The sequence below is a fragment of the Mesoplodon densirostris genome, chromosome 3 (assembly GCF_025265405.1).
Source record: "Mesoplodon densirostris isolate mMesDen1 chromosome 3, mMesDen1 primary haplotype, whole genome shotgun sequence".
Taxonomy (NCBI): domain Eukaryota; kingdom Metazoa; phylum Chordata; class Mammalia; order Artiodactyla; family Ziphiidae; genus Mesoplodon; species Mesoplodon densirostris.
Window position 1 is genome coordinate 170,532,258 of NC_082663.1, and position 144,179 is coordinate 170,676,436.

Below are 144,179 nucleotides of genomic sequence, written 5' to 3' on the forward strand. Positions count from 1 at the left end.
CCAGACCCAATGAATCAGAAACTCTGGCAGTGCACCCAGACATATGAGTTTTAACAAGTTCTCCAGGGATTGCTTCTGTCTTAGTCAGCTAAGGCTACTATAACAAAATACCACAGACTAGTGCAGGTGGGATGGGGGGAATTAAACAAGAAACATTTATCGCTCACAGTTCTGGGGGCTGGGAAGTCCAAGATCAAGGTGCCGGCAGATTCGGTCCTTGGTGAGGGCTTTCTTCCTGGTTTGTAAATGGCCGCCTTCTTGATGTATACTCACGTGGCCTTTCCTAGATGCTCTCTCTCTCTCCCTCTTATAGGGGCATTAAATCCCACTGTGGGACTTCCTTGGCGGTCCAGTGGTTAAGACTCAGTGCTTCCACTGCAGGGGGTATGGGTTCGATCCCTGGTCGGGGAAGTTCCGCATGCCGCGAGGTGCGGCAAAAAAAAAAAAATCCTGTTATGGAAGGCCCCACCCTCAAGGCATAGTTTAAATCTAATTACCTCCCAAAGGCCTTACCTCCAAACACCATCACACTGGAGGTCAAGGTTTCAACATGTGAATTTGAGGACACATTCCCTCTGTAACACGTTCAAATGCACACTTAAATCTAAGACTGGGGTTGGAAGGGATGGAGGAAATCTGTCTTATTATGCATATTAAAAACAAATAAACAAAAAACACGAAGGCAATAAAATAGTAAAGCTAGCATGTAATCAAAGTGTACAATCTGCTTGCTAGAAAACACTATTCATAAAATAAATGTGCACGAAAAGAGATCCCCCACATACATGTATACAATAAATGCACAGAAACAAATGAAAATATTTCTGTTGCATTTTACAAAGTGCCTTGTCTCACTTGATCTCAGTGGAGTCTCCTAACTTCCCTGAGTTGAAAATTAAGTCCTATTACTTTCCTGTTTTACAGGTAACAACACGAAGTTCAGAGATGACCTGGGGCAAGTCACATTGGTACCCAAGCTGCCTAAATTCTGTATTCACTTCCCTCCACCAAAAAGCATTTCCTTCTTTTATTATAACAAATGAATTCCCCTGTTCCTTCACCCTGTTTCACAAGGATTGGGGTAAATGTTATCTTCCACAGCTCCTAGGTAGTTTGTTTGTTGTCTGCAGACCTTTTCTTCATTCACAAATTAACAGCTTGTCCTCATATTAACCAGATGGATGGCTGCACCTGGTTAATTGGAGTTGTAAGATGGATAAGTGGATTAAAGAGCACAGCAGCTGGAATGCTCACTGCTGGCCGGACATAATTAAGAAAGGAGGAGTGAGCAAGTTCTACTGGGGCTTCAGTGAGGGAAAGGCTCAGTGGACTGATTTCCTGGAACTGCTTCAATTACTAAATTATGAGAAGCGCTTGCTGCCGCATCGGGAGAACGTTGCAATTCTGCTGCTGAGAGAGCACAAATTCTGCTCTCTCCCTAAGATGTTCAGCATTGAAATCAATGTTTCACAGAGTGCGTCTATTGACCACCTGTCTCAGAATCATCTGGATGTTTATTAAAAATGCAGATTTCTGGACCTCATCCAAGACCCACTAATTTAGGGGGTGGGGGTTGATGGTGAGGACCAGGAATCTGTATTGTTAATAATCTCCCTCTAAAATTGTGAACCACTGACTTATTGCTATCCTCAAATATGTAGAATTTCTAGAATCACCTAAAAAAGACTGCACAATCCACACTTTGGGAACAGTAACTCTGGTAGAGCCCTTAGCTACCAAAACCTCCAGCAACTGAATCTCCAAAAGCCCAAAAGTCCTTGAGAAAGCAAAGAATCTATTGCCAGAATCCAAGTAGGTTTTGTCTCAGAAGCCTCCTGAGACACTTGTTAGAAATCCTCCACCTCAGCCCAGAAGTGGTGAATCAGAAACTCTGGGGATGGGGTACCCTCAGGATGAGTCTGAGGCATGCTGAAATTTGAGGACCACTGCTCTAGACCTGTTTGCTCAACTCTCAGTGCACATATGAATTCCCTGGAGATCTTGTTAAAATGCAAATTGTTTCAGTAGGTATGGGAACTAAAAATCTCCCAAGGGACGTTGATGCTGCTGGTTCATAGACCACACTTTGAGGAACAAAACTTTAGGTTATTTTTTATCTAATGGTATGAGATAAAATTCATATGTTAAAAAAAAAAAGCAGGTTCCTAGGCCTAGGCTGAAATGGTTATGTAATCAGCACACTCCAAGCACAGAAAGTGAGGCTGCTAAAATACTATCAGTTGGATTTGAGCTCTGAATACGAAGGATGAATTTGTACTGACTGGCCCACAGGCCATCCTCCAAAACCGTGATAACTAAGATCACAATTTTTTTTTTTTTTTTTTTTTTTTTGGTATTTTGGCTATGCTGTGCAGCATGCAGGATGGTTCCCTGACCAGGGATCGAATGCAGGCCTCTGCAGTGAAAGCACCAAGTCCTAACCACTAGACCACCAAGGGAACTCCCCTAAGATCACAGATTTTTATGTGGCTAGAAAAGGAAGCCAAAACTGGCTTCGCAAGGATCAAACTCTGATGCAATTTACAAACACTGTCACCAGTCAGCTAATAGGCTCTGATAAATTATACTAACTCTCTCTAGAGCAGACTCTGCTGTATAGACAGCTCTGGTCAGAGACTTGGGGACTTCTAGTTCTGACTCATGTCCCTTCACTGGGCCTTGATTTCCTCACATATTGAGTGATAGGTTTAGGGCCTTTGCCTACCCTTAAAAGTCTGTAGTTCTTAGGGCTTCCCTGGTGGCGCAGTGGTTGAGAGTCCACCTGCCGATGCAGGGAACCACGGGTTCGTGCCCCGGTCCGGGAAGATCCCACATGCCGTGGAGTGGCTGGGCCCGTGAGCCATGGCCGCTGAGCCTGTGTGTCCGGAGCCTGTGCTCCGCAACGGGAGAGGCCACAACAGTGAGAGGCCCGCGTACCGCAAAAAAAAAAAAAAAAAAAAAGTCTGTAGTTCTATGACCCGTTCAGTCCAATTGTTATACTTGCTATATTGCCTCTGGAGCTGAAGATTGCCACTGCCTACCCTTTGCACTTGAGTTCAGCGAAAGCACAGTTTTGTTCCTCTGAGTCAGCCTCTATTGCTGGTCCAGGGATCACAAACTTCTGCAACATGCGTATGATTTCAGACCCTATGTGTTTCTTGCGCTTGTACTTTTCACCTTTACCTTAGTATGTTTTCAATTATTCAGCCTTGATGTTCCATCACACTAAAACTCCTATTGGAATATTGTCACATAGAAGACTAGTTTGCCTGGCTGTCAAGGCTTTACTAAGTAGCCCATGTCTGTTGAGATGAGGTACGTACAAATTAGAGCGTGAGGATTTGCTTCTAATAGGGACCTACCAGAATAATTTGTGCAATAAAGACTTTGAATAGCTAGTAGGTTTATAGAATTTCTCTAGTGTAATTAGAAGAGGCATTGTTGTGTAATGAAGAAAATTAATTAGAACTAAGTGTTTAGGGAATGTCTGGTTAGGTAACCAAAGGCATATTCGCAGCCTAATTGTTTTTTGGCAGCTGGAGGCATGTTATACCCTTTCAGAGTGTTTAGTTAATGGATATTTTAACATGCCCCACTGTTTGCTTTTCCTTACATTTAAACTACTTCCCCATTAAAAAAAAAAAAACAGTTCATCAAAGGTTTGAACCAAGTATCTATCCCATTGGAAAAATGCCTCAGTTATCTGATTTATTTGATCATACTGTCTGCCAAATGTTCATCGTTTTCAGAGGAAGTCCATACTGAGAATAATTTGCATGCCCTCCTGCACCAAGTGTAATTATAGAGTTCTACTGTATGCTTATAAAGCACAAACACCAAAACATTTTCTAATATTTTTCCAATATTTCTTCTAACCTGCACCCAAGTTGCAAGTATTCTGTTTCAAGTCTTCTCTGGAACAAGGTAGAGCTTTGAAAATACAGTATGTTTTAAAATAAGATGGGGGCTTCCCTGGTGGTGCAGTGGTTAAGAATCTGCCTGCCAATGCAGGGGACACGGGATCGAGCCCTGGCCCAGGAAGATCCCACATGCCATGAAGCAACTAAGCCTGTGAGCCACAACTACTGAGCCTGTGCTCTGGAGCCTGCGAGCCACAGCTACAGAGTCTGCATGCTGCTGCTACTGAAGCCTGCACACCTAGAGCCTGTGCTCCGCAACATGAGAAGCCACCGCAATGAGAAGCCCGAGCACCACAACAAAGAGTATCCCCTGCTCACTGCAACTAGAGAAGGCCCGTGCGCAGCAATGAAGACCCAACGCAGCCAAAAATTAAAAATTAAAAAAAAAAGTATCAGTTATCCAGTTGGTTGATTATTTTTCTAATATGCATAAAAATTTGAAGTCAAATAGACATAGGTTCAAATCCTGGCTCTGTCACTTGCTATGAGATCTTTAGAAAATTATTTAAACTACCTAAGGCTTAGTTTCATGATCTGTAAATGAAGATAATAACTCTGGCATTATAGGGTTGAAGTGAAAATTAGACAAAATAATATATTTTATTAAATTAGGACATTTTTGGTTTCAGATGAGAGAAACCTGACATAAAATAACTTAAAATAGTAAGAGGGAAATAACGTTTATTTAGAATAATTTTATATTTCCAAAAGAATTACAAAAATATTAGTTTCCCTTGAGCCAGCTTCCCCAAATATAAACAAGGTCACTGCCATAAAATTATTAAAACCAGAAAATTAACATCGACAAAAATACCTTAATCCACAAACCTGATTCAAATTTTGGCAACCATCTCTTTTCTGGTTCAGGATCCCACATTGTACTTAGGCTTCATATCTCGTTGGTCTCCACCGCCTAGGAAAATTCCTCAACTTTCTTTATTTTCTTGACCTTGACAAGTTTGAAGAATATTAGCCAGTTATTTTATAGAAGTCTCTCAATTTGAGTTTGTCTGATATTGTCTCATGATTTGGATTGAAGTTATTCATTTTCAGTAAGAATACCACAGAAGTGATGTTGTACTCTTCTCAGTGCTTCAAGAGTCAATATGTCCCATTGCTATGATGTTAACTTTGATCACCTGGTCCAGGTGGTGTCTGTAAGTTTTCTTCACTATAGGGTTACTAATTTTTCCTTTGTAAATAACTATTCTGTGAGGTGATACCTTGTGACTGTACAAATATGCTTTTTCTCATCATAGTTTTGTCCACCCATAGTATCCATCAACGATTATTGCCTGCAACAATGATTACCACGGTGTTTGGCAAATGGTTTCTATTTCCACCATGCATTCTGCATTTATTAATTGGAATTTTACTGTAAGGAAGAGTTGTCCCATTTCCCTGACTCATTTATTCAATTATTTATTTACTGATGTATGGACTCACAAATATTTTATTCTATAGGATATAATCCATTACTACCTTTATTTTATTTTTATTTTATTTTATTGCTAAAATTGCCTTAGATTTGGTCATTGGGCGATCCTTCAAGTTGGGTTCCTGTGTCTTTTTTTTTTTTTTTGCGGTACGCGGGCCTCTCACTGCTGTGGCCTCTCCCGTTGCGGAGCACAGGCTCCGGACGCGCAGGCTCAGCAGCCATGGCTCACGGGCCTAGCCACTTCGCGGCATGCGGGATCTTCCCAGACTGGGGCACGAACCCGTGTCCCCTGCATCGGCAGGCGGACTCTCAACCACTGCACCACCAGGGAAGCCCCCTGTGTCTTTTTAACTTGCCTCTGTTATTCTTTGGGCCCTTCCTCACTTTCTGGCACCTATGCACATCTCATAATTCCAGCCCTGGAATGAGCCATTTCTCCAAGAAAACTTACATCATTGGGAAGTTCAAGGCAATGAAGCTGGCTTTAAGCACAGCTGAATCAAAGGGTTCAACTGATGTCACTAGGAATTCAAAGCTTTCTCTCAAACTTTTGGTTCTGCTTTTCTCAGTTTCATTCTTAGGTAAATGCTTACACATGGTGGATAAGATAGCTGCTGACACTTACCCTCACAACTGTTCTTCCTAAGAAAAAAGAGAAAACTACTCACAGTCACAGCGAAAGTCCCATGGAGAGGTCATATTAGCACAACTTGGGTGATATGCCCATCTCGGATCCAATCTCTTTGGCCAGGGAAATGCGGTATTCTGCCCAGGTATGTATCATATGGACACAGGCAGGGAGGAGGGGAGTTCAGTCCCATGAGACCACATGGAACAGCTTTTCCTCAAGAAAAGGGGGCTTCAATAAGATGTGGATGGGCTCCCACCATGCACAACATCTACAAGGCTCTTTGCTTAGTGAAGCACATAGTGAATATTACACAGTGACTTTTCCATCAACTCACTCTTCTGCCTCACTTCATCACTTCCATCTGAAAGCAGGCACATCTGAGATGAGATAAAATTCACATGAATCAAGTTGGTTACTTGTTGGCACTGCTGGCCAAAGGTTTTTTTAAGTAAAAAGATGAGTATAATGTTACAATGTGGAGGTCTCAACCTCCTATCTACAACAAAAGGCTACCTGGAATGGCTGAGGACTACTATTCTGGTTAACATTGTGGATGGTGTGCACATATATGTTTGCACGTGTGTGTATAACATTCAGAGTCACAGTTTTCAAAGATTTAGAGGTAGTGTGGCAGAACAGAAATAATAGGGCTTTAGATAAAAGTAGATCTCAGTTCCAGTTCCGCCCCTTGCTGTGCCTTGGGTGAGTTACTTAGTCTCCCTGAGCTTGTTTCATCTGTAAAATAGAATAATGCGTACCTCACATGATGTGAGGAATCAATGACATAATGCACGTAGAGCACCTAGCACAAGAGTAAGTGCACGAGAAAACTTTCAAATAAAATACAGGTAAAAATAAAGGAGATATATAGAAAAAATAAACTAGAACGGATGTCATCTTCCTTCAACAATAATACAGGCACCTCAGCATGTCCAAAACATCATTATAAGCATCAGCTATTGTTGAATTAAAAATATGAATGTTACCAGTTAACAAAATCTGCAGTGTGTATTTCTCTTTTTATGTTGCCTGAAAACAAACAAGCAAACAATAACAGCAAAACCTAGAGTGTGGAAAAGTAAACAACAGAGCGAGAAGGCAACCTACCGAATGGTAGAAAATATTTGTAAACCACGTATCAGATAAGGAGTTAATTTCCAAAATATATAAGGAGCTCATAGAACTTATTATCAAAAGACTAATAACCCAACGTTAATATTGGCTAAAGACTTGAATAGACATTTCTCCAAAGAAGACATACAAATGGCTAACAGGTATATGAAAAGATGCTCAATGTCATTAATCATCAGGGAAATGTAAATCAAAACCACATGAGATCATCTCACACCTGTTAGGATGGTCATTATCAGAAAAACAAAAGATAAGTGTTGGCAAGGACGTGGAGAAATTAAAACACTGTTGGCGGGAATTTAGTAATGGTGCAGCCACTATGGAAAACTGTGTGGAGATTCCTCAATAAAACTATGTGCAATCCATCAATTCCACTTCCAAGTATTTATCCAAAATAACTGAAATGGGGATCTCAAAGAGATATCTGTACTCTCATGTTCACTGCAGCATTATTCACAACAGCCAAGATGTAGAAACAACCTAAATATTCATCAACAGATAATGGATAAAGAAAACGTGGTATATCATACAATGGAATATTATTTGGTCTTTAAAAAGAAGGAAATCTTGCAATGTGACATAGGAGAATCTAAAGGATATTATGCTAAATCAAATAAGCCAGTCGCAGAGGACAAATACTGCATAATTCCACTTAAATGAGGTACCTAAAATAGTCGAGCTCACAGAAGCAGAGAGTAGAATGGTGCTTGCCAGGGGCTAAGGGGAGGGGGAAATGGGGAATTGCTACTCAATGGGCATAAAGTCTCAGTTATGCAAAATAAGTTCTAGAGATCTGCTGTACAACATTGTCCCCATGATTAACAATATTCTTTGGAAAATTAAATATTTATTAAGAGGGTAAATCCCATGCTAAGTGTTCTTACCAAAAACAAAACAAACAAAACCTAAGAGTGAAGAAGCCAAAGCCACAGGTCTAAATGTAGGTAGAGGGACTTCCCTGGTGGTCCAGTGGCTAAGACTCCACACTCCCAATACAGGAGGCCCAGGTTTGATCCCTGGTCAGGAAACTAGATCCCACATGCGACGAAAACCCCACATGCCGCAACTAAGACCTGATGCAGCCAAATAAATAAATAAATAAATAAATAAATATATATATATATATATATATATATTTTTTTTTTTTTTTTTTTTTGCGGTACGCGGGCGTCTCACTGTTGTGGCCTCTCCCGTTGCGGAGCACAGGCTCCGGACGCGCAGGCTCAGCGGCCATGGCTCACGGGCCCAGCCGCTCCGCGGCATATGGGATCCTCCCAGACCGGGGCACGAACCCATATCCCCTGCATCGGCAGGCGGACTCTCAACCACTGCGCCACCAGGGAGGCCCAATAAATATATTTTTTTAAATGTGGGTAGAGCAATGGGGCAGGGTATACATCTGTGTTGAGGGCTATGACACATGAGGGTTCCACTTTGTTAAACGTGGCTCCAACAGTCTCTCCATACTCAAAACCCCTTTAATACTTTCCTGGCATTTGTTTGTTAATGTTGATATGACGGTGGTTTAACGAGGCGGCTCTTTTAACATACAAGACGGAATATAAATCCAAATAAACGTCATCCCCTTCAAAATAGCTTCAGAGAAAAGATATATACTTGTTTCAGTGATGTTCCAAACTTCTGTGCCTAAAATTTTTCCCAAGACAAGATACTCAAAAATCAATTAAAATTTATTTAAATCCGAGACTAAATAGAGTGATCAAGTTTAATGAATCTGTTTGGCATTAAAACACTAAGGTAGGGCTTCAGGGGAAGATGGCGGAAGAGTAAGACGCGTAGATCACCTTCCTCCCCACAGATACATCAGAAGTACATCAACACGTGGAACAACTCCTACAGAACGCCTACTGAACGCTGACAGAAGACCTCAGACCTCCCAAAAGGCAAGAAACTCCCCACATACCTGGGTAGGGCAAAAGAAACAAGAATAAACAGAGACAAAAGAATAGGGACGGGACCTGCACCCGTGGGAGGGAGCCGTGAAGAAGGAAAGGTTTCCACACACTAGGAAGCCCCTTCGCAGGCGGAGACTGTGGGTGGCGCAGGGGGGAAGCTTCGGAATAGCGGAGGAAAGCGAAGCCACAGGGGTGCGGAGGGCAAAGCGGAGAGATTTCCACACAGAGGATCGGTGCCGACCAGCAGTCACCGGCCTGAGAGGCTTGTCTGCTCACCCGCCGGGGCGGCCGGGGCAGGGAGCTGAGGCTCGGGCTTCGGTCGGAGCGCAGGGAGAGGACTGGCGGCGTGAACACAGCCTGAAGGGGTTAGTGCGCCACGGCTAGCCGGGAGGGAGTCCGGGAAAAAGTCTAGACCTGCCGAAGAGGCAAGAGACTTTTTCTTCCCTCTTTCTTTCCAGAGACGGGCGCGAGCTGCAGCTAACAGCTCGGACACCAGAGACGGTCATCAGACGCTAAGGCTGCTGCTGCCGCCACCAAGAAGCCTGTGTGCGAGCACAGGTCACTCTCCACACCTCCCTTCCGTGGAGCCTGTGCAGCCCGCCACTGCCGGGGTCCCGGGATCGAGGGACAACTTCCCCGGGAGAGCGCACGGCTTGCCTCGGGCTGGCGCTACGTCACGACGGCCTCTGCCGCCGCAGACTCGCCCCACACTCTGTGCCCCTCCCTCCCCACGGCCTGAGTGAGCCGGAGCCCCTGCATCAGCGGCTCCTTTAACCCTGTCCTGTCTGAGCGAAGAACAGACGCCCTCCGGCGACCTACACGCAGAGGCGGAGCCAAATTCAAAGCTGAACCCCAGGAGCTGTGTGAACAAAGAAGAGAAAGGGAAATCTCTCCCAGCAGCCTCAGGAGCAGCGGATTAAGTCTCCACAAACAACTTGATGTACCCTGCACCTGTGGAATACCTGAATAGACAATGAATCATCCCAAATTGAGGAGGTGGACTTTGAGAGCAAGATTTATTATTTTTTCCCCTTTTCCTCTTTTTGTGAGTGTGTATGTGTATACTTCTGTGTGAGATTTTGTCTGTATAGCTTTGCTTTCACCATTTGTCATAGGGTTCTATCCGTCCTTTTTTTTGGGGGGGTTTGTTTTTTACGTAAAATTTTTTTTCTTAATAATTATTTTTTTATTTTAATAACTTTATTTTATTTTACCTCACTTTATTTTATTTTATTTTATCCTCTTTCTTTCTTTCTTTCTTTCTAATTTTTCTCCCTTTTATTCTGAGCCATGTGGATGAAAGGCTCTTGGTGCTGCAGCCAGGAGTCAGGGCTGTGCCTCTGAGGTGGGAGAGCCAACTTCAGGACACTGGTCCACAAGAGACCTCCCAGCTCCATGTAATATCAAACAGCGAAAATCTCCCAGACATCTCCATCTCAACACCAACACCCAGCTTCACTCAACGACCAGCAAGCTACAGTGCTGGACACCCTATGCCAAACAACTACCAAGACAGGAACACAACCCGATCCATTAGCACAGAGGCTGCCTAAAATCATAATAAGGCCGCAGACACACCAAAACATACCACCAGACGTGGACCTGCCCACCAGAAAGACAAGATCCAGCCTCATCCACCAGAACACAGGCACTAGTCCCCTCCAACAGGAAGCCTACACAACCCACTGAACCAACTTTAGCCACTGGGGACAGACACCAAAAACATCAGGAACTACGAACCTGCAGCCTGCAAAAAGGAGACCCCAAACACAGTAAGATAAGCAAAATGAGAAGACAGAAAAACACACAGCAGGTGAAGGAACAAGATAAAAACCCACCAGACCTAACAAATGAAGAGGAAATAGGCAGTCTACCTGAAAAAGAATTCAGAATAATGATAGTAAAGATGATCCAAAATCTTGGAAATAGAATAGAGAAAATGCAAGAAACATTTAACAAGGACCCAGAAGAACTAAAGATGAAACAAGTAACAATGAACAATACAATAAATGAAATTAAAAATACTCTAGAAGGGATCAATAGCAGAATAACTGAGGCAGAGGAACAGATAAGTGACCTGGAAGATAAAATAGTGAAAATAACTACTGGAGAGCAGAATAAAGAAAAAAGAATGAAAAGAACTGAGGACAGTATCAGAGACCTCTGGGACAACATTAAACTCACCAACATTCGAATTATAGGGGTCCCAGAAGAAGAAGAGAAAAAGAAAGGGACTGAGAAAATATTTGAAGAGATTATAGTTGAAAACATCCCTAATATGGGAAAGGAAATAGTTAATCAAGTTCAGGAGGCACAGAGAGTCCCATTCAGGATAAACTGAAGGAGACACATGCCAAGACACATATTAATCAAACTGCCAAAAATTAAATACAAAGAAAACATATTAAAAGCAGCAAGGGAAAAACAACAAATAACATACAACGGAATCCCCATAAGGTTAACAGCTGATCTTTCAGCAGAAACTCTGCAAGCCAGAAGGGACTGGCAGGACACATTTAAAGGGATAAAGGAGAAAAACGTACAACCAAGATTACTCTACCCAGCAAGGATCTCATTCAGATTTCATGGAGAAATTAAAAACTTTATAGACAAGCAAAAGCTGAGAGAGTTCAGCACCACCAAACCAGCTTTACAACAAATGCTAAAGGATCTTCTCTAGGCAAGAAACACAAGAGAAGGAAAAGACCTACAATAATAAAACCAAAACAATTAAGAAAATGGGAATAGGAACATACATATCGATAATTACCTTAAATGTAAATGGATTAAATGCTCCCACCAAAAGACACAGACTGGCTGAATGAATATAAAAACAAGACCCATATATATGCTGTCTATAAGAGACCCACTTCAGATCTAGAGACACATACAGACTGAAAGTGAGGGTATGGAAAAAGATATTCCATGCAAATGGAAACCAAAAGAAAGCTGGAGTAGCAATTCTCATATCAGACAAAATAGACTTTAAAATAAAGACTATTAGAAGAGACAAAGAAGGACACTACATAATGATCAAGGGATCGATCCAAGAAGAATATATAACAATTGTAAATATTTATGCACCCAACATAGGAGCACCTCAATACATAAGGCAAATACTAACAGCCATAAAAGGGGAAATCGACAGTAACACATTCATAGTAGGGAACTTTAACACCCCACTTTCACCAATGGACAGATCATCCAAAATGAAAATAAACAAGGAAACACAAGCTTTAAATGATACATTAAACAAGATGGACTTAATTGATATTTATAGGACATTCCATCCAAAAACAACAAAATACACATTCTTCTCAAGTGCTCATGGAACATTCTCCAGGACAGATCATATCTTGGGTTACAAATCAAACCTTGGTAAATTTAAGAAAATTGAAATCATATCAAGTATCTTTTCTGACCACAAAGCTATGAGACTAGATATCAATTACAGGAAAAGATCTGTAAAAAATACAAACACATGGAGGCTAAACAATACACTACTTAATAATGAAGTGATCACTGCAGAAATCAAAGAGGAAATCAAAAAATACCTAGAAAAAAAAGAAAAAAAATAAATAAAAGAAGACAAAAAATACCTAGAAACAAATGACAATGGAGACACGACAACCCAAAATTTATGGGATGCAGCAAAAGCAGTTCTAAGAGGGAAGTTTATAGGAATACAATCCTACCTTAAGAAACAGGAAGCATCTCGAACAAACAACCTAAACTTGTACCTAAAGCAATTAGAGAAAGGACAAAAAAAAACCAAAGTTAGCAGAAGGGAAGAAATCATAAAGATCCGATCAGAAATAAATGAAAAAGAAATGAAGGAAACGATAGCAAAGATCAATAAAACTAAAAGCTGGTTCTTTGAGAAGATAAACAAAATTGACAAACCATTAGCCAGACTCATCAAGAGAAAAAGGAAGAAGACTGAAATCAATAGAATTAGAAATGAAAAAGGAGAAGTCACAACTGACACTGCAGAAATACAAAAGATCATGAGAGATTACTACAAGCAACTCTATGCCAATAAAATGGACAACCTGGAAGAAATGGACAAATTCTTAGAAATGCACAACCTGCCAAGACTGAATCAGGAAGAAATAGAAAATATGAACAGATCAATCACAAACACTGAAATTGAAACTGTGATTAAAAATCTTCCAACAAACAAAAGCCCAGGACCAGGTGGCTTCACAGGCGAATTATATCAAACATTTAGAGAAGAGCTAACACCTATCCTTCTCAAACTCTTCCAAAATATAGCAGAGGGAGGAACACTCCCAAACTCATTCTACGAGGCCAACATCACCCTGATACCAAAACCAGACAAGGATGTCACAAAGAAAGAAAACTACAGGCCAATATCACTGATGAACAGAGACGCAAAAATCCTCAACAAAATACTAGCAAACAGAAGCCAACAGCACATTAAAAGGATCATACACCATGATCAAGTGGGGTTTATTCCAGGAATGCAAGGATTCTTCAATGTATGCAAATCAATCAATGTGATACACCATGTTAACAAATTGAAGGAGAAAAACCATATGGTCATCTCAATAGATGCAGAGAAAGCTTTTGACAAAATTCAACACCCATTTATGATAAAAACCCTGCAGAAAGTAGGCATAGAGGGAACTTTCCTCAACATAATAAAGGCCATATCCGACAAACCCACAGCCAACATTGTCCTCAATGGTGAAAAACTGAAACCATTTCCACTAAGATCAGGAACAAGACAAGGCTGCCCACTCTCACCACCCTTATTCAACTTAGTTTTGGAAGTTTTAGCCACAGCAATCAGAGAAGAAAAGGAAATAAAAGGAATCCAAATCGGAAAAGAAGAAGTAAAGCTGTCACTCTTTGCAGATGACATGATACTATACATAGAGAATCCTAAAGATGCTACCAGAAAACTACTAGAGCTAATCAATGAATTTGGTAAAGTAGCAGGATACAAAATTAATGCACAGATATCTCTGGCATGCCTATACACTAATGATGAAAAATCTGAAAGTGAAATCAAGGAAACACTCCCATTTACCATTGCAACAAAAAGAATAAAATATGTAGGAATAAACCTACCTAAGGAGACAAAAGACCTGTATGCAGAAAATTATAAGACACTGATGAAAGAAATTAAAGATGATACAAATAGATGGAGAGATATACCATGCTCCTGGATTGGAAGAATCAATATTGTGAAAATGACTCTACTACCCAAAGCAATGTACAGATTCAATGCAATCCCTATCAAACTACCACTGGCAGTTTTCACAGAACTAGAACAAAAAATTTCAAAATTTGTTTGGAAAAACAAAAGACCCCGAATAGCCAAAGCAATCTTGAGAACGAAAAACAGAGCTGGAGGAATCAGGCTCCCTGACTGAGACTATACTACAAAGCTACAATAATCAAGACAGTATGGTACTGGCACAAAAACGGAAATATAGATCAAAGGAACAGGATAGATAGCCCACAGATAAACCAATGCACATATGGTCACCTTATCTTTGATAAAGGAGGCAGGAATGTACAGTGGAGAAAGGACAGCCTCTTCAATAAGTGGTGCTGGGAAAACTGGACAGGTACCTGTAAAAGTATGAGATAAGATAACTCCTTAACACCATACACAAAAATAAGCTCAAAATGGATTAAAGACCTAAATGTAAGGCCAGAAACTATCAAACCCTTAGAGGAAAACATAGGCAGAACACTCTATGACATAAATCACAGCAAGATCCTTTTTGATCCACCTCCTAGAGAAATGGAAATAAAAACAAAAATAAATAAATGGGACCTAATGAAACTTCAAAGCTTTTGCACAGCAAAGGAAACCATAAACTAGACCAAAAGACAACCCTCAGAATGGGAGAAAATATTTGCAAATGAAGCAACTAACAAAGGATTAATCTCCAAAATTTGCAAGCAGCTCTTGCAGTTCAATAACAAAAAAACAAACAACCCAATCCAAAAATGGGCAGAAGACCTAAATAGACATTTCTCCAAAGAAGATATACAGACTGCCAACAAACACATGAAAGAATGCTCAACATCATTAATCATTAGAGAAATGCAAATCAAAACTACAATGAGATATCATCTCACACCAGTCAGAATGGCCACCATCAAAAAATCTAGAAACAATAAATGCTGGAGAGGGTGTGGAGAAAAGGGAACCCTCTTGCACTGCTGGTGGGAATGTGAATTGGTACAGCCACTATGGAGAACAGTATGGAGGTTCCTTAAAAAACTACAAATAGAACTACCATATGACCCAGCAATCCCACTACTGGGCATATACCCTGAGAAAACCATAATTCAAAAAGAGACATGTACCAAAGTGTTCATTGCAGCTCTATTTACAATAGCCAGGAGATGGAAACAACCTAAGTGTCCATCATCAGATGAATGGATAAAGATGTGGCACATATATACAATGGAATATTACTCAGCCATAAAAAGAAATGAAATTGAGCTATTCGTAATGAGGTGGATGGACCTAGAGTCTGTCATACAGAGTTAAGTAAGTCAGAAAGAGAAAGACAAATACCGTATGCTAACACATATATATGGAATTAAAGAAAAAAAATGTCATGAAGAACCTAGGGGTAAGACAGGAATAAAGACACAGACCTACTAGAGAATGGACTTGAGGATATGGGGAGGGGGAAGGGTAAGCTGTGACAAAGTGAGAGAGTGGCATGGACATATATACACTACGAAACGTAAAATAGATAGCTAGTGGGAAGCAGCTGCATAGCACGGAGATGAGCTCGGTGCCTTGTGACCACCTATAGGGGTGTGATAGGGAGGGTGGGAGGGAGGGAGACACAAGAGGGAAGAGATATGGGAACATATGTATATGTATAACTGATTCACTTTGTTATAAAGCAGAAACTAACACACCATTGTAAAGCAATTATACTCCAATAAAGATGTAAAAAAAAAACCAATAAGGTAATAATAGAAAATAACTGGTTTCCATATAATGGGAGCCTATGAAGTTATTAAAAATAATGGAGCAGATATATATGCACAGCTATGAAATGACTTATAAGACATATTATCCAGTGGAAAAGAACAAGGACCATAACAGTACATATGGCATGCTTTTAACTGTTACTTTTTAAAAAGAGTATGTGTATATACATATGCTCAATCTATACACAGGCTATCTCTGAGAGGATATGTAAATAATTGGTAGTTTGCAAGTAGCTGTTGTTCCGAAAATATTAATATGTTTATGTAGCATTTTTACATGTTTGATTCTTAGCTCTTATTAGATTTCAAGATCCCTCAGGACAGGGATCATCCTCTGTTCCTCTTTATATTCCCATGTGTACAGGAAATTACACTTAGTAGATACTCAATAAAAGGCTGTGGATTAACATGCTCAGAGTTACATATGGTAAAGCTAAGTAAAGATGGGGCATAGAGACAAAGATTCATCAAAATGAAGATGAAAGTAATGTGAGGGCTTATTTGAGGAGATATTCAAATATAATACAATGAACTTTTCATATTCTTCTTATCTCATATAAATAAGTGTGACTAAAACTTGGCAAAGGCCTGTGCATTCTACTGGCTATTGTGATAAGTGTAACAAAAAAGATAACTTTCCATTTCATCCCCAGAAAGTGTATAATTCATCATGTTTATCCTGCAACCCAATCTTGCACACAGACACCTGCAGTTATATTTACTGTCATAAAATTAATAGCCCGTGTGGTTCCCAGAACTTGGAAAGGGAACTTCCCACCACGTAGTGTGTAGTGTAACTACATAGTGTGTAGTTAGAAACAGCTGGTCCCATGGCCAGGGAATATGCTGACTTCTGCCAAAGCATTTTCCATGGGTCATTGCCATTCTTGGAGGACAAGACCAGCCCACCAGCTCTTCATGATATGATACAAACCCACAAGCAGGTGGTTGCTGCTCTACTTCATTTCCTGCTTCAAAACATTCCCTGAAGGGCTTCCCTGGTGGCGCAGTGGTTGAGAGTCCGCCTGCCAATGCAGGGGACATAGATTCGTGCCCCGGTCTGGGAGGATCCCACATCCCACTGAGCCCGTGAGCCATGGCCACTGAGCCTGCACTCCGCAACGGGAGAGGCCACAACGGTGAGAGGCCCGCATATCACAGCAAAAAAAAAAAAAATTTCCCGAAGACATAGCAGTGAGCACGTGGTACGTGAAATATAAAATTTCCAGATCAAGAACAAGTACATCTAAGACTATGTGACTTGGTACAACTTCAGAGAAGATGTAGTCCTTGCCTAAATGAAGTGTTGAAAAGTCTGCCAATCTGAAAAGTCACAATGCTTGATGTTACCACAAGAGAGAGGCAACATGGTAAACCACTTTCCCCATCAACATCAGAAATCAGCTAATTTCATCTGCAAATTATATCATTAAGGAGAGAACGTTAAGGAAAGGAAAGGGTTAGCTAACACTAAATTTTCTCAAGGACCTACTATAGCCATGAATGTTTATGGGGGTTATCTCTGTTTTCTTCACACAAATATCCCTATTTTACTGCTGAGGAAACTAAAGCTCAGAGAAGTTAGTTAACTTGCCCTAGATCAAACAGCCATTGAAATGTCAGAATCTACATTTAGGATCTAACCTAAAGCAACAATTAGTTCTCCCAGTTCTGACAGCCAATGAAAAGCAGAGGTGAACAGCAGGGGCTCTGGGGCCAGATCACCTGGGCATGAATCCCGACTCCATCACTTGCCAGCTGTGAGACTTAAACAACATGCTTATCATTTTTCATCACTGTCTCCCTTACCTCCATTTGTAAAATGAGCACAAGAATAGTAACTACCCAAGAGGGTTATTTTGAGGATAATTACAAATAAAGCACTTAGAAATGTACTTAGTAAGCAATACTATTATTATGTTGGCTGCTGACTCTGGAGAGAATCAGGACAAACATACTTTGATGAGAAGTAGAAAGGAGTATGATAAAGCTGTAAATCAGAGGAAGGTAGATCAAGGCAAGAGAAATAATGCAGAGGTCTCAGTTTCGACCTGCGATGGTATTTGAGGATGGGAGCGGGAAACAGCTCACCAAGAGAGAACATGGACGAATGTCAATGGATAGAACATTAACGAAGATAAACTTAGAAATCAGAGTTGTTCTGTGGATAGGAATACCCTGCAGTTTGTTTTTCACTAGCTTTGCTGTTGTTATTGTTCCCTATTCTTTAAACAGAAAAGACATCACTTTGTTGAACCATCTTAAAAAGCAACTGTGTAAAAAGTAAAGTCTATACAATCTGAACTCCTATGAGAGGTTTAGTCTACTTTCCTCAGCTCAGACAAAGGCTTCTGGAAACAAAGCACCAACTTTGATTCCTAAATGAGCATCAGTCCCTGTGGTTCAGTTACTCAAAGCTTCCAGCAGCACAGAACCTAATAGTTCATGCTCCACAGCTGGGTTCTGAGCCTGGGGCTTCCAGTGACTTTTCAGAGAGCTTCATGATTGGTTTGCTTCCATGGGATTTGGATCAAGATGAAAAATGAGCCCAAGGTTATTTGGAAACAGTTCATATTTAAGAGACCTTCAAACACTTTCACAAATAAAAGCGGTCTATGAATATTGTATAATAACCCTCTAATAACTTCCCACTTGCTAATGTTTATCACGGGAGGAAAATTAGCAACGGGTACACCCATACTTCAAAAGTTAGGAAATGGGAGATAAAATCCAAGTAGTTTGGAAGAGTTGAAATCACTTTACTCAGAAGGGAATAGCAGTTCATAAGGGAAGGAAATTGCTTTGAATTTCCTAGCACTGTGATAATAAAAGTATTCTAACTAGATACCTATTTTTGACAGAGTATCCCCAGGCTCCAGCACCTAACCCACCAATCCCTGTCCCCACCAACTCATTATGGGCCATCCATGGAGCCTGTATTGTTCTGGAGTCACAGGGATGGGGTTATGCAGATTGAAGATCATCTGTCTGTCTATCTTTAATGCATAAAGTAGAAACCAAACGCAATAATCTCATGGACACTTAACAAATCAATGTCTTTCCAGTCACCATCCATCACCATCCTTTTGTGGCACTGGTGCTAACCCTCACCCTTCATTCTGGAGCGGAGCTGCCCTTTAGGACCTGTACCACATTAGTGAGTCAAATCGGCCATTTTTTCATTGCAGACCCCCTGGCTTAAAAATCAGCGTTTACAAAGAAGCCTGTGATGCCGTAAAGAGCCAGGACAGAAATGTAATAAACAATGTTTTGAATTACATTTTGGACATTTAAAAATGCTCTGGGCTCAATTTCATAAGGCATTTGCATTTGTAATGAGAAAAAAAAAAAAACCATCTCTGAGCGTCCAGTCTCAGGTTAACAGCCTCTTTTATGCTGTAAATTTTTTATAGGAGCAATTACAAATTGTACACAGATTCATTATTTCTCGAGTACTTTATCAGGACATTTCCCCATACATCTAATTTATCCTGTCTGAAATGTAACTTGACATAAGGGATTTTCTTAATTGCTTTTGAAGCCCTTCCAAGATAATCAACTGCTTTTGGGAGGATGATAAAAGACAGTAGACAATATTGCCAGTCTGTCTACAGATCACACGCTGAAGTTTATGGGTAAGAGACAGCAAAAAAAGGCAACATTTGCCTCTTAAACTATCTAGTATCTCTATTTTAATTTGGTTTCCATTTAAATGGCAGTGTCTTGCTATACGAATAGCAAGAAGAAAATCTCCCATTTTTATCTGCCCCATTGCAATGGCTGTCACTTTGTGCGGGGTGGGGAGGGGTAGATGCAGTCATTATTTACAAATGGACAAAAGTACAGTCTTTGTTATTCTGAAGAATCCTAAACAAAGATTAAATAAAGCTTAAAGAAAAAATAAAATAACCAAATTTGGGGAGGAGAAGAAATGCTGTCAAAAGCTGGTTGTGTTTCTCCAACCCACCATTTAACAATTTAAGCAAATGATGGAACACTTTTTTAGAACCTTTTTACCTTGAGTTTTCAAGCTGCCACTTCTAAATAATTCCATTTTTTAGTTACAGAACTGTTATCTAATGTACATGGTAGGCAGGATTATGGTTGCCCACAGATGTCCATACCTTGACACCCAGAACCTTACATGGCAAAATAGACTTTGTAGATATGATTAAGACTATTGAACTTAAGATGGGGAGATTATCCTGGATCATTGGGAGATACCCAATCTACTCAGGTGCGTCCTTAAAATTGGAGACCGTTTCCCGACTGTGGTCAGAGAGCGATGAGACGGAAGCATTGGAGAGATTCAACGTGAGGGCTCGACCCACTGCTGCTGGCTTTGAAAATGGAAGGAGGGGGCCATAAGCCAAGGAATGTGGTGGCCTCTAGAAGTTGGGAACAGCCTTCAGTTTATAACTAGCAACAAAATGGGGACTTCATTCCCTCAGATGCAAGAAACTGAATTGTATCAACAATCCTAATGAGCAGGAAATTATTCTTCTCTAAAGCAATACTATGCTCTGCAAAGGAATGTGGCCTGGAGACACTTTGATTTTAGCCCATTGAGGCCTGTGTCAAACTTCTGACCTACAGGACTGTGAGATAATACATTTGAGTTGTTTAAGCCACTATGGTGGTTATTTGTTAAAGGTGCCCAGAAACCCAATATGCTGTCTAAAGGATAATATCCTATTTTGGTACCCAGATAATCTTCCTAATGCCCAAATACAAGAGATTTAATATGACTTGTATTATCATTTAGCATTTAGTTAGTACCACCCTGTGCAATGGAAATTCAAATAGTGCTTGCTAAAATCAAATTAAATTATATCTCACAAATGGAAAATATAAAGACTCTAGTGTCCTTTTAGGAAGCTGACATTATTAACTTAAGAACACTGACTGGGACATTGGGTAAAGGAAGAAAATTATTAGTTTTGTTTTAGATCAACAATGTTAATATGCCATGCTGACCCTTAATCATCTCCTAAGAATGGCTCTTGGCAGGAATTGGAAAATTGATTGTTCTCAATTTTAAAGCTTAGCCTTGGCAGTCTGTAATAACAAGTCCACAGGAGTTCAAGGGATATATAGATCTTTTCAACTAAAAGATATTCCAAAATGATAGGAATCATAACTAATAACAGAATCACTTTTTCCAGGTAATGCAGGCACTATTAATAACCCAAAATAAAATGGTTAGTTTAGTGCTTCACTTGTATTAAACCATGGATGACCTTATCCTAGATATCATGTTCCAGTTGTAGTTAATTAACTTTCCCAAAGACACAATAGCAAAGAATATCAATTCAAGTGAGGCAGGAGATCACAAAAAACTGCTATGGAAGGCATCAAACTAGAGAAAACTGGGAGCATTCAGCTCATAAAGCAGGTCAGGAGGAGATCCGTGATCTAACTTTATAAATCAATAAAAGTATGGTGTCCCATTTTAAGATGGTGGATGGAATACATGCATCAAATTTTGTTTCCTCCCAAAACCCCAGTGAAAAATACTTTTTTTTAAAAAAAAAGACATAAAATAACAAGGACAGGAAGAACAGGAAAGGAGACAACAGTAACAAACTCTTGGAAGCTGGAAAGCAAAGGGAAATATGGTCAAGGATTTGACCAACCCCCAAAAGCTGAGTTGTAGCCAGTGGTTGTGAGAGCTGAGAACCAAAGTAGTTTACTCTGAAAATCCTTAAAAGACTCAGGACCAGATACCTCCAAATCTTGGGTGAAAGGGAAGGAAGAGCGTAAAGAGAAATGAGTGAAATTAGATTCCCAGATCCTCTCCCCAACACCTCCAGATTTCTGAACATCTATCCTCTGGATAATCTTTTAACACAGATGATTTCTGGAGTGGAGTACAGGAGGTGAGATGGGCAGGTTGAGGATGGAGGTGCTACACTGAAGACAGGAGGAATAAGTGAATGTATGAAAGCTGAATGCTAACTTCAGGACTTTGTGTGGGAGCACTAACATAATCTAGCGAGGAGTTCAGTATCTTGGGTCGAGGTCTCTACTGGATGAATTGCACACCTTAAGAAAGCCTATTATGTAGGCTGCCTGTGCGGGCCCTCGGGGGCTGTGCGAGCAGGTCTAGGACAGCCGAGCGGTGCGTCTCCGCCGCACCCAGGGGCTGTGATGCCTACATAGTAGAGTGACAGCAGCTGGGCTGAATGTTTCACCGCTGAACTGGTTCCTCAGGTATCTTGGCTCTGGCGGTTGCTATGGGAGATTGGATGACTGTTACAGATCGAGGCCTGTCTTCAGAAAGCAAAAATATCTCTCAATATGCCTCAGAAACAAAGATGTCTCCATCAAGTTTATACTCACAGCAAGTGCTATGTTCTTCAATACCTTTATCAAAAAATGTGCACGTTTTTTTTAGTGCCTTCTGCACAGAAGAGAATATTGAACAAAGTATTTCATGTCTTGATCAGGAATTGACTACTTTCGGTTTTCCTTCATTATATGAAGAATCCAAAGGTAAAGAGACAAAGAGAGAATTAAATATACTTGCTGTTTTAAATTGTATGAATGAGCTACTTGTACTCAGCGGAAGAAACTTCTAGCCCAGGAAAATGTGGAAACACAGAATCTCAAACGGGGAAGTGATATGGACCATCTGCAGAACTGCTATGCAAAACTTAAGGAACAACTGGAAACCTCCAGGACAGAAATGACTGATCTTCAGGAGAGAGACAGACAGTTACAATGCAAGAATAGGAATTTGCATCAGCTACTGAAAAATGAGAAAGATGAGGTGCAGAAATTACAAAATATCATTGTAAGTCAAGCTACTCAATATAATCATGATATGAAGAGAAAAGACTGTGAATATAATAAACTAAAGGAACGTCTACATCAACTTGTTATGAACAAGAAGGATAAAAAACTAGCTATGGAAGTTTTAAATTACGTGGGGAGAGCTAATGGAAAAAGAGACTCCTGGAGGACGGGTAAAACTGAAGCCAGGAATGAAAATGAAATGTAAAAAATTCTCTTGAATATTGTCAGAAACAAATCCTAATGGAAAATGCTGAACTTAAGAAGGTTTTTCAGCAAATGAAAAAGGAAATAATTTCTCTTCTTTCTCCCTAAAAGCAGAAACCTAGAGAAAGAGCAGATGATAGTACAGGAACTGTTATCCTTGATATTGAAGATGCTGGGAAACTGAAAAGAGAGAGTATGTTTCACCTTTCCTGTGAAACTGTGACAGAGCAGCTTACCAACAGCATCAGAAAACAGTGGAGAATTTTGAAAAGTCACGTAGAAAAACTTGATAACCAAGTTTCAAAGGTACACCTAGAAGGTTTTAATGATGAAGATGTAATCTCATGACAAGACCATGAACAAGAAACTGAAAAAAACTTGAGTTAGAAATTCAACAGTGTAAAGAAATGATTAAAACTCAGCAGCAACTTTTACAGCAGCAGCTCGCTACTGCATGTGATGATGACACCGCTTCACTGCTACAAGACTGTTACTTGTTGGAAGAAAAGGAACGCCTCAAAGAAGAATGGTCCCTATTTAAAGAGCAAAAGAAGAATTTCGAGAAAGAAAGACTAAGCTTTACAGAAGCAGCTATTCGCCTAGGATTGGAGAGAAAGGCATTTGAAGAAGAGCGAGCCAGTTGGTTAAACCAACAGTTTTTAAATATGACTACCTATGACCACCAGAACTCAGAAAATGTGAAACTTTTCAGTGCGTTCTCAGGAAGTTCTGATCGGGACAACCCTAGAGTACACTGGAGGCCACGGCAAAAGAAACCTCACGGTGTGCCTACTGGGTCTCCAGTTTGCAAGTCTAAACTTATTAAATCTCTTCCTGCTTCTGCTTCTACTTCCGACTTTTGCCAGACACGTTCCTGTGTATCTGAACACAGTTCAATCAATGTACTAAATATAAGCCCTGAAGAATCTAAGCCAAATCAGGTTGGAAGAGAACGTACAGATCAGAAGTGGAGCGTGGTATCAAGGTCTGGATCACAGGAAGGTTGCTATAGTGGATCCTCCTCGATCTACACAAATTCTCACGTAGAGAAGGATGACTTACCTTAGACACGTGAACTGGGATTTTTTTGTTTTTCATTAGCATGTTCATCAAATTTCACATCTGAGTTGAAACAGGGTGTGTTATAAAGTCAATCATCTCGGGCTTCCCTGGTGGCGCAGTGGTTGAGAGTCCGCCTGCCGATGCAGGGGACACGGGTTCGTGCCCCAGGTCTGGGAGGATCCCACATGCCGCGGAGCGGCTGGGCCCGTGAGCCATGGCCGCTGAGCCTGCGCGTCCGGAGCCTGTGCTCCGCAACGGGAGAGGCCACAACAGTGAGAGGCCTGCATACCGCAAAAACAAACAAACAAACAAACAAATAAATTCAATCATCTCTAATAATTTAAGATGGTCTGTGTTGTTTGGGCTTCCCTGTTCCTCCCCGCCAAGAGCTAAAATGTTAAATCTATTTAAAAGGGTATAAAAGCTTTGGATATGTATCTTTAGTAACAGAAGCACCTGGTTCTGTGAATAAAGGAATGTATAGACGTTTCGATGGAAACAAAGCACTAGAATGAGTTTCCTCTTATAGGTATTAAAAATAGTGCTTTTAGGAAACTGATTATTGTAAATATTTAATTTTGTCTCATATACAGTTGGCATTGGAAGTTTAGCCTTTTCTTGAAGGTATACTGCAGATTTTTAACAAAGCTAGTTATATATTTATTATGTTTAGTGTGATTTGAAATACGCTCGTTCATATGTTTTAAATAAAGTGAAATTTATGTAAAAAAAAAAAGCCTATTATGTAAAAGATAAACTTGGCTCTCTAACAGTGGCCCTCTACATTACTAATCATGGACTCTCTAAACGGTATTAATCTCAGTAGGAAAAGGATGGTATGAGAGAGTCCCTGGAGGCTATGAGTACCGCCTTCGGGTCACCCTTTTGGCCCTTCTATCTCCAGCATCTCAAGGGAGCTTAAAGGCAGTGATGTGCTGATGTACTTAGTGCTCTAATCCCTCTGGCAACACTTCTTTTGTGATAAAACTTTCTCTCTGATTCACTCTCCCTGAAACGGCTTAATAATATAGATCTCAGGCTTCTTCTCCAACCAGTCACCAGACCACTGGCAGTCAAACCTTTGCCCTCCAAGCAGGGGACTGGAAGACCCTTTTCTGAGGAATCTGACCTGCCCAGAAGGAAAAACCTGAAAATAATGACATTGGGAGCTCCCCCAGCTGCCGGGAAGCACTGACATTGTCCTAGACTAGTTGTTCTCCTTTGGGATGACTTTGCTCCCAGGGAATACCTGGCGATGTCTGGAAACATTTTTGATTGTCAAGACTGGAGGGGTGTGGCTGGTGTCTAGTAAGGAGAGGCCAAGGGTGCTGTTAATCATCCTACAATACACAGGACAATCTTCCTACACACAGATACTCAGCAGTTCCAATTAGCCTTTCAGTGTCTCGTTCTCAATCATGATCAGACAGCCAAGGATTACCAGACAGCTTAGCAAAGCCTCTAACAGAGAAGAAAACAGACTAAGCACAATCAGTCAAATAAAAGCAGTTTGGAGGAAACATACCTTGCAGCCCCAAAAAACTAAAACAAAACTATCATTAATAAAAAAGAGATAACACAGTCCATACATCCATGACACATAACAGTGATGCTTTTTTAAAAAGGAAACATTGAGAGAACACAGGTTCTTGGAAACTAAGATGATAACAAAAAGAATAATTTAGTAGAAGTGGGGAAAATTTTTTTTAAAGTTAACGTAACCTCCCAGAATGAGAATACTAAAAAGACAAAGAATTAAAAAATAGAGATGAAAATCAGAGGATCAGTTATTGGTTTCCTACTGCTGCTGTAGCGTATTACCACAAACTTGGTGGCTTAAACAACACTCATTTATTATCTTTCAGTTCTGGAGGTCAGTAGTCTGAAATGAGTTTCACTAGGCCGAAACCAAGGTGTTGGCAGGGTCATGCTTCTTCCTGAGGTGCTAGAGGCAAATCTGTTTCCATACTGCTTTTTCTGGCTTCTGGAGGCTGCCTACGTTCCTTGGCCTGTGACCTCTTCCTTGCATCACTCCCATCTCTTGCTTCCATTATCACATCTACTACTTAATTTCCTGCTTCCTTCTTAAAAGGACCCTGTGATTACACTGAACCCATCAGGATAATTCAGGATAATCTCCTCATCTCATTATTCTCAATCACATTTGCAAAGTTTCTTTTGCCACATAAAGTAACATTCACAGATTCTGGGGATTAGGACATGGGCAAGTTGGGCAGGGGGCATTTTTTGGCCTACCACAATCGGATTATGAGGCGTGATATCCATAAAGTACAATGAAAAAGAAGATGGAGAGGAGGAGATAGTAATGAAATATTGAAGGCTTTAAGTTTAAAGACTGAATGGGCTAAGGGCTAAGCAAAATGAATGAAAATAGACCTACAACAAGGGGCACCACTGTAAAATTTCAGAATAGCAAAGATAAAAAGAAGATTCAATAAGCTTCTAGCGAGGGGGAAAAGAAACATATGAAGGACAAAAAATCACTGGCTCTGGACTTTCCAATACCAACATTGGAAGCACAAACAATGGAACAATGTCTCCAACATTCTGGGGGGAAATGTTTCCCCTGTTAACATTTTATACCCAGGGGGTCAAGTTTCAACATTTTTATCCCTTATAGACCCTTTCTCAGGAAGCCACTGAAGGATGTGTGACCACAGCTAGAAAGCACAATAAAGTGACAGAAATGAAATGCAGGAAACAGGAGACTCAACACAGGAGAGACAAAGGAAATTCCAGGACAATAGAGAAGGGAGATCAGAAAACACAGGGCAGTAAGTCCAGACGGGAGCAAAGTGACTAAAGAGAGTAAGCTGAGAGCTATCTCCAAGATGGTGTTTGCAATCCTATCATCTTTGTTTTAAACCTGAGACTGTCAGATGAGTCTGTCCCAGTTTGTTCTGTTTCTGCTCTGCCCTTTATGCTGTGAAGCCTGGAATTGGTGGGTATCTTCATCTTAACCCCAAAGAATAAGAGCTACCTACCTCTGGCAGCTAGATAGTAGGCCACAGCAAGCTTAGAAGCAGAAAACACAGAGCAAGCCAGTCCCTGTTACCACATTCTTACTGGCCTTCCAGACCTACACAAGAGTCGTTGGTCCACTTTTCCCAAGACTCATTCGCGCCATTGCCCACTGTACACTTGCAGGAAAGCTGAAGCCAGAGACATTCAGTAAATCATCTCCTGGGAGCTGTCACTTTGCAGTAGCAATATTATCCTTTTCTTCCCTGGCTGTGTGCTTATTATCCGTTTTTCAGAACTAAATAATATACAGTTGGAGATGCATACATAAATTGTAAATAAAGACAATCAAGATAGTGACTAATTCAAGAGTCACGATACTACCTCACACCCATTAGGATCACTACTATCAGAAAAACAGAAAATATCAAGTGTTGGCAAGGCTGTGGAGAAACTGGAACCCTTGCCCTGTTGGTGGGAATGTAAAATGGTGCAGCCACTATGGAAAACAATACGGTGACTCCTCAAAAAATTGAAAAATTGAACTACTGTATGATTCAGCAATGCCACTTCTGAGGATGCACCTCAAAGAATTGAAAGCAGGGAGTTCAAGCGCTATTTGACACCCATAATCACTGCAGCATTACTCACAATAGCCAGGAAATGGAAGCAACCCAAGTATCCATGAATGGATGAACAGATAAACAAAATGTGTACATACAAACATGGAATATTATTCAGCCTTAAAAATGAAAGAAACTCTGACACATGTTTCAGCATGGATGAATCTTGAGAATATCACACTAAGTAAAATAAGCCAGTCACAAAAAGACAAATACTGTATGGTTACATTTATATTAGGTACCTAGAATAGTCCAATTCATAGAGAAAGTAGAATGGTGGCTGCCCAGGGCTGGAGGAGGAGGGGATGAGTTGTTGTTTAATGTGTATAGTTTGTTGTGCAAGATGAAAAGTTTCGGAAATTTCTTGATGAATGTACTTAATACTACTGAACTGTACACTTTAGAATGGTTAAGATGGTAACTTTTATGTGTATTTTATCACAATATAAAAAAATTTTTTTAAGTGAAGATAATGGTTACCTCTGGAGGGAGAACCGGCACTGTGTATAATTTTGTAATTTTGTGTGTCAATTTGGCTAGGCCACAGGGTACCCAGATATTTGGGCAAACATTATTCTAGGTATTTCTGTGAGGCCGTTTGGATGAGATTAACATTTAAATCAGTGGACACTGAGTAAAGCCCTCCATAATGTGGGTGGGCCTTATTTAACCAGTTGAAGGCCGGAATAGAACAAAAAGACCAGCCTCCCCTGAGCAAGAGAGGGACTGCCTTCACACTTCATGTGCAACATCAGCTCTTCCTCATTCTATCACAGACCTCCTACGGACTCAAACTGCAACACCGGTTCTCCTGAGTCTCCGACCTGCAGGCCTACCATGCAGATTTTGAATTTGCCAGCCTTCACCATCACATAAGCCAATTCCTTATAAAAATCTCTCTTTACATATATATACATCATATTGGTTCTGTGTCCCTGGAGAGCCCTAATTAATACAGGCACAATAGGAGAAAGACATACAGAGAGCTTTTAAGATAACTGCAGGGCTTCCCTGGTGGTGCAGTGGTTAAGAGTCCACCTGCCGATGCAGGGGTCACAGGTTCGTGCCCCCGTCTGGGAAGATCCCACATGCCGTGGGGCGGCTGGGCCCGTGAGTCATGGCCGCTGAGCCTGCGCGTCCAGAGCCTGTGCTCCGCAACGGGAGAGGCCGCAACAGTGAGAGGCCCGCGTACCGCAAAAAAAAAAAAAAAGATACCTGCAGTGTTCAATTTCTTAACCTGGGTGGTAGTACGTAAGTGTTTATCACTATTCTTTAAACTGTGCATACATTTTATGCACCCTCTGCATGTAAGATTTTTTTCACCATTAAAAATACTTTTTTTTTTTTTTTTGCAGTACATGGGCCTCTCACTGTTGTGGCCTCTTCCGTTGCGGAGCACAGGCTCTGGATGCGCAGGCTCAGCAGCCATGGCTCACGGGCCCAGCCGCTCCACGGCATATGGGATCCTCCCGGACCGGGGCACGAACCCGTATCCCCTGCATCGGCAGGCGGACTCTCAACCACTGCGCCACCAGGGAAGCCCTAAAAATACTTTTTTAAAAAAAATCTAAGATTGGGATAAAACCCAATCTATTCACCAAAGTTCACATCTAGATTTCTTAACCCTTCAAGATTTTAAATAAATAACCTGGGCCTGATAAACCTCTCTGTAGCTGAAAATGATTAAATTGGCTTGGCAGAGTTAAGTGGATCATGAATGATGGATCTGAAATTAGTCATTAAAAACTTAAGAATGTTTAGAGGTTGACATTATGAAAGATGACTATCCCTCAGGCTGCTGAGAGACATGTTATCAAACCAGAGAGAAACTGGTGCCATCTCATATGGTCTCAGCTCATATAGCACATATTTTTTTCCATCATCCATCCTCGTCCTTTAGTTTCAGTGTGAATTCTAACTACAGAAGAACATTGGTTCTGAATGCAAGAACCCTCATCCCTCTTTCAACTATCCAATGACTTATTATGTACCAAGCATATAAAGTCTGGCATGAGACAGTATAAGGAGAAAAAGAAACTATTCCCCACCCTTCAACATACCCAAGTGTTTGTCCTCTCCTGAATAAGTTTAGCATCTCATAATAAGATGTTTTGAAGCCTCTAAGTCAAGTTTACATTTTAAAGGTAACTTTTTTTTTTTAGGTAAGAAGTGGATTTATTTAGAGAGAAACACATTCCACAGACAGAGTGTAGGCCACCTCAGAAAGCAAGAACGGCCTCAAAGGTAATATTTTTTGAGTTCTATAACAAAGTACAGAAAAATTGGAATTGCCCGGTAACATGTACTATGTTTCTCAAAAATTAGATTGGAGATGGGGACCACAGAAAGCAAACAATCATGAGTGTGAGCTGAGCAATTTCACGGCCATCTTTTGATATAAATCATCTGCAAGTAAATATATGAATTTTAATTTATCCAATTTCCAGATATATAAGTACATGCATATAAATTCACGTATCGTGTCATCTGTGTGGCAAAATATAGAAATTTCAGAAGTTGTTAGGCTAAACAGGTTATAAAAATAATTTACATTATTTTCAATTTTTCAAAATTTTATTTCTAAATATAAAAGTATGTTCATTGTAGCAAAGTACTACTAATGATATGGTTTTCAAAGAGATAGGATTTAATTTAGACTTCAACAGTAATTTATTCCAAAGGTTTTGCAACATTGGCAAGTTGGATGTTTCCTTCCTTCCTTCTGAAAGTAGCTAAAATGATTATTTCGTGTTAAAACCCATGCAAAATAAGCAAGTACTTTGAGGTAGGACAGTGTTAGTTTAAGCATGTAACATAAAAACAGTCTGATTAGGATGCATTCTTTTCCTCACACATTCAGGTCCATATCTCAAGGAGTATTCCTATTTTGGTAATGAATTTTTTCTGAATTCATTCCTACTTCACAGACTGATACACATTCAGGACCTGTAGCATATACTTGTCAGCTTACAGGTATAATCTGTGGACATTCAATAGAATAAAAAGTCCCACAAACTTGAAAGTTTTAGACAATGAGCTCACGAAAAGCATGCTCTAAAGATTCCACACAAATAACTGAGTCACTTCACTGTATAGCAAAGACTGGCACAACACTGCAAATCAACTATACTTCAATTTAAAAAAAAAAGGCACAAGACTAAAGATTCCATACATTCAAAAGCACATCAGTAAGGGGGCTTCCTTGGTGGCACAGTGGTTAAGAATCTGCCTGCCAATGCAGGAGACAGAGGTTCGAGCCCTGCTCCAGGAAGATCCCACATGCCGCGGAACAACTAAGCCCATGAGCCACAACTACTGAAGCCCGCGTGCCTAGAGCCCGTGCTCCACAAGAGAAGCCACTGCAATGGGAAGCCCACACACCACAACGAAGAGTAGCCCCCACTCGCCGCAACTAGAGAAAGCCCACATGCAGCAACGAAGACCCTACGCAGCCAAAAATGAATAAATAAAATTTTTAAAAAAGCACATCAGTAAGAAACTGATTAAAGAAACTGTGATTCATTCACTTGATACAAGGGAATAAATGCAGCCATTAAAGAATACCTAGCTGCTTCTCTTTGGTGCTCTCCTGGTACATGGTGGACTGCAGGGCTGCTGATGCAGTGCCTTGTGGGCTGGGAGAAGGTCCTCGACCAGGTGCAGTGGCCCACATGGTCACTGGCATCAGGGCCATGGCCCAGGGGTCAGGAATGCTGAACTGGCTCACAGAAGCCTGTGGGGTAAGGGGGGGAGCAGGGGGGACTTGGTGTGATCGGAAGAATGGCTCTTATAGATGACTTGAATGTTGAAAATAATGGGAGCTAGGTTTCTCATTGTCAGAGAAAAGGAACTACAAATACAAGAAGAGGGAAGCTAAAATAAACCCTGTGGAGCAACACTAGAATTGGAGGCATTGATGTGAATCCATGATGTCAAAAATGTCAAGTTGTGAAAGAGAAAAAAAGACTAAGGAACTATTCTAGACTGAAGCCGAAGCAAGATGGTAACAAATGCCATGAGTAATCTTGGATTGGACAGACTTACAAAGGACATCACTAGGACAACTGATGAAATGTGAATAGGGTCTATGAATTAGAGGATAATATTGTATCAATGTTAACTTCTTGACTTTGATGGTTACATTATGGGATATGTGGACATGTATTCTTACTTTTAAAAAACATCCCTTAAGTTTATATACTAAGTAGGTGATTAGGCATCATGACTTACTCTTAAATGGTTCAGGGAGGAACTTCCCTGGTGGCACAGTGGATAAGACTCCGTGCTCCCGATGCAGGAGGCCTGGGCTTGATCCCTGGTCAGGGAACTAGATCCCACATGCACACCGCAACTAAGAGTTCACATGCCGCAACTAAGGAGCCAGCGAGCTGCAACTAAGGAGCCCACCTGCTGCAAATAAGACTCAGCACAACCGAATAAATAAATAAAATTTTTTAACATAAAATAAAATAAAATAAATGGTTCAGGGGAAAATACATGTATCCTGTGTATATATGTAAAAAAGAGAAAGAGAAAATGATAGGAAAAATACAGCTAAATGCTGACAATTGCGGAAACCGGAAAAAGGGATTACAGGCATTCTGTATGGTATTATGACAACTTTTCTGAATGACTGAAATTTCAAAATGAATAGGAAAAAAAAGACATGCTTTGTAACTATATAAATTCTAAGGCATAGTAAATGAAAAACAAAAAAAACCACTAAGTGCAGAAAAATGTATTATGTTACGCTATGTAAATAAAGAAAGTATGGTGAGAGTATGAACACGAATACGTATGTCAGGAGACTATATTCTGATATAGGTAGAATGCCTCCAAAAACATGCCAGAATCTTATCTACACTGGTTTCTTCCACAGATGAAAGATAAGTGGCTAGAGAAGGATGAGAAAGAAGTATTTTTACTCTGAAAATTTGAATTCTGTACTATGTGAAATGAAGTAACTTAAAAAGACAAGCCAGAATGCTTCAGTGGTTGCCAAATACAGGTGCCAGGCTGGCTACCTTAGAAGAACCTGGGGAACATTTAAAACTACATTAGCAGGCATCAATTCCAGAAATACTATTTCAGTGGGTCCAGGATAGGGCTCAGGTAGCGGTAAAACTTCCCTAGTTAATAATAAAACATAGCATGGTTTGGGAACTGCTGTTTTAATAAAATCACCCAGACTTGATGCTCTCTAAATCCCCAATTCTAAGTAAATTAGGAAATTAGAAACAAATACTTTTTGTCTAATGAGAAAATAAGATCATAATATCTAGGGAAAGAATACTCCACAAGTGAAATTGGAAAATCTGAAACCAGGATTTGCACTGAACTCCAAATAGAAGCCAAGTCTCACTAATTACTCTACCTTTCTGCTCCCTTATTAAGGACCAAAAATATTGTGGAGGCTAAGGTAACCTGAGTATCACTTGGTATAGAAAACACATTCAAATACTCTGCATGCTTCAAAAGGAACTTTCTATGTAAATCTATTACAAGAGTATATATTTACTTTCCATTTAAAAAAAGTCAGTGGGCACAACAAGTAAACACAATATCTATAACATTCTAGATCTCAAGTGGTATGTTCATCAGAGTTCATTTTATTATTGTGTTTTACATCTTAATGTATATTAACTATATTCTCTTGTATGCATCAGATGTTACATGGTAAGAAGGTAATTGTAAAAAATTAGAGCAACAAAACAACAGTTCAGATATCTGGTCCTTACATTTAAAAAAGAGAAGTAAATACAAGAAAACTAAGCATTACCATGCCAGCAGTACATATTTATATTATTCATGAATGGTCAAAAGACTTACAAGGCCCATTACTATTAGTATAACCACACATACGAAATATCACTTAGTGACATGGAGTGAAAAGGACAGTTTCATATATATTAAAAAAATACATACACATACACACGTTCTCTCTCTCAAAGGCTCACCATTCACTGCTACAAAAGCAGGAGGCATCAAGCTGCAGGAGTTCCAATATACATAACAAGTTGAAACATCTCAAGCATAAAAACTACACTTAAGTTGCAAAAATAAAGTTTCTTTCTTCAAACATTTTGATCTGAGCTCAAGCAAAGCAAATAATGAACACCAATGGTTTTTATACTATTTAACATACTTTAAAACATAAAAGGATCAACAGATGCAAAAGTCCTGAAAATGTAGAAGTTATTTATAGGAATGAACAATGCATTTCATCCAAAAAAAAGTCTACAGCAGATGTGTTTCATCCTGGCTCTCAAATACTTGAGAATCATAATTTACTATATTCAAACAGCAAGTTAAGCCAGAACAAAATGATAAACAGAAAACTCATTACTTCAAACAAGGGATTACTGCCCTTGGTTTCCTTAGACAGTTTCACTAGTGCAAGAGCATCGTTTACCTGAAAGGTCATGAGTCACAATTAAAGAGCACTCGTACAAAACTATTTCCTTTTTTCTTTAAAAAGTGCCACATACTTGACTTCTCCTTTAAAAAAAACAACAACAACACACATACACTAATGAAAGACCGTTTGTCTCCATCTCTTGTCAATGAGGAAAGGCCAGAGTGATTCTTTGATTCCAATTCGAAATGGTGTTCGCTGGCCAATGCCTAAGGTCTCCAATTTGGAGCAGTCAAGCTGAGCGTTTCTCGGACGTTGTGCTCCTAAGACAGGACTGTCAGTTATCTTTAAAACAAAAACAAATAATCAAAAATAAGAAGCCTCAGGCTGAAGTTTTATATTCTCTACTTCCCTCTGCCCTCTTGCCCTCAGTGCAAGAAATCAGATTTGATCCCTGGAAAAATAAATAAAATGTCTGCCACAATCAAGACAATACTTTTTCTATAAACTTCACCAATACTCATGGGCTTCTTTATACATGGTAATTTAGAGAAAATTAACAATAGAAACTGCCAAAATACAAGCAAAGTTCACTTTGATTAGTACCAGAAAATAAAGTTATCCAAAACTTCCAAACAACAAGAAAAATGTTATCCATAGTACACACTGTAGTGATAGACCTGGACTTCCAAACAGTAAGGTTAGCTTGGATTTTTTTTCTTGCCCACACCTCAAGGCTTGCAGGATCTTAGTTCCCCTACCAAGGATTGAACCTGTGCCCCCTGCAGTGGAAGCGCCAAGTCCTAACCACTGGACGGCCAGGGAATTCCCAGTAAGAAGGTTTTAAATGCCATGTACTTACCGGTCTTAAGTGGCTGCTGGGGAGGTTGAAGGTGTCTGCAATTGCACACGCCATTTCATACTTAGTCATCTGTTCATTGCCAGACCAGTGAAAGGTTCCCTTAATTGATGGATCCTGACAAGGACACAAAAAATTCAAAATGGTTTCAAACTTTTTGAGTTGAGTGGGATGGCAACTTTGACAAGAAGACTAACTTAAGCAGGTTCAGGAAATAAAATGCGTCGCTCCTTTCTGGAATGCTACACACAAGGTATCTAAAATCAAATTCCTATAAATATCCCCAGCTAAACCAGAAAAGCAATTTCTAGAATTCAGCCTTAAGAATTTTTTTAAATAAAAATGTAAGTAGCTCCCATTTTATTTAGTGGGAATCCTAAAATGATTACAGATTTTTATGAAACAGAGGCCAATTTAACAAGTATTTCCAACTACCCTAAGAAGCTAAAACCAAAACTTAACAGAACCATTTTTCAAGATGAGCTAATTGGTCATAACATCCTTAAAAATTGTCATGGTACATATTTTTTTAAATATATATATAAATTTTGATGTATTAAAAAAAGTCATGCTACTATTAATATTCTAAAATAAATCAGCCTCTAATCTTTCTTTCTGTGGATATTCTATTTTTTCAAATGCTTAAAATGAACTACTATTCAAATATCCAAAAACAATGACAAATTATTCTTACACTGGCTGAAATGATAAATCCCTATGTAGGTTCTTCTTTGCCACTACCTAAATCTTAAATAGACATTATTTAAGACGGTCTTCTTAAAAGACATTAGGAGATTATTTTGTTACTCGAAGAAAAATACCAGTTTTCAGTTATCTTGCAATAAGAGAATGACAGATGGGGTCTACGGTATTTGAGAAATAAAATCAAACGTAAGAGCAGAATACTTTTATTATTCATAAATACAGCCTACTATCTGAACTACTTTTGTTTGGTGTCCTTGTTAAGTTTTTAAAAAGCACTTAGAGGGCTTCCCTGGTGGCGCAGTGGTTAGGAATCCGCCTGCCAATGCAGGGGACACGGGTTCAAGCCCTGGTCCAGGAAGATCCCACATGCTGCAGAGCAACTAAGCCTGTGAGCCACAACTACTGGAGCCCATGCTCTACAACGAGAAGCCACTGCAATGAGAAGCCCGCGCACCGCGACAAAGAGTAGCCCCTGCTCACCACAACTAGAGAAAGCCCGCACGCAGCAACGAAGACAAAACATAGCCAAAAATAAAAATAAATTTATTAAAAAAAAAAGCACTTAGATTCTCACCAGCATCCTCTTCTCTGCTAACTGACGACACACAGTGGCCACATCTTTGACGTGTGTGGGGAACCGCTGTTGCCAGTGGTCCATGTTCGCAGACTTGTTGCTGAACTGCACTTTATCAAACATAACAGTCACGGCGCTTTCCTCAAGCTTTTCAACTTCTCCATACAGAACAGGAATTCTCAAAACAGCAGCTCCTAGAGAGTTATAAAAGCAGGTAATACTTCAAAGCTGACTGGTTCTTAAGTCTTGCTATAAGATCAAAGTGTGCAGATTTAAACAACATCATCGCAGAAAACTTGCAATATACCAAAATGACACAGCTCACCTATTTAACAAATGTGATCCTGAATATTTTAAGTGTCTCTGTCATGTGGGGTATTTTTTATAATTATATTAATTAAATAATTTCTTCAATATTGTGGCCATTAAAAATAAAACTGATCATGACAACTAAACGCAACAAGTGATCCTTGATTGTACCTAAAAAATAAATGCGATAAAGGACATTACTGGGACAAAATTCCTATACAGACTGTACTGTATTAATGTTAAATTTTCTAAGTGTGATAACTGCATTGTAATTATGTGAAGAACATCCTTGTTGAAGATACACAGTGAAGTATTTCAGGGTGAAATTCAACTAATTCTCTATGAGTTCAGGAAGAAAAGAGTGTACATATAAAACACGTGGCAAAACATTAATGAATCTATATAAAGGGTATATGAGTGTTCACCACATAGTCCTTGAAAACACTGACTAAGGAATTATGAAGTATTTCGATTTTATGTTGGTCAATACTGAGGGGTTACAACAGATTAAATAATTAATGCTTTAACTGAAATTTAAAAAAAAACTATTTAAAATTAAATTAACTTATTGCGCAGATGCAGACGACCTTTGAACAACACAGATTTGAACTGTGTGCATCCATTTATATGTGGATTTTTTTCATGTAGCACATCATGTACAAGACTTGAAGTGGACAGCCTATCCTTACATAGGCATAAGGTGAGTGACCTTTAATATAAAATTAATAACGTGTTAGTTTTCTTATTGTTTTATAACTTTGTTTTCAAAGAGTTACATTACCATACAACATGCCTCTCTTCTCTCTCATAATTGGAGAAACTCTGTATCAGTCTACCACACAGATAAGTGGTTTTAGAAAAAAATATACCAGCATTTCTAACACTGTATTATGAATATGACTGTAATACTGTATGCCATTTAAATTTTACAAAGATTCATTCATTAGTGTATAGGCTAGGCTACCATGAAACAATCATATCGATTATACTAGGCTACCATAAAGCAATCATATTACTGCTTCTTCCTTATCAACGCCTGAATCATACCTGTAAATAAATAAAAATTTCTTCTCACACTGTCTTTTCATTTTTGATGTGTAGTGTTAGTAATATGTGTAACATCTGTAGTGTTTTGTATCATATAAGACAACAATGGGAGTTCCCTGGCGGCGCAGTAGTTAAGAATCCGCCTGCCAGTGCAGGGGACACAGGTTGGATCCCTGGTCCAGGAAGATCCCACATGCCACGGAGCAACTAAACCCATGCACCACAACTACTGAGCCTGCACTCCAGAGCCCGCAAGCCACAACTACTGAGCCCACGTGCCACAACTACTGAAGCCCACACGCCTAGAGCCTGTGCTCCTCAACAAGAGAAGCCACCGCAATAAGCCTGCGCACCGCAAAGAGTAGTAGCCCCCGCTCACCGCAACTAGAGACAGCCCGCGTGCAGCAACGAAGACCCAACACAGCCAAGAAAGAGAGAGAGAGAGAGAGAGAGATAGAGAGAGAGAGAGAGAGAGAGAGAGAGAGAGAGAGAGAGAGAGAGAGAGAAGAAAGGAAAGGTTAAAGACGTGACTGTCCTGGGAATTATATTTTTAAAAAATACATATAACACACAAAATATGTGTAAATCGACTGTTTATGTTTTAGTAAGGCTTCAGTCAATAGTAGGCTGTGAGTAAGTCTTCGGGGAGTAAATGGATTTCCCACTATGCAGGGGTTGGCAACCCTAATCCCTGCACTGTCCAAGGGTCAGCTATATATTGATAATATATTCAAGGATGATTTCCAAAGGATAATTTATAATACCAAAAAAAAAAAAAAACCCCTAAATGTGTTAGTATGGTATATATATTAGGGGATGCTTCTCAGGGATGTAGTAAAGTCTGAGGCAGGAGTTTTAGTGCAGGGAATCATTAAGTCAAATATTATGCAGCTACTGATATGAAAAAGATATTCCAGAGATGGCTCCTTAAGAACTGAAATGCATGTATGTGGGGGGAGAAAAACCAGGTTACAAAACAACGTGCACACAGGTTTAAAAATTCAAAAAAATACTTCCATACATAAGCACAGTTGGTGCTTCTCTCTCTGAGCGAGTATTGAGAGAACTCTTTTTATAATCTTTTATAATCTTTATATAATCTTTATATACTTTTTATAATCAGCACATTTATGTGTGCGTATATATACACAAACACACACAGGAAAAAAGAAAAAACATACAAATAACAGAATACCGCAATCCAAGAAAAATGATATTGACCTGTTTTTTGAAAGATGACAAAAATTTGTACTGTATGATTTGTTTTCTTTAACAATATTCCTGTACCCACTGATACTGGAAAAAGTCTGGAAAGATTCATAAATTCTTCAGGATTTCAAAAATTCTTGTTTCTCTTTTTTATTAACTGCATTCTCTAGTTTTTCTCCAATGATTTATGTTCCTTGACTAATTTTTTTTTAATTAGAAACATATATATACATCATAAACAAAAAGGAATCCTCAAAAGCAGTCACGTACGGGGCTAAAGAGATGTGTCTTACCTAAATTGTTCTCCAGGACAGCCCTTTCTCCTTCTAATTTTGTTTTGCCATATAGATTTAGGGGACTTGGTATGTCTTCCTCTCTATAAGGTGGGTTTGTTCCATCAAAAACATAATCGGAGCTAATGTAGATTAGAAATGCTCCAACTGCAGCTACAAAAGAAAAAAGACAGAAAGAAAAGAATCTACTAAATTACTACATGACATTACTCTTTACTGGAATTTGTAACAACTTATTCATCATATATATAACAAATCTTTTATAAACCGTCTACAAAAGTTTAATCTTTACAAACTCAGTGATCACTCAATATCTTATGAAGACTTTATAAAGACATCATTACCTGCTTCCTTTGCTAAGTTCCCAGAAGCATCCACATTAAGTTGAGAAGCAGCATCCGGCTGATTTTCGACAACATCTGGCCTTCTCTCTGCTGCACAATGTACTATGACATGGGGCTGGGAGTTCAGCATTGATGTGTTTTTAACCCAAAAAAGGAATAAAACAGAAGAACTGTAGCCTTCCAACAGTAAATTAATTCATAGAAAATGTTTATTAAATCGACATTCCTTCAACTAAAGAATCATTGTAATTTTTAATGTAGTTTTGTCACACTTCCCTTTTTCAATGTTCAAACTTCCTGAAAGGGAAAGAGCAATTTAGCAATCCCGAGGCAAAATCAGACACAACTCTTGTTGACAACCATGCTTTTAAATCAAAAGAAGCTTCATCCCCCTAACCTGGGTAGGAGAAAAGAGCGATCATTTATGTAATTAACATGACCTAAATACTTAATAAGTCTATGGTAAAGGGAGAGGAATATCAATTGCAAATTAAATTCATAAATTCCAATCTCTTAAACCAGTCATTTAAAGAAGATTAACCATCCATAAAAATTGTATTCCCAGTTGAGCATTTAAGTATGCCACCTATACGCTAAGCACCGTGCGAGAAGCAAGGATTTCACAATCTAATGCAAAAGACAGATATGTAAAGTGACTGTTTCAATATCCGTATGACCTACATCAGGACAGAGGAATGCAGAGGGTCCTTTGTAGAGAAGGGGCACCTACTTCCCAGAGGAGTTGAGTAAGAGCTAAGATTTGGACATGCAGGGCTCGTGTACCCACTCACCCAACTTCCTCCTTCTCAGCAATTGCTTGAGGAAGCATGATCTGAGAGCTGTTTTCAAACTTAAATGTGCATAAGCTGGGATGGTTCTTAAAATGTAGAGTCCTAGGCCCCACCACACACTTATTGAATGAAAATCTCTGAGAGTGAAACCTAAGAACAAGTTTCCCAAGTGATTCTGATGCAGGTTTTCCTTCGATCATATTTTTAGAAAGAACCTGAACTTCTGATTTGATCAGAAGTGTAACAGAATCTAAATTTTTCTGTAAGTCTTCTGTGACCATCGCCAACAAATGGTTTAACCACTCTTGCCTTTGTGATCTCTAAAATGCAAATGAGGATATTTTGCAGTGTTGTAAGGTTTACAGATAATATTAAGAAAGGATTTGCGTAGAAAGTAGTACTTAGAAGAATACTTCACAAACAAGCATTTTACAAAATGCTTCATTTTCTGCCTTTTGTCAACCTATGTCTCAACCTAATCTTTTTAAGGATGACATATTCTTATCCATACCAAAAAAAAAAGTGCACTATATATTATTGTTGCTTAATATGTTAGAGCTTTAAGTACAGTAACTTCCTTGAGAACAAGAGCATTTTTCAAGTCATCCAGACAATTATTAATAGTTAACTTATGTGTTAAAATAAACCATACCTGAAAATCATAAATGATGTGATGAACTGCATTAGAATCCAAGAGATTAACCTGCTCAAATTTTGGTCTTGCTCTTCTAAAACCACAGCCAACGGCATGCCAATTATTCTGTTGAAATTCTTTGTAAACAGCTCTGCCAAGAAGCCCAGTGGCACCAGTAATCAGAACCCGCCTGTTGGGGATGTTAACTTCCTCCTAAACGTGAAGGGGGCAGAAAAGGATTGTTTAATTTGAAAATAGTCTCTCAACGAAATCAGCCACCATCTTCATTCACTAAATACTTCAAGTCTTAATTGTATGCTTCCTTTCCCATATCTATAAGCCAATTCTTAAGTTAGAACAAAGATTAACCAAATGCATGGGTAAGTGTGTCACTTAAGAAAAAGTTTTGCCAGGGAGTAACTAAGCTCGTGCGCCACAACTACTGAAGCCTGTGCACCTAGAGCCCGTGCTCGGCAACAAGAGAAGCCACTGCAATGAGAAGCCCGCGCACTGCAATGAAGAGCAGCCCCCGCTCACCACAGCTAGAGAAAGCCCACTCGCAGCAACGAAGACCCAATGCAGCCAAAAATAAAAAATAAAATAAATAAATTTATTTTTAAAAAGTTTTAATAATCTTACGCAAGAAAAAGAACCTAAGATGATACTGTAAGGAATCACCTAGTCAAATAGATTTAGATTTCCTGTGGTAATAATGGAAAAGCTTATTTTTACGATCAATGATGTCCAAATCAGTAAAAAACAGCAACTACGTTCTTACGTTTATAAAAATGCAGTTAGTTCTAAGCTTATTTACTTTATGGCCTGATTAAATACTGGGGCTATGTTCTGCTGATATGTTTCCAAATTGACATTTTTGGTCTTCAGTTTTTAATCTTAAGTTTTTTTTTCAAATCTCATTGACTTTATCATACTGTGATAGGTCCAAATTCGAGAATTCACATTTCACAGGAATTTATGTAGAAGAAAAATAAATTTGGTCCTTATAGCACTAACATTCTTTCTAAGTTTAACCAAACTGGTAAATATTCCTGCATTAACTCTTTTTTTTTTGTAAATACTTTCATTTGTATCATTTTTTTTAGATTCCACATCATATAACATTCTTTTTTAAAATTTTATTTATTTTTTATACAGCATGTTCTTATGAGTTACCTATTTTATACATGTTAGTGTATATATGTCAATCCCAATCTCCCAATTCATACCACCACCACCATCCATATTCCTGCATTAACTCTTAATTTACCTATTTAGACCAGTTAAAACAAATAAACAAAGATAGAGGATAAGAAAAAAATAAATATTTTAAACTGGTCTGTGCTGCTATTGTGAAAGGAAAAATTCCTCACACACTGAAATTAAAAAGGAACTACTATTTAAGAAACAATTTAAGTTCTATGTTTACAAAGAACTTTCTCTTCTTCCCAAGATAGGTAACACCGAATTTCCTCAGACTCTTGAATTAAGTCAACATTTACTATCAAAAAACAACAAAAAGTTTTATTAAATTTTATCAACTTGAGGCCTTTTAAATTTCAAATGTTGTTATAGTCACCTAATTCTGAGCTGTCAAAAATCTTAAATATGCACACAATAACCTTTTTTGTACACACAAAAAGACTTTTTTTCCTAGCCCTCAATTCAGCTAACTTAGAAGACTATACATTTTTTTTAAAAAGGCCACCCAAATCAAGTATTTCTATCATACGAAAAATCTGAAATGAAAGGGCTGACAGAGATAGTACAAAGGTAAGTTCTTAAAGATATTTTTTCCTTAGTTCAACCAATTTCAAGACATTTTAGAAGTTAGAGAAAAATTCATCTATGCTCTCTGTTGCAAAACTTGGCTCTAAGCCAAATGATCTATAAAGACAAGGATTTCAGCCAGCAAAATATTTTCTTTGAATTTCTGGCAAGAAAACAACTCTACAAAGATTCTAATTGTAAAGAGGTTAAAACATGCCAAGTCTAGTAGAGATACAATCAGAAAACAATTTACACAGGATAAATACCATAAAGATCCCTGGGAAAATACTATTAACAGAGCTATGATCTGGTTTCTTCTTGAGTTTCTCACTTCACTCTGAAGAAGGAAAGGAATAGACAAGAGTTCTTAGATCAGTGGTTCACAGGCTTTATTCGCTGAGGACAGGAATCGACTGGAAGGCTTTCAGATCAAGTAGATTTGGAATGAGGCCTGATAATTCGCCTTTGTAACAAGTTTCCAGGTGCTGATGCTGGTGATTTGGAAACTGAACTTTGAGAACTCCAGGAAAGTCCAAGACCTTCTTAAAGATAGCTCGTAATCAAAGAAGTCAAAAAACTGCCATCTACCTTTCCAGCAGCGACAACATCTTTCCCATTTTCCCCCTTAAAAAGGAAAACTAGAAGAAGTAGTTAAAGAACAAGCATCATGCTTGCAGTAACCACAAAATTCTTAAACAGTAAAATAAGATCTCTAGGTACTTCACTGATTCTGTGAAGCACATGTTTTCCTCATTTATCATCTCTGTTAAATGAATGAAATAAAGATGGTTTGGCAGTGTTTTTTGCTTTTTAGTGCATCTTAAAATAAGAGCCCAGATAATCTTATAATCGAGAGCCTCTTAGATTTGATGAAATACAGTATTAAGTTACAAGCACAGCAAGGCTCTTTAGGGAATATAATACCACTTAACTTTAGAAAAGGATGGGGGTTGCATGGAAAAAATACAACCTTACATCCTTATACCCTGGGATAATATGTAAGGTCCCTGGAAGAAAATATGAAACAGTCCGTGTTACCTAGTGGTCAGATGTCAACGCTCAAGAATTTTCCACATTAAAAGAGCAGGGATCTAAAGTACAAGCATTTTCTGAAACAAATGATTCTGCACAATCATATTTGAAAACCATCATGTGTTATATAAACCTACATCATACCTTTTGACCACAGGAGAAGTCCTATTAGACAGGCAGGGCAGATATCACTTCTGAAGTGAGGAACCTTGTCTACAGATGTTAAAGGTTTTGCCCACAGTAAAAGGGAAAAGGTTGGAAACAGATCTTGGGCCCTTTTGCTTCTATCATCCAGCCAAATACATACTGAGTTCTGTCTCAATCCTTTGAACTTATACTCGGTTTCATGATGATTAACCACACTCTGTAGCATTGAGAAGTGACTCCATCTCTATTGATCTAACTCCTCACTGGTGAAATGAGGCATTTGGACAAGATGCCTAAGGCTCTTCCAGCTTTACAGTCCTACAATTCCATATTATCCTTACCACAGAGGGATCTGAAGAGAGTGAAAGAACGTTCATTTACTTAAAGTAACTTATCCTCTTTTCATACAGTTCTCTCTAGAGACTCAATGAGCACCTTCTGTCACCAGTATACGAACCCAACAAGATGTTTTCATTTGGACTGCAAGTTTATTGGTGGTTAGCAAATAAAATATGCATCACTCTGAAATTAAAAGAGGCCAAACAAAACTATCTCTTCTATATTTGACTTTGTATAAACAAAACTCTACCTGAAGCTTCTTAAAGCACACTATTTTGATTTTTTTCTTTTTAAAAGAGGAGAAATAGCCCTCTAAAAATTATTTTGGACCATGACTCTGTAAATTACTTTAGTTCTGCAAAACACAGGAATGCCCAAACACTTCAAGGAACTCTGAATAGAGGAACAAAAAGCTGTCTAGTTAACCCAAAGAATAATTAAGAGTTGAAGATACTTTGTCTGCCTGAAAAGTCTATTTCGCAATTTTTATTCTTATGGGTCAGGAATATTAAACACCACTTTAAGTTGCCCTGAACATATGTGCCTCTTATCCTATAAACTCTTAGATGTACAGAATTCAGTAACTTCAGGTGACCAGATTTACAGACACCCCCCCCCAAAAAAAAACTTGAAAAAGTAAATGCATATAAATAAACGAAGAGCTATAGCTCTTATTATGCCATCAAATCAAATAATACCAAACTGTACAGGTAATGGAAGATAAATGGCTCTTTCAAAATGGTCTACACAGTACTCTGGAAAAGAGGTTTCTACTTTAGCACACTTGGATTAACTTCTACTAAAAAATGTCCTAGAAAAAGTCAAGAGTGAAACAAAACAAATATCTAAAGAGAGATCTTCTTAAATGTTAGTGGTAAATGTAATTATACTTTGCTATTTTTAGAACCTCTTCAATTTGGCAAAGCTTCACACTGATTTATATGATTCTTACAACATTCCCCTTGAGGCAGATCTTTGAGGAGATACTCCTGGACTTTAAAAAACTTTATAGATACCTAGGTGACACTTGTCTAACTCCCACTGGCACCCTATTGTACCCCAGTCAGTATTATTAACAGGAACCACTACAGTCTATTTCTCAGACATAAACTATAAGACACGAGCAAGTTTTAATTCCGGTTTTGAGAGCAGCAAACATGTGCCAAGCTTTTGGTTGTGCAATTTTACTGAAGGAAAATCCATTTTTATTAGTCTACTGAACTCCTACTGTGAAAACTGATTAAGCTGTATATACATACATGTGCGCATATACACTGACATAAACAATATGTAACATTACAGCACTCAGCATTGTTTGGGGTACACAGGAACAAAAGAGAGGTTTAAATTGCCCATTATTCTAAACTTACCCCCCAAATACCAAAACGATTTCAAAACACTAAATATGCTATATTTTGAAGGCGTAAAAATTCTGCATAATCAAAAATAGCCATCACCTATGTCCTCTCTTATATCCTTAAGATATGTTGGCCTGGACATTAAAATTCTTCTTATCCCCAGTGCTAGATATATTCTGTGGACTGATGAATGCTGGGGGGCCTGGAATGAAACAGGAGAGAACGGAGGCTCTCCAAACACAGTAGTAGCTTTCGTTTATGCAACCTCCGTAGTGGTTCAAATAGATCTGTATTTGAATCCCGCCTGTAACCTTACTGAATGAACTTGGGCCAAGGACTCGCCCTCTAAGCCTCAATTTTCTTATCTGTAAAATGGAACAAAACCAGTATCTTATAAATATGAGAACTAAAGTAAATAATTCATGTAAAGTGCATAACACAGTGACGAGTTCAGTAACTTTTCAACTCCAATCCTGTTATTATTTCTGAAAAGCCACCTGGCCCCTTCTTTCTTAGGGATACGAACTGTTAAGACCGAAGGATACGAACAAAGGATGAAAAAGAAATTTAGAAATAATCAAAACTGAAACAGCTCTGAAAACCCCTCTTCGTTCCCGGGAGGGGAGACAGGAGGCTCGAAACTGAAACCCAACCTACTCTTTTCCCGTCACAGCGGCTGAAAAAGAAAACACAGAAGGGTGTGCACCGAAGTAAACAAACTCGGCGGCGCCGCCCTCGCCGCCCGGGGCCTCCGACTCCGGCAGGAGGCGTCTGGAAAACCACTCGAGCGCCCACTGCAAGACTCGTCCCCCTCAGTACACTCAGTTCCTACGAGACGCACCTCCCCTCCCCGCCCCAAGACCGGGCCGACTCCCTCACCTCCACCAAACGGCAGTTCCCGGGAACAAAGTGGATAGAGAGCTCCTTCTCCCGCCCCACCATGCCCGCCGTCTTGGCGCCGCCGCCGCCGCAGCAGCAGCCGCCACTTTCCCCAGCCCAGGATCGCCGCGGTCCGCAGCTCTAACGCCCTCGGCCCGCCTCCCCTAGGTCCGGGCCAGCCCCCGCTCACCGCTTCCGGCTTCCGCCGCCAAGACCGCGCCCCTTGATTGGCCACGCTCCGCCGACGCCCCAGAAAGGGGACTGGCGCGCTCGGGACGCTCCCAGCCCACGCGCCAACTCTTAAAGGGAAACAAAGGCGCTGGTCTTAAGCAAGGAATGCGAGTTTTGTTTTGGGGCCGGGGGCGGGGGGGAAGGAGGAGTTGTTTATTTTGTGTTTTTCCTTCTCGACTAGGTAAGGATTGAATTGGATCGCCTAGACTTGCGCAGTGCATAAGAATCTACTGCATAAGAATCTACTGGGCACGTAATACATAAAGTGGGATAAAATAGTTTAAAGTCATGGTGGGAGGGGGAGGCGGGAGGGTGAGGGAGAAGGGAGGAAGCACAATGGACCTGTGTCTCTAGAGCATTAAGAGTGTTTTTTTGAGAGATTTAGAAAGACACTGGAATAAAAATAAAAGTGTTGGTATCTGAGTCATTAACACCTCAAGAACCCATTTGTCTTTCCGGGATGCTAAAAAGTAGTACGTGTGAAATTCCAAAGATGTCGAACTAATTTTGACTAGTTAAAAATAAAAAGATGTGGGAGGCTGGGGGATGAATTATTTGGGTGCCTCTTCAAAACGCAGATTCTCGGACTTTACCAGTAATTGCAGAATGAGCTGTGGTAGTAGAGCCTGGGACTTCTGGTGGATTTAACGGGAGTCCAGATCACTTGAGAAGCACCGCCTTCAGGCTGCAGCGTCGGGCTACACGAGCCGAAACTCCGCTACCAAGGAAAATTAAAGGAACCAGGGGAATATAGTAATACTGAACCTTCTACCACCTGGATCGCGCTTTTTTAAAGTGACAAAGACAGCTCTAAGCGTTGAGGCTGACCTAGCACTTAATTACAAATGATTTCTCTTCCAGTTCAAATCCGAAAAGCCCCCGGCCAGCCGAGATGCTTATGAAATTTACACGGGGTGGTGGGGGCGGGGACCAGAGCATGGACCGCATAGGTTTCGCCAACTTTCCACCTTACAGTCTTGAGTGTTCTTGTCCAGACATACAGGATACCAAGACCTTAAAAGTCGCCCGCAAACGTGATTACTGTTTGGGTCTTTCTAAAACATTATTTTCGTAAACCTTGTTTTGGTTTAATCTCAGAGCTCAACGCTAAGCAGCCTTTAAAATTTTTTTTCCACATCTGAGTCCCGTGACTTTCCTTCCTACCCAAACCCCAACAAGAACTCATTTCCTTATTTGCATAAGCATAAAGTTTCTTTGGAACAGTAACAGAAGACAGCCTGAGACCCCCCATGTTTTAATCCAGAATGTTAATCAATTTAGCATTATTTAGAGTCCTTGAGAAGAATGCCCCAAACACTAAACCATGCATAATCTGCAAACAACAAAGAAAATGTGTGGGTGGATTTTGGGAGAGCGGATTCAAGATCCTCTTGATCCTCCTCTCTTCAAGGAGCGGGAATTTTTGTGAAGTTTCTAGTTGCAACATGTGATGCAGTCTGATCTTTCCAGGAAAAAAAAAAAATGTGTTCAACGCGAAGACGGTTTAAGGTCATGCATATGCAATTAGCATTTTGAGTCTCAGAGCAGCCCTATCTAGAGTGAGGAACAAACAGAGTTTACTTGCCTGCGTTTGAGGATCTGGTTTCATGTTTGCCAGATAAAACGTGGGTATGGTTCCAGGGGCACATGTTCGTGTATGGGTTTTAATCATTCTTTTTAAAAATGAAAGTTTCTTTGTGAATAAAAACGCCACTGTTACACAGACAATATCCAAGTTCCTGTGGTGGCTAAGTCTATAAATTTAACGACAGCAATCTGGAGATAAAAGTTAGGTTAGCAGATTCATTTCATGCCAAGACAAAGAAAAGCTGGAGCACACAACTATAGATAAAAATCGTTATTTATATAGGACCTTCACCTACATCACTGCATTTAAACTGCTGTGCTGTTTTGGATTTTATTTTTGTCAATTGAGACTTAGCTGAGCTCTCCATACAGCGTCAATAATTAAAGTTGCTTTATTATTCTAAGTCCCAAAGTTACACGTTTTAAAGAAATGAATGACACTTATTTGTTTTTTTACACACCCTTTCGGCTTTTACCAGACCTTCATTGGGATTCTTTTAAAGAAACTCTTAACTCCAGAATGCTTATTTTCTTGAATAGCTAACTCTTACCTGTTCCATGTTCTCTGGCATTTCAGGCATGATTCCAAAATTATCTCAGGAAAAAGATTTAAGATGGGTCTCTGCCTCTGCCTCCTCGGGCTGGGTCTTTGTTCTGCCTGCAGAGAGCGCAGGCACGCGAAAACATGAGCCACAGCTTCACTCGACCTTTGAAATTAGCATTTTGAGTCCAATCCCAGAATCTCGTGCAGTTTTCCACATTGCAGTAAACTGGCAGCTGATTCCCCGTGGCAATCTTGAAAATACCCAATGAGAAGTTTCATGTTTTATTGCCAGCCAAATGAAGGTCCATTATCAAAACCATTAGGAAAACCAACTTTTTTTTAAAGAAATAAAGATGTAACAACAAAAACTTCCTGTGAAAACTTGTTGCAGTTTTCTCTTGCAAAAGAAAAGCAAGAGCCAGCAGTTGGAAAGCACACAGACTATGCAATTGATTTCTGTTCTGAAATATTTTATTGAGTTATGCCTTATTACAACAGAATCCGTTTGGTAAAGTTCGCCAGTGCTTTCCCAACCAGTGCTTTCTAATTAACTATTTCAAAGGATGGTAAAAGGCACTGGTGGTAACAATACGAGGAAATTAAAACGCAACAGGTTATTTCCATGAACAGTGTCCTGCCCTCTGTTTGAGGAAGTGGTAGGTGGAGTAGCCTTAAGTTTGGCCGAGCTTTAAGGACTACTAGATCAGTGATTCCCAGACCTGCCAACATCGGAGAACCCATGAAACACGATCAAGTGGAGCCCAGCAATCCTATTTTTAACAATTTCAAGGGTGATGAATATGCTCAGTTAAATTTTGAACCACTGTTCTGGATTAAGGCTCTGTAACAATTTAAGAACAACCAACAAAAAATTGCCATTCAGATAGAGCTTTAAAAAAAGTCACTTAACTCTTTATATTCTACTCAGAGTACACAGCATGTGGTAAACTGTATGAGGCATGTAGAGGGTCTGTAAGTGATGAAGAATATACAATTTTTTTAATTGATAAATTAAAATTCATCAAAATTTAAAACTTCTGTTCATCAAAAGACAATATTAAGAAAAATAAAACAGACTGGGAAAAATAATCTTGATACATATATCTGAAAAGGACATATTCAGAATACTTAAAAAACTCCTACAACTTAATAGTTTTCTAAAAATCATTTCTAAAATGGACATAAGTTTTGAACAGACACTTTACAAAGTAAAGACATCATGGCCAATAATCGCATAAAAAGATGCTCAAAATCAGAGAAATGAACATTAAAATCACACTGAGATACATACCTAACAGAATGGCTAAAATAAAGACTGATAACATTATATGCTAACAAGCATTTTAAGCAATTAGAATGCCATTCATTGTTAGTGGGATTCATTGTTAGTTTCACTTTAGAAAACTGTTTGGCAGTTTATTATAAAGTCAAATATACACCTACCCCATGACCCAAAATTCCACTTCTAGGTGCTTACCCAAGAGAAATGAAAGCATATATTCACAAAGTCTTGCACAAGAATATTCACAGCAGATTAATTCAAAATAACTTAGGGAATTCCCTGGCTGTCCTGTGGTTAGGACTACGCCCTTCCCCTGCAGGGGTCACAGGTTCAGTCCCTGGTTGGGGAACTAAGATACTGCATGTGGCCAAAATAAAACAAAACAAAAAACCCAAAATAACCTAAAACTGGAAACAACCCAAACATCCATCAATAGATGAATGGATAGATAAACTGTGGTAGAACCATACCTTGGAATATTACTCAACTATGCGAAGTAATGAACCATATGAATGTAATGAAATAAAATTTTATATTTTAAGGCAAGACAAGGAAAATTAAACATAAAATTCTCTCTGTGTGTCCACTTCGGCCTCCTCCCTCCCTCCCTAATATGCACTGTGCATCTGTATTACACATTAACCAGAGCGCATCAAAGATGGGAGTGCTTGCTCGACTGTAAAGATCAATACCTTTTTCCTTTCTTCTGATGCTAGCAATGTGACTTTTTAAAAGAATAAAGTTCCCTCCCAGCTCTGTAAGGGGTCTAGTGACCTACTGCTCGCTTTGTATGTGCTTACGTGGACTACGTACCTTTGGTGAACTTTATGTAAACATTAGTATGTCATTTGATGTATAAGCCTTTGTCTCAAAAATGTATATGACTGTGCTTTCAACTTCTAACTGGAGCAACAGTTCTCAGAGCTTTATGAGAATCTGTTTCCCAGGTTATAATCCTCAGTTTGGCTCAAATAAAGTTCCCTTTTATTGCTTAAGTTGACTGTTCAATGAATTTTTGTTGACAAAGGAATCTCAAAATCATTATACTATGTGGGAAACCAGACACAAAACAGTGTAATTTGATTTATGTGAAACTCTAAAACAGGTGAAACTAACCTATGGTCAAAGAAATTATCTTGCCTTAGGGAAAGGTAGGGATTGACTGTTGCAGCCATAAATGAACTTTCTGAGGTTATGGAGATGATTTATATCCTGATAGGGGTGTGGGTAACATGAGTATACATGTTTATCAGAACTCATCGAACTATATCAATTAAGATCTGTTTATCTCACTGTCTGTATTGCTGTTTGTAGTTTATACCTCAATTTAAAAACAATAATACAGTCATATTTTGGATCATTTGGGTCACAGCCTTAGACATAGGCAACAACTTCCAGGGTACTAGTTTGAGGTAGTGTTAACCATTGCATTGGTACCAAGTGATGAAATAAATGGACAGTTTTTAAATTTCTAAACTCATTAGGATTTTAAAAATAAAAAAAAATTTCCTTGACATGGTACGCATACATATTTCAAGTTTGAGAAATCCATCTCTAAGTTATCGTGATACCAAAGGACAAGAACAAAGAGTTCTGTTTCTTCCTTTTTACAGCCTCCTGTGTCCCTGTGTAAATTACCCTCTGCTTCCCCCATCCCAGCTGTTCCCATTTCTGTGACTCTGACGCCCACACAAATGGCTTTGACCAGTACTCTCTCCTAAACCATAGTTTCCACATTCTAGATGCCTAAAAGGCATTTATACCTGATATTCCACTGACATATCAAACTCACAGATACAAGAAACTGAAAGTAAATTTAATATTAATTCCTCATCTTGCCCCCCAACCTGCTCTTTCTCTTAACCTCCCAGGTTTATGTGAAAGATACTATTACACTAATTAATTCAGCTAGACTCAAATATGCATATGGGAATTTATTAGGGGATAAAGATAATGAATTAAAAATGAATCATTAAAAACAATAAGGCTGGGGGACTTCCCAGGTGGCGCAGTGGATAGGACTCTGAGCTCCCAATGCAGGGGGCCCAGGTTTGATCCCTGGTCCGGGAGCTAGATACTACATGCATGCCGCAACTAAGAGTTTGTATGGCGCAACTAAGACCCAACGCAACCAAATAAATAAATAAATAAATATTAATTAAAAAAAAATAAGGCTGGATTCCTACTTCACTTATACTAAAGTAAGTTCTTGACAGATTAAAAAAGTTTAACCAAAATATGGAACAAAAGTACTAGAGGAAAATGTGTAGAATAATCTTAGAGTGAGGAAGTCTTTTATAAGCATATCATGAAATTCAGAAACCAAAAGTGAAAATATCAAGAAAATAGACTACATAGATTTTTGTAAATATCTGCATAACAACAACAATAATGATAATTAACATAATCAGAAGAGAGACTGGGAGAAAATATACGTGATGCATGAGAGACAAAGAGCTAATTGCCATGCTACATAAGGAACTTTTGAAAATCAATAGGGAAAAAGCCAATAAACAGAAATTGAATATTGGACTTCCCTGGTGGCACAGTGGTTAAGAATCCGCCTGCCAATGCAGGGGACATGGGTTTGAGCCCTAGTCTGGGAAGATCCCACATGCTGCAAAACAGCTAAGCCCATGTGCCACAACTACTGAGCCTGAGTTCTAGAGCCCATGAGCCAGAACTACTTGAAGCCCGCGTGCCTAGAGCCCCTGCTCCGCAACAAGAGAAGCCACCGCAATGAGAAGCCCACACACCGCAACGAAGAGTAGCCCCCGCTCGCCACAACTAGAGAAAGCCCGCGTGCAGCAATGAAAACCCAATGCAGCCATAAATAAATAAATAAATAAGAAATTGAATATTGATATTAAAAAGCAATTCAGTTGGGAGTTTGGGGTTAGTAGATGCAAACTATTGTATATAGAATAGGGAAACAACAAGGTCCTGCTGTATAGGACAGGGAACTATATTCACTATCCTGTGATAAACCATAATGGAAAAGAATATGAGAAAGAATGTATATATGTTTAACTGAATCACTTTGCTGTAGAGCAGAAGTTAACAGAACATTGTAAATCAATTATACTTGAATATATGTTTTTAAAAAAAGCAATTCAAGATGACAAAATTTGAATGGCCAAAACACGTGACAAAATACTCACCCTCACCATTAGTCAACAAAATGAAATTGACACTATTTTAAGTTCTCTAACAGATTGAAAAATCTTTAAAGATTTTTTTAATTAATAATTTTTGTCTGTTATGTTAACTGTTGTATTTATTAGTCAAGATAGGCTAGTTTACACTAAGTTAACACATTAAATCCAAGATCTCAGTGGCTTCACTTTAAGAAGTTTTACTTCCCTCTCCTACAGGTCAACCAGCCAGGGCTCTGCTTTACAGTTACCCCAGAAAGCCAGGTAAAAGAGGTTCCTCCATTCTGTAACTCCAAGAATATCTAATAAAAGAACATTCCAGGCAGAAGAAACACCAAGTGCACAGAACACATGCCTAGGCAGCCTGATGGGCTCAAGCATCTGCAAGAAGTCTAGTGTGCCTGAAAAGAATAAAATAGGGAAGTGGGAGGTAGGAGGTGAAGCCAGAGAGGGGAGGGGTGGGCATGTGGGGATGGAGATCTGTTTGGGCCATTTAGGCCACTGTGATAACTTTGGTTTTTATTCTTGGCATCTCTGCACATTGCACTACACCACCACCCACTGAATAACCTTTTTAAGACATAGATCAGATTGTTTTCCTACTTTCTAACAACCTGTCAATAACTTCCGGTCTACATGACCATACATGATCTTTGTCCCACCTTTGACTCCACTCACATTGTCAGCCTCTCTCCTCAAATAGACATACAGACAGACACACGTAGACACACAGACACACACACACAATCTTAATTAGGCCTCCATGTTTTCCTTTCTCACAGCATTTTATACCTTTATTTTTTTAGCGTTTTTTATGTGTGATTACCGTCATTTACTTCAAGTCTGTCTCCTTCCACTCAACTATAAACTTAAGTTTTTCACCTCTTTGTATCAGCTCCAGACACAGCACCTGGCACAGAATGGATATTTTGTAAATATTTTTTGAATATTTGAATCAATGAGTAAATGAATGGATTAAAATCAATATCAAAAGCAGAATTTGGGCTTCCCTGGTGGCGCAGTGGTTGGGAGTCTGCCTGCCGATGCAGGGAACGCGGGTTCATGCCCTGGTCCAGGAAGATCCCACATGCTGTGTAGCAGCTGGGCCCGTGAGCCGTGGCCGCTGAGCCTGCGCGTCCGGAGCCTGTGCTCCACAACGGGAGAGGCCATAACAGTGAGAGGCCCGTGTACCGCAAAAAAAAAAAAAAAAAGCAGAATTTATTGGTGAACTTATTTCATTCTTACTAAATTCTCCGTTGTGTAAGTACACGAATATAATATTTTTTGATTGTTTTTTCCCCAAAATAGACTTTATTCTAAACAATCCAAATTAATAAGGTATGTGTTTGTCATTATTCTGTTGCTAAAGATAACTGGTTTGCTCTTCTAAGCACCAGTGATTGAAGAGACAGCACATCTTAACTGTGAAAAGAAATCACTATAGGAAAAGGCAGAATAGTAGAAAAAGTGTAGAGAGAGTCTGTTTCTGTTGATGATTGCTAATAGCGAAATTGAAGTATGTATATTTAAAGAGCAAATATTCAAAATATTTATTGTTGAAGATGAAAACACCGACCAAAACTAGCCTTTGTTTGTGTCAGACTATTTTTATGTTGTACAGGCAAGAAAATTTGCATTCTAGGAGGTGACATATTTCTAAGCAACTTAAGATGGCACTCTGCTTAAGGATTTTTTTAAAAATAGCTTTATTTATATATAATTCACATACCATAAAACTCAGCCTTCTAAATTGTACAATTTAATGGTTTTCAGTAGATTCACAGAGCTGTGCAGCCATCACCACCATTCAGTGACCATTGCCAAATTCTCTGAAGTGACCATTGGAATTGTCAGGTTGGTGGAGTGAAGGTACAGAAGTTCAACTGAAGGGTGAGGAGAGAGAATGGAAAATAAACACATGGATGCCAATACTGTAGAAAATTCTTCCAAGTACTTTTCCTGTGAAGGGGTTAAGTAAAGGCATGGAAGCTGGAGAGTGATAGAAGATCCCAGGAGAATTGTAAGTTTGGGTTTTAGGTTTTGTTTTGTTTTAGCAGGTCCAATATTAGATCATGTTTATATGATAGTGGGCATGATCCATTAACCAGTGGGAGGTATTATGGGTTGATATGTTGAAGTCCTAAGCCACAACACCTCAGGATGTGATCTTTTTTGGAAACAGGGCCATTGACCAACTCACATTTACTAGGGCAGGGATGTATAATTCTCCTAAAGGGAGGTACACTGCGAGTTTCATGGCCCAGCCTAACATCAATGGAGGTGAGAAGCATAATCCTCCCCTTGGAATTACTGTATTTGAAGAATAATACAAGGTGCTGCACCTTGTAAGGAGTAAAGGCAGGGGATATGAGTACATACGTATTTATGTTGGAAAATTTAATAGAGGAAGGATGAGGAAGTCCCTGTCTGACTGCTTCAATTTTCAGTGAAGTATGTGGTAATGCCATCAGCTGAGGGTGATAAGGAACGAGGGATACATGAGTCAGGACTTTGAGGAGAGGCCTGAGCTAAAATTATATGTTATCACTTCTTAGCTAATGTGGGGAAATTTTTTAAACTTTTTAAAAAATATATTTATTTATTTATTTTTGGCTGCATTGGGTCTTTGCTGTGGCACACAGGCTCTTCTCTAGTTGTGGCACGCAGGCCTCTCTCTAGTTATGGCACACAGGCTTAGTTGCCCTGTGGCATGTGGGATCTTAGTTCTCTGACCAAGGATCGAACCTGCGTCCCCTGCATTGGAAGGCGGATTCTTTACCACTGGACCATCAGGGAAGTCCCCTTTAAAACTTTTTATTATAAAAATTTTCAAACTTACAGAAAAGTTTAGAGAATAGCTTAATGGATACCATTATACTTTCTACCCAAATTTTGTTTGGTTATTATGTCTTATTAGTTTTATTTTCATCTAAATCAACACTTCTACTTTTTTAAAAGAATTAAACCTTTATTTTTTTTTAAGAGCAGTTTTAGGTTCATAGCAAAACTGAGGAGAAGTTACAGAGGTTTCCCAAATACTCACTGCCCTCACACATGCACAGCTTCCCCATTATCAACATCCCCCATCAGAGTGGTACATTTGTCACAACTGATGAATCTACGCTGACAAATCATAATCACCCAAATCCCATAGTTTACATTATGGATCACTTGTGCTGTCGTACAGTCTATGGGTTTAGACAAATGTATAATGACATGTATCTATCACTGTGGTATCATACAGAGTATTTTCACTGTCCTAAAAATCTTGGGCTTTGCCTATTTATTCCACCCCACCCTTCATCCCCTGGTAACCACTGATCGTTTTACTGCCTCCATAGTTTTGCCCTTTCCAGAATGTTATATATTTGGAATCATACAGTGCGTAGTCTTTGCAGATTGGCTTCTTTCACTTAGAAATATGCATCTAAGATTCCTCCTCTAGGACTTCTCCGGTGGCGCAGTGGTTAAGAATCTGCCTGCCAATGCAGGGGACATGGGTGTGAGCCCTGGTCCGGGAAGATCCCACATGCCGCGGAGCAACTAAGCCCATGCACCACAACTACTGAGCTCGCATGCCACAACTACTGAAGCCCGCGTGCCTAGAGCCCGTGCTCCGCAACAAAGAGAAGCCACTACAATGAGAAGCCCATGCACCGCAACCAAGAGTAGCCCCCGCTTGCCGCAACTCAAGAAAGCCTGTGTGTAGCAAGACCCAAGTCAGCCAAACATTAATTAATTAATTAATTAAAAATAAAAGATTCCTGCTTTATGTCTCCTCATGGTTTGACAGCTAGTAATTTTTTTTTTTTTTTTTTTTTTTTTGCGGTATGCGGGCCTCTCACTGTTGTGGCCTCCCCCGTTGCGGAGCACAGGCTCCGGACGTGCAGGCTCCGGACGCGCAGGCTCAGCGGCCATGGCTCACGGGCCCAGCCGCTCCGCGGCATATGGGATCCTCCCAGACCGGGGCACGAACCCGTATCCCCTGCATCGGCAGGCGGACTCCCAACCACTTGCGCCACCAGGGAGGCCCGACAGCTAGTAATTTTTAGTGCTGAATGAGTTTCCATTGTCTGGAGGTCTGGATGTACCACAGTTTATTTATCCATTCACCTACAGAAGGATATCTTGGTTGCTTCCATGTTTAGACAATTATGAATAAAGCTGCTATAAACATATGTGTGCAGGTTTTTGTGCAGACATTCCTACTTTTTTTTCCGTCGCTTTGGCTTTTTGAAGATACCAATGATGATACCAATTATCTGATTATTTTCTTCAGGGAGTCATTTAATATTCCACTAAGATTTGTGTTTTCTGTAAAGTGAATTTTTTTTGAGACTTCATTAGATTGACGATGCTGTGTATTCCATATTGTATCACATTAGATGACAAAAGGTCATCTCAATATTAGTGATTTTATGTTTTCCCATTTGTTAGAGTGGTACTTTTTTTTACCCTTTGCAATAGTAAGTAATCTTTGGGGTCCTACTTTGGAATCTGTAAATATCCTGAAACCTAACAACTTTTACCTAATTGCCTCCATTGATGTTCCTCATCTAAATCAATTATCACATCGGATGCGGCAAAGTGGTAAAGATGGTGTTTGAATTCATGAAATTCAGTGAGCTCATGTAGGAAGAGAGTGTGGATAAAGAAGAAACGGTTAATCCCTTACTCACTCCAACAGTTACAAGTCTAGTGCAGGATGGTCCAGCAAAGGAGTGAGGAAAGAAACAGGTGAAAGGATAACCAAGGAAATGGCCTCAGCGATCTAGAGATGAGAGCTTTCAAGAAAGAGGAAGTTGTGGATTAGAGTAAGGTGGAACTAGAGAAGTGTCCATTGGATTTGGCAAGATAGAATTCACTGGAGAAATTAGCAGGAGACTTCACAGAGGACTGGGGACAGAAACCAAACTACAGTGGGTTAGAGTAAATGAGAACTAACAAAGGAGAAAGAGCCATACTATGTACCTTTTTCAGAGGTGGCTTTAAGTACCTCTAGCTTAGGCATGTCAATAAACATTTATTGGCTTTCACAAATTTTACGTTTATTTCTCTTCCTTTGGTCATTTCTCTCAACGTGAGCTTTTTTTTTTTTTAAATGTCCTAATGTCAGTGGATTATTTTTTTTAATTTGTTTAATTAATTAATTTTATTATTTTTGGCTACGTTGGGTCCCCATTGCTGCACAAGGGCTTTCTCCAGTTGCCTCGAGCGGGGGGCTACTCTTCGTTGTGGTGTGTGGGCTTTTCACTGCAGTGGTCTCCCCTGTTTCAGAGCATGGCCTCCAGGCGCGCAGATCCCAGCAGTTGGGGCTCGTGGGGTCCAGAGCGCAGGCTCAGCAGCTGTGGCGCACAGGCCCAGTTGCTCCACAGCATGTGGGATCTTCCCAGACCAGGGCCTGAACCCATGTCCCCTGCATTGGCAGGCGGATTCTTAACAACTGCGCCACCAGGGAAGCCCCTCAACGTGAGCTTTGAAGTGTAGCATGGTGGGATAAGATCTTGAAATACTAACCTTCATGGTTTTTACATTTCTTAACTGTACTTCCTTAATTTTTCCTACCCAGATGGCAAGCATCTGTAGAGCCAGGAGGAGAATTAGGATGATTCAAGTGAAAGTACACAGAAACAGCAAATATTTTTTCGGCTGTTGTTATTCTCTTGAATCTAGAGCTAACAGGGATTGTGAAGTGAATGGGGGAGGGAGAGAATCAATCAATTCCGGCTCAGGGAAAATGGATAAACGTTACTGTGACTGAGCTGGAGATAGAAGGTATTGAAGCCACCCTCTCTGTTGGAACAGTCTCCAGAAAATCTTGTCGACAAAATTTGATTTGTGATTGAGGTTCAGATGACTTCTAAGTTCAAGGACTATTGAATGAGCTAGACTTGGAGTCCTAACTAAAACCTTTGTAATGAGAGTAGATGTCTCAATGTCTTTAGACTCTGGGGCCTTATCTTTTACACGGCCTCCACCCTCCTGGGCCCCACCTTGTATAATGTGGTGTTCATGTAGAAGTCATGAATAGCAGCAAGAAGAGAGGATGTGGTAGAAGGGTTCCAGGGATAGTGGGGAAGGTGGCAGGGCATCCCAAACTGCAGACAATCCCCTCTTGTCAGTAGTGTGGAGCATGGATGGGTATTCACGGTTAAGGGCTATTATGGAGAGATAGGGCCTGAGTGGAACTAGACATGGCCCAAGCTTCTCATCACTTGGATTTTTACCTGTCAGCCCAACACACACAGGCCAGGCCCTGCATGTTCCTTGGCAGGCAACATGGCAAAAACCTTAAGGCAAAAGTTTGGAGGCTTGGGCTTCCCTGGTGGCGCAGTGGTTGAGAGTCCACCTGCTGATGCAGGGGACACGGGTTCGTGCTCCGGTCCGGGAGGATCCCACATGCCGTGGAGCGGCTGTGCCCGTGAGCCATGGACGCTGGGCCTGCGCGTCCGGGGCCTGTGCTCCGCAACGGGAGAGGCCACAGCAGTGAGAGGCCCGCGTACCGCAAAAAAAAAAAAAAAAAAAAAAAGTTTGGAGGCTTAATAAACAGGCCGAGGTTTAGCTCATTCCTCCCAAAGAGACCTCATCCACACCTTCAATACACTCTAGACTGGCACTCCCTCAGGAGTGCAGTCCACTCATACCAGAGCTGAATTCTGAAAGATCTAAAATCTCCCCTTAGATATCATCTTCTTTTGCAGAAAGCCAGGACTATTACTACTACTACTGCTGCTGCTACTACTACTACTACTATTATTAGGAACTTTATGGAAAGCTAACCTCATTGGCCACTCACTCATGTAGTTGGTGTAAACCCTTGCTGGTCATTTATTAGCATCTGTACCTTTATCCCCATAACACTATTAAAGCTGCGCTCCTTTTTCTTCAGAGTAGTTAAATGAGTTTGTAATGTTACATTTATAAGGATGACTGATTGTCTTTCTCGCTATACTGTAAACTCTGAAGATAGGAATTGTCTTGGTTCTTTCTATAGCCGCTAGCACAGTGGTTATTTAAAAAATCTTGATAGTTGCTAAATGACTCTAACGTTCTGGCAGATCTCACTGATCCTAAAGATCAATTACCATCTGCACACTCATCATTTCCAGATGTGTGTCTCTAGCTCAGATCCTTTTCCTGAGGACGTATGTATGCAAGATTCTACCTGACATCTCCACTTCCTCAGATTCAGTGTGTATCACACCGAAAGTGTCAACTTGCCTCTGCAAATGTGCTTTTTTTTACCCAAGTTCTTTATCTCAAGGAATAGTATGGTCTTTCCTCCAACTGCCCAAGCCAGAAAGCCTTGAATTCTTCCTCAGGCCAGGGGCCATATTTTACCCTTACATGGAGTATTGTCTTTTTTTTTTTAAGCAACTAGACAGTGTCTAACTATATGCGAGGTATTCATAAATAGTATTGGATGAATAGTCTGACTTCAGGTTTATTCCCATTCAATGAATTTCCTACTCAGCAGTCAGAGTGATGTTCTGAAACACATACCTGTTGCTGCTCTAATACCCTTTAATGGCTCACCATTGTCCACAAGTTAAAGATCAAACTCTTATTGCATGTTTTGCTCTTTATGATTCACACAATCAGATCTACTTACCCTTGCAGTTTAACTCCTCACCACTTTTCTGCTGGTGATACTGAACGTTCAGTTTCTCGAATATGCCAAACTCTCCTACCTTCCCATGTCATGTAATTTACATTTGCACTGAATCCTCATATCCCCAGCCCCCTTCATCTGACTCACTCCTACTAATTCTTGAGGTTCTACCTTAGCACTCACCTCCTGACCTGACCTGGACGAGGTTAGAGACTCCTGGCTAGATCACTAACACTTAGCTAATCAAGCACGTACTTAATCAGGCACTTAGTTAATCAAGGACTACATTGTCTTTTGCTACCAAACAGTTTTGTAGAGAATATTCTTATACTGAATTCTATCCATATTTGTATGGATATCTGAAAGATTAAGTCCTAGAAGAGGAATTTTTGGATCAAAAAGCACATGATTTTTGACTTTAACAGATACTGTCAAGATGATTTTTATGGGGACTTCCTTGGTGGCACAGTGGTTAAGAATCCACCTGCCAATGCAGGGGTTATGGGTTCGAGCCCTGGTCCGGGAAGATCCCACATGCCATGAAGCAACTAAGCCTGTGCACCACAACTACTGAGCCTGCACTCTAGAGCCTGTGAGCCACAACTACTGAGCCCATGTGCCACAACTACGGAAGCCCTCGAGCCTAGAGCCCATGCTCCACAACAAGAGAAGACACTGCAATGAGAAGCCCGCGCACTGCAACGAAGAGTAGCCCCCACTCACCACAACTAGAGAAAGCCCACACGAAGTGACAAAGGTCCAACACAGCCAAAAATAAATGAATAAATTAGTTAATTTTAAAAAACGATGATTTTTATGATTAAGTTGTATGATATGCCATTTCCTCCTACCTTCACCTTAGTGTATCATCAAAGTTTTGATCATTGTTAATTTGATATGGAAAGATTAACATTTCATCTTACTTTGCATAACTTGGATGATGAGTAAGATTATCTTCTCAAAAATAAAGAACATTTGCATTTCTTTTTTTAGGTTATATCTGTATGGATCTGGTTTACTTATTGATTTAAAAAAGCCTCTAATCAGAGGAAATTTGCATTGCATGACTTTGTCATTTTATTATGGAATTTTTCTACATCCAGATTCTTTTACTTTTTAAGAAATCACAGCTATCTTTTCTGGCTTCATAATCTTCTTTAGAAAGCCTCTCCATTTTGAAATTATAAAGACATTCTCCCACATTATCTTGTAATTTTTTTTTTTTTTTTGCGGTACACGGGCCTCTCACTGTTGTGGCCTCTCCCGTTGTGGATCACAGGCTCCGAACGAGCAGGCTCAGCGGCCATGGCTCACGGGCCCAGCTGCTCCGCGGCATGTGGGATCTTCCTGGAGCGGGGCACGAACCCGTGTCCCCTGCATCGGCAGGAGGACTCTCAACCACTGCGCCACCAGGGAAGCCCCTATCTTGTAATATTTTTCTTTTTTAATTAAAAAATTTTTAATTATAGTTGACTTACAATGTTTTGTTAGTTTCTGCTGTACAACGAAACAGAAATAGAGTCACAGATGTAGAAAAACAGACTTATGGTTGCCGGGGGGTGGGGTGGGGGTGGGGGTGGGGAAGCACAGCATGGTGAGGAGGGATAAATTGGAAGACTGGGATTGACAAATACACACTACTATATATCAAACAGATAACTAACAAGGACCTACTGTATAGCACAGGGAACTCTTTTCAATACACTGTGATGACCTATATGGGAAAAGAATCTAAAAGAGAGGGGATATTTGTATATAGTTGTTTTTTTTTTAAATTTAAATCTGGAGTTTATTTTTGGTTCGAGAGTGAGGTAAAAGATGAAACTTCTTTCCAACATGCGGAAAGCCAGTTATCTCAAAATCATTTGTTGAATAACCTACATTTTTAGGAAATTCCACCATTGTTGTTTTAATTTTCTTTGTGAAGTAGAAGTTGCTATCATCAGCTGAGGGGAGGTGGTAAAGTCTGAGGTTTGAGAAAAATAAAAAATGGGAAAGAAAAAGAAACAATAATGTTAGATGACATTAAGAACCTAGTTAAGGTGGAAAGCAGGACCCTGCCATGGCCACCAACTCTGAAATTAGACGATTTTCTTTAGTAGTGCTTGACAGCCTGGGTACAAAAGTGTAAGATACAGACATTTGAATTTGTGAAGTGTTGAATTTAATAGGAAGGTGAGAGGAAAAAGAATGGAAAGATAGAGGGTAGAGTGATGGAACATTGGGTCTCAGATAAGTAGTAAAGGGAATTAAATAGAAGGTAGTCTGGTAACAACTCACTCTAAAACCTTGTGGCTTAAATGGCAACATCTATTTTGTCCACAAATCTGTAATTTGGGTAGGATTCAGCCCAGGCCATTCATTGCTGCTTCACACCTGGGGCAGCTAACTCCAAGGATGGGAATCAACTGAAGGTGAATGGCTTCCAAGAATGAGTATCCGAGAACACCAGGGAGACACTGTATCATCTTTGATGAATATGGTAGACAAGCTAATGACTCCACCACATATGTCCACATCCTAATCTCTGGAACCTGTTAATAGGTTACTTTACATGGCAAAAGGGACTTTGCAGATGTTACTAAATTAAAGACTTTGAGATTGGGGGATTATACTTGATTATCTATGTGGGTCCAGGGTAATCAAAAGAGTCCCTATAAGAAGGAAGCAGGAGGGTCAGAATCAGAAAAGATGTGACAGTGGAAGCAGAGATTTGAGTGATATGCTTTGAAGAGGGAGGAAGGGGCTATGGACCAAGGAATGCAGCTGACCACCAGAATCTGCGAAAGACAAGGAAACTGATTCGTCCCGGGAGCCTCCAGAAACAATGCAGCCCTGCCAACACCTTGATTTCAGCCCCATAAGATGCATTTTAGACTTCTCACCTCCAGAATTTTTAGATAATAAATTTGTGATGTTTTAAACCACTAATTTTGGGGTCAATTTGTTACAGCAGCAATATGAAACTAATATAGATGACTTAGCTACTGAAGTTACATAGTGCCACTTCCACTATAGTTAATGGGCCTTCCCAATTCATGGGGTGGGGAGGAAACAGACCACTGTCTCCCAGTGGAAGAGAATGTCACTTCAAAGAAGAGCATGTTGGTTAGGAGATATTATTGTGGCCATCTCCGGAAAATATTATCTGCAGTAGGAGGAAAATTGGGATCAACTTGATTAGTTAAGACCTATATGATCAGAAGCCCAGTCTTCAGGAGCTGAGTACTTGTAAATCTTTATTAGGGCTTAACCGTGAACACTTTCCAATATGTGGCTTTTCAAGATTGGGTGCTTCTCAGAAATTATAGGCACTCTGGAATGGTGTTAGCAAAAATATGGGAATATATTTTGAAGCTGTTCCAAATATCTATTAAAACTGCGAATAAATGGAATTTAGTAGTTCATATAATGAGATAAGGGGGTTGTTTATCATTTCATACACGAAGGATTATATAATGCTGGGGATGAGAGGGGTTAGGTGGGGACAAGAAAATAAGTTTTGGGACTTGACATTCTCAATCTGAAACCACCATACATGTGGTACCAAAGATTCCTCCTAACAACTGTCCCATTTTTCTCATAATCTCAAAAGGGAAGAAATCATTAGCATCTACAAAAAAGGGCATATTTTTTTCCCTTAAGGGATTTTCTTCTGTTAATAATTAAAAAACAAACACATTCTGAAACCCTCCCCCCAAAACAAAGCTCAAAATTTTCTAAGAATGAAAACTATTTCCTTTGAACAAATCTTAACTAAAAATAATGCATGTAAAAATGAACAGGTCTTACTAGTCTGTCATACAGAGTGAAGTAAGTCAGAAAGAGAAAAACAAATACCTTATGCTAACACATATATATGGAATCTAAAAAAAAAATGTTCTGATGAACCTAGGGGAGGACAGGAATAAAGATGCAGATGTAGAGAATGGACTTGAGGGCTGGGACAAAGAGAGTAGCACTGACATATATACACTACCAAATGTAAAATAGATAGCTAGTGGGAAGCAGCCGCATAGCAGAGGGAGATCAGCTCAGTGCTTTGTGACCACCTAGAGGGGTGGGATAGGAAGGGTGGGAGGGAGACGCAAGAGGAAGGGGATATGGGGATATATGTATACACTGTGCTGATTCACTTTGTAATTCAGCAGAAACTAACACAACATTGTAAAGCAATTATACTCTAATAAAGATGTTAAAAAAAAAAGAATTACACACACACACACACACACAAATGAACAGGTCTTAGGTCAATAAAAAATAAATCTAAAAAAAAAAATCCCCAAAGACCCCAAAAAGTTCTTCAGAAATAAAGCCATTTAAAACCAGTAGCCCAAGAGACAAGAATAATTGCAATATTAAAACTTTAGTTTCAGAATGAACTACTTTTTAAGAGCTTTACTGAAGTATAACTGACATAATAAACTGTATGAATTTAAAGTGTACAATTTGAACAATTTGGTATGTTTGATATACATACCCATAAAATTGTCACCATAATCAAGATAGTGAATATATCCATCACACACAAAAGTAATAATGTCACCTTTCTTATTCCTGATATTGCTAGTTTATGTATTTTTATATTCTCTATCAGTCTAGCTAGAGGTTTATCAATTTTATTGGCTTTTCTCAATGAATTATTTTCATTGATTTTTCTCTATTGTTTTTCCATTTTCTAGTTTACTGATTTCTGCTCTGACCTTTATTATTCCTTTTCCTCTACTTACTTTGGATTTAAATTGCTGTTTTCTTTCTTATGTCTAAGGTAAAAGCTGAGGTCATTGATTTGAAACCTTTCTTTTTTTTGAAATATAGGCCATCAGTGAAGTAATTTTGTGCTAAATCTGCTTTAGCAGCATTCCACGTGTTTTGATATGTTGTGTCTTCACTTTCATTCTGTTCAAAATAGTTTCTAATTTCTCTTTTGATTTATTCTTTGACCAGTGGCTCACTTAAAAGTGTGATAATTGACTTCCAACCATTTATGGGTTTTCCAGAGATTTTTGTTATTGATTTCTAATTCAATGCTATTGTGGACAGAGAACATACTTGGTTTGACTGGAACCCATTTAAATTTATTGAGACAGTTTTCATGGCCCAGTGTATAACCAATCTTGGTAAATTTTGTGTGCTCACTTAAAAAGTATTCTGCTGGTGTTAGGTGATGTCTATAAATGTCAATTTGATCAAGTTGGTTCAGAGTATTTTTTAAATCTTCTCTGTTCTTTCTCATTTTCTATTTATTTGTTCTATAATTTAATGAGGGAGGCTATTGATATCTCTGACTATAATTACAGATTTTTCTATTTCTCCTTGTAAATCTATCAATTAAAAATATTTATTTATTTTTGGCTGCGTTGGGTCTTTGTTGCTGCGTGAGGGCTTTCTCTAGTTGCGGCGAGCGGGGGCTGCTCTTCCCTGCCGTGCGCGGGCTGCTCATTGCGGTGGCTTCTCTTGTTGCGGAGCATGGGATCTAGGTGCGCGGGCTCAGTAGTTGTGGCACACAGGTTTAGTTGCTCCGTGGCATGTGGGATCTTCGCGGACCAGGGCTCAAACCCGTGTCCCCTGCATTGGCAGGCAGATTCTTAACCACTGTGCCACCAGGGAAGCCCAAATCTATCAATTTTTGATTCACGTATTTTGAGACCATGACTGGGTACATAAATGTTTAGATTTTGGCCTCCTGATGAACTGACTCATTTATCATTATGAAATGAACTTCTTTATATTCCCGGTAATATTCTTTGCTCTGAAATCTATTTTCTCTGATATTAATACAGCTACTCTAGTTTTTGTTTTCAACTGGTCAACATTATCATGGCATATCCTTTTTTTTGTGTGTGTGGTAAGAATATTTAACAGATCTGCCCTCTAAGAAAATTTTAAGTGTAAAATACAGTATTTTAATTATAGGCATGATGTTGTAGAGCAGATCTCTAGAACTTACCTTGCATAACTGAGATTTTATGCCTGTTGATTAGCAACTCCCCATTTCCCCCGCCACCCAGGTCCTGGCAACCACCACTGTACTCTCTGCTTCTATGATTCTATTTTAGATACCTCATATAAGTGGAATCATGCAGTTTTTGTCCTTTGGTGATTAATTTAGTTTACTTGGCATAATGTCCTCAAGATTCATCCATTTCTTGCATATGGCAGGATTTCCTTCTTTTTAAAGGATGAATAATATTCCATTGCAGGTATGTATCACATTCTCCTCATCCATTCCCACATCTTGACTATTGTGAATAACAATGCAATGAACGTGGAAGTGTAAATATCTCTTTCAGATCCCGATTTCAATTATTTAGGATAAATATCCATAAGTGGGATTGCTGGATCATACGGTAGTTCTATTTTTAATTTTTTGAGGAAGCTCCATCCTATTTTCCATATCGTCACACCATATTAAATTTCCACCAACAGTGTGTAAGAGTTCTAATTTTTCTACATCCTTGCCAACACTTACTTTGCTTCTTTTGTCATACAGAAAGTTTTTAGTTGCATCTGGTTCCACTTGTCCATTTTTGCTTTGCTTGACTGACCTTCTGGTATCATAACCAAGAAATTGTTGCCAAGACCAATGTCATTAAGTCTTTTCCATGTTTCGTTACAGTAGTTTTAGTTTAAGGTCTTACATTTAAGCCTTTAATCCTTTTTGAGTTGCCTTTTGTGTAGTTCCAATTTCCTTCTTTCCCATTTGGATATCCAATTTTCCCAACACTATTTGTTGGAGAGACTATTCTTTCCCCATTTCCAAAGGGAATTTGTCTCTGTATTGCTGTTGAGTCAGTGTGTTTGTGGGAGGAAGGAGGGACCAGGTCTTCCTATCCCTTCAGCATGGTGTATCTTGTAACACCCTTGTACTTTTCACCTGTTTTTGTCGTTATATTTGAAGTGTATTTTTGTTGGCAGCATATAGTCGTCTTGCTTTTTAATCTAATTTGATCATTTCTGCATTTTAATTGAGGCATACAGACCATTTACATTTAATGTGACTATTGATATGGTTAAGTTTAAATTCATCATACTGCTATTTGATTTCTTTTTGACCCCTCTGTTCTGTTTTCCTTTTCCTCTTTTTCTGCCTTTTTTTGAATTAATTGAATATTTTCTTATGATTCCGTTTTATCTTCTTTGTTGGTTTATTGGCTACAAGTGCTTTATTTTAGTGATTGTGTTAGGGTTTACAGTACACATTGTTAACTTACCAGTCTGTCTTCAAGTAACATTATACCATTTTACATAGAGTATAAGGAACTTACAATCATATACTTGCATTTCTCCCCTCCTGGGCTTTGAGCTATTGCTGTCATGCTCTAATTTTAAGTATGTATAAACTACAGACCACATTGCTATTCTTTTTGTTTAAACAATTATATTTTAAAGACACTAATAAGAAAAAAGTTTTTTATGTCTGAAAGTAAGTTTTCATCTTTGCTTCTGAGAACTATTTTTGTTGAGACAGCTTTAGGTTGAGTTTTTCTTTATCATTGCTTTTCAGCAATTTGTGATGTTTCATATTTACTGTTCTTAGAGTTCTAGTTTTCATCATATTTGGAAATGTTTCCACCAGTATTTCTTCAAATGATTTTTCTGTCCCCTCCTTCTATCTTCAGGGAACTCTGATTACATATATATTAGGCTGCTTGAAGTTGTCCCAGAGCACCTTGGTGTCCTGTTCATTTTTAGAATCTTGTTTTGATTAGATTTCACTTTAAAATTTACTTTTTTGGGTGCTTGATATTTTTATAAGCCTATAAATTTTCTTGAGCTTTGTTCTGGGATGTAATAATTAAGTTTCTTAGAAGGAGTCTGATCCTTCTGGGTCTTCCTTTTAAGATTTGTTAGGTGGGACTAGAGCAGTGCTCATTAGTACTAATTATTCCCCAGTACTGAACACTGCTGTATACCCTACTCAATGCCCTATTAATCATGAGGTTTTCCAGTTTGGCTTGTGGGAACAGGCAGTATTTTCTAGCCTGTGTGAACTTTGAGCACTGTTACTTTTAATTTTGGAGGGTGGATCTTCCCTAGGCTTCAGGTAGTTTCCTTATATATACGACTAGTCAGTATTCAGGTGATTACTTGAGGGACCCTTTGTGTATCTCCAGAATTCTCTCTCCTTGCAATGTTCTCCTTTCTAGTACTCTGTCCTGCAATCTCTAGCCTCTTTCATCTCCCCAGGTCTCAGTTCTGTCTTTTCAACTCAGTTAGTTTGGTGGGCTCTGCCTGGGTTCCCCTTCCCTGCACCATAGTTTGGAAACTCTCTCAAGGCTGTAAACAGCGAGCAACTGTAGGGTTCACCTTGATTTTCCTAAACTCTAAGGATTGTTGTGTTTCTTATCTCATGTCGAGCATCTTTAAAATCATTCTTTTGTATATTTTGTCATTTTGGATAGTTTTAGGGGTGTGTGTGTGTGTGCGTGCACGTGTGTGTGTGTGTGTGGAGGGTAGGAGGAGGAGTAATAAATCTGATCACTGTTACTCCATCTTGGCTAAAAGCAGAAGTCTTGAACTATTTCATTTTATTAGACAATTTTTCTAATTTCTACATTTCCTCTGAACTTAATTATGTATTAATATCTAATAAAATAATTTATTATGAAAAGTTATTCTTACTGTAATAGTCTCTGTTGGTCCATCAATGGGGAAACATTACAAAAAAGATGGCCTATAATATCATACCAACTGTGTTAATCAGATATTTTAGATGGAGAATGACCACTTTCTAAGTAGTATATTACCATTAGTGATTCTGGAGACAAGTTGGGGAGGGGAGGGCAGAGACCATGAACATACCTTAAACAGAAGGATTAACGTAACTTCATATAATACAAGTTGTATAATTGGGTCAATGACTTAATGTGTGATTTTATTTCATATTACATAAATATAAATCAAACACCCAGGAATCAGGCAGATGCCAAGCAGCATAAGACAAATTCTCTAAAGAGGTTATGAGCAGAGTTTCTAAGAATTAACCGCAGTTTGTTAAAAATGCAGATTTTCTGACCAAATCCCAGATTTTAATTTAGGAGGACTGGGATGGGGTCTAGGAATCCATAAATTATTAACCAACTCAGTGACTTTGGTAAGAGATAAAGAGGTTGCTACAGAATTAAGCATACCTTTATTTCTTACTTGAACTGGATAAATGGATGATGGGTAGGACAGAATGAGCATTATTAGGAGAATCAAAATAGAGGCAAGCCCAAGCCAAGGTATTTTAGCCCTTAAGGTTCAGATTAGAAAAGGCCTCCAATATCAAACTAAAAAACCTGGGGATTAGAGGCTTGAAACCACCTAAGGTTTCAGAATACAGAAATAATAGTATGAGAGTCAGCATTTTTAAAAGAATATTGACTTGATGGGATGAGCTGCAAAGCTGGAAAGCCTGTCAGAAGGTTTAGAATGAGGTAATAGGGTGAGCATCAAGGAGGACGTACTGACAATAGAAACTAAAATGTCAGAAACATTTAGTAAATGTAAAAATTCTGAACTTCCTTTCACATATGTAAGGACAGGAAGTTAATATTAAATACGAGATTTAAAAATATTCATTACAAACCATAATAACAACAAAAGTAGCAACAATAACAATAAAAATAATAAGAATGAAATAATCTTCAACAGGCTTTTCAGATGTTTACTTGCATGATTCTTAAAACTCCACTAAGAGCTCAGGAGCAGTTTGTATTGCCTGAAAGGAGTATTAAACAGCAGTGTTAGTTTTCTAAATTAAAATGAATTCATCAGTCATTATGAAGTAAAAACAGGCAGCTTCTATCTTCTCTAAGGCAGATGAAGCAATGCATGTGTTCTTTAGCATAATTTTATTTATATTTCTTCATTCACTATTTCAGCCAATTTCAGTTTATTGTCAAAGATACAGAGATTTGTAGTCAAGAAAGAGGGAAAATCTACTTCTTCAAAATTACAAATTGGACATTTAGGTTAAAAATGCCAAGGGTATGATAGAGGGATTAACTCTGGTAGTGGGTGGGTAGGAGCAAAAAAGTCAGACAAGGTTTCAAGGAAGATATAACTTGAGCTGGGCTTGAAGGACAGATGGGATCTGAACAAATGGAGAATAGAGAGTATGGAAGCAGGAAAGAAAAGGCATTTTTTTTTTTTTTTTTTTTTTTTTTTTGTGGTATGCGGGCCTCTCACTGTTGTGGCCTCCCCCATTGCGGAGCACAGGCTCCGGACGTGCAGGCCCAGAGGCCACGGCTCACGGGCCCAGCTGCTCCGCGGCCTGTGGGATCTTCCTGGACCGAGGCACGAACCTGTGTCCCTTGCATCGGCAGGCGGACTCTCAATCACTGTGCCACCAGGGAAGCCCAAGAAAAGGCATTTTATACAAAAAATCTCAGTGAGAATTTCTTTTATATCAGAAACTGTTAACAAATTTTCACAAAGATGGATAACTTGCTCAATGCTGTGAAAGGAAATCCAAAGGAAGTTGAGACTTAAGGACATTTATTCATTTCTTACCTTCTTTTAGCGGGGTTTTGAGAACAACATTTTCTTTACTTTCATGAAGAAAAGCCTTTGAAGGATCAAAGTGTTTGATACCCAGAACTTTATTCAATTCCTCCTGAAGTTTTGTTTCATGTTGTTTTCTTTTAGCAAGTTGGGTGCGGAGTTTTGACACCTCCTATATAAGAAAAAATACAGTCAATAAATAATTATTGAAGATCATGTTGGTGAAATGCATTACCAATGCTACCGACAATCCCAAAGATGTTCATTTTTTGAAACTTAATGGCAAAAGCCTACTAGATATAGGCTTTCAGACTATAAATTACAAAATGACTTTGAACAGCTGTGACAAAGAAGACAAGTCATTTAAATCTTCTTGTCCCTCTACAGGTACAAAGCTATGTTTCTGATAAAAGTTCAACACCAAATTAAATGCTGAGATCCACTACAAGCATGATAGCATGAGAAGCTCTGTTGACCTGTTCCCTAGTGATATAAAAAATTATAAAAAGGCAACCATTTAAAGCCTCTGAAAATGGTCTTAAGGTAAAACAGCAAGTGAAGAAATATTTATTCAAGCAGATCCACAAAAAGGTGGTTAAAAAAGGCAGCGGCCTATTGTGTTTGAACCAGTCCTGTTCCATTTCTCTCCAATCCCTGCTTAGTGAAGCAAAGATTTTACATCACACCCTTGCAGCCAAGTGCACAGGGCTCCCTCTTTCCCTAGCTCCCAGTCAGAGGCTTTTCCTGCCAGGGGGAGCAGGACATCAGCATCTCTCATCTTGCCCCCCAGCTATCTGTTGCTCTGAACCACAGCAAATGTTGTTGAGAGGTGGGGGGGTCTTTTCTTCCAAGGAATGGAGGCCTTATCTCAGGTGCAGAGTGCTGAAAATACGGAGACCCTGATCACCCTTTCCCTGGCTCATGAGACAATGGTTTCAAACCAAGAGAGGCAAGGTGAGAGAACCTCAGGGTGCTCCCCATCTCTCTCTCCCCCAAGTCTACTGAGCATCCAGCTACTGGGACAGAGGTGTCATTCAGAGAAAAGCTTGCCATTGTCCGCAAATCCAGCTCTGAAGCTTGGGCTCAGAAATTTTGCCTGGTAGGAGAAGCAGGCTGTAAAACAAAGAGCTCCTAATTTATTCCCAAAGGAACTGACCACTTGCAACAGAGCTTAGAGAAGTTCAAGCTGAAGGGTGCTCTCAAGAACAGTAGAGGGACTTCCCTGGTGGCGCAGTGGTTAAGAATCCACCTGCCAATGCAGGGACAGGGGTTTGAGCCCTGGCCCAGGAAGATCCCACGTGCTGCAGAGCAACTAAGCCCGTGTGCCACAACTACTGAGCCTGCGCTCTAGAGCCCGTGAGCCACAACTACTGAGCTCGTGTGCCACAACTACTGAAGCCCATGCGTCTAGAGCCCATGCCCTGCAACAAGAGAAGCCACCACAATAAGAAGCCCATGAACTGCAATGAAGAGTAGCCCCTGCTCGCCGCAACTAGAGAAAGCCTGTGTGCAGCAATGAAGACCCAATGCAGCCAAAAAAAAAAAAAAAAAAAAAAATAGTAGAGTTTGTGGTACAAGGGAATTGGAAAGTGATTCAAAATGTAGGGTAAACTGTAGGCTGTCTGCTTTGTAGAGGAGAACTACTGAATGAGACGAGAGGGAGGAGCCCTCCTGGAGTACTGACCTAAGATACAATTCCAACAAAGGAGCTAGATTGGATTAGTCTGTAGAGCAACTTATTATGCCCCAGGGCATTGTTGAAAATAACAGAGGGATAAGCCAGCAGCTACAGAGTGTTTGGGGAGAGAGGAAGACAGCCTTACCAAAATTAAAGTCATCTCAGGGTGACTGTGGGCACACCCCAAACTGAACCTTCCTCAGTAGCAACATCAGAGGCACAAACTACTGGGGCTGGGGAGGAGGATAGACTTCATTAAACAAGAAATAACAACATACCTGGAAAGGGATAGCAGTACCCAGAGGTGCTACCAAATCTTATCTAAAACATCCATTTTCCAACAAAAAATTACAAAGTATGCAAACAGGAAAGCATGACCTATATACTGGGAGAAAGCAGGCAACAAAAACAGTCCAAGAGAGTAATCAGATATTGAATTTATCCAAAAAAGATTTTAAAGGCATTATAAACATGTTCGCAGAAGTAAAGGAACTAAAAAAAGGGAGTATACTCAAATTACTAGAATCAGAAATGAAAGAGGGGACATTACTACTGATATTACTAAAATAAAAAGGATTGTAAGGGAATATTATGAACAATTGTATACCAACAAATCCAATAACTAAAATGAAATGAACAAATTCCAAGAAATCCAGAAACTCCTGAAACTGTCTCCAAAAGAAAGTCAATCTGATAGACCTCTAATAAGCAAATAGATTAAACTAGCAATCAAAAACCACCCACAAAGAAAAGCCCAGGTCCAGATGACTTTACCACTGAATTCTACTACACATTCAATAAAGAATTAATACCAGTTATTCACAAACTATTCCAAAGAAACGGAAAGGATGAAACACTTGCCAGCTCATTTTATGAGGTCAGCACTACCCTAATAAAATAAACCCCACCCCACCCCAATATCAATATCAACAGAACTAAATGTGATTTTACAAACCGATTTGAGTTGGCTATTTTCATCTTTCAATTTCACAACATGCTTGATTTTTTGCTTTAGATTCTGATGACCCAATAATTTAGCATACGAATCTCTTAGTTTATTTAGCTGTTCCTGAGCTGCACCATGTTCATTCAGCAAAGCCTGTTTCTCTGCTTCAAATGCATCCAGTTGTAGCTGAAAAATATATTTTTTTATAAAGTTAAGATTTAAAACTGTTAAACCTTACTTGACTCATATAAACTATAAGTACAACTAAAGTGAAAGAAAATTAAAAGGCAAAAGACAAAAAAAAGATTATGCTGACTTACTTAGGGTTCTCCATAAATTGGCTCTTTTTTAAAAAAAGTTGTTTTTCATTTCAAAGATCATTATTAAAACAGAGGGAAAGAAATGAGGAAAGAAGCCCTGCTAGCCAGCCTAATCACCCACAACAGCCACATCACCCCATTATAACTAATACTGTCTTCTGACTCTATTTAACTACCAAGATTAGCATTTATCCTTTTACGATCAGCGTACTAGAGAAACACTGAGAAAAATCATAAAGTAAGTGTCACAAATTTACATAGCTTAATTATCAAAAGTTCACATCAGGAGAGCCTTCTAAGCCATTAACTTCAAGAAGCTTATTAAAAGGTAATTTTTTAATTTTTATTTTTAGTTTTGGCTGCCTTGGGTCTTCGTTGCTACACACGGGCTTTCTCTAGCTGTGGCGAGCGGGGGCTACTCTTCATTGCGGTGGTTTCTCTTGTTGAGGAGCATGGGCTCTAGGTGCGTGGGCTCAGTAGTTGTGGCACACGGGCTTAGTTGCTCCACGGCATGTGGGATCTTCCCGGACCAGGGCTCGAACCCGTGTCCCCTGCGTTGGCAGGCGGATTCTTAACCACTGCGCCACCAGGGAAGTCCCTATGCATACATTTTTTAATGTAATCTTTATAGGCTTAAAAATTACCTTTTAGGGACTTCCCTGGTGGCACAGTGGTTAAGAATCCGCCTGCCAACGCAGGGGACACGGGTTCGAGCCCTGGTCCGGGAAGATCCCACATGCCGTGGAGCAACTAAGCCCATGCGCCACAACTACTGAGCCCACATGCCACAACTACTGAAGTCTGCACGCTCTAGGGCCTGCATGCCGCAACTACAGAGCTTGCATGCTGCAACTACTGAAGCCCACTCACCTAGAGCCTGTGGTCCGCAACAAGAGAAGCCACCACAATGAGAAGCATGCATACTGCAATGAAGAGTAGCCCCCGCTCACCACAACTAGAGAAAGCCCACATGCAGCAACGAAGACCCAAGGCAGCCAAAAAAAAAAAAAGTATGCATAATAATGCAATAAAATTTATAGGCTTTTTAAAATAGGAAGTTAAATTGGTACTATAAATGCACAGCAAAATGATCTTTCAGAAGAACCATGTCACTGTCATGACTGACAGGGAACAACATGAATTCTTAAATACAAGTAAGCTAAGTCCTAATTGACAGACCTGAAAAGGTTTTGTTTTATTATATAATTCTTCATAGAGGAGACGCCACTTATTCATTTCCTCAGTTAATTCTGCTGTTGATTTTTCTTTTCCAGCTTTTCTGTAAGGGAAAATTAAATTTTAAACTATAGTATCCTAGAAAAAATAACTGAGACACATAGCATTTCAGTTCTAAACCTAAATTACCTTGCTTCTCCTTTTTCCAGTTGTTTCTTAAAGTCTTCACCTTGTTGCTTGAGTTGGTTCTGCAAATCAGTTATTTTTTTAAGAGAAGAAACTGTGATTTCTTTAACTTCTGCTTCTTTAAGTGCTGATTTGGTCTGCAGATCTAGAAGCATCCTTGGGTTTGAGAGAGAAGAGTCCACTAAACAATTTACAGACATTTAAGTTTTTTTAACTCAAGCAACTATCAAGAATTGTACTTTTTTAACTGTGTAAATTCTTAATTTGCAATTGAAGATCACCCAAAGCAAGCCATGGGACTACAGTTTCCTGCATCACTTAGTAGCTGGCTTTCAACAACATTAAATTGTCTTAATGGTTCTCAGGTCACAGGTGTCGGCAGGTTTTATTTTTCCCCAATACCTTGCGTATTCTTTTTTTTTTTTTTTCTTTTTGCGGTACGCGGGCCTCTCACTGTTGTGGCCTCTCCCGTTGCGGAGCACAGGCTCCGGATGCGCAGGCCCAGTGGCCATGGCTCACGGGCCCAGCTGCTCCGCAGCATATGGGATCCTCTCAGACCGGGGCACGAACCCGTATCCCCTGCATCGGCAGGCGGACTCTTAACCACTGCGCCACCAGGGAGGCCCTACCTTGCGTATTCTTGATTTGCATTTTCAGTTGCCAATATCTCATGCTGAACATCCTCTACACTTTTCTCAGCCTTGGCCACTTTTTCGTGAAGTGACATGTTCTCCACCTTAAGATCTTCTATCTCACTTGCTGCTGATGCTTTATAGCTTATAAAAAAGAAAAAAAAAAGGTTAAAGGATTTTTCTAACTGCTGTACGCATGACAAACCTATAGCTGATTAGCTTATATTTTATGCATTTTTAGGCAGGGGTCCCCAACCCCTGGCCCGTGGACCGGTAGCAGTCTGCAGCCTGTTAGGAACAGGGCCGCACAGCAGGAGGTGAGCTGCGGGCGAGTGAGTGAAGCTTCATCTGCTGCTCCCCATTGCTGGCATTACCGCCTGAACCACAGCCCCACCCCTCCCAGCCCCAACCCCATGGAAAAACTGTCTTCCATGAAACTGGTCCCTGGTGCCCAAAAGGTTGGGGACTGCTGGTTTTAGGTAAAACAAATAAAATCTTATCTATTTTTGCATTTGCATAGGTAAGAATTCAGTGTTTTGAAGTCAGTACTTATATGAACTTATATGACATATGCTGTTCATTTAAAGAGTCAAGTGCCTACTATGTGCGGAAACTAGGCCTAGAGATGAAAAAAAAATCAACTACCAAACATCAAAATTATCCCAAAACAAGAAGCCCACACATCCTTCCACCTATTGTCACAGACTTTATCATCCTGTGGGTAAGAGAGGGAAAAAAATGCCTCCACAGGTCTTTGCAAAAAAAAAAAAAAAAAAAAAATTGTAGTAAGTGTTTTGAAGGAAAACTACAGAACACCTTAGCTGATTAGCTGATAGAAATGGAAAAGGCCTTTCTGAGGAATTTACAGTTAAGCTGAGACATGATGGATAGGAAGGATTTAGCTAGCCAGTTGGGGACAAGTATTTCAGAGGGAAAAGATGCACATGTGCTCAGAGACAGGTAGAACACAGTGCATAAAGAGCTGGGACTGGAGTCTAATGAACAAGAGAGGCAGGGCAGAAGCAAGAGGCAGGAGGCCAGTCATCGCTGGTGGGGCCCAGTGAGTGGGTGTATCTGAGGGATAAAGGAGAGACTCCAAAGGTCTCTAAGTAAGTGTGTAGATTATTCTAGAGATACATGGAGAACTGACCGGGGAAGGGGCAGGAATGCTACACTGGAGGATTAACTAGAAGACAATTATTTTTCAGCCCAGGTGAGTGGTAAAAGAATCTTGAACCAAGGAGTTGGCAATGGTAAGATATGAGCTCTCTTTTGGAGGCAGAATTGGAAAATTCAAGAAATAGATTGGATGTCGGGAGAAGGTGAGAGAAAATGATCAAGAGGACTCTAAGATTTATGGAACGAGAAGCTTGGAAGATGGAGATATCACTGACTGAGATCAACAAGAATGAGAAACTAGAGGGAGAAAGAGGTAGAAAGGAGATCAAGAGCTGTTTTGGTCAGGTTGATGTTAGACAATAGTGAGATATCTGCTTGCAGAAGTCTAGTAGGCAGCTGGATATATGGGTAGGAAGCTGAAAGGACAGGTCTGGTTTGAAGAAATAAATTTTAATGCTATTAGCATACTGATGGTGAGTGACATCATAGAATGGTTGAAAACTTCTTAAGGCAGCACTTTTTAAAATAGCAAGAAGGGAAATCGCTTTTCAGGGTTGAGAACAGCACTAAAAATTATATATATATATATATATATATATATATATATATTTAATTTATACAATTTATATTCATGTTGACATGCGTAAATTATAATTAAAATATATATACTCACATACGTTATGTATGTGTGTGTTTGTATATATATATGTATGTCATAATATATCAGATGTAGGAACAGACCACTGGGGAAAGAAGGTACTAGTCAATGAATGGGTACTAGGCAATTGATTATCCATATGGGAAAACAAAAGTAAATTTTATCCCTTTATCACTACACATACAGAAATCAGTTCTAGGTGGACAAATGAAAAGTGAAACTTTGGAACTTTTAGAAAAAAATTGGTGAATATCTTTATGTTCTTGGGATAGAAAGAAGTTTTGGATGTGAAAGTGTTCACATAAAAATTTGTAAACTTAAGCACATTAAAATCAAGAATTTCTATTCATCAGAAGAAACCATAGGCACTTCCCTGATGGTCCAGTGGTAAAGAATCTGCCTTCCAATGCAGGGGCCTCGGGTTCGACCCCTGGTCAGGGAACTAAGATCCCACATGCCGTGGGGCAACTAAGCCCGAGTGCCACAACTGTTGAGCTCGCATGCCTCAACAAGAGAGCCCGTGTGCCGCAAACTACAGAGCCCACGCAGTCTGGAGCCTGCATGCCACAACTATAGAGCCCACCCACCCTGCAGCCCGGGCGCCACAACTAGAGAGAGAAAACCTGCACACCAAACTAGAGAGAAGCCTGAGCGCTGCAACAAAGAGACCGCATGCCGCAATGAAAGATCCCACGTGCCCCAGTGAAGATCCTGCGTGCTGCACCTAAGACCCGATGCAGCCAAAAAAATAAAGAAAAGAAATAGATAATCAGCAAGGACTTATGTATACCAAGGAGGTCTATCAATACTCTGTAATAACCTATGTGGGAAGAGAATCCAAAGATGAATAGATATATGTATATGTATAACAGAAAAAGATACTGTACACCTACAGCATACACAATATTGTATATAAATGTTACCCCCCCCAAAATAAAAATTAATAAAAAAAGAGGTAGTGAGACACAAGCTTTAAAAAAAAAAGAAGAAACCATAAAGAAAATGAAAAGACAAGCCACACTTTGCGAGAAGATATTTACAACCCATATCACTGATAAAAACTACAAATCAATGAAGAAAAGAAATGAAATGAGAGAGAAATGAAAAAAAGTCACATACAAGCCTGTTACAGAAAAGGAAAGATAAATCATCCATAAGAAAAAGCTCTTTTACACTTATTACACTGGCAAAATTTATGAAGTCTGACAAGTTTTGGAGGGGAGATAGATCATTGAGAACTCACACATCACTAGTGGGAATGTAGATTTTCACACCCACTTTGTAAAGTGATTGGGCATTAAATTTTAAGGTTGAACATTCACTTAAATATTACTTTAGATAAATTCTTACACGTGTATACTAGAAGACCACAAGAATATTCATAGAGTACTATTAATAGAATGAAAGAAATGGGAAACAACCCAAAAGCCCAAACTGAGAATGGATAAATAGTGGTAGATTGATAAAATCAAATATTCTATAACAGTGACCATGAATGAACACTGGCAACACTGTGATTCAATCCTAGAAACATACATAACGCAGAGTGAAAAGGCAAGTCCCAGGATATGGCATACACTACATGACATTTTTGGTGAAATTCAGGAAAAAACAAAATTAGATAATATATTATTCATATGGATATATATGCTATAAAATTATACACAGGAAAAAAAGCAAGGAAATAATCAATGTAGACTCTGAGATGGTGTTATCTGTTGGAGGAAAGCATGAAGGCATGAAGATGGGAAGTGGAAGAACTCATATATATACCAAGCAGTTGGAAATCTTTTAGCCTGTAGGTTGTCTTCTATGAGCTCATGCACATTAATTTTACCTTTATGCTTTATAATTTATGTATATGTTGTATATCTTTTCTATTTATTGAACATACTAAAATAGATAAAAGAGCCCTTCTCCCCAAATTATATAAAGTATATACAGTAAGTAAAAATGTTAACATTAATATACTCTTGGTGTGAGACTGTGTGATGTATTGGTATTTGTTGTATTATCCTTTGCAATTTGTAGTCCCCTCCAAAATAAACTTTAAAAAAAGGGAAAATAACAAGTGAGAAAAATAGGAAGTGAAGAAGTGGATACAGTATATAATCTTCTATCAAGAAGATGGGCTATGAGATGCACACTATTATATATAGGATGGATCAACAACAAGGTCCTACTGTATAGCACAGGGAACTATATTCAATATCCTGTGATAAGCCATAATGGAAAAGAATATGAAAAGGAATGTATATATAACTAAATCACTTTGCAATACAGCAGAAATTAACACAACACTGTAAATCAACTATATTTCAATAAAATCAATTAAAAAAAAAAAGGAGATGGGGGAATTCGCTGGTGGTCCAGTGGTTGGTTGGGACTCCACACTTCCATTGTAGGGGGCATGGGTTCGATCCCTGGTCGGGGGAACTAAGATCTCACTAACTGCGTGGCCAAAAAAAAAAAAGGCTATGAAGAGGAGTAGAATTTTGGGGTAAGAAGGGTGCTGGGAGTGACAGGTGTTATTGGATAACTGCAGAAGGAAGAGGGGGGTAAACAGAGACTTTTTAAAAATGTATTTTAAAGATGAAGGCATATTAACATGTTTTAATATTGACTGGAAAAATTCTAGAAGAAAGGCTGAAAATTATGAGACAAGGGATAAATGATAGCATGAGGTCACTGAAGGTTAAAGGAATTAGATACTTCATCTGTAATAAGTGGGAGGAAGACGGGATGAGCATAGATGCAGGTGCGTTTACAGGTTTGATGAAGAGGAAATAAAAGCGTTTGGATTCTTCACGTGGAAAATGATGACATGAGGAGAGTCAGACAGAAGTGCCAAAGGTCTGAGAATGCATGAAATTTGAAGTGGGTAGTGGGAAAGGGAAATTACTATATATTCTAAGATATGAGGTAACATTAAATGCCCATTTATGATTGGACACTATGGAATTTAAAGTGATACTAATTGTTTTATTTTTGTGATTGTTTTGTTGACAGATGTTCCTATGTAAACACCCCTCCTTGCTCATGTATGTTCGAGAGTGCAGTCTCCCCATACAAATACCTTTCAAATTGAGCAGTAACATCTCTCAGGCTCTGCACTGTACTGTTATACCTTTCCTGCAAAACCAGTGTGGCCTGAGCGTGAGCAGCGTTACTTTTCTCCAGTTCAGCTTCTTTCCTAAGAAAAAGGAACAGTTAAAAGATAAAATGCTGACTGCAAATCATTAGTCTCAGAAAGAGACTAGGATATACCTTTGACACTGTGAATCATATATCCCATATCTTCATGTTTATATCAGATACTGGCAACTTAGATCTAAATTTATGACCTACATCTAATAGCCTGTTCATTTACATACAGCTTCATTTTATCTTTCCTGCTTTTATTTTACTTCTGTTTTCATCCTAATTTACTTACTTATCGTTTCATATCATACGTACTTAGGTAGGTAGTTTAAACACTTTTTTGGAAGAAAGTAGATTAAAAAGACTCTGAAACAGAATCTTGATAGCAGCTAAAACTAAAGAATGTGAAGGATTACCAGTTTAAAAGCACTAGGGTTGAGTAAAATTTAATTCTCTGCATTTAGACATTTAAGGAACACTAGGTACAGTTAAGTTATATCTTCATTTTAAGAGTTTTTTTGAAAAAAGAGTTACAGAACTATGCAGATTTATTTTGATTATACCAATTACCCACATAATAAATTGTTAATTATCCAAAGATTCAACAACTTATTTAGTAGACTATTTTGCATAGACAGAATGGCTTTTAAGACATCTTTATAAATATATACTACAAATCTATAGAGATTTTAAAAAATATTAATATTACATATTACCACAATAGTGATACAACTTTTTTGATAGGCATATGAGCTTATAAGAGATCTTTTAAAGAATAAGAACTGTAAGTAAGAAGCATTATTCACTTATAGACTAAGTTGGACACTGAGACAAGATAGCTGATCAAATTCATTCTGTAATGAGTATAGGGTTTAAAAAATATATACCACAGCTAAAAGCAATCAACTAGTACTAAAGGGTTTATAATAAAAATATTCTCTTTCCTGCCCCCTAGAGGAATCATTGTCAACTTCTACGTTTTTCTCTTAAGCTTGAAATTTCCAGGCTGGAAAGAACCTTAGAAATGATCTCGTAAAACTCCTTTATTTTATATCTAATGAAAGAGAAAATAAAATAAATTAAGATTGTCTTGCTCAGAATCACACAACTAGTTAACAGATCTAGGAATAAAATCCTTATCTCCTGACCTCTGGACTGAGTTCTTTGAGTCAGAATAAATGATTATCTCATCTTTCTTTCCTAAACTGACATCATCCACTCAAGTTTCTTAAAGTACCTGTTCCCTGAGGCTGGTTGCAGTATAGAACAATCCCCCTAAGTACACTTTGGTAGTATTCCCCAAAATGCAAGCATAGATAAAACTTTGGTGTTTTTTAAATCAGTGACAACTAAAAGAAAAGAGAAAAGAGATTAATAACAAAAGTACCTAATAAGAGATAGATACACACTTGTGAAATAAGTGGCAGTTCTGTAGCTTTATGTCTAGTCCATGGTTCCTTGCTAGAAAATGTTTTACTGCTGAAATCCCAAGGATTCAAATATTTATTCACAAATTAAACTCAAGAATCAACCCAGATATTGTTTTATTTTATTTTTATACCTTCTGTATTTATTAGCTGACTCTCTTTTTTTTTTAACAACTTAAACTTTTTATTTTATTTATTTATTTTGGTTGTGCCGGGTCTTAGTTGCGGCAGGTGGGCTCCTTTGTTGCAGGTTGTTAGTTGTGGCATGCAGATCCTTAGTTGTGGCATGTGAATTCTTAGTTGCAGCATGCATGTGGGATCTAATACCCTGACCAGGGATCGAACCCCTGTCCCCTGCATTGGAAGGTGGGTTCTTAACCACTGCGCCACCAGGGAAGTCCCTCAACCCATTTAAATAAATGTAGTGGAGAAGGACCTATAATGTGATGAAAATAATATGGAATAAGAGTTAAAAAAAAAAAAGCATGAGATCTTAGGCCTTCTACTTTTTTTTTTTTTTTTTTTTTTTAAACCCACAAGCTTTGTCTACCTGAAATTGTCCTCCTCCTCTTTCTGGCTTTGGAGACTGAGGTTATTTATTTACTTATTTTTTAATAAATTTATTTATTTTATTTTTGGCTGTATTGGGTCTTCGTTACTGCGCATGGGCTTTCTCTGGTTGCGGCAAGCGGGGGCTGCTCTTTGCTGAGGTGCACAGGCTTCTCACTGTGGTGGCTTCTCTTGTTGCAGAGCACAGGCTCTAGGTGCCCGGGCTTCAGTAGTTGTGGCACGTGGGCTCAGTAATTGTGGCTCACGGGCTCTAGAGCACAGGCTCAGTAGTTGTGGCGCACGGGCTTAGTTGCTCCATGGCATGTGGGATCTTCCCGGACCACGGCTCGACCCGTGTCCCCTGCACTGGCAGGTGGATTCCTAACCACTGCGCCACCAGGGAAGCCCCAGGCTTTCTACTTTTAATGACAAATTTTTTATTTTTGAATGTTTCCCAGTTCTGGCTGTTTTTTTCCCATTGTGCTTTTTTTTTTTTTTTTTGCGGTACGCGGGCCTCTCACTGTTGTGGACTCTCCCGTTGCGGAGCACAGGCTCTGGAGGCGCAGGCTCAGCCAGCGGCCATGGCTCACGGGCCCAGCCGCTCCGCGGCATGTGGGATCTTCCCGGACCGGGGCACGAACCCGTGTCCCCTGCATCGGCAGGCGGACTCTCAACCACTGGGCCACCAGGGAAGCCCCCATTGTGCTTTTTGATTGTTACTTCTGAAGTGTTTGTGCTCCCTCAAAAGAAGTAATTAAAAGTATAACTTACACTATGATGCACATATGGACAAAAAATGGAAATGTTTCTTATTAAAGGGTGGGAATCTTACTATTTTGGGTGTTTTTCTTTTTTTTTTTTTTTTTTCTTTTTGCGGTATGCGGGCCTCTCACTGTTGTGGCCTCTCCCGTTGCGGAGCACAGGCTCCGGATGCGCAGGCCCAGCGGCCATGGCTCACGGGCCCAGCCGCTCCGCGGCATATGGGATCCTCCCAGACCGGGGCACGAACCCGTATCCCCTGCATTGGCAGGCGGACTCTCAACCACTGCGCCACCAGGGAGGCCCTTGGGTGTTTTTCTAAATCTGTTATCATTGTAATGCTAATGTCCAATCATTTTTAGAAAATATAAGAGCAGTACAGGAATACAAAATTTTGGTTATTAAAACTCTCTTTAGTTAAACCTTGGGCCTTAAATAAAGAAAGGGCATGGCTTCTGACTTTGGCTGTCATACTTGTTTATATGCACATCCTGTGCATGTACTTTACCTGTCCGTGTTTATCCCTTATTTGTAAAATAATTCCAACCTCACCACTCACATGACTGGTGTGAGAATCCTGAGAGAATGTACTAGAAAACATTTGTTAACATCTGAAGTCATATATAAAAATGAAGTCCTATTAATACAAACCCTTTCAGCCTTTCTTCTACGAGTTTTAGTTCTTCACCTCTAGATTCTGATTCTTCTTCCAGTTGCTTGATCAGGCTTTCAACTTGTTCCTCCTTTTGCTGTAATTTATCTAGCTCATCCAGTGCTTGCTTTAATTCTCCCTCAAAGAGACCTCTCTCTTTAACCACTTCCTCTTGAAAAGAACATAGCTTCTGTTGAAGACTAGAAGATAATTCCTGCATCCAAATAGAAAACCATCAAAATAATTTGAAAGCTTTTGAAAATTTAATAAATAAATTAAATTTAATGATTTGTGAGGTTTTACTAAGGGCAAAAAAGAAGTACAGATGATGAAGTATGGACACTAAATTCAAGAGCCTCCAGGAAACTTGAAAAATAGAGAGATATCATATTCATTTTATCATGGATTATATCCTACACCTTGTTAACATTATGGTAAATGTTATTTTAGCCTTTTTTCCTACACAACACACACACACACACTTAGAAAACTAAAATCATATTCTACAACTGACTTTTATCCTTTTTCTCATATGATTTATATAAAAAGAGTACTATGATTTCAATGTTATATAAAATATTTTAATGTTATGTAAGATGAGTAAATATGAATAAATAAATACAAGTAAATCACTTGTGAAAAAATTCTAACATTACAAATAAAACGAAAATTGCCTACTCGTATTCTAACCTTAGTTTTCCCATTCCAGAGATAACCACTAGTTTGGTATTCTATGCCTTATGGTCTTCTTCTATATATTTATATACTTAAAGCGTAAATGATATATACTGTGTATGTAAAGGTCATTTAAAATATCATAAAAATAGTAGTTGAGATCTTTTCAAGTCAATATATACAGATCTACTTAATTCTTTTGTTGTTGCAGATTGCCCAACGATATAATATTTCATGTGCATGTGAATGCCTGCTTGCCCAACTCTCACCAATGTGTCATATGAGTAAATGTTTTAATATGTGCCAATCTTGTAAGTGACAAAACAAATTATTTCAATTTCTTGGATTACTACTAAGGTAGAGCATCTTCTCATGTTTACAGACTACCTGAATTTCTTTTTTTTTTTTTTTTTTTTTTTTTTAAATTTTTTGGCTGCACCATGAGCTTGTGGAATCCTAGTTCCCCAACCAGGGATTGAACCTGGAAGCATGTAGTCCTAATCACTGGACTGTCAGGGAATTCCCAAAGCTATCTGAATTTCTACTTCTAAGAATGATCTATTTCCATCCTATGCCTATTTTTTTAGTGAATTGTCTTTTTTTCCTCATTGATATGTAAAGTGTTCTTTATGTAATTTGCATTTTAAAAAACTGTCAGTTTCCTTTCTTGTCTAATTAGACACTCTTTTACCATAGAACTGTAAATGCCTATGTAGTAATCTAACACAAGAATGTGCTGAAAAATTTTTTAAAACAATTTCCTTATTTTGCTTCAATTGTTGCTTGAATTTTTTCACATTATGAATAACCCTGTGGTGAACAGCAGTTAAATATGCGACATAGGCACGATTATTTCCTCAGGATAAGATTCTAGAAGTAGAACTGCTGGATCAAAGGACATATACAATTTAAAGCTTTTCTGATACACAGGGAAATGTATTCCCTAAAAGAAGCACTAGCGTTTTAAAATATTGTAGTAAACTACCTTCTCTTGTTGCAGAAGTGAATCAATTTGCAATACTTTTTGTTGTAGCTCTTCATGTTCTTGTTGTTCAAGAACAGACCTCTCTTTTAAGTTTTGTATCTCAGAGTTTAGATTTTCATCCTGTTCTCTGTCCCTATTGATGAGGTCTTCTAGAAAAGGGAGAACATTAACAATGCTGTAATTAGATACTAATATTAAGTTTGAGAAACCCAGATTCCCATAATATTCCACTATACTGCTTTATAGCATGTTACAGAGATCAAGTATTTCCAAAGGGGGGAAAAATAACTCTGAAGTTGGTATGATTACTATATATAAAATAGTATGTATATTATATAATAAAACCCCCAAACCTAGTTCTATGTATCTACCAATTTTAAATGGCCACCCAATGGGGAAGTCAAGAACTGCACAACCACATATATTTCAATCAAGACAAGAAATATAACGAAATAAACAGATAACAAATATCATAAAAGACAAAAATTCCCAAACATAGAACAAAATTTTTGTTGTTTATATAATTATTTTAGAAAGTTGTTATAACATAGCAGTACTTTAAAAAAATATCATCGGTAGTACTTATCTAAAGAAAGTAGTACTATAAACAGTGGAATACCTTTTTCTTTTTCAAGCAGTTGGCATTTAGCATTCATGTCTTCTACTTGTTTAGACAATATAGCAACATTTTCCTCCAGAGACTGCTTAAGGCTTAAAACTTCATGATTCTTCTCTTCCAGATTTTCTTCTAACTGGGCAATATCTAGCTTGTATTTTTCCACTTGATCTGATGCACAACTGCATTAAAACAAATTATGTTGAAGAGCACATCTATTTAAGCATAGGGAACATTAAATGAAAAGAGATGAAAATGATGTATTCATCACAGTTCAACAAAATAAAGTCCAATTTAAAACTACTCTTCATATTACCTTATTTCTTCGATGTACTCTAAAAGTTTTTCTGTTTCAGATTTTTCATCAATCTTTTCTTTCTCTATTGAAATACTAAAAAAAATTGCACATATTAATATACACAATAATCACGCATAATGCTTACTCTGTACCAGATACTGTTATCTCAGGTAGGCTGACTCCAGAGTCCAAACTCCTAACCATTCACTTATGTGACCTCTCAAGTTGACAATTTAATATATGCAAATAGGAGGCTCAAGTTTTTGTTTTTTTTTAAGTAAGAAAGCTTTCCAAATATATTCTGACAAAAGGGTTATGATGATGAGAGTCATCACCTGCAACACTCCAAGTGTAACAGAAATCATCTTTTCTGTAGCTTTCCTAGCTTCCCCACCCCCCACACATACAAAATAGCATTTTGTGTGCCACAAAGCCTTTGTTCCAGGATGCCTTATATTCAATTACTTATGTGTTTACCTCCTCCAAACACCACAATTTAAGAAATGGGCAAGTGACTTAAACAGACACCTTACAAAAGGATATATATGAATGGTCAATAAGCACATAAAAAGATGCTCCACATTAATAACAACAAATTAAAATCACAAATGAGGGACTTCCCTGGTGGTGCAGTGGTTAAGAATCCGCCTGCCAATGCAGGGGACATGGGTTCAAGCTCTGGTCCAGGAAGATCCCACGTACCACGGAGCAACTAAGCCCGTGCGCCACAACTACTGAGCTCATGCGCCACAACTACTGAAGCCCGTGCGCCTAGAGCCTGTGCTCTGCAACAAGAGAAGCCACCACAATGAGAAGCCCGTGCACCGCTATGAAGAGTAGCCCCCGCTCACCGCAACTAGGGAAAAGCCTACATGCAGCAACGAAGACCCAATGCAGCTAAGAATAAATAAAATAAATAAATTAAAATAAATAAATAAAATCACAAATGAGATACTACTTCACATCCACTAGAAAGGCTGAAATCAAATAGATGACAACATCAAATGTTGATGAAGGTAAAGAACAGATGAAACTATCACACATTGTTATGTGGGAGTGTAAAACAGCAAAACCACTTTGAGTGTTTTAAAAAACGTTATATGTATACAACCCTATGACACAGAAATTCCACTACTAGATATTTACTCAGAGAAATAAAAGCCTGTGTCTACAAAAAGGCATATATAGTAGACTTACTGATAATAGTCAAAAACTGGAAACCCAAGTATTGATCAGTAGGAGAATAATAAACAAATGGAGGTATATTCATATAATGGAATACTACTCAGAAACGAAAGGAGCAAATTATAATACACACAACAGTATGGCTGAATCTCAAAAAATTATCTTAAACAAAAGAAGCCATATATACACACATATGCATGCATGTGGTAATAAATGTCCCCCAAAAGGCCAAACTAATTTATGATGATAGAAGTCAGAAAGTGGTTGCAGGGGTATGGGGGCAGCCATGGGGGAGGAACAGGGGAGCAGGAAGGAGCACGAAGGAACTTTCTGAGGGGATGGCCACACTCTCTGCCTTATTTGGGTGGTGGTTATACAGGTGTATACAATTGTCAAAAGTCACTAAACTGAATACTTATGATCTGTGCATTTTACTGTATATGAATTACAGCTGAGTAATAAAAGAAGGCTAGGATTGTGCATTCATCACAGCTTCCTATACCAATACTTCTCAGTTTTGGTCTCACTACAACCTCCGCAAGATTATGTTGTTAGAAAGACTATGAGTCTTTCCTCATCATTGATATAGAAGATGTACAAAAGTAATACATTCATACATCTTTCAGCATAAAATGTTTGGGAATGATTAGGGCTCAACTATCCCTTAGGAAGAGAAATAGGGCAAGCAGAGGCAGGCAATGAGGTAAGTATGAAGGGAAGGTTAAAGTCTCAGTAAACAATAACTATCCGAGAAAGGTAAATCAAAAATTGGTTACACACACACACACACACACACACGCAAATTGGTTATACAAAGGAATCTCTTTCCTTTTAGTCACTCACAGTTTCCCCTCAAGTTGTGCTATTTTCTCCTGAGACTCTTCGAGATTCTTCTGGGTAACCTGCAGCTTCACCTCCATGCCTTCTTGTTTAGCCATCATGCTCTACACAACAGAAATATCTGTTTTAGGAAATGAGAACTTGTTCAGATCCCCCGCTCCAGACACAGCAAACTTACCAAAGGTATCACTCACCCTCATCTTTATTTCTCTTTTGTTTCTAAGTTTCATCAACTCAAGGCTTAGAATTCTCAAATTCTTCTGGTTACTATCATCAGAAAACTAAGTACAACGAACATAAAAAATCGAGAAATATTTTCTATTAAGTCCTGTAAAAAAATCACTTAAATATTGATTATCTATTATTGGGACTATTATTTGCCTACAACATACTCTGGTAGAGAAAAGAGCCAGGATTACTGGTTTTACACTACTACTGTTCTTGTCTCTCCTTTTCCTTCATGTGACTTTCTGGTCTACTTTTGAAATCAGCTTCAGTGGTCATTTATCTGTATATGCTAGAAAGTCCACTGTGTGGCTCTAAAACAAGCTTCTTGGAGAGAATTTCGTAAAGTGCGTTTGCTTAACAAAATGCATCCGCATTGTTTGGTCTACTTTGAAATATGCAGACTACAGGGTCCATCGCAGGCCTAATAAATCAGAATCTCCCTGAGTGGGGACCAGGAATCTGCTCCCTTCCCCGTGCTTAATTCTTATGCATCCTTACTCCCTTTGTAAGCAAAGAGCCCAGCACATTACAGGCCCTGAATAAATGACTCTTATTAAGCTGAACAGTGATTTACAGCTTCCTTCTACTTCTGTAAAAAAGCAAGATGACCATGTTAAGTCCTTTAAGATCATTAGTATGTTAATATTGATAAATACAATTTATCTATTGAACACATTTAGTCCACACAATTATTCATTTCCCACTATATTTCCAAAAGGATTTGAGATGGAAGCTTGCTATTATGCTATTATTTATTTCAGAGAAAGATCTTTAAAGATACTTCTAGATATAAATTCTGCAACATTTATTAGTGGCCTTATTTATTGGGGGTGACTTTGAAGAAGGTGAGAAAATGTCAGACATTAAAACAAAAGGTAAACTTTTTTGTTTATAACCTCTTATGTGCCAGGCACCAAAATAAAAAAGATGCAATAATAATTCCTACTGGAAGCAGCTTAATATTTAAAGAACATTTAGTGAAGGAAAATGACTAAACTAGGCCTAAAATTCCTAAACAGCTATATGAGAAAAAAAACATGTTTATTATTTATTCAATTGTAAATATTATCATGAGATTCAAATACCTTAGATTTTAGTAGCTCATTAGTCCTGGTTAATTCAATAAGCTGTTTTTCCAGTGAAGCATTACTTGCAGAGAGAGATGTTTTTTCCCTGATGGCAGCATTTAGCTTTGCTTCCATCTTCTCCAACTCAGCTTCCAGATCCTGGATCCGCTTGTCTTGAGCACCACGTTCCTGCACAAGAACACGAATCTGTACAGAAACAAGGTGATGAATGAATAATTCACTGATTACTGCCAACATAATCACTAAATGCTACTGATAATCAAAATATTAAAGTTCTAGACAAACTTCTGATTGTGACATGATGCTCTTAGATATTCTTAGCTGTTTTAAGCAATCATATTTATTTTATGACACATCTTGTAAAACTGTAAGCATTTTAAGAACAGAGGATTTGAACTGTCATAAACTTCTAGGTGTAATTAAACTGTTTATTCACTTTTAAGGTATTTCTACCTATAAAAAGTCTTCTTTACTCTAGTTCTAATTATAGGAAGTCAAATTATAGCTTGAAAGACGAAATATCTTTTTCATTTCTGGGAAAGCAGCACTGGGCTTCTGAGTAGGATATGGTAGGCATCAGCAAGCCATCATTCCTGCTGCAATTACTAGGGAAAAACCAAAACCTAAATCAAAAACACACACTTGTCAACAGAAAATGTGGAAGCCAGAAGACAATGAAATGTTTAAGAATGTATGCAGAAAATCTGCCAATCAAAAATTCTATTCCTAACGAAAATATCCTTTAAAAATACGAAGGTGACATACAGATGTTTTCAGAGGGGAAAAAAAAAGAGGCTGAGAGTATCTGTCAACAGTAGAACTGCATAAGGAATTCCTAAAGGAAGTTCTTCAGGCTGAAGGAAAGTGATCCCACGTGTTTGTAAGATATGCACTTTAAGGACATAGATAGATTGACAATAAAGGGATCGGAAAAGATTTACCATGTAAACATTAAACAAAAGAAAGCTGGTATGGCTATGTTAATATCATACAAAGTAGACTTTAAGGCAAAAAATATTACTAGGAATAAAGAATTTTATGGGTAAAAGATTATTTCAAGAGGAAGACATAACCTTAAATTTGTTGTGCACAACAAAGTAATATCATAACTTCAAAATATACAAAGCAAAAGCTGACAGAATTAAAAAGATAAAAAGACTAATCCCCAGAGCTACAAATTTAAAAATACCTTTCTCAGTAACTGATAGAATAAGCAGACAAAAATATCAGTAGAGATAAAGACCTGAAGAAAACTGTTAAACAACTTGAACTAATTGTCATATATAGACGACTATAACCAACAAGTGCATGTACATTCTTTTCTAGTGCACATAAAACATTTTCCCAAATAGACTATTAGCTGGGTATAAAAGTATCAAGAAAGCACAGCTGCATTAAATCACATGCAAAGTATTTTCTACCCTTATTCATACTAATCTCAGTATTCTAAGCCAATTGCTTTAACTAAAAATATATCAAGCACCACTTATATATACAGCTGTGAACTAGATGCTAGGGACTGAACGAGCTTTAAGATTCCCTACCATAAGATTCTTTATGCCTACATTATTGGTTTAAAACCAATGGTGATAGCACATCATAAAGTAGAAAAAAGGACGCTGAGGGCCTCCCTGGTGGCGCAGTGGTTGAGAGTCCGCCTGCCGATGCAGGGGATACGGGTTTGTGCCCCGGTCTGGGAGGATCCCATATGCCGCGGAGCGGCTGGGCCCGTGAGCCATGGCCGCTGAGCCTGCGCGTCCGGAGCCTGTGCTCCGCAACGGGAGAGGACACAACAGTGAGAGGCCCGCGTACCGCAAAAAAAAAAAAAAAAAGAAAAAGAAAAAAGGACGCTGAGATTATCTACATCACACTTTTTTCAGTTAAAGAAACTTAAGCTCCAAAAAAGGACTGTAAACTCAAATGCCTACATGACCAAGCAGATAATATAAATAAGAGAGCCAGGCAAGGACTGACTGAGCAAATGTGGGGTCTAAAGAAGGCAACGGATGCAGAAACCGTGCTATCAGATCTTCTAAGTTTGCAAGAGAAGTCAGAAATCTGAATTTGTTTTGCATGATATTTTACTTTAAATATTGATAATTAATTCAAATTAATCAAACAAACAACAAATACTGTGGGGCTTAAATAAAATAGAGCTGTATTTGTCAAAAATTTCTATTCTAAAAGATTAAGTAACTGACACAAATTACCAGTTCTAATCCTGGCACTGCCACTCACTCACCAGCTATCTCATAGAGACTCGGAGACACTCAGTTGTTACATATCTAAGTATTAACTCCTACATCATAGGCATGTATCCTCAATAAAATGATAGCCAGTATTACTAAAATAAATACAAAAAGGATCAGAGCAACAAGGGCAGAGATTTGCAAAGTTATTTTGACATATTCTTGATCTTAAGCCAACATTTAACTGTAATCAATAGTAAATTTTAATACGTCCATCAAAAGAATATGTCTAGGGGACTTCCCTGGTGGTCCAGTGGTTAAGACTCCACGCTTCCAATGCAGTGGGCACAGGTTTGATTCCTGGTCGGGGAACTAAGATCCCACATGCTGTGTGGTGTGGCCAAAAATATAAATAAATAAATAAATAAATAGAAAATTCTTAAAAAAAAAAAAAGAATATGTCTACTAGAAAGAGTTGCTCAGTAATGGAAACACAGAAAAAAGACTGCCAGAAAAGCAAAGCTGGCAGTGATCAGCCTCACCCTGCTTAGGGAAGTAGGCAGGTTTTTTAGGTCAGCTTTGCTCAATAGAGATTTCTGCTACGATGGAAATGCACTGTGCAGTATGGTAGCCACTTACCACAAGTGCCTAATGAGCAGGTGAAATGTGACTAGTGGAACTGAAGAACTGAATTCTTAATTTTATTTAAATAGAGACATGCGGTGAATGGCTACTATATTGGATAGTACAGGCAGTAGGTCACTTTATCCTTGAGGAAGGCATATACCTCTAGTGCAGAGATGCAGTAAGTTAGCACAACTCCATCACAATTCAAATAACCTGCTAGGATTTCATGCTCATCAAGTTTTCTAGCTAGTTACTGTCTTAACACACAGATAACTATATAGGAAGAGTGTATGCTATGAGTAAAGGTTAATATTTGATACACGTATAGTTGTAATAAACTAACATATTGAGTTTTAGTTATCAGTTTTTCATGAAGTAGATTATCTTGAATATGTCCCTTGGTATGCTAACAAATTGCATACCACATTGACAACCAAGCTCTAAAATATGATATCCAAGCCAAGGACTGGTTACCCTGTAGGTACTGGCCTGGATGGTACATATGCCTCCCTATATGACTCCTCAAGTAGCAACAGAATCCTTGTCTCTTAACTATGTGTAACTCTTTTTCCATTATATTGCACTTACTTTTCAGTAAGTTGAAAGTACTGCTTACCTCTTTTTCCAACGTCTTCAAATCTTTTTCATTCTTTTGAGATTCTTTCTATTTGAAAATCAAAGAACAAAGACAATCAAATTTAAGTACCACAAATACAATAGCCAAATTTGATTTTTAGTTATCAGAAAAGATTGAGGGTTCCAAACATTTCACTGACTCTATAAAATACTTTGTAGATGGTTTACCTAGCAAATGAAGGAAAAGGTTCTTCAAATCTTAAAATATTTTAGGCCTGAACATTTTTACCCCAATAGATGAGGCTTTTGCTAACAAGTCCACTGAAGAGAACAGGTCCTCTTTTCTAATGTTAAACAGCAATACATTTAAAATACTTAAGTATGCTATCTCAGAAACAAAAGACTCTTAAAAAGATAAATCAACTTAAACTTAGATCCCAAATATGAAAAAAGACTTCAAGTGCAAAAACATAAAGAAAAACTGAAATAATACAAACTGATTCTAATCTACTCATTGCCTTTATTCTCAATAAGATGTATTTTTACATATCTTTTTATATCCAGTAGCCTTTCTGAGATAATGGCCCAAAACAGAATATCTATCTTTTCCATCTAAAGATGGAAGAAAAGTCACAAACACCTTGAACAAAATGTGTTTCATATATTTCTAAGTTGGGGGAGGGCCACCAGTCTCATGTTTATTAATATCACACCTGATAGCATTTTCTATCAAGGAAGGCCTATTACATAGGAGTTTTACACAAACTTGTTTGTAATTTAGTTTTAAATTTTGGAACTGTTTCTCCAAGAAATTCGAGTCAAGAAATTTACATCAATTTCCAAGAAAAGGGTATCTGTATCAGTGCTGCCCATAAAAATATAATGCAAGCTATGTACATATTTTCAAATTTTCTAGTAGCCATATTTAAAAGGTAAAATTTTTAATAATACATTTTACTTTACCCAAGATATCAAAAATATTATTTCAACATGTCATTAGTATAAAATTATTAACAAGATATTTTATAGTTTTGGTACTAGGTCTTCAAAATTTGCTGTATATTTTACACTTACAGCACATCTCAATTCAGATGCTAAATTTTCATTAGAAATATCTATCTATATTTAGAATTCACAAAATATACAGGTGAAAAAGTAGATTCACATACCCAAGTTATTCCAAAAACATTTAAGTTTTGTAACAACAGAATCGAGTATCAGTTTTTAACTACCCATTAATTAAAATTAAATAATACTAAAAATTCAATTCTTCACTTTCAAGTGCTCAGTAGCCACATGTGGCTGATCACTTCCATATTGGACAACAGCTCTTTTTTTATAGAACAAGAGACTTAGGTAATCGCCAAATTAATGAACAAGAATAAGCTTAACTTATAGCTTTGATCTCCCAACACTGAATCTTTTCACATTAAAATACCAACTTGTGCAACTCCTTAAGGAAGTACAACTTGCTTTATGAACTAATGGAAACCGTAATAGTAGGCTCTTGCACAAGCTATAACATAAAGTTATTAAGAATTTAATCTCCTACCACTCCTTGGCAGTTTCTGAGTAGCAAACCTCTTTTAGGCATTAGAATGTTTTTTTCCTTTTTCTTCACCAATACTTACTCTTCCGCCAAAACAAATAAAACAAAACCAGAACAACTCAAATTATGGTAACTAACAAATCAAAGCATTGCATAATTTTTAAAGGCTTACTAAGTATTATAAAATTTACCCAGCTATAGAAATGACTGAGAAGTGGATACCATTTTGTAATTCTGAACTAAGGGCACATTTAAACACAATATATTTAGTAATGACACAGGCAGGTATGTAAAGCTTGCTAGAGTTCCAATGATAATGTTTTACTAATTTACACATTTACCAATAACCTTAATTTATACACTTAACCCATTCTAGTCAAATACAGTACCTTTCAGAAATATTTTCATATTACAGTTTATAAACCAGCTAGAATATAAGAGCTCCTTACCTTTAATCCCGAAGTCTTAACTCTTCTTGCTGAAGCAGGCAAGGTAGTATCTTTGTCAACATTAAGATTTTGTTGAGATTCTGCTATAAAACAAGTTGTACAGGTCATGGTTTGTGCTTACATATTTGAACCACAGACAAAACACAATTCCCAAATTTCTTATAGCAATATAAAGTTATTTTTCTTGATTGTACATTTTCAAATAATTAGTTGCACAATATTTTTTACACATCTTTTTCCTGATTTTCCTAATATTCTTTCTAATATTCTCCAACAGAGAGTTAAAGTAACCAGAAAGGAAAACTACATATCTATGGCATCTTGCTTAATTTTCCTGGTTATACAACAGTGTAATGATGAAAGTGTTATTCTGAAGTTGACCCTTTTGTAAATCTATCAATTAAGAAAAATTAAATATAGGTGTAGCTTCACATTTTTAGAAATACTACAGCATCTTTAAATTTAAATACTGTTTTCTTAACTTCAAAATTTACCAGATCATATAACCATTATTTTATTTTGGGATCAATTACCTTTTTGTTTTTTAAACCTTTGTGACTTCTGAAAGGATACTGGTCCTTTTAATACTTCTGAAGTTTTAACATCATAAGCACCTGGAGATGGTGCACATCCTAGAGGAAACATAAAATATTAAAATCTCATCTAATGTGACTTATGATCTTAAGTTAAAAACATGTCTTACAAATATTATATGATATTTATATGTGGAATCTAAAAATTAATACAAATGAATCTATATGCAAAGCAGACACAGACTCACAGACATGGGAAACAAAAACTTATGTATCCCAAAGGGGAGCAAGTGGGGAGGGACAAATTAAGTGTATGGGATTAACACATACAAACTACTACACATAAAACAGATAAGCAACAAGGATCTCCTGTGTAGCACAGGGAATTATATTCAATGTCTTATAATAACCTATAATAGAAAATAATCTGAAAAAAATATAATTGAATCACTTTGCTGTACACCTGAAACTAACACAATATTTTAAATCAGTTATACTTCAGTTAAAAAAAAGTCAGAGTAAAGTGAGTAATATAAATGTAAAAATACTATTAATAAATTGTTTCTTTTTCTAATTTAAAAAAATGATATAAGTGAACTTATTTACAAAACAGACTCGCAGATTTCAAAAACAAAGTTCTGGTTACCAAAAGGGAAACATGGGGAGGAGGGATAAATTAGGAGCTTGGGATTAACATATACACACATACATATCTATATAAAAATAGATAACCAACAAGACCTACTGTATACCACATGGAACTCTGCTCAATATTCTGTAATAACCTATATGGGAAAAGAATCTAAAAAAGAATGAATATATGTGTATGTATAACTGAATCACTATGCTGTACACCTGAAACTAACACAACACTGTAAATCAACTATACTCCAATAAAATTTTTAAAAATTGCTTCCTTTATTTTCAAATGTAAAAATAGCACCCATTTGATACTAGGCTTCTCTGTGAAGAATAATATCATTATCTTCCCAAATGACCTTTACTTCAATTGGGTCAAAGGAACACAGACAACCAAGCAAAACAACAAAGACAGTTCTGGGGTGAAAATTGTGTCAGAACAAGCAATACAGCTTTGTTATTAAGGATTGAATATAAGAAATAAAATATTTGGAATCAACTCTACTCAAGAGAGATTCACTGAGGTAACTATCAGCAGATTTTAGAAATGAAGCAACTAAAATTGTCTAGCCCTCAAGATTTAGCTTGGAATAAAGTGACGATCCATCTCTGTCTAATATCAATACACCAGAAAATTTATAAAGCCATGTTATGCAAAGTACAAACTACTACACTAGACTATATTTCTATGTTCCAGCAATTTATACTGTATAACCTCATGTAACTGGAGTCCCAAATCGAAGGCATTTCAGAGTGCTTATGCAAAGCTGACTTGAGATCCGGCTCTTACTTACTTTAGATCTCAGCCTGGAGGTCGCCTCTTCGTTTTCTCCAAATCCCCAAATCAAGCCAGAAACCTCCATTCCACAGCAGCCTACGCATATTGTTACTATACAGAATTTCTTGCAGTTTTGTAATGGGTTATAATAACATACTTATCCATCTCCCATCTTAGACAAAAAGGCTTGAAGTTAGGGACAACCTCAATCATGTCCCTTTCCTCGGTATTTAGCTCAGGGTTGAGTTTGGCAGTGTAGCAAAGAAAACAGAAAGTTACTTGGGATGTGGGATTGGGAATAGAGTTTTGTATAGTAATCAGCTAGATCGATGTTCAAACCCAGCTTTGCCTGCCAATCAATAGATAATACTATATGCCAGGTTCTTTGCAGTCATAGGGAGAAGATGATGAATAAGAACATTATACTCTCTCCTTTTCCAGTCTAGCTTTAAGACCCCTGGAAAGTTATTTCTATTTGAGACTGATTCTTCATTCACGAAACAGGAATAAAAAAACAGTATCTACCTCATACTTTGGTTGTTAGGATTTCTGGAGTAATACGAGAAATCACTACAGTGCCACACACACATACACACACACACACACACACACACCATCAAATAAATGGTAACTTATTACTTTTGAAACTGTGAGCCTGAAATTTTGTGTAACTGGCAAAAGCAGTTTAATCTATTATAAAGCAAGCAAACAAACAAATCTCCTAAAAGACACACTGCTGACAGAACTTAGAGTAGGTTCTTTGAATGTCTGGAAAATTATATGGTTCTTGAGTCTTCTAATTAAAAAATATGCTTGTGCTGATCCATTTGCTCCCTTGACCTTCCTTTGTGAGCAGAGGTCTTTTCCATTTGCATTTTAGCTAATAGAGATTGAGGTGTAATGAGTGACTGTTAAAAGTGTACATTATAAAGGAAAAATCATGAGCTTTGATATTAAGCTCTGTCACAGGCTGCTCAGTAGTTACAAAACCCCTTAGTGTCCTCAGCAGTAAAACGAGGACAATATCAGTACCTGCCTCACCTGGCTGTTGGCAAGTATAAACCAGATCTAGTAGGGAAGACCTTAGCATAGTCCCTGCATACAGTTAGTAGCCACTAAATGATGAATGCCTTACCAACCACATGGAAGGCTTCATGGTTATTGTGCTTTTGCACCGCAGTGGTTAGGAGCACAGGATGGGTTCGTGGAGGCCTGGTTTCAAGCCCCAGTTCTGACAGTTTGGATTGTGTAACATTTAGCAAATAGTCTCCATCTCTTTATCAATAAAATAATGAATAATAGGGATTTGGGGGAATTAAAATAGAATAATCTATGTAAAGACTTAGTGTGGTGCCTGGGGTACTGTCAAAATTAGCTCCCATTACTTCATCTATAGTGTTTTCACTAAGTGCTACTGCCATAATTTTACACCCATAAACTGCCTTTACTAATCTTCCTTCTTTTACGCCTGAATGGGATATCCAAAAGAAATCCACAAGTTCAAATCAAAAGCAATAGTAAAAAATATATATATATATATATATATTTTTTTTTTTAACAGTGAGGCCTTCGGACTTGACCAACAAATCTATCAATGCTTCCTAATTCCTATTCCCTTCCCTCTGCTTTAGTTTCTCCACAGCACTGTTTATTGGCTGCATTCTCCAATTGAATGTAAGCTTCATGGAGCAGGGATTTTGCTTCGCTCGCTGTTGTAACCTTATCATTCTGAATAGTGCTTGGCATGTAGTAAAGCCTTAGCATGTGTTTCAGGAAAATTAATCAATTAAGTGAGCCCCATCCCAGCCCTAAAAACCGCCTTCTATTTGCCTCTGATGAAGGGAACCAAGAGGGGCAAGGGGCGTGAGAGCATCTTCTGTCCCCCAGATCCTTTCCCCGTACGCACCAGAAGGGTCATTGAATCGTTTCAGGGGCGCCTTAGAAAAGGACATGCTGACGACCAGATGCACAAAACCGAAGGTTTCTAGGGTGCTCCTCGGCAACTTCCCGCGGCTTGCTAGGCCCTATTCGCTTCAAATTCAAAACTCCCCGCTTATTCCCCACCCACCCAACTTTAACCAATCGGAAAGCCAAAGTCTTGGGCACACCAATCCAGGACGGGAACATCCATAGAGCATGCGTACTCGGTTCTAGCAGCGTCCAATTAGGTGACCTGTTTAGGTTACCATCCAGTAGGAGACTATTACTGTCGCCTCTCGCCCCTCCCCCTCCCCACGGGCCCAACCCCTACTGGCGTTACTCAATTTTAATGACGCACCAACAGCATTTGCGCAAGCGCAGTCCACATCAAAGAATTTTCAGTCGCTTTTGACGTCATATTGGTGGCAATGTAATGAATTCTGACTTTACTGGTTCCAGCTCTCCCCCATCGTTCCTTGGATGTAAACTTTTCCGGATTTCAGTTCGTTAAACCTGGGTCCTGCCAGCGTCCTAAATGGCCCCTGAAAGGGAAAAACGAACACGAGCGGAGACTTCAGGTTACATTCCTGCGCATGTGCAGTGACCCGAGCGGAGAAGCCGGGGCGTGGCTCGAACGCGGAGATTCCGTGAGTGCGCTCAGTTCGCTCGGTGCCACCGGGGCCGGGAGGCGACTGGAGTATGTCAGCCCCGTTTGAGGAGCGCAGTGGGGTGGTTCCGTGCGCAACACCGTGGGGCCAGTGGTACCAGACCTTGGAGGAGGTGTTCATTGAAGTTCAGGTGCCGCCAGGCACTCGCGCCCAGGATATTCAGTGCGGCCTGCAGAGCCGGCATGTGGCGCTGGCCGTGGGGGGCCGCGAGATACTCAAGGTAGCGGCAGGCTGGGGCTTGTGCTCAGTTTCTTCCCGGCCCCCTCAAATCTCTGAGTGCTAGAGTTGATAGTTTCCTTGGAAAGACTGGTCTGCGGAGGCCCCACCCTCAGGGCCAGTCCTGAGTTGAGGTGGGAATTTGAGTACGCCACTTTTCCTGGCTTAGTTTCTAAGCCAAATGAAGCTGTTTCTTTTGTTCCTCTGCGGGTCTTCAGCCGAGAACTGCTTAACTAGATCGTTGAAGGAACAAATACTTATGGTACCTATACTTTCTTCTAGGCACTGATCTCGGTGCTAGTAGGACAGCGGTGAACGAGCCAGATAATGTTCCCGCACTCAAGAGAGGTTATGCTCTTGTAGGGAGTCATAATTAAACTAATAAATATTTAGGCAGATATAGGAAAATAAAGATGAAAATAAAGGATAAAGATGTCAGGATGAGGATTCGAAGGTGATGTCAGGTGATTTATTTTCTCATCTGAAATTAGAAAAATTCTGCTCGTTTGTGGAGTGGTTAAGCAGTGTCAAGAAGTTGTGAAGAAAATAAATATCCCTTTTATTCTCATCAGTACCCTTTGGATCTGGTACCCATTTTTTCCTTGTTAAAATGTATAGTTAAATTCAGTTAAGTTGAGGTTAGATTTCTTTCTCAGATTAGATGCCCAAGATATTTGATGGCAGTGTTGTGTAATGGTCAAGGGATACTACTTGGTAAGATACCTGGCTTTGTCATTTTTCCAGTTTTGTAACCTTGGGCAAGAGATTATTCATTGTTTAAGCCTTCATCCACAAAGTGGGGTAATTATAGTACCTTTCTCAGGATTGTTTTGAGCATAGCATGGTGAGCGAAGAGCTTGGAGTAAGTAGTGACTGGTATGTAATAAGCTCACACTACGTGTTAGTTATTATTATTTTATATGAAAGCGTTTTGAGTGCCTCAGAGAAAAGGAAGATCCATGTGAAAGACGTTGATTTATGTCAGCTTGGATCTTGATGACCTTTCTGAATAGCTGTGCAATTTTGTGCGGTTTACTGAACGGTGATTTAATATTACACTTCAAATTTACTTTAGTAAATTTAGTTAATTTGCAGTAGCTTAGAGAATTTAGCAATAACTCTAACTCTAGGATTTTAGACAAGTAGGATTTTTTCCACTGGTATTGACATGAAAAGAATGTGTTTTCTTTTTTTAATGTGACGTTTTAATTTCATTTCCTACAACAAATCAAAATGGATTTTAGCAGATGCATTCTCTTTTAAACTTACATTTTGCTTCTTTCTTAAAATGAGTTTCTGAAAAATCAGTGACAACTCATCTGACCTCAGATGTACAGTATGTGCTTTAAAATTTTTTTAATGCTAAATTGCCCTACAAAGAGATTGAACCAGTTTTATTTATTTATTTATTTTATTTTTCTTAACATCTTTATTGGAGTATAATTGCTTTACAATGGTGTGTTAGCTTCTGCTTTATAACAAAGTGAATCAACTACACATATACGTATATCCCCATATCTCCTCCCTCTTGTGGCTCCATCCCACCTTCCTTATCCCACCTCTCTAGGTGGTCACAAAGCACTGCGCTGATCTCCCTGTGCTGTGCGGCTGCTTCCCACTAGCTAGCTATTTTACATTTGGTAGTGTATCTATGTCCATGCCACTCTCTCACTTCGTCCCAGCTTACCCTTCCCCCTCCCCGTGTCCTCAAGTCCATTCTCTATGTCTGTGTCTTTATTCCTGTCCTGCCCCTAGGTTCCTCAGAACCATTTTTTTTAAAGATTCCATATATATGTGTTAGCATACAGTATTTGTTTTTCTCTTTCTGCCTTACTTCACTCTGTGTGACAGACTCTAGATCCATCCATTTCACTACAAGTAACTCAATTTTGTTTCTTTTTATGGCTGAGTAATATTCCATTGTATATATGTGCCACATCTTCTTTATCCATTCGTCGATGGGCACTTAGGTTGCTTCCATGTCCTGGCTATTGTAAATAGAGTTGCAGTGAACACTGTGGTACATGACTCTTTTTGAATTACAGTTTTCTCCGGGTATATGCCCAGTAGTGGGACTGCTGGGTTGTATGGTAGTTCTGTTTTTAGTTTTTTAAAAGTTTATTTTAAAAGACATCATTTCTTCTTAATATCCACAGGAGAGCTCTTCTTGTAGTTTATTATAGTTGGTAAAGTTAAAGCATTTCAGATATTAACTTCACATTTGGCCAATCAGTGATCAGTACTATTTCTTCATCTTCTAAAAATTAAGGAGCCGTGATCTTTCTGTAGAGAGCCCTGTGTTCTTTGTTGTAGTATATATTCTGTAGTGTAAACTAGGTTCTGTTTCACTTGCTAGGAGGGAACTTAGGGTTGAGCACCTATCAGTGTGTTGAAATGGTATAAAATTTGATCTCCCTACTCTAAACAAATTAAGTAATTATATGTGGATTAGATGGGAAGTAAGGTAAGTCTTAAATCATGAAAACTTTATGAAAATTAATGGAATTTCTTTATTTTTAGTACTCATATGTTTATTTTTCAGGGCAAACTCTTTGATTCTACAATAGCTGATGAGGGAACGTGGACTCTGGGTAAGGGTAATCTATTATATTTCTTAGAATCTTTTTAAAAATTAATTTTGTCTTGGAAATTAGTATGTTTCTCCCTGCTGTAGATTTGCAGCTTTGGAAGATATAGTAATGTATTGAAAACAATTGTATGTCAAGATTCCCTAATGATTTTTGAAAATACAAATTAATGATTAACTCTGATTTCTTTGTGATTTTTGTTTGTTTGTTTAGAGGATAGAAAAATGGTCCGTATTGTTCTTACAAAGACAAAGAGAGATGCGGCAAATTGTTGGACTTCTCTTCTAGAATCTGGATATGCAGCTGATCCTTGGGTGCAAGACCAAATGCAGAGAAAACTTACATTAGAGAGATTCCAGAAAGAAGTAAGTCAGATGAATGTATGAATATGTATAGTTAAACATATTAAACTCATAGAATAATTATTATTTGAAATTAAAACTCAAATGTGGTTTTAAAAAATTACTAAAATTCTTCAAAGAAATTTTTTAAGTTAAATGGTTAGAAAAATGACTGGCCTTTCTATATATGGATTTGCACGCCTCAACTAAGACGTCCTCATGCTACAACTAAGAGCCTGCGTGCCGCAACTAAACATGCCGCAACAAAGATGCCGAGTGCTGCAACTAAGACCCAGTGCAGCCAAAAAAAAAAAAAAAATGTCTTTGGTCTCTTTCCCTACTAGTACATACAGATAAAATTCATTACTTTTAACTGCTTTAGAGTGTTCCCTAGTTTGAGTGTATCGTTATTATTTAGCTGTTTCCTCTTTGATGAGATTTAGATTTTTCTGTTTGTGTCTATTTCAAACAGTTTGTACTTTCATCTCTGAAAATATTCAAATTCTCCTTTAAGATAGATATATGGGAGAATTATTACTGGATCAAACCACTGTTAAAGTTTTGATGGATAATTTCCATCTATATGATGGTGATTCCCAAACGTATGTCTCTGGCCTGGACTTTTCTCCTGAATGTTGGACTTGCATATCCAGCTGCCTATTTAACATCTTCACTTTTCTGTCTAATAGACATGTCAAACTCAACATGTCCAATGTGAACTCCCTAATTTCCCTCCCACATTTGTCCTACCTATGGCCTTCTCATCTCACGTGATGGAAACTGGTTGTTCAGATCAAAAAAATCTGGGGAATCATCCTCCATTCCTCTCTGTCTCACACCCTATCCAATTGTCAGGAAACCTTACTGGCATGGCCTTCTAGATATATTCAGGATTTGACCACTCATCGCCACCAACTCTACTACCACTCTCACCTGGACCACCTCTAACGTCTTTCCTGGGTTACTCTAATGACCTTTTAATTGTTCTCTTTACCTCTACCCTTGCCAAGCTACCGGCTTCTGAAAATAGCAGTTAGAGCAGTCCTTTTAAAATGCATCTCAGATTATATCACTTCTCAGAACTCTTTCACTCAAGTAGAAGACAAAGTCTTTTACAAGGCCCTGGTCCTTGATCTGGTCCTCCATGGTGTCTCTGACTCTCCTCTCCTACTGCTGCCCCCCTCATTCATTCTGCTCTAGCCATGCTGGCCTTTTTGCTGTTCATTAAACATGCCTGGCCTTTTGACTGCAATGGTCTTCTCCCAAAGCTTAGCTAATTTCTTTACTGTTTTCAAGTCATTTCTCAATGAAGCATACTTTGATCATTCTATTTAAATACTCTAATCTCCTCATTTTCCTTACTTGCCCTACTTTTCTTCTTTTTTTTTTTTTTCCTATACTATAGCACTTAGGAACTTCTAACACACTGGATCATGGGGTTGGCAAACTATGGCCACTGGTCAAATCCAGCCCACTGCCTGTTTTTGAAGGAAAGTTTTACTGGAACACAGCTATGCTTATTTGTTTGTGTATTGTCTTTCATATAGCCACAGCAGAATTAAGTAGTTATGACAGAGACTACATGACCTTCAAAACCTAAAGTGTTTACTACCTGGCTCTTTACAGAAAAGCTTGCTGACCCCTGCTCTAGGTAATTTAGGGTTTATTTTTTGTCTCCTCCTGTTAGAATGTAATCTCCACCAGAACATGGATCTTTGTCTATTTTTTTCATTCTTAAATTCCACATGCCTCTCATGGTGTCTTCTAAACAGTAGGAACTCAATAGATGTTTGTTGAATAAATGAAATGCCTCTAAAAATACTGACGCCTGAGGTAGTACTTACTTACTCCATACGCTTGTCATGAGGACTGAGTCTTTTAAAATATATATAGCTCTTAGAACCCTGCCTGGCATGTAATAAGCTCTCAAAAAATGCTAGTTATTAAAAATCTGTTTATACACTGATGGTAAAGTATATGTTTGCCCACACACTTGTCAATATTGTAATATGCATATTGATCTTCTAAATATTTGTAAATATGAAAGTTTAAAAAGTACCTCATAGTTTTAGGTTCCACTTTGGTGATTACAGTGAGGTTTGATATCTTTTCACATGTTTATTGTCCATTTAGATTTCCTTTTTTGTCAATTGCTGGTTTATATCTTTTTACCATTTTCCTTTTGGGTTACTTATATTTTTCCTTATAAGTTTTATAATGTTTTTTTTTCCATGTTTTTCAGAATCCTGGTTTTGACTTCAGTGGAGCAGAAATCTCAGGAAACTACACTAAAGGTGGACCAGATTTCTCAAATCTTGAGAAATAACTGCCATCTTGCTGCATTTTGTGGATCCTAGCAGATGTTGCCAACTTAATGAAAGGAACAGATTATGTGGTGGAAGAAAAATGTGAATGTCTGCAGTTAACAGATTGCAAAATATATTTAAATATGGTTCTAAAAATTGCATTCAAATATGAGTTACATAGGAAACATCTTAAATACTGTACGAACTATTCTGTTGATATACGGTAACTTTTTTTTGGACTTGTTTTTGCTCAGCATGAAGTTTTATATGCTGCATTTTACTAATTTCATATTTAACCTGTATTTTTAATACAAAAGTCTGTAGGGTATAGACCATGTGAAATGACAGGGTGCCATCAGGGAAAATTAAGTTTTTCTTTCAATAAGTGTGATGCAGGAATAATGTTCAATAAACTTTTCTAAATAGGAATTGTGTACCCCTTTGTCTAAGTGTACCAGTTCATACAAGGAAATTGTATTACTGGAAAAATTTTTCAGAAAGGACAAAACAATCCACAGATATATTCTAAGTTAATTTTAAGAGTTACTGAAAATTTCTGAATTAGTATATTATTTCTTGAGAGATGCCTTTAAATCAAGAAATTGAAAAATAATTAAAAACCTATCAATAAGAACAGATTAGTGCAAAAGAGAATTGGTGAAGTGAATATGGTTATTGGGTGAATCCTTTGTTAGTGACAAAAACAAATTATAGTCAATGGTTATAAGTCAGTGACATCATTTTGATCTCCAGTGATCCAGACATATAGGTAAGAATTATCTTGAAGTTTTACTTCATCCTTTTTATGTCCTTTCTAATTTTAAATATTTTAAAAAGTCTTAAATGTATTGAAAAGTTACAAGTACCCAGAATTGTTTTCTTCCTGACTCTTCAGGTGTGTGTGTAAGTTGATAACTTGATTCCCCATCACCTCTGAGTACCTTAGTGTGTATTTCCTTTGAAGGACATGCTGCTACATAGCTACAACACAATCATTAAAATCAGGAAAGTAGCATTAACACATTATGACCACCTAATCCTTGGACCTTCATTCCATTCAAGTTTACTTATTGTCCCAATAACGTTCTTTCTAGCAAAAGGGTCCAGTCAGAATCATGCCTTGCCTTTATTTTATTTTTTTTTGCTGTGCCACATGGCTTGTGGGACCTTAGTTCCCTGACCAGGGATTGAACTTGGGCCGCCGTCAGTGAAAATGTGCTAGGTCCTAACCACTGGACCGCTAGGGAATTCCCCATGCCTTGCCTTTAATATCAGGGTCTTTAGTCTGCTTCAAACTGGAACAAGTCTTCATTTTAACCTTGACTTTTACAGCCTTGGCTATTTTGAAGATTACAGGCTAGTTTTGTACACCTCTGTCATTGTGAATTTTGTTTGATATTTCTTCATGATTAGAATCAGGTTATGAATCTTTTGACAGGACTGTTGCAGGAGTGATGCTGTGTTCTTTCTGTATCCTAAGTTATTAATTTCAATTTGTCCTTTTTCTGATAGTGTTTACTGTTGGCCTGCCATATGTGTGGGTTTCAAATTCTCAGATTCAACCAACCAAGGATAGAAAATAGTAAAAAAAAAAAAATCCAGAAACTTCCAAAAATGCAAAACTTTAATTTGCCTTGCAACAGGCAACTAGTTACATGGCATTTATGTTGTTTACAACTATTTACATAGCATTTACATTGTATTAGGTATTATAAGTAATCTAGAGATGATTTAAAGTATTGTGGGATGGATGTGGGTAAGTTATATGCAAATACTACGTCATATTATTGAGCATCTGGATTTTGGTGTCCGAGGGGGATGCTGGAACCAATACCCTGTGGATACTGAGGGACGACTGTACTTAGATCACTGATTAAGTGGTGTCTGTCAGTCTCTCCACTATAAAGCTATTCTTTTCATGTTTATGGTTAAGTATTTTGTGTGATGTAGTTTCAAAGTACCACCTTGTTTCTCATCAAACTTTAAATTTATCTATATATACTCATGATTTCCACTTTATTCATTGGGTTAAAATCTATTATTCCCATTACTTTGATCCTCAAAATCTTTTCTGGATTTGGCCAGTGGAAGGTCACTGTAGGTGGCTTCTATGCCCTTTTGACATGTCCCCATCATTATTTAAGCAATTTCTTATTCTCTGGCATAAGATATACCAGACTTATTATTGCTTTCCCTACCCTAGCACAGGAATCAGCCATTTTTCCCAGGAGCCCTGGTTCTCTAGTGAAGAATGGTGTTTAGAAGCCAGGTTCTATGTGTTAGTGAGTAGTTGCTGTTGGTGTGTGTTTATTATGCATATATTTACATCTATATATTTATGTATATGTTGAAAACCATGAGTTCACACTTACTTTCATTTCTGATCCCATGGGGTTCATTTTTGCTCTCTCCCTTTGTATAAAGCTCCTTTCGACAGTGAGACACTTGATCCCTATTATCCTTAATATATTTGGTTCACTATTCTAGGTCATCTTCCCATGCGAATACCTTTCTTACTCTGCTCAGGCTCCAAAACCCTATGCCAAGCAGAGATAACCCGCCTCACCTACTTGGATCCTAATGCCCCACTCTGGGCCACTGCGGCCCAACCACACCCTTCGGCAAGATACCTATGATGTTCATTTTACCCAATAACTTTAGGAATGAGTTGTTGGAGAAGAGGCTTTTTTCTTTTAATTGGCTTATCTATGTGACATTAAAATTTTTTAATATTTTGAATAAACATACAGTAAAATCAACTTTTTTTGTTTGTAGTTTTGTGAATTTTAACTTATGTAAAGATATGTGTAAACACCTCCAAAATCAGGAAATTGACCGGTTCAGTCAGCCCAAAAACTCCTTCATGCTTTCTCTTTATAGTCACACCCTACTCCTAGCCTCAAACCCTGGAGTCCACTGATTTAGTCTCTGCCTCAGTATTTATTTTTCAAGATCTTCATTTAAATAGAATCATATATAATCTTTTTAAAAACATAGCTTTGAGATAATTCACATACCATATATTTTACTCATTTAAAGTGTATAATTCAGTGGTTTTTAGGATAGTCACATTAAGTTCAACCATCACCATCGTCAACTTTAATTTTCATCACCTCAGAAAAAAACCCCCACCAAATTCCTACTTTTTAACTATCACCCCACCCAGCCACCCACACCCAACCCCCTGAAGCAACCAATAATTTACTTTCCATTGAGTAGATTTCTCTGTTCTGGATATTTCATGTACCTGGAATCATAGTGTGGTCTTTTGTTTCTGGTTTCTTTGACTTAGCATAATGTTTTAGAAGTTCATCCATGTTCTAGTATGTGTCAGTGCTTCATTCTTTCTGGCTGGCTAAATAATACTCCATTTATGACTACCACATATTTATCCACTTGCCAGTTGATGGACATCTGGGAAGTTTCCACCTTTTGGCTACTGTGAATAATTCTGCTATAAACATTCAAGTACAAATTTTTGTGTGCATCTGTATTTTCATTTCTTACCTAGGAGTGGAATTCAAGTTTTATGGAAACTGTTTAATCATTTGAGGAACTGCTAGATTGTTTTGCAAAGTGGCTACACCATTTTACATTCCCACCAGCAGTATATGAGAGTTCCAGTTTCTCCACATCTTTGCTAACATGTGTTATGTGACTTTTTGATCCTAGCTATCCTAGTGAATATGGAATTGTATCACATTGTGGGTTGTTTTTTGGGTTTTTTTTTTTGTGGTATGCAGGCCTCTCATTGTTGTGGCCTCTCCCGTTGCGGAGCACAGGCTCCAGACAAGCAGGCTCAGCGGCCATGGCTCATGGGCCCAGCCGTTCCGCGGCATGTGGGAATCCTCCCGGACCGGGGCACGAACCCGTGTCCCTTGCATCGGCAGGCGGACTCTCAACCACTGTGCCACCAGGGAAGCCCAGGAACCTTCTTTTATAAAAGTTTTTCTTTCACCAGTAATTCTGTACAGTGTCTACTTTATATTTTGTTAGTTTAAACGTCAACAGTTCAAAGTCATATATTGTTTCAGTTCCAATAATAATAATTAACAAGTGATCTAAGCAGATTAACAATCACCTGCTGGAATACTGTTTAATTAGATAATAGGGTTGCACAGAACTTCAGGTGGGCTGAATCTGAGGGTGAATTTGTATTATGGATAGCCATAGTAGTGATGAATCTAAATAATAAAAGCGACCAACAGTGTAGAAACACCGACTTTTGAATGCATATTAAGCATATTTAATTGTCATCATCCTGTGTCTATCTTTAAAAAACCATTAGAAAGGAAAGTGTCAATTAGGTAATAGCCAAAATCTCATAAGATATTTTGTTTCTCCTGCCATGCATCTTACTTTTGTGCTAAATTTAAATACAGTGAGTGAAGACAGCTTTTTATTGTTCTATTATCACAGTGCCAAAATAGTTAATTAAGTTAGAAGAGAAACAAATAGATAACCACCCAGCAAAGGAATGCATTTCAGTAACTTTATTGAAAGGTATATCCCTTAGTACCAAAACATAACAGTAGTTGGTTAGGTTACCTCTGCCAACTCAAAATTAACACTGATGTATTCAAAATATTGAAATTTATCAGTCTTTTGGGAAAACTGGAAAGTTATCCATAAAACATGGTTTACAAAAGTATAAGATACACTGTGGTTCTTTGGTTTATTTTCCAATGCATATCTCCCCATAACATGATGTCAAATTTGGGTAGAGCCATCCTGGATGGATTCAGGCTACACATTATACTAACTGTTTATAACACTTTAACACAGTAGATCTCCTTAGGTTCATGAAATCCTGAACACTACCTCAGCAACCTTATAATTATGAAGTTACCTACTTACCTTTCTTAGTACTTTCTTTTGGCACAGTAGGGGCAATTAATGAAAGTATATTCTCTCCCTTTAAGTAAAATTCTAAATTAGAAGCAATGACAGTTTCATGAAAACAGTGCTTAGTAAAAACTTCTGGAGTGTTAAATCAGAAAGTTTTCAGAGTGGCGTTAATTTGAGTTACTACTACAATAAAAACTAATTTTCTAATTTTCTTGATGGGACTAGACTGAGGCAGTAAATTTTGTATAAAACTTTTTAAATCATGGATATAAACATCACCTGTTTTCTAGAAAAATATTAAAGATAACTTAATATGCTGAAATTAATAGGTCTGTAGTTTTGCTTTATATAAAATGCCCTCAAATTTAAATGTGATTCCCATGTAGCAATAAAGTCCACATCTCTGGATTATATATTACTTGCATTATGGGTGCCAAGAAACCATTTTCACTGCGTAGAATACTGACCCTTATTATGCCTTAAAAGTGCATTTGTGAAGTGGTGGTTTTGATGTAAACCTCATATTTAAATTTAAAGTTTAAATTTAAATTAAGTAGGTTACCATTTTTAACACCACCTAAATACAATATATTGACCCAATACAGAAAGTTGGATCAATGTTAGAAATGAAGATTCACAGTTTACCTTCCCAGGCTTGTCATTAGCATTTCACATTTATGCTGTTAGCTTTGATTTGTATGCTTCACAGGTGAATTCAAATGTGAGTAATTCCACCATAGGGTAATGTTAATTAGGCAGTTTTCCCAAATCTGAGAACACCAATGTTAATCTACTTGTGATGTTTTGAGGCTTCACAGCTTAAATCCGTTATAACATTATGGAATCCACAGCTCAGGATTGTGGAGAAAGGCTTCAGAAGAGTTTTTTGTTGCTGTAAGAATCCTATTTAATAAACAAAAAAAATCAAGTTATCAGAAGTCTGCCAAACACAAATATTACTTACTACCTGTTAAAATATCTAAGATTCATAATCACGTCTTACATAGATGTGTTCTATGTTAATATTTAGTTTTGAGTAGGAAGAAATCACCAACATGAATTAAACTTAGATGGCAAGAATGTGTATCATATATTTGTGAGGAGGCTTTACATCTTCTTATGCATGTAAATACTCTCCAGTGCTCAACTACTAGAGCAATGATACACATATAGTTGAGATGTATTATGATAAAACTATTCAGTTGAGACATCCCGGCAGTTTCTAGACACTCAATGTAGAGACCACCTGTCACAACTTACTTTTTAAGTACAATACCCAAGTTCATACTGATTTTGCTAATAAGCTAACAGTCTCAAATTAGTTCAATGTATGGTTCAAACTTTTGGTCCTGCTCCCTTACTCAGGCTTGTGTAACTTTAAATGAGCCAAGCCTAAGTCTACATATAGCAAAATGATGTGAAATTGAAAAAAAAATAGTTTTAGTGCTACTTTTAAAGTTCAGGTTCTTAAGGATGCTGCTTTTTAAGCTGAAAATTTAATGAAATGGCTAACATATATATCAAAGGTTAAGAAAATTCCTTACTCTTAGGGTGTTGTACCTTGAATGTAGTAAATGCCCTCAAATACTAGCTGACTAGATCAGTGAAGTCATTTTCCCCTCTGCTAGTCCAACTCCATTTTTTTTGAAAATAATGCAGATTTAAATTCTTGAATTGCAGAAGAAAATTATAGCATCAGAAAAGTCTCTCTACATGGAGAAAAACTATGAACCAAATTTACCAATTAAGGAACCATTTCAGGAATTGTTGGAAGGTGGGTTATCCTGTAGTAACTATGCTTCAGTTGCCGTGCAGTACGCCCAGAAACAATCCATTTCAACTTCTGAACATTTGGTTTGGAACACTTGTTTGATGAATATTCAGTTAAACACTTGGATACGAGCTCTTGCCAGAAAGTCAAATCTCTGCCATTGATCTGTGCATAAATTAAAAAAATATATTCCTTAAAATAAAATTCCTACAGTATTTAATTATAGTAATAATTGCAATCTTATTAACGTGTGTTTCCTCGTCCAAAAAATGTGAGGATAAGCTACTTATGTTTCAAATAAACACAGGACATCTCATTGTACTTTAGGAACAAGTGGTTTAGTTTCTTTTACAGCTGTCAACAGGATTTAGGCTATGACCTGGACATACCTTGGAATGTTTCTGAAGACATTCTACTCCTTCTGTTAACTCTATACACCTCTGTGCCTGGATCTCCAAGGCAATGATAGACAATGCCAACACAGATGGCTAAAAGAGATAAATTTTAAAGTAAATATTGAATATAAAAGTAGGTATATAAATAGGTTTAATCTTTATAAAATATTTACCTTTGCTTTAGAAAATATGATCCTGCAGTAGCATGCCTTAAGTTGAGCTTCTAGTCTTTCAAAATTAAGGCTATTCCTCCTTTCAAAAGAAAATGAAATTAATTTTATATAGATAATTTTACATCAAGTCAAAAGAAATTTTTAGAAAAATAAGTCAATTTTAAAGTGAAGTTTATGCACACTTATAGAAAGTGAATTATTTGAAGTAAAGAATTTCCCTTCCTTCAGAAACATTAACTTCTTAAGGATACCATATATGAATTTTAACTGATTTGGGCCAAAAAAAAAAGTATCATGCTACAACTCCCAAGCTTTCTTTTCATTTTAATAAATCTATTTTTGAATCTGAAGTTCCTTTTTCCTCCATACATCTGTGTTAGATGCTTACCTACTAGGTTCTATAAGTTAACTAGTCTATAAATGGAAAACATAATTAAAAAAAAAAGTTGAAATGTCCATCTTAAGAATTCACAGACTTCAAGAAGCTACTTTTGACTGAAAGTCTTCTCACTTCTTCTGGAGAGTGAAGTGAAACTCAAGGAGCTTAGCTGTCATTTTACTTATTTTGATTGGAATTCTCCCAGGATATTGATTTTATGTAACATCCGGACAACATCATTCTCATTTCCAAATCTGCTTTGTTAAAAACAAAGATCACATACCTTTCATATGGCAAGTTCTCTTGAAGGAGTGAATAATAGAGTTGTAGAAACTGAAAGGCAGTAGTAGCTTTGACTTTCCAACACACCTTCTCCAACACAATCTTTTCCATTCTCATCAAGTCTGAAACCGTGAACCTATACTGGCTTATTCGGATCAAGTCAGTTGCCAATGGGACATTCCTTTCCTCTTCTATTGATTTTACAGCCAAATAGAAGCAGCTCAGTCCAACACACCCAAGGTGCTTGGGCTGTACCTAAAAAGACAGTAAGTCCATGTCTTTACCTTATTTCAGTTAAAAAAACATAAAGGATAATCTAGAACTCAACCTATCACTTCGAAAATGTGTCTTTGAGGTATATTTCTCAGCTGTGAAGGACTTAACAAGATCCACTGATACCTCAACTGTAGCCTCTTAACCATATGTACCCACTTGGAACCAATTTTTGAGTAAACAGACTAAGTTTCAGTGTAATGTGTGGCTTCAGCACATAACAATTCTTACTTCTTTTGGTTTGTTTAAATCAGTGCAGAATGATAAGCAATAAGCTACTAGGTCAAAGGCTTATATGAGGACTGAAATACCTTACAGCTTACGCACAAAATTTCTTTCCAGAATGTTGTGTTTTTCCAGGCTGTTTTCTTTGTAGTAACACATGTAAAATGTTTTAAAATACTATAGCACATACTGTTTACTCTGCCTGTAAAGCTCTATTCACTACCAATATTTTAAATTTATTCATCATTTTCTGAATGTCTACAAAATTTGTCACAGTCAAAATTCTGTCCACTTTAAGTTCCACTCAATGGAAACTTTATGAAGCCTTTACCAGTATTTGTGCTCTCCTCTTCTTAGAACCCCTTCAGCAATACATTTATGCCTCTTTTGAGGTATAATGTAATCATTTTTCTTATTATTCCTTGTACTATATAATAGTTATCAGTGCAAACATTACTGCCACTAAGATTATAATACACTTAAGGGATATATGTATGTCATCCATCTATGTAACATTTATAGTCAAAGTTAGTGCCTGCACATGGTGTCTGAAGAGTTGTTTAATTAGGCTATTGAAAAAGTTTCTTGAACCATTCAATACACATTGTGTTCCTCCCATATGATGCATTCTGTTAGGTACTGAGGACTAAAAGATGAGCTGCATTTTAACTGTCACGTTACTTCATTATCTACCAATGACCACTGGCACACAGAGAAGTCAGATGTATTTTTAACAATTAAGCTCTGAAAGCTACACAGATGTCCTGCTTATCCAATACAGGGAAACAACTATATATAAATGCTCCTTCAGAAGATACTCTCTCTCTATTATATGCAAACTTAGGCTGGAAATGACAAGCATAAGCACGACTTGGGTAAATTTAAGGCTAAAACAATTAGAACTTTATTCTATATGAATAGAGATCAAGAAATATACTCTATGACCAGATGGTTGACAGCATCAACAAAAAGGAAAAAAAAAAAGAAATACAGTCTAATTCTTTTTTTTATTTTTATTTTTTTATTTTTGCGGTATGCGGGCCTCTCACTGCTGTGGCCTCTCCCGTTGCGGAGCACAGGCTCCGGATGCGCAGGCCCAGCGGCCATGGCTCACGGGCCCAGCCGCTCCGCGGCATGTGGGATCCTCCCAGACCGGGGCACGAACCCGTATCCCCTGCATCGGCAGGCGGACTCTCAACCACTGCGCCACCAGGGAGGCCCTACAGTCTAATTCTTAACCCACAATCTAGCATTCTGCCTCTAACACATTTCTTAAAAGTTAGAAACAACAGCAAATAAATGAAAACACCCAACCTATCAAAAAAGACTTTTAAAAACAACAGCCAACTCTCCTACTGGGAGACTCTGCAATTAATTATTTGATATTAGACTATTTTTCAATGTCAGAAGGTAAGTTGAATAAATGATGCATCACTCTTAATTAAAAGGAAGGGTTTCATCAGTGCTGTAGTACACAGAATTACCATAATGTTTTGGCTACTTGCTGAAAACAAAAAAGGTCAAGTTATGAATACCAGCCCAAAGCTAGCAATACCACCTCCAAAACACATTGAACAAAACCACGAAATATTCAGGGTAATGTAGCTTTAGACGTACCTTCATTTTAGACAGGAATCTGTCCAGTAAATTCACAGCTAGAGAAAATGTCTCCGTGTCAAAGCCAAAGAACTGAGTTAGACTAAGGAGATCTTTTACTTCAAAGTCCCTCAGTCTTGCAGTCATTCTAAGGCCATTATCGTGTGCAGATTCAATTAGTCTCAAGCCGCAGACCTTTGGCTGACATCTCAACTCCTGTTCCAACAGGGCATTCAGCTGGTGTAGCAGTTTCTGAGAGTCAGTTGTTGTCAGTACCTCTATCATCTATATATAGAACAAAGCCCAGAAAGGAATGAAAGAACAGCCCTTCCTGCCTTGTGTTGTGCCAGGTGCATTATAACACAAGTCTCCCCTCCCTCAATGCTATTAGTGAATCTAAGTCACTGAAAAATGCCATCTGTTATTCTCCCCCTCCGCAACCAGTTGGTCACATCCTAAATTGTTGAGTTCCTAGAGGGCAGTAGCCATGCCTTTTTAAAGAAAAAAAATGCAAATCTTCATGCCCAAACTTTGAAATTAGATGGTAGCATGTATCCTGCCATTTATTAACAATGTGAACTGTTCAAGTTAGTAAATTTTTCTTAGTCCTCAATTCCTAATCTGTAAAGTGGGTATAAGATTATTACCTATTTCATAGACACTTGTGTGGAATGAATGAGATCATCTAGGTACACAGGTACTTAGCACATACAGTAGGTGCCTAATAAACACTGGGCAAAATTAATGAGCTTACTTCTAGTCTGTAAAATGAGGCAATATCTGCCTCTTTGAATGGCTGTGAAGATTAACCAAGATGATTCAACTAAAGAGTTTAGCATAGTGCTTGGCACTCACTGCTCAGTAACTGTTAACTTTTATTGATGTTAGGAAAGGAAGCTTAAAGGGAGTTAAGGGCGCACGCAGTCAGGGCGGGAGGTTAATCCAGCCTGCAAGAGGAATCTGGGAGTTTCATTAATTTAAGACAATACTGAACATCTACTATATGCCTGCTCCGGGCACGGGCTAAGCCCTGGACACACGGACGGTCCCTCCTCGCAACAACCGAAAGACAGGGAGGCAGAAAGAATCCTTAGGGTTGCGCGACGGAAAGGTGGGCAGATGGAGAACCGCAAACTTCAAGGGTCCAACTCTTTGGCCCCTGGGCTGGGACCGGGCCCATAAGACACTAAGACATCTGAGGAGGTCGCATCTGGCCCCGCCCCTCCATGCTCGTACTAGCCTGAACTTGTTGGTCGGGGAGAGTTAACCGAGGAAAAGGGCTCGAGACCTACCCCTCACCCCGCGCCCCCCAACCCTGCTCCCTACCCGCACTCCGAGGTCAACCCCGAAATCCAAGCTCACCTTGATCGCGACTGCAGCTCCTCAGCGGTAATCACCCTCCCCGGGCCTGCTCTCACCTCACCCCAAGATATTAGAACCGAGAGGCCTACGAGGCGAGAGGGCTCGCGGGCAAGACGGGAGAGGCCCGGGGAGGGGGAGCCGTCTTGGGTGGAGGTCTCTGCAGCGCCGCCGAGACGACACTGCCCTCCTCGGGGTCTGCTCGGAGCCGAAGGGGCCGCGCCTGGCCTCCTGAGTAATATAATGGAGGGCGGGGTTTTCTCGCTGCGGTGGGAGGGGCACATGGGAAGCATTTTCGCCGCTGATTGGTGTAAGTCTTATGATGGATGGCTCCTGCTGTCCAAAGAGGGCTGGCCCGTAGGGGGAAGAAGTCCGGCCAATCAGCACACGCTTTTCACTAGCCCGGAGTCGAATTCTCCGCCCCTTGAGACCACGCCCCCTGCCTCTAGTTGTCTCTCATTGGAGGATTTCCCCAAGTGTCTTCAATGAAGAGGAGGGGGAGCTGAACGCTGCGCACACCAACCCAGGCCCGGTAAGGCCTCTGCTGGCGGGCGGATTGGCCAGAATATCGTTCCAGAATGTACTGGGAGTTTTCGTACCGTGCGGTTTAGTAGAGTGCTTCTGCTCTCTCTAAAAATACAGTGTCTGATTCCACACACACACACACAAAAAGGCCTGAGTTTTCACTGCAGTTGGAGAGGTGGTGGATTTTCTATGGTGTGGTTTACTAAATTTCCAGAAGTTTCTCCGTGTGAGCTTTGGAAATCACTTGTTCCTTGCCTTGTTTTGCTTTTTTGTATAATTTTCAAAGGGTGGAGTTGGGCTACGTACATTCTTGGTCTCCTACCAATTTCCTGAATTTGATTTTTGAACAAATTAGAAATAGAAAAGTTGGTAGTTCTTCATCGGCTTAAAATAAAAGGTGTGGTTGACTCAAGAGGAATAAGTAGACAGAAATAATTGTAGTGCTTATGAATCTGAGTTCACAGATACGTGTGTGAAGCAACATTAGTCTTTTTACTTGCTGTCCGTGAACTTAATCTCTGATTGTGAACCTTTGCCTGGTAACTGGAAAAATAGTTAGCTTGAAGCCTTCCTGGACTCACTCCTTCCCTCTTTCTTTCCCTATTGTCACAAATGGGAAGGGTCTACATTAAAAGGGCCTGAGGATTGGTGAACAAGGAATTGGTTATCAGTTCTGGTGGACTGTACTTTGATGTCTCTGTTCTCATGGTCTCTTCCTGGTTAGTGGCTACCTGGGCTTTGAAAAAATTAAAATCTGAAAGATTTGCAGGCATGTTTGCTGTTTGCCCTGCCGGGTGCTTCCCTGAGGCAATGACTCAGAACCAAGCCCTGAAATGGGGGCAGAGTTGTGGAGAGAAAGGGGAAGGGAAAACCTGAGAGAAAAAGTTAATGCCCTAAAATATTACCTTAGCTACATCACTAGGTCCGTTTGTCAAACCTCTGTGTTTCAAATGGGGAAGAGGCCTTGGTCATCCTTGAAAATGAACTCACGTAATGAATATAAATGGGCAATTAAAAACATTAAAAAAGTTCTTTTTACAATAATGTGTGAGTTTACAAATGTACATGTTTCTCCTTTAGTAACAAAGGAACAAAATTAGTAGCAAAATTAGGAATATAGGTATGTACACATGCACTCTTTCACTATTTGTTGAACACGTAATATGTGCCAGTGGAGGACAGGATATACTGGTTCCTGTCCTTGTGGATCGTGTAGTTTTGTGGACAGTGTAAACTGATTTATTTTCAAGTCACAGGCTACTAACTAGGTACATGACTTTTAGCAAGTTTTTAATCTCATTGAGTTTCCATTTTCTTTTATTAAAAAATAGGAAGTAAAAATACCTTATTCACAGGGTTATTGAGAGGATTAAATAATGCAAAGTACCTAAAGAGGTAGGCATTGTGCCCAGAGCACAGTAAGTACTTGATAAATGGTAGCCTTTATTATTAAATTACTAACATTTTTTTTGAAATGTCTTGCTTAACATACATTTAATTCTGTTTTATCTATTGTCAGAGTTAGTCTTCTAGAATGGGAGTATTGGAGTTGTTAACTTAACACTAATGAAAGTATCTAAATTGTGTGTATTAATTTTTTTTTTAAGATTTATTTATTTATTTTTGACTGCGTTGGGTCTTAGTTGCAGCATGTGGGATCTTCGTTGGGGCATGCGGGATTTTTCGTTGCGGTGCATGGGCTCTTAGTTGTGGCGCCCAGGCTTCTCTCTAGTTGTGGTGTGTGGGTTTTCTCTCTCTAGTTGAGGCGTGCGAGCTCAGTAGTTGTGGCACGCAGGCTTAGTTGCCCCATGGCATGTGGGATCTTAGTTCCCTGACCAGGGATCGAACCCACGTCACCTGCATTGTAAGGTGGATTCTTTACCACTGGACCACCAGGGAAGTCCCATGTGTATTAATTTCTATGCCTTCTTTATACTTAAAATGTTCACATGCAACTTTAGGTAATATATCATTGTTTATGTAATAAAAATGTTTTCTCTTACGTTAGGATCTTATTACTTTTTATTAAAATCTGAAATTACCTGCATGAAAAAAATTGTTTCTATAGCACTGAAGAAACATTGATTCAATACAAATCAGATCAAATGGACATTTTTTACCTTTTCTCCTTCTCCTCACCTCCACTGTCATTTTTATTCCATAATATTAGAATACAGACTATCATTTAAATAATTTTAAAGTCCTAATTAGCAAAATGTGCAACTGTAAGACTCAGTTATGTACTATTGTAAAAGAAAAAAAAATGAGCCTTTTGTTAATTGTGATTTATTTTTAAAGGCTTACAGATTTAGTAATGAGTCTATCAGGAATCTTTCAAAGGACTGACTTCCAGGGTATTTTCTAGGCTCAGTGATATATTCAGCTGCCATCTTCAGACTTTCTTCTTAATCAGCAGTTAAGTGCAGCAAGTACTGAAGCTCAGAATAATGGCCTCAAGGCTGGGCAAGAATCCAAGGCAGTTAACAGGAGGATTTAATCATATTCTCTACACTGCAGATTATAGAAGTGCCTTGAGCAGCAAAAATTATAACAAGCAGGTATAAGAGTGGTGGCTTGTCAAATGCTGCCCTGACCAGGGAAATTCCTCATTGGTTCTGTTTCCATCCTAGAGACTGGAGGAGTCTTTGCACCTCATCCTCTGTTGAGGCTCCCTGACAAATGTCCAGAACTTTTGAATGTGGGCTTGTCCGACTGTGATGAGGGCTGAAAAAGTGAGGATCCAAAAGATCTCAGCTGTCTCTTCCGCTCTACTTCCTGATCCTGCCTGGAACTAATTATGGCCCCCTCCATCTCTCCAACTATTCTCTAGAGCATCTGCTCTGTCTTAGAAGAGAACTTGCTTGGCTGTGGCTTTTTGGAGTCTTCATTAGCCCCTGGGATTGCAGAGAAATTGTGTATAGTTTGGGTGGTGATGGGGAGGCAGGGAAAAGGATACATAGAAAACAGATTAGTAATGTCAGGTATATCTTGCCCTTCAGAGATTCTAGCTATCTCTGATAAAGTAACCCTTTCCAATTAATTGAGGTGTTACTATATTCAGTGGAAAAATAAACTTTGTCAAGTAACCACTGCTATATAAAGGCACTGGGAGACATTAGACTCAGATCTCCCACTTGCTAGCATTTAGTCTAATGGCCATAGGCTCTGTTGAGTACAGGGCTCAAAGCCAAGATCAGCCAATAACGAAAAGAGTTTGCATTTGTTATGTATTTCCCAAGTGCCAGGCTGTGTGCCGAACTTAAACACACATGATCTAAGGTAGTCCTCTAACAACTCTGATATTATTATTATCTTCAGAAACGAGGAATATCTTGTATATCTCCTGTTTAGCAACTACTTTTTACTGTTTACTAAATATTCTTAACACATAGCTTGAATTTGGATCTTACAGTGTTTAAAAACAAGTTTTTATTTTGGAACCTTTTAAACTCATTACCCAACTTCAATAATCATCAACATTTTGCCCATGTTGCCTGTTTACTTTCTGTTTGTCTCATCATTCAACGAATATTTATTGAGAACTTTCTAGGTGCCAAACCATTGTGTTCTGTAGTCCCAGATTGAAAATGTTACAATTTTGGGCCATAGGGTGTGTTGGCTGTTGTGTTTTGTGAAGATAGGGGTTGGAAGGATCATGCTCCTGGGTCATTCTCTAGGTGCATCTCTTTCTAGTCTGAAGCCCACGCTGAAGGTGTCTCTGGGGTCTGCTGCTTTGGTAGGAGAAGTAGGGAATGGGGAGGGATAATAGTTCCCTTCCTTATTTAGGTCTCTGCCTGTACTGCTAACCTTCCTCACAAAAGTGCATGCAGACACCCTGCCCCCCCCATACCCTTTTACAAAAGATTTTGACAGAGTTGAGTTTTGGGAAATGAAGTACTTTCTAATCTAGCTTTTTTGTCCCTTAGGGATCTCATAGGTCTGAACTTTTGTTCTCTAGGTCAGCCTTCCTTGCTTGAGGTCACCACTTTTCTCATTTCTTTAGCCTTTTAACTCTTTAACTTGTGATCTGAGTTTTGATGCAGCCAAGTGAAGAGGTTGGTGCAAAGGGCATTGCAGACAAAAGCAACAGTATGTGCAAAGGTATGGAGGAAAGAGAGACTAAGTTGATTTCTGTAAATGAAATATAGATGACTCTGGCTAAAGCATGGAGGGTGTTGGAGGTGGGGGAGTCTAGCAGTGAGGTGGGGAAAGAAGCAGTTGCTTATCCTGAAGGACCAGGTATACCATATATACCATTATTGGAATTTTGGACTTTATAGGCTTTGGGGAACCAAATTTTGGAATTTAAAGGGAATGTCACAACTGGATTTGTGATTTAGAATGACCATTTGGGGGCTTCCCTGGTGGCGCAGTGGTTGAGAGTCTGCCTGCTGATGCAGGGGACACGGGTTCGTGCCCCGGTCCGGGAAGATCCCACATGCCGCAGAGTGGCTGGGCCCGTGAGCCATGGCTGCTGAGCCTGCGCATCCGGAGCCTGTGCTCTGCATCGGGAGAGGCCACGACAGTGAGAGGCCTGCGTACCGCAAAAAAAAAAAAAAAAAAAAAAAAAAAGAATGACCATTTGGCATCAGTGTGAAGAGAGGAAAGAGGGGGCCAAGAGTGGAGTCAGAAGAGCAGTTTAAGAGGCCACTGCCTTAACCTAGGAAAAAATGAGAAGATTGAACTGAGGGAGTGAGAGTGGGAATGGGAAGGAGATGGATTCAAGGGACCTTAGGAGGTTGAGCTGATGGATTATGGTGATTGACTAGATTTGGTTGGTTAGGGGATCAGATTGAAGGCAGAGTCAAGAATACTGTTCAAATTTCTGGTTCAGGCAAAAAGTTGAATGGAGAGTCTATTTATGTGCTAAGTTCAGGGAATACAGGAAAAAGACCAAGTTTGTAGGGGAAGACGTTGACCTAGAGATGCCTGAGGGAACTCCAGGTGGAGATGTCCAAAGGCATCCGGAGAAACATTTGGTGCTACTGATAACTTTGGGACTCATCAGAATATGGGAGGTGATTGAGTCATGGAAAGAGATCAGTCAGGGACAATTGAAGGTGGTAAGAGAAGCCTGAGGAGAGAGTGTAGGGAACAGGAGTCTCTGAAGGGATCTAGAAGGGGAAGGCATGTTACAGGAGTCAAGAGAAAGTGTTTCAAGGAGAGAGTGAGCACCAGTGTCTGATGCTGCAAAGAGAATATAATGAAGTATGAACAACAGAGAAAGAAAATGAAATCAATGAATGTGTGACCCAGTCTTGCAAGGGGCTGGACTGTGAGGGATAGAGACCCTGGACAGAGAGTGGACATGGTGTTGAGAGAGAGATTTTGCTTTTCAAAGATGAGCTAGACTTGTGCATGTTTAAGTAGTGACCAGAAAGAGCCAGCAGAGAAAAAGAAAGATCTGACTGCTAGAACAATCTAAGTTCTCAGATGACACTAGTCAATTTGCATTCCATCAGCTGTATTGTTATAGAAGCTTCTATATAGTCAAATACTCACAGACTACAATGGAGGTGAACAACACAAAGGGGCAGAAATTATATGTGTTTAGCATGCCTAAAATTCTCTAAATAGATGTTAAGAAATAGCACTACATGCTTTATAAATGTTTATGTTTTCTATAGCTATTTTATATTCAGCATTTCCAGTTTCAGATTATCCAAAGCCCTCCTCTTGAGTTAAAATATTCTGGCTTGCCAGGTTTAGGAGCTTTATATCAGTGTTGAAGTAAGAGTAATAAATAAAAACATGCATTTTATGTACCCATATGTAGTTAAAATATGATAGAACAAGGCATCCATCCAAGCCTTAAATATCTAGCTTTTGTTGGAAGTCAGCCATACATAGATTGAGCTCAAATAGAATAAAAACTTTAGGCACATTATGGAGGTTTCTATTTTTAATGGAAATATACATATATTTACATCATACAACCATAAATGTGTGTGAGCATGGAAATATGTGGATGTGATAAGTAATACTGCCAAATAGCATTGATATAGATTTTTCTATAACACATTTCCTGTCAATCCTGGCCTTGTAGAATTTTTAATAACTAAAAGCAGTGGTTTGGTTGAGACATGAAAGGACAGACTACAGTCTGGGTCTCATTTTCCCCAGTTACTATCTCCCACCCTCAATATTTTCATATTTTAATTGGGAAAATAATAACAGTACTACATCAGAGGTTTAATTAATTGAACTAGTACTCAGAAATAGCATATGTAAGGACTTAATAAATGTTAGATATTATTATCTGCAGAAATAAGTAACCTTCTGTGAGATAAATAAATTGCAACCCACGATACTGCTGACATCAATTACTAAGTATATTTAAACGAAGCAATGTTTTCAAGGTCTTTGCTCTTTTTTACTTACAATAATAAGTTAGTCTTCCAGTTGTTTTCACTTTAAAGTGGGAATTCATCTCCTACTATGCCAGATATAAGACCTCATAAACTGGGAGGAGTTGCTAGTACAAATCAACTAACAAACATAAACCAATGTTTTAGGTTTGTCCTTAGTCTTTCTTCTGTGAAGCATTTTCCTTAAGCAGACTCTCCTTTACGTATGAAAGTGTATGATGATTCCCATCCAGATAAAAATCTTCTATTTTTAGTAAACTTCATAGTTTACCAAGGATTTTCACATATAGTTTCTCAAACTCCCTAAAATCCTTGCCAGATTTTCAGGGCAGAGATTGTGTGTTAGTTTGCTAGGGGGCTGCCATCACAAAATACCACAGACTGGCTGCCTTAAACAACAGAAATTTGTTTTCTCACAGTCTGGAGTCTGAAGTCCAGGATCGATGAGACGGTAGGTTAGGGTTCTCCTAAGACCTTGCCTTGGCTTGCATGTGGCCACCTCCTCGCTGCGTCCTCACGTGGACTTTTCTGTGTATCTGCATCTTCCTGGTGTCTCTTCCTCTTCTTATAAGGACAATAGTCATATCGGCTTAGGGACCCACCTTTGTGGCTTCATTTAACTTTAATTATCCCTTTACAGGCCCTATTTCCAAATATAGTTGGATATGAATTTGGGGGGACACAATTGAGTCCATAACAGATTGTGATCCATATTTTCTTGGGAGAACAGAAAGCCCAGAGGGGTTAAATGATTTTATTCAGGGTCACTTGGCAGGACTTTTCATCCTCCTATTTTTCCCCATTGAACATCCCACATTCCCTTCTGGAATTACTTCTCCAGAAATGCTTTTTTTTCGATGGCATGTGTTTATGAAAATGATTTTAAGTTCATGGACTAAAGAGTGCTACTTTATCCTGAATATCACAATCTCATTGCTTGATTGTACTTTCCTCTATTCAACTAAACTCTGTCTTAGACTTCACTATTGTTAATTTTTAGATGGTCATTTCACAATAACTTTTGGACTATCTTGAGAAATTAAGGGCTAGCTTATTCAAATACTCCCTAACGCACAAACCCCTTAACAATAAGAACCTGAAAAAGGAAAGAGCCTATTATGAAATTGCTTGTGAGGAATGTGATGTTAAGAACCTCTCTTGGGCTGTGAATTAATTATTATTGTGGTTCCAAGTTTTCATTTTTTTAAAACAGGGGAATGAATAGGGACATCTTGTCAGTACTGATACAAATGAAATGTCCTCTGTGGAACACAGAGTCTCAGTTCTTCTGGCCTCTCCCACCCACAGTCCATCGTCCCACAAGGCTCAAAAAATTTGTATAATGTTGAGTAACAGAATTTGGTAATATTTGAGGACTCAAAACGTCTTTCTAATCAGACATTTTATTACACTTACACATTTACTCTTGATTCATTATATATTGAAAAAAGAAAAGATATTTCATACAGACTTATCTCTGATTCATTGTACATTTCAAGCAAAAGGTGTTTTCATAGCCATTATGACTATAATCCCCTTTCTTCCAAGGAGAGGTCATCATACCAATACTCTACAGAAAGATATCCACACAGAAGGCACACCTGCTACCCTTTTCCTACCTCCAATTTGAGATCATTACTAAAAGGAATTTAATGAATCTATGGACATAAGTGTTTGTTTTTGAATATATAATTCCTTCTCACATGTATGTGCCTTTCATAAGTGACCATATATATCATTTCTTCTCTCAAAGTGATTTTTTAAACTTTTTGAATATTTTTATCAAGATTTTAATTCACATACAATACATTTCACCCAAAGTGTACAATTCAATGGGTTTTATTATATTCATAGAGTTGTGCAAACATCACCACAATCTAAGTTTAGAACATTTCACCCCCAAAGAAACACCATATTCATTAGCAGTCATTCTTCATTCTCTTCTCTCAATTCCCCAGGTCTAGGCCATCAGTAATTTACTTTCTGTCTCTATATATTTGCCTATTCTGGACATTTCATATAAATGGAATCTTAGGATATGTGGTCCTTTGCAATTGGCTTCTTTCACTTAGCATAATGTTTTCTAGGTTCTTCCATGTTGTGGCATGTATCAACATTTCATTCCTTATAAATAATATTCCATTGTATGAATATACCAAATTTTGTATATCTTTTCTACAGTTTATGGGCATTTGGATTTGTCTTAGTCAACTCAGGCTGCTATAACAAAATACCATTGACTGGATGGCTTAAACAACGGATATTTATTTCTCATAGTTCTGGAGACTGAGAAATCCGAGATTAAGGTGCTGGCAGACTTGGTTCCTGGTGAGGACCCTCTTCCTGGTGTGCATATAGCTACCTTCTGGCTGTATCCTCAATGGTGGGGTGGCAGGGGAAGGAGAGAGAGAACTCTCTAATCCCATTAAGTGGGCCTTACTCTCATGGCATCATGCAAACCTGATTACCTCCCAGAGACTCCCACCTCCAAATCCCATCACATTGAGCGTTAGGGCTTCAGCATACGAATTTTAAGGGGACACATAATAGGGTTGTTTCTATTTTTTGGCAATTATGAATAATGCTACATTCATGCATATGTTTTTGTATGGACATATACTTTCATTTCTGTTGGGTATTTACCTAGCAGTGGAATTGATGGCCATATGGTAGCTCTATATTTAACATTCTGAGTAACTGCCAAACTATTTTCTAAAGTAGCTGCACCACTGTACATTCCCACCAGCAATAGGTAAGCATTCCAATTTCTCCATATCCTTGTCAACACTTGTTATTATCTGTTGTTTTGATGATTGCCATCCTAGTAAGTATTTCATAGTTTTGGTTTGCTTTTACCTATTAACTAACGATGTTGAGCATCTTTTCATTTGCTTATTGGTCATTTTAATGCCTTCTTTGGAAAAATGTTCAAAGCCTTTGCCCAATTTTTTTTATTGTGGTAGTATATACGTAAGATAAAATTTACATTTTAACCATTATTAAGTGTACAGTTCAGTGGCATTAAGTACATTTACATTGTTGTGCAACCATCACCACCATCCAGCTCCAGAACTTTTTCATCTTCCCAAACTGAAACTCTGTACCCAGCAATAACTCCCCGTACCCTCTTCCCCAGCTCCTGGCAACTGCTATACTACTTTTTGGCTATGAATATGACTGTTCTAAGTGTTTCATGTAAATGGAACCATACAGTATTTGTCTTTTTGTGACTGGCTTCTTTAGCTTAGCATAATGTCCTCAAGGATCATTCACGTTGTAGCATGTGTCAGAATTTCTTTCCTTTGGGCTTCCCTGGTGGCGCAGTGGTTGAGTCTGCCTGCCGATGCAGGGGACACGGGTTCGTGCCCCGGTCCGGGAAGATCCCACATGCCAGGGAGCAGCTGGGCCTGTGAGCCATGGCTGCTGAGCCTGCGCGTCCGGAGCCTGTGCTCTGCAATGGGAGAGGCCACAACAGTGAGAGGCCCGCATACCGCAAAAAAAAAAAAAAAAAAGAATTTCTTTCCTTTATAAGAGTAAGTAGTAGTCCTTTGTATGTATATACCATATTTCTTTATCCATTTATATGTCAGTAGATATTTGGGTTGTTTCCATCTTTTGGCTTTTATGAATAGTGCTGCTATGAACGTTGGTGTATAAATATTTCTTTGAGACTCTGCTTTCAAGTCTTTTTGTGTATATTGAAGTCGGATTGTTGGTAATTCGACTTTTAATTTTTTGAAGAATTGCCATACTGTTTAGTATAATGGTTGCACTATTTTACGTTCTTACCAATAGCACACAATAGTTCTAATTTCTCCACGTCCTTGCCAATACTTGCTATTTTCTTTTCTTTTGTCTTTTTTTTTTAAATAAGAGCCATTCTAATGGGTAAGAAGTGGTATTTCTGTGGTCTTGACTTGCATTTCCCTAATGATTAGTGATGTTAAGCATCTTTTCATGTTCTTTTTATTCTTTTTTTAATTCAACTGTTGTTTATTAGGTGTCTTCCAAGACCTAGGTCTGGGCATACAAAAACAAAGTACATCCATAATCCTGGACCTCAAGAAGCTCTTCTTAGTAACTGAGTATAATCTAGTGCTTAAGACCTCTTTGGATTTATGATAGCTCTAGCTGTGTGACCTTGGGAACATTATTAACTTGTCTGAGAATCCATTCCATCTTCTGTGTAAAAGCACTAACACCCATTTCACAGGGATGTTGTGCCTTTTCATGTTGTTATTGACCATTTATATATCTTCTTTGGAGAAATGTCAAGTCCTTTGTCCATTTTTTAATCAGGTTTTTTTTTTTTGTCGTTAAGTTGTAGGTGTTTTTTTTATATATTATGGATATTAACTCCTTATCATATATATGATTTGCAAATATTTTCTCCCTTTCTGTGGGTTGCCTTTTCACTCTGATGGTAGTGAGCTTTGATGCACAATAGTTTCTCATTTTGATGCAGTCCAATTTTTTATTTTGTTGCCCACGCTTTTGGTTTCATATCCAAGAAATTATTGCTAAATATAATGTCATGAAACTTTCCCCTTGTATTTTCTTTTAAGAGTTTTATAGTTTTAGCCTACTCGACATAAGCAGAAAAAAAATCTTGCCTTAGATGCAGTATCTCTCTTCTTCCTTTTTCTCTTCATGTTGTAATCCTGCATGGTTTTTATAAATTTATTTATTTATGGCTGCGTTGGGTCCTCACTGCTGCGCATGGGCTCTCTCCAGCTGTGGCAAGCAGGAGCCACTCTTCCCTGTGGTGTGCGGGCCCCTCACTGTGGTGGCCTCTCTTGCTGCGGAGCAGGGGCTCTAGGCGTGCGGGCTTCAGTAGTTGTGGCTCGTGGGCTCACTAGTTGTGGCTCGTGGGCTCTAGAGTGCAGGCTCAGTAGTTATGGCGCACGGGCCCAGTTACTCCACAGCATGTGGGATCCTCCCAGACCAGGGATCTAACCCATGTCCCCTGCATTGGCAGGCGGACTCCCAACCACCGTACCACCAGGGAAGTCCCCCTCACGGTTTTTATATCTACTACAAAATGGCTAGCTACTCTGAAAAGTTAACCTGTACCAATATTAATGTGTTACTCCTGTTGGTTATCTATGGGTACATAAAAACCTCTCAAAGCTAAGTGATGTAAAATAATGATGTCATTTACTTACTAACAAATCTACACTCAGCTAGCATTGGCTAGAGTGGGTTGGAGTCTGGTGGCTGGAATTCTCTGAAGGGTCACTCACTCACTCACTCAGACGTGTGTCTTTAATGCTCTCTGAGACTTCAGCTTTGACGGTGGTCAGAATGCTTACATGTGACCTTTTCATGTGGCCACTGGCCTTCCTCACAGCACGGAGACAGGGTTCCAAGGATGATCACTTAGAGACAGAGATGGAGAGAGACAAGAGCAGGCAGAAGGTATATTGTCTTGTCTGAGCTAGTTTTAGAAGTTGTGCTTCTTTCCTTCCTCTATATTGGTCAGGTGGCCTAGCCCAATTCAAGGACAGAGAAAACAGGTTCCACTTCTTGATGGAGAGCTGCCAGGTTCCGGAAGAGCATGTAAAACTGGAAATATGGCTGTGGCTATTTTTGAAAAATATAATCTCTGCACCTCTCAATGGTGATACACAAATTTTAAAAAGGCAAGATCAAAATCTAAAGAAATGATTGTCAAAATTGGAATTTCAGGCAATAAAGCGCACCTCTGGCAGAGATATTTAGGCAGCTCTTTCAATAACATTAGGTAGGCAATCACATATTCTTCAGTTCTGAAAGGGAACCATGAACTTTTCTAAGGCTTAAATGAGCCAAGCTTTCCATGCAAAGTCTTGCAAAGTAGAATTTATTTTTGCAAACTCACTAATCTCAGGATTTGAAGGAAATGTTCTAATAAGTTTTTTTTTATCATTCTACTTAAACTTGTACAGGAATATATTGCCATCCGAAATGGTCAGGGTGTTATCAGTGTGGGTTCTTTTTTAAAACTCCGAAACCACCTAATTATAAAATTAGTAAAGTTTAGGCAGTATGAAAGATGAATGTTGAACAAAGTAGTATGTCAGGGAAGGTCAAAAAAAGACATTGGATTTGAAGGCCATTTAGAATTCTATGGAGAAAGAGTCACTGTGTTGCTAGAATATGGTCAGTGCCTTTATTCATGCGGATTTTGAACTTAAAGTCTAAGTGATTTACATTTGTGTAACCAGGTCTGATTATTCCCATGGTCAGTATGCGCCTGTTGAGAAAGTTACTCATGACTGGGGTGGGGGAGAACTACTCCAAATTTTATTGTTTGTCACTTTGCTAAACAGACAGTTCTACAGATAGATATATTTGATACTTTTATGCGAACTTCAGTCTACTTACTGGTACCAAATTTTGACACTCACAGGTATTAAGCATTAAGTGAATATTGAATTGCTACAGTTAGTATTATTCTGATTTGAGAAGAAAGACACCGTTGCTTCATTCTCTTGGTCACATGCTGTTACTGGTGGTGGTGTCCCTCCCTATTTACTCCCTTGAATTGTGGTTTAATGGTTAAGGAAACCCGAATGCTATCAGTTAACCAGAATATTTGAGTAACTCTCCTTTATCATTCCCTGGACAACAGAGCCTTTATTTCATATGTAAGCTGAAGATTATTGTGGTAGGTACAGGGAGTTCTTGTTAAACAAGTGCTTATGAAAGTTACCCCACAGTTGCAGTAGTGGATGATAATATGAACATACTCACTAATGAACTAAAACACTTATGAAATTAGTCTCATCTCAAAGATTCTTTCACTCATTAGCACTTGTGTCCAGCCCACCCATCAGGTCAGCGTCTTTGTCAAACAGAATATATAATGTAAATAGGACACAAATGGATTACAAAATGAAATTGCAAACCTTGTAAAAAGGATGATGACAGGATAGATGATTCAGAAGGGAATGATTTGAATATCAAAGGATAAGGAGAGGCCCTTGGGAAAATTGATGAAGCTCTGGAACATTTTGCAAAAAATCTGAAAATTGAATATGAAAGGCTGACTTATTACTCTCAGAAAAGTTTATCAAAAGAATCATGCCAAAAATAAAACAAAGTCTACCCTTAATACATTTTTTGTTTGTTGTGTTAGAACTTAATTGTAATTATAAACTAATTTTTAAATGTGTGATAAAATTATTTCATAATCTTTGGTTTCTCTTCTCATTATGAATATCCTTATAAAATTTTTCTCATTATTTGCTATGAAATGATACTCTCTTTTTAAGTCAATGTAATTTTCTTGTTATTATTTATCCTCAGATAATGAGGACATCCTAAATCAATACTCTTCCTCTTGGTAGTTTCCTAAAAACCTGGATATTAATACATTAATCCTCCCTACAAGACTAGCACCCCAGAGACACCTCCTAATCCCAAACACTGGGTTGACATCCCCCTCTTAAAATATTTGAGGATTACAGCAATGGCTGGAATATTAGAGTTTGACATAGCATGCACTGTATCTCACAGTGCAGCCCTCTGCCTCTAGCTGAAGAAACTGAACTCTTTCCCTTGTTTCCCTACAACTACTCCAGTAACATTGATTCTGTTCTCCCTGGCTTTTGTATTCTATCTCACCTAAACATAAATTCCTCTGCCTGCAATGTCTCCCACCTTCTTAGCTCCTCCCTTCTCAGTTGTTATGGCCCTTTCAGATCATTTTCAAACACAGCTTCTTCAATGAAGATATTCCCAGTTCTCAAAAGAAAAATAGCTTTTTCTCTTTTAAGTTTTTTACATCATTTGTCTTCTGCATTTGGCAATTATCACCTCATGTCTTCTTAGCACTCATAGTAACAGCTATTTTCGTATCTATCAATGCTACTCAAATCTCTGCCCCAACTTCTTCCCATCCCTCACTTCTGTTCATTAGAGATAAAAGCCCTGAACATTTTAACTACTTTTTCTTGCATTTACAACCACACTGTTAAAATGGAGGGCAGAGGTTCTCATCTGGGTGTGATTTTGCCCTCTAGGGGACATTTGCCTACGTCTGGAGATGTTTGTGATTGTTACCACTGGGCAAGATCTATTCCTTTTACTGGCTAGAGTGCTAAAACATCCTCTAAAGTACAGGACAGATCCCACAACAAAGAATTATAGGGTCCAAAATGTCCATTCTGTCTAGGTGATTGGGTATAATGACCTCTGCTATATTAGTGATAAGACAACTGGGAGATATATTCACAAAATTATTTCAAAAATGATTGTCTATAGAGCTTCTTGGGGAGCATTCATTTTCTCCACCAAGGGATCCTCTAATAGTTTGTCTGCAGAATTAAAAGAAAATAAGTTCAGCTGACAGTGTTTGGGGAGTGAGGTAGGGAAGTCCACTTGTTGTCAGCAAGGTGCGCCACCCCCTCTCCTTAGTGCCTTGTGTTCCAGAGCCCAAGATCTCTCTGCCTCAGTGTCTTTAGAGAATGAGCCCAGCAGTGTCCATGGTGGTCTGGGAGAAGCAATTACCTGGCTGTGACGTGGGGATGGGGAACTGGGTGGTTTACTGCTCCTTTTACAGAGTTTCAAATGATCACCAATATTTCACTCTGTCTTCTGAGATACCTGGAGCCTTTAATTCCTGTGGTACTTCTCTCTCTCCGCCCCCCTCCCTCCACTTTCCCTTCTTGTCTTTCTTTTTTTGACTGAGTAGGTTTTCTTTTTTTGGCGGCAGGAACGGTGGGAGGGGGAAGCTCTTTCCTGCAGTCCTGGTTTATGCTTTCTCAGCTCTGGTACATCAGTTACCATTATGCTAACTACTTCTCATCTTTCAAAAACATGTTAACTTCTTCTTCATTGTCTCGACTCCCATTCTCTTTGTATTTTGGAATTACACTGTTTCTATTTCTTTTACTGTTTTTTCAGTGGGTGTCAGAAAGGAGTGGCAGTTAACACATGTATCCACACTGTCACTTTAAACGAAGTCCAAAATGGTGTCAATCCTTTTGCATGGCTTTGAAGTGTCATAATAAAAAACCGACATGAAAGAATGAAGTGATTTTCACTCTAGAGATTCATCGTCTTGTCTTCTGGCATAGGGTGTGTGATGGCCAAACAAAGGCAAATAACCAGAGAGCACACACATCAGACCTGAGAATGCAGTATCCACTGGAGAAAATTCACAGAGACAGAAGTAGCCGGCAGGTGGGTACTTTTGCCCATTCCTTCTGGGGCAGCACAGAGATCCAGCAAAGTCAGACATCAGGTTGCATGAGAGGGATTTTAGCTGCATGATTAAGGAAGCACTTGCCCCACTTCCAGAGGGTAAGAGGCCAGGATACAACAGCAGTATGATGTGATGGAACCTTGGCTGCAGCCCTAGCCCCCATCTAGAGAGTGGCAAAACCTCAGAAGGAACTGCCCTTGGTGGGCCCAGGAAGCTGAATTCTGGGGCTACTGGCTAAGGGAAGTCCCTTGTGCTCTATCGACATGGTGGCAGTGGAACCGCCCACTTCAAGAGGTCCTGCAAAATCAGACATGAGGATAATGGCAGGAATCACAGTGGACCGAAGAGTAGATGAATTTTGTTGATTTCTTAAGTACAATACTTCTAAGCTCCCCAGATTTCCATGTAACTCTAGAGAAGGAAATAATGATGGAATTGGGTTAAAGAAAAATAAATGTGAGATTTCTTACACACTCGCATTGGTGAATTAGGTGTCACATATACTATATATGTTTGAGATATTGTCCCACTGACTCACTATGGCCTGACATAAATTAATATGAAACTAGGATGTTTTCAAAGGCTTGTTGGGGGCCTAAAACAGTTGGCCTTTTTTTACTGCAAAGACTATGAAGACTAATTATTGCTATGAAAATTTCAATATGTTGGCCCCTAGATGTTTCGAGCTTCAGGGGGACATTATAGTGATGAGGAAGTAGAAATGAAAGAAATTTAAACAGTGCAATTGGAAGAGGAGTAAGAGCAAGATGAATCTAGATGATACAGACCAGTATGGGGCAAACACATGCTCTCTCCCTGTATTGGACCAGCGACCAGGCTATTGTCAAAAAAACAAACTCAGAGGGGCTTCCCTGGTGGCACAGCGGTTGGGAGTCTGCCTGCCGAAGCAGGGCACACGGGTCCGTGCCCCGGTCCGGGAGGATCCCAGGTGCCGCGGAGTGGCTGGGCCCGTGAGCCATGGCTGCTGAGCCTGCGCGTCCGGAGCCTGTGCTCCGCAATGGGAGAGGCCACAACAGTGAGAGGCCCGTGTAGTGCAAAAAACAAACAAACAAACAAACAAAAAACAAACTCAGAGTACTGGATAAAACAAAGCAGGAAGATGAATTTATTGTAAGGATTTCAACCTGAAGCTGGGAAACTCAAGGCTTACATGAGCAATGAGTTCTGAGTTGCTCACAGACTAAGGGATTTTTATGGGATAAATGTGGCACTAGTTATTTGGCTTTTCCAGCTGACTGGTTGCCTAGTGGCCTTCTTCCTTATTTGGATCAGGGTAGCTGGGTCATGGGAACGAGGAAGTCCAGAAATAGTGCGAACAGACTTGACGTTTGGGGATTAGGTGGCGTCCTCTGCTGATCTCTGAGAAGAGTTGTAAGTTTCCGCTAGGTGAGGTTGTTTTTTTCCCTTTCTCTGCTTGCATTGACTGTCTCCATTTTGTCCCTGACATAAGTGACTCCATTTTAGTTTGGTTCTACATTATAATTTTAGGAACTGGCCCAGAGAGGACCCACTTCTCTTGCCTCTGAGGTCTTGTGCTGCTCAAGTGCTTCTGTGTTCTGCTGGCAGGTCTCACAGATGAAGGAGGCTCAGGGGTGTCTGAATACCACACAGCTTGGTCTGGGAAATGGATCAAATCCAGACTTGTAAGCTCTGGGACCTTGGGTGTAGTGTGAGTGGAATTTCTGAGGGTAGGATGATGGGGGCATGTGGCCTGGAGGCTAAGAACATCGTCAAAGTAAAATTAACCTCGGCTGAGGCAAATCATGCGTTTCAAAGTAAGTAGACTGAAGAGGTCTTCTGTGGCTGAAAAATATAGTTGTCTATCTTGTTTTCATTTGAAATAGCTTAGTTTGCACAGTTACCTATGAAGAGATGCTATGAGCAAACAACATCTCACAGTTAACTAGTTTACAGGATCTGTCAAAGGAGACAGAGAGTATCTTACTAACAGCTGAACATGTTCAAAGCCTAGAATTCAACCATATAGATACCACAGTACATGCTAATTATGAAGTGACTGTGATGTTAGGTAAAGAGAAAAAAAGTAACTTCAATGAATAGGAAATAATAAAGAATTTTATTAATGCAAATTGCATTTGCTTTATAAATATGTATATATGTGTATGTATGTATATGTGCATGTATACACACACACATACACACACACACACACACACACACATATATATATATATATATATATATATATATTTTTTTTTTTTTTTCTGTACTGTGGCACGTGGGATCTTAGTTCCCTAACCAGGGATCAGACCTGTGCCCCCTGCATTGGAAGCATGAAGTCTTAACCATTGGACCGCCAGGGAAGTCCCTGTATATATGTATTTTTATAAATGTAAAATTTACAACAGGCAACCTGTGTGGAGTTTGAGAAGGGAAGTGACATGTGGGGGAGCGGGTGTGGTCATTCTCACACGTCCTCTCTCTTCTACTTTGAAGCTGGTCCCAGAACACTGGCTCAGGGTGCCTCAGTGCCAGGCACCGAGGGGTAAACATGGTCTTTCTGGGACTCACTGGCTTCATTTCCAGTGATGCTGCAGAGTGCAGGCTTGGTTTTGTTGAAGTAATTAAATGAGAAGGCCATTAGACTGGGGTGGCTTTAATGCCTCGGCAGCTTAAGGAAGCAAAGCAAACCGAACCCTAAGTCAAAGTCAATGCACTTGAATCCAAGAAGTTGGAACTTATGAACAACCAATCACAAACAGCAACTAGGCTTTCCCAAATAAGGCAGTCACTTCAGTTACAGCCAAGGTAATGATTTCCTTGTTTTGCTTCTATGGCTTCTCTGTAAAAACCTCTCCCCCTGCTCCTGTCAGGTGCTCCTAGCAATTTCTGGTTTGCTGCTGCCTGATTTGAATGGACGTGTGCTCAAGTAAATTCTTGAAAAAAAAAATTTAATGTGCCTCAGTTTACCTTTTAACAGTTTGCTTTTACTGCAACGTGGTGGTAAAGAGCATTGGAGGTGGGGGCAGGGGACAGAGGGAGAGCTGGCCTCAGAGTCTGTTTTGGTCTGAGGCTTAGGAGAAGGAAAGCTTCAATATGATACAAATTGATTATTAGATTTCTGTCTGGAGATTGGGTCCAAGGCTCTGGCTGGTACTAAAGTGTTCCTTTCCTTTTCTATATCTGGGTAAGAGCAAGGATAATAGCTAAGATAATTCCCTTATTCCTGAGTCTGATGGCCATAACAACATCCAGATATCTCTCAGTACGACTCCAGTTTCTAACACAGCTTGAGGTTCTCAACCCCTCTCAACCTGGCGGCCGTCTACCTTTCGAGTTGACTTATTTTGCTTGGTGTTCCCTCATCAGATCTCTTCCTGTCCTTGGAACACATGATACCCTCATGAGCTTATACATTGTTCCTTTCTTTCCTTTGTTCTGTTTTTTTTTTTATCTAACAGCTTACTTTTAACCCATCCTTCAAGGCTGTATTGGTTTCCTAAGGCTGCCATAACAAATCACAAACTTGGTGGCTTAAAACAACAGAAATTTTTCCTTTCACAGTTCTGGAAGCCAGAAGTCCAAAATCAAGGTGTTGGCAGGATTGGTTCCTTCTGGAGGCTCTGAGGGGGATTCGGTTCCATACTTCTCTCCCAGCTCGGGGGGTGGCTGGCAATCTTTGGCCTTCCTGGCCTTATCACTCCGGTCTCCGCCTCCATCTTCACATGGCCTTCTCCTTATTTTTCCTCTTCTCAAATCTCTCTTTTCTCTCTTTTATATGGACACCAGTCATTGAATCTGAATCCAGGAAGATTGCAAGATCTGTAACTTAATTACATCTGCAAAGACTCTTTTTCCAAATTCTATCACAGTCACAGATACTGGGGACTAGGACTTAATATCTTTTGGGGACTATTGCTGAACTCACTACAGCAGAACTCACTACTTTTCTCACTGAAGTCTTTCCTAATCAGTCCACACCGTTTCCCCCTGCTCTGTGATTCTGTGGCACTATTCTAATTGTTTGTGTGTGCCTGTTTCACGTGGGAGATTAGGAACTCCTTAGACTTGGTGTACCTAGCACAGTGCCTGACATATTGTAAGACCTCAGTATGCTTGTTGAACTTAAAGCATTGCTCATGTCGCCTTGTCATTCTAAGGCTGACTTACGACAGCAATTATGTTATTCAGACCAGAGCGGCCCACAATCCATTGTGAAATCAGTGAGCTCCTACCAAGGCCCGATACCTTCTCTGAACTAGAAAACATTTTACTCACCTGTTTTTAAAAAAATTTTATTTATTTATTTTATTTATTTTTGGCTGTGTTGGGTCTTCGTTGCTGCACGTGGGCTTTTCTCTGGTTGCGGCGAGCAGGGGCTACTCTTCGTTGTGGTGCGCAGGCTTATTGCGGTGGCTTCTCTTGTTGCAGAGCGTGGGCTCTAGTCACATGGGCTTCAGTAGTTGTGGCACACGGGCTCAGTAGTTGTGGCTTGTGGGCTTAGTTGCTCCGTGGCATGTGGGATCTTCCCACACCAGGGCTCAAACCCGTGTCCCCTGAATTGGCAGGCGGATTCTTAACCACCGCACCACCAGGGAAGCCCTACTCACCTGTTTCATGTCTTAGATATGGAGCCAAGTGGAGAGGGCAACTGTTCCTGTGATGCTTACTCGTGTGATGCTTATTCATTCAACAAACACTGAAAAGCTGTTCTTAATCAGGCCCTGCCCTCGGCACTTGAGATACAGTGTACATATAATAAAGCAGTTGGTACCCAGACTGGGACTGGAACATGTGAACACTCAACTTGTATTATGGTAATGGCTTGAGTACTGAATGAAGTGCAGGATGCTGTGAAGTTCCTAACATGAGCCCAGAACCCAGATGGGTGGGCAGGGAAATTACTGGGGAAGAAGCGACCTGAATTGGGAGACCTGAGGAACGCCGTGGAGTCATGATGGTGAAGGCGTAGGGCTGGAGCGTGCTGGGAGAGGCATGTGACAATGGTGGCAATGAGAGGGAAGGTGTAGCGTGCTTGAGAAATGGCTGAGGACGGCCAGGCGGTGGTTCTTAAGCTTCGGCTGCATCAGAATCACCTGGAAGCTTGTTACGCACAGGTAGCTGGGCCTTACTCCCAAGAGTTTCTAATTCAGTAGGTCCGGGAAGGCTGGAAAACTTGCATTTCTAACAAGCTCCCAGGTAATGCTGCTGCTGCTGGTCTGGGGACCACACTCTGAGAACCACTGGGCTAGAAAGAGCACAATGAGTGAGGTGCAGAATTGGCTAGAAGTGGGCTGGACATGAAGCAAGGGCTAGATTATAAAGGGTCTTAAAAGATGTTTGACTTGGGTCCTAAGGTCCATTGGAAGCTTTTGATGGGGCGCGATGGTGACATACTTTTGACTGCTTCAATCTATGTACGGAGAATCTGTTGGAGACGGACAAAACTGAAAGAGGCTGTTGTAGGAATGGAGGAGAGAGGCGGTGGTCACCTCAAGTACAGAGATGGAAGCAGGGATGGAGAGGATGGATGGATTTCAGAAATAAAGGAGATAACACAGGAACAGTCTGCAGAGGTGCTCCTTTAAAAATTCTCTCCCTCTTCAGCTGTATCCTGTTACGAAATTCTGTCGTGGAAATTGGAGACCAGACTGTGGTCCCCAGACCAGCAAACATCACAACATCTGGGAAATCGTTAGAAATCCATGTTTCCAGAAAGTGTAGGGGCCAATATTCTGTGATTTATAGAGCCCTCAGGGTGATTCCGATGTACACCAGGGTGTGAGAGACACTGCCTAAGCAATTGTGTCCTTAACTGAACAGAATAGGATGAAATGCAAAATAAAACCAAATCCAAACTAAATCAAAATTAAAATGCATACCTCCCATGGAGTGACCCTACATTAGGAATTTAAGAAAATAAAATAGCACTGTAAATGAGTCAGATTCTTTCCAGTGTGGTAGGTGGCTGACAGCAGGTTTTGACAGGCTGGACAGGGATAGGACTAGCAAGACTTTGGCCGGAAGGTGGGGCATCAGGTTGGAGAGAACTCAAAGAAGGGGTTTGTGTCAGTAACTTTGTTGCTATGATTAAGGAAGTTGGCACTTTACTGCCAATCAAGTCTTGTGGCGAGGGAGTGCTTTTAAAAACAGGGGTACCTTTTGAAGGATTCATAGCTCTGGTTCTGAAATACAAAGAGTTTGGCTTTCATTCATTCAACCACGAGATGGCAGCCTCGTGTCACTTTTCGAATAGTCAGCAAAGTCTAAATTTAGGAGGAAAAAACTCCAGCTTAGGAGTTTGGAAAGGATGCCAGCTCATTCATCTGTATCCTGCGCGTGGTTTTGACATTCTGTTTTTTTGGACTTCCTCCATTAATTATGACACTCAAAGTTTTTTGTTCACTGAGAGGCAGAGAGCCAAAGCTTTAATTAAACCCTTGGGGGCGCGGCCTCAATAACTACCTTGCGCCAGGCACTTTACATGAATTGTTTCATTTAAGTCTCATAACATCCCCATGAACTAAGTATCATTACCTCTCATTTTACATTGGAGAAAACTAAGAGTCGAGAGGTTTAGTGATGAGCCCAAGACAATGCAGCCAAAAGGTAGAACTGAGTTTGGGACCCAGGTTAGCTTAACTTACCGGTAAAACACCCTTGCTTAATTCTTGAGAAAATGTTGATTGCAGTTAGATTTTTTAAAAATCTCAGTAAATTCAGCTAGATTCAACCCCAAGTTTTATAAGATGGGACTCATGCACCAGGCTTTAAATTAACTGTTCCCCATATTCCAACATCAGAAGTTTCATTGGTTTTATTTGTAGGGATGGCATTTAGCCTTTTCTAGATTTATTATAGAAAAGAAATCGGTTTAATCAGGATTTAGATATAAAAAAATCTCCTATGCCAGCTGGACGTTGGAACTGTAACTCTTTTGCTTCAAAGCTTATAGAAATATAGGCATGATTTTCTTATGAGGTATCACTTTCTACTTTGTACTATAAAGTGGTACACAGATAAAATCATCTATTTCCCTGTGAGTTCAGGAAGATAGGATCCATGCCTGAGCGATTTCTTCATATTCTTGCCTTATATTGCCTTTATTGAGTTTGTGTATAGTCAGAATGTGTGTAATCAGGGCAGAAACAAAATAAATGCAAAATAATCCATATGAAGAAAATATCAGTATCAGTGCCATGCTGATCCACCTTGGAGCCTGAGGCAAAAGGTTCCAAAAGGTTTTTCGATGCCCCCTTAAATTTTGCACTCAAATGGATGTCTCACTTGCCTTTCCCTAGTCCCAGCCCTGGAAATACTCCGAAGTGATTATGCAGATGGGTTTCCTCAACATTTATCCAATAAAAAATTATTGAGTGACTACTACATGCCGATCACTGTGCTCAGTTTTATTTATTTATTATTTTTTTTGCGGTACGCGAGCCTCTCACGGTTGTGGCCTCTCCCATTGTGGAGCACAGGCTCCGGACGCGCAGGCTCAGTGGCCATGGCTCACAGGCCCGGCCGCTCTGCGGCACGTGGGATCTTCCCGGACCGGGGCACGAACCCTCGTCCCCTGCATCGGCAGGCGGACTCCCAACCACTGCACCACCAGGGAAGCCCTGTGCTCACTTTCTTAAACAAATTGATGAGTAAAGATGGACCTAATTTTTCTCTCATGGAGCTTTATTTGGAGAGCACTCTTATGCAGTAAATGACTATTAGTTACTCACTTCTTTGTTATAAACAGGAAAAACAGGTGGCAAACTGAGCCGTGTAATGGCACTTCAATGCAGCCCTGTTTCACTGATGAATCTTATAGCTTCTAACTACAGTTTGCAGATTGACACCAGAAGATATTCTGAAAGAAGTTTAACCTGTTGCAATCAACCATTGTCCTTAACTCCTCTTCTTTCATTAGTTTTCTGACCAGGAAGATTGACATACTGTCATGATCGGGGACACCATACGTTGTTTTCCAGTGTCATAGTGATTATGAGTGTGGGTTTGGGATGGTCAGATTGAGCCTGTGAGTTATTAAGAACAACTGGTGTGATAATGCTGGGGTTTGCATCCTGGCTCTACCACTTTGTAGTTGGGTAACTTTGGAGAATTTAACGTCTCTTTGCTGCTGTTGCCTCATTGATTAAAGGAAGGTGCTGAGTAAATAAGCTAATCTACGTACGGTGCTTAGAACAATTCTTGGTGCATTGTAAATACCGTATATGTAATGTATATCCCTACTAATTATAGTAGCAGTAGTTCTGTCACTGTGATCCTGTGTAAATTACGTGCTTATCTAAGCTTCAGTTACCTAACTGGCATATGGAAAAAATAACAGTACTTTTATCATGAGGCTCTTGCGATGACCAAACAAGAGAATAAATGGAAATCACTTAGCTTGGCATCTAAATGCTCAAAAAAGGTAGCTCTTTTTTTTATGTTTGTTTTCTCAACTAAAGATCCTTTAAAATCCAGTAGGAGCTATCAATTATTCATCTTGTATACTTGGTGTTATTCAGAGTGTCTGGGACACAACAGATACCCAATAAATCTTTGCTGAGAGCATTTAGAAATGACTAAATATTGGAATCATAAAACTCTTATGTTCTGAGGTGTGTATATAGTTGTGAAGTAAATAAAGGTCATTTTGGGTGTGTGTGTGTATGAGAGAGAGAGAGAGTGAGAGAGAGAGAGATTATACCTATCTAGGAAAGTACTATGGTCTGAATGTTTGTGTCCCCCCCAAATTTACATGTGGAAATATAATGACATTAGGATGTGGGGTGTTTGGGGTTAGCTCATGGTGGTTCTGCTCTCATGAATGAAATTAATGCCCTTATAAAAGAGGCTCCAGAGAGCTAGCTTGCCCCTTCCACCATGTGAGGACACAAGGAGAAGATGTCAGTTTGTAATCTGGAAGAGGGCCCTCACCAGAACCCAGCAATGCTGGTGCCCTCATCTGGGACTTCCAGCCTCCAGGACTGTGAGAAATACATTTATGTTTTTGATAAGGCGCCAGTCTGTGGGATTTGTTATAGCAGCCCGAATGGACTATGACAGGGTATAAATGAGGAGCTGCATTGAATTCCAGTGAACCTTTTACGTGCATCCCTTGCTAGTGTGTAATAACGACCACAAAAGAAGTCTTCAAGAAGACAATGCAGATTTTTGAGTGGAAAAAGGATATTCCCAGTTCTATGCCTATCAGTTTCCCTGAGAAATCACCCAAGTCAAGTGGAGTTATTCAAGTAGATATCAGAGTAGATTAGTTTATTTGAAAAATTTAGAGCTGAGAAACACAGAATAGTGGTGATACTTTTTTTCCTTTTCTTCTTGATCACCTCCTCCTTGATCATGTTCTCAGTTTAGCTCACCCTTTTCTTCTCTTTCTAAAGCTTTTTCAAAAGTTAGAGAAAAAACACCAAGTCAATCAATATTTACTTTGAAGATTAAAAGCTGTAGCTTTTTTAGAGTACATCTTTTAAGCTGGTGCCATTGTTACGAGGCTGTCTGGACTCCCACCTCATATCCAGAAAGGTTCCATCTGCATTCACTAAGAATTAAATCATATTGAACAATTGACAATAAGAAATAATCAGTTTAGTTTTTGGGAGTTCAGGCTGTAGTGTTTTTATCATCATAATGTCAGGATGGTTGGTCTAGTTAAAAAAAAATCCATTATCTTCTAGAATTTTGCCTGTGCCTGTTAAATAGTTGAATTAAACTATCCACTTAAGAAAAGAACTAGCCAAGAAGGTAAGAGTGTGAGCTCTTGGGTCAGACTGCTTGGCTTTGAATCCCGATTATACTGTTTGTCAACTATGGGACTTTTGTAGTTTACTTAAACTTTTCGAGTGTCTGTTCCCTCATCTCTAGAATGGAGAGAATAGTATCTGTCTCATAGTTGCTGTAGAAATTAAATGAAGTAATGTATGTAAAGTGCTCAGCACAGTGTTGGCATATGACAAGTGCTCCATAAATATTAATTATCATCATTGTTATTCAGCTGATTGAGCATCCGATGGCTGCAGCCACTGGTGAAGTCACTTCCGAAAGGGGGAAAGTCAGAGCGTACATTTTTTTCAAGGTTGCTGTTTTGCAAACTTTAATATTAATGCACTCAATTCAAGGGATCAGCTTCAGAAAAATTGGATAGCTGGAGAGGAAAATTACCTAATCACCAATGTGATTTAAAAAGGTTGTTTCAAATTACACTGAATGTTAACACTGAACTGTTAGGGAATGAGAATATGGATCATGCCCTGTATTATTTCATGTTCTCAACTGCACCCCACAGACACCTTCTCAGAAAATATCGGTGATTAGAAGCTCTTTCATTGTGTATATAAGAGAATGTATAGTGTATAAACTATTTCTTTGTGGGTTTTTTTTTTTTTGTCTGTTTGTTTTGTTTTGTTTTGTTTTTTTGCGGTACGCGGGCTTCTCACTGTTGTGGCCTCTCCCGTTGTGGAGCACAGGCTCCGGACGCGCAGGCTCAGCGGCCATGGCTCACGGGCCCAGCTGCTCCGCGGCATGTGGGATCTTCCTGAACCGGGACACGAACCCATGTGCCCTGCATTGGCAGACGGACTCTCAACCACTGCGCCACCAGGGAAGCCTTATTTCTTTGTTTTTTGTTTTTTAAATTTTTTGGCCGTGCCCCGTGGCTTGAGGGATCTTAGTTCCCCAACCAGGGATTGAACCCATGCCCCCTGCAATAGAAGCGTGGAATCCTAACCACTTGACCACCAGGGAATTCTCTTTGAAACTGGTTATAATACTTGCAAAAATTTCTAGGGTACCAGAAATTTCCAAATAGTTGGACATAAAAGAAACATAAATTTAGGGTAAAATATTTTAATGTAGTCTCTTCCACCACCAAATGAAAAATAACTAGAGCTATTTCTGGCTACTCTATATAATATAAACTCACATGAGTAAAAGTATTATTAGCAACTACTATTTGGTAGGTTCTGTATTTAGGTTTGTCCAAAACATCTCATTTCCATTGTCTTTCTCTGAAGGGGG

General features: G+C 38.9%; 4 protein-coding genes and 1 pseudogene across 10 annotated transcripts; 2 read left to right on the forward strand and 3 right to left on the reverse strand.

The window, feature by feature from the left end:
* Nucleotides 1-22,268: 22,268 nt before the first annotated feature.
* On the forward strand, nucleotides 22,269-24,101 carry LOC132485943 (afadin- and alpha-actinin-binding protein-like; annotated as a pseudogene).
* Nucleotides 24,102-33,258: 9,157 nt separating this feature from the next.
* Nucleotides 33,259-48,877, reverse strand: MAT2B (methionine adenosyltransferase 2 non-catalytic beta subunit). 2 transcript variants are annotated; one of them, XM_060094967.1, is made up of 7 exons: nucleotides 48,713-48,877; nucleotides 40,840-41,034; nucleotides 39,397-39,511; nucleotides 39,053-39,205; nucleotides 36,195-36,388; nucleotides 34,919-35,032; nucleotides 33,259-34,401 (listed from the first exon to the last, which is right to left on the reverse strand). In XM_060094967.1, the coding sequence occupies exons 1-7, from the start codon at nucleotides 48,740-48,742 to the stop codon at nucleotides 34,231-34,233; spliced, it is 972 nt and encodes a 323-aa protein (XP_059950950.1). In that variant the 5' UTR covers nucleotides 48,743-48,877; the 3' UTR covers nucleotides 33,259-34,230. The 2 variants fall into 2 exon arrangements, with proteins under 2 accessions (XP_059950950.1, XP_059950949.1); XM_060094966.1 differs by lacking the exon at nucleotides 48,713-48,877 and adding an exon at nucleotides 46,344-46,502 and having other exon boundaries at nucleotides 33,260-34,401.
* A 5,091-nt stretch (nucleotides 48,878-53,968) lies between these two features.
* HMMR (hyaluronan mediated motility receptor) lies at nucleotides 53,969-99,773 on the reverse strand. 5 transcript variants are annotated; one of them, XM_060094970.1, is made up of 18 exons: nucleotides 99,650-99,773; nucleotides 96,327-96,425; nucleotides 95,794-95,876; nucleotides 93,836-93,883; nucleotides 90,401-90,589; nucleotides 89,282-89,368; nucleotides 89,091-89,191; nucleotides 87,081-87,155; nucleotides 86,768-86,946; nucleotides 86,149-86,297; nucleotides 84,488-84,702; nucleotides 81,037-81,153; nucleotides 76,181-76,327; nucleotides 75,555-75,707; nucleotides 75,369-75,468; nucleotides 73,879-74,055; nucleotides 71,255-71,417; nucleotides 53,969-54,052 (listed from the first exon to the last, which is right to left on the reverse strand). In XM_060094970.1, the coding sequence occupies exons 1-18, from the start codon at nucleotides 99,693-99,695 to the stop codon at nucleotides 54,021-54,023; spliced, it is 2,160 nt and encodes a 719-aa protein (XP_059950953.1). In that variant the 5' UTR covers nucleotides 99,696-99,773; the 3' UTR covers nucleotides 53,969-54,020. The 5 variants fall into 5 exon arrangements, with proteins under 5 accessions (XP_059950953.1, XP_059950952.1, XP_059950951.1 ...); XM_060094969.1 differs by lacking the exon at nucleotides 53,969-54,052 and adding an exon at nucleotides 54,862-55,025 and having other exon boundaries at nucleotides 95,794-95,873; XM_060094968.1 differs by lacking the exon at nucleotides 53,969-54,052 and adding an exon at nucleotides 54,862-55,025.
* A 543-nt stretch (nucleotides 99,774-100,316) lies between these two features.
* NUDCD2 (NudC domain containing 2) lies at nucleotides 100,317-109,218 on the forward strand. Its single transcript, XM_060094973.1, has 4 exons — nucleotides 100,317-100,551; nucleotides 103,090-103,138; nucleotides 103,349-103,500; nucleotides 105,719-109,218. Exons 1-4 carry the CDS (start codon nucleotides 100,363-100,365, stop codon nucleotides 105,800-105,802), a joined length of 474 nt encoding a protein of 157 aa, XP_059950956.1. The 5' UTR covers nucleotides 100,317-100,362; the 3' UTR covers nucleotides 105,803-109,218.
* Nucleotides 109,219-110,260: 1,042 nt separating this feature from the next.
* CCNG1 (cyclin G1) lies at nucleotides 110,261-117,305 on the reverse strand. Of its 2 annotated transcripts, XM_060092570.1 has the most exons (8): nucleotides 117,087-117,305; nucleotides 115,746-116,009; nucleotides 113,632-113,885; nucleotides 112,970-113,048; nucleotides 112,791-112,889; nucleotides 112,442-112,566; nucleotides 112,372-112,392; nucleotides 110,261-111,533 (listed from the first exon to the last, which is right to left on the reverse strand). In XM_060092570.1, exons 2-8 carry the CDS (start codon nucleotides 116,007-116,009, stop codon nucleotides 111,467-111,469), a joined length of 909 nt encoding a protein of 302 aa, XP_059948553.1. In that variant the 5' UTR covers nucleotides 117,087-117,305; the 3' UTR covers nucleotides 110,261-111,466. The 2 variants fall into 2 exon arrangements, with proteins under 2 accessions (XP_059948553.1, XP_059948552.1); XM_060092569.1 differs by having other exon boundaries at nucleotides 112,372-112,566.
* Nucleotides 117,306-144,179: the final 26,874 nt, after the last annotated feature.

Bases quoted from the DNA above. Each gene is read 5' to 3' on its own strand.
- NUDCD2 (XM_060094973.1), top strand. From the start codon at position 100,363: ATGTCAGCCCCGTTTGAGGAGCGCAGTGGGGTGGTTCCGTGCGCAACA. The intron at 100,552-103,089 runs GTAGCGGCAGGC...TTTATTTTTCAG, and splicing joins GGGGCCGCGAGATACTCAAG to GGCAAACTCTTTGATTCTAC. The intron at 103,501-105,718 runs GTAAGTCAGATG...CATGTTTTTCAG, and splicing joins TAGAGAGATTCCAGAAAGAA to AATCCTGGTTTTGACTTCAG.
- HMMR (XM_060094968.1), bottom strand. From the start codon at position 99,695: ATGTCCTTTTCTAAGGCGCCCCTGAAACGATTCAATGACCCTTCTG. The intron at 81,154-84,487 runs GTTTGTATTAAT...CCTTTTTCTTAG, and splicing joins GTAGAAGAAAGGCTGAAAGG to GAAAGAAGCTGAACTGGAGA. The intron at 75,469-75,554 runs GTAATTTAGGTT...TTTCCCTTACAG, and splicing joins CTGGAAAAAGGAGAAGCAAG to AAAAGCTGGAAAAGAAAAAT.
- CCNG1 (XM_060092570.1), bottom strand. From the start codon at position 116,009: ATGATAGAGGTACTGACAACAACTGACTCTCAGAAACTGCTACACCAG. The intron at 113,886-115,745 runs GTACGTCTAAAG...CTGTCTTTTTAG, and splicing joins GATTCCTGTCTAAAATGAAG to GTACAGCCCAAGCACCTTGG. The intron at 111,534-112,371 runs GTAAATTTGGTT...TTTATTAAATAG, and splicing joins CTGAAATGGTTCCTTAATTG to GATTCTTACAGCAACAAAAA.
- MAT2B (XM_060094966.1), bottom strand. From the start codon at position 46,406: ATGGTGGGGCGGGAGAAGGAGCTCTCTATCCACTTTGTTCCCGGGAAC. The intron at 35,033-36,194 runs GTGAGAATCTAA...TGTCCTTGTCAG, and splicing joins TAGCAGAGAAGAGGATGCTG to GATCCATCAATTAAGGGAAC. The intron at 34,402-34,918 runs GTAAGTACATGG...TTTGTTTTAAAG, and splicing joins CCAGCAGCCACTTAAGACCG to ATAACTGACAGTCCTGTCTT.